We start from the raw sequence: 144,179 nt of genomic DNA, 5'->3' as shown, positions 1-144,179 counted from the left end.
CCGTCGCAATTAAAACTACTTGCAGCTTTACGGTTCTTCGCATCAGGAAGTTATCAAAGATGTATTGGGCAAGACATCCTCGCATGTTCTTCTCAAAGTTCTGTAAGTCGCTGTGTAGATGAGGTAACGAAAATTTTGAATCATGTCCAAAAATATTATGTGAACTTCCCTACTGGCTCTAAATAAAGCGTAGTTAATAGTCAGTTCTACGAAATCTGTGGTTTCCCCGGAATTGTGGGACTGATGGATGGTACTCATATCAAGATAGTTGCTCCAGAAGCCGCCATCGAAAGCGCTTATTATTGTCGCAAAGGTATTTTGTATCATGTATATTGGTCTATATTTAAAATTCCAACATTTTTAGGCGGACACTCTATAAACTTGTTATTAATCTGTGACGCAAAGTACATAATAAAATACGCTAATGCCAAGTTTCCGGGGACGTCTCATGATTCTTACGTGTGGCGCTGTTCTCAAATGCAAAGCTACTTGAAAGAAAAGTATTTAAGGGGAGAGAGGAATTTTTGGCTATTGGGCGACAGCGGGTACCCTCTGCAGCCTTGGTTAATGGCACCCTTCTCTGAGACCTCGAATGAGGCAGAAGAGCGTTATAACATAGCACACAAAAAAAACCCGATGTCTCATTGAACGTTGTATAGGAGTGTTTAAAGCGCGTTTTCGTTGCCTCTCCTACCAAAGGTGCTTATACTATACGCCAGAAAAGGCTGGGAAAATAATTAACGCTTGTATTGTTTTGCATAATATTTTAATGACAGCGAATGTTCCTGTAATTAAAGCCATAACTCACGAGAATGAAATATTTGAAGCGGAATCTTCAACAAGTCAGTCTGCAATACAAAGCCAAGCCAGATCAACTCGACTGCAGATTGTGAATACATATTTTAGGCGTTGATATAATTGAAATCTGTCATTGGATCTTGTTTTTATCACTTCTAATTACCCTGTACAAGTATTTTAGAGTATTTGTCTGCGGTTTTTCTCTGGATGAAAGACCTAGACCCATACAGTTAACATCAAAATCATCATGCATTCTATGGTCGTTTTAAATTTGGAACAATTTGTCTATTTAGCTAAAGACTGCCTTTTGAACAGCACGAATAAAATAAATGATATTTTAGAGATCGGCAAAAGGTTACAATATTACTTGTATCTTGTTGTCGCTTTAAATAATAAGAATTTGTTTATTTTTGTAGAACGATATAATACTGGATTATTTATTTATTCATATGTAACAACGTTAGTATTTAATGCAAACAAATTATTTTCGAGACCAAAGCTGTAAACAATAAGTTATGGAAAGACTGAATTAAACAATTACAGTAATATTTGAATAACACCGGCACACAAAAAAGAAGTGGTATGTTCATCGAACTAGAAAAATTTTTGAATTATTGTTTGTTTACATACCTTTTTATCGCAAAGTGCACGAAACTCGCAAATTTTTAAGGTAATTCAATCTCCCGCTTACTTCACAATTATTTTAAGCAAGCTTTTGTCTACTTTTGGATTCTTGATTCGAATTCGTGCTCAATTTATTTATAATAATAAGCAGAAGAATTATCTTCATAATTTGCAAGTTTCATCCACTTGGCGATAAAAGGGTATGTAAACAAACAATAATTCAAAAATTTTTCTAGTTCGATGAACATACCACTTCTTTTTTGTGTGCCAGTGTTATTAAACTATAACAAAAATAAATATATGACTTAATCATTTGGCTGTGGCTGAGAAGCCCTTAACATTAAAAATATCTAAAAGTCTAACTACCTAATTAATATTTAAGAATCTAAAGGCACGTCCACACCTCTGGATAACATGTAACCAGCTATAAAAGAATTGAAAAAAGATCAAAATAAAATATAATCCAAAATATAAGAATTTTTAATTATACCCTACAACGACAACATTTTTAATACTGGTCACGTAAAACAAATTTTCTTGGATAACTTAAATAGTTACCTTGTTTGATAGAGGATCAAAGATTTGGAGTTTCCCTATACTTTTGTTTTAAAAAAGTTGCATACTTTACAAAAAATTGCGAATTTAGAGCGAAACATTCATTTCTTGTGTTGGTCATAACTTTACAAGACAAGAAATGGAAATTCCACTTTAAATTAACATTTTTTGTAAAGTATGCAATTTAAAACCAAAGTATAGGGAAACTCCAAATCTTTGATCCTCTATCAAACAAGGTAACTATTTAAGCTATCCAAGAAAAATTGTTTTAGGTGACCCGCATTAAACATGTTGTCCCTATAATGATGTTTTTTTTTATTAAATTTTAGCGCTGGGCCTCCTTAATGGCCAATTTTCTCAATTCCACTTCGTGCTTCATTTTCCTCCACTCCTTATCTGCGCGAAGTTTTTCCCTTTTAAGTTCATTTTTTTCTCTTAAAATTTTATTATTTTTTTCCATGAGTTTAATTTTTTGTTCTTCAAATTCGAGCATCTTCTCTTCAAAAGTAGATATCCTTCGTTTTTTTTTTTGTTTTTGTCGAATTTGATGTCCGCGGAGGAGAGGGTGGGGTCGTTTGTGATATTTGCACCACACATTCAACATATTCCGCATCTTCCTGATGGTCTATTACACTTTCGTCGTTCTGCAAAGTTGCAAGCAAGCGTTAGCAAAATACCTAATATCTGTGACCACAAGCAAAAACAGACTAAATCTTAGATAGTTGGCAATTGGAAAGGTGTACTGCCGATTTTTAACAGTATACCTTATAATTTTAAGAAAGTTTTATAGATCTCACAGTATTTTATTTTTACACTTTGCAATGTACTTAGGTTATCAATTGCTTAGGCAGACATCGTCGGTTTTATTCAATATCCTCTATCAGCAATTTAACCAAAATAAGTTTTTAGTTGTAAAATTACCTTTGACTCACCTTTCATATATGTATGACATTAATGCCAGCTCATAAACTAGCGGCCACCGTGGTGTGATGGTAGCGTGCTCCGCCTACCACACCGTATGCTCTGGGTTCGCACCCCGGGCAAAAGCAACATCAAAATTTTAGAAATAAGATTTTTCAATTAGAAGAAAAGTTTTGGGCGGTGTCGCCCCTCGGCAGTGTTTGGCAAGCGCTCCGAATGTATTTCAGCCATGAAAAACTCTCAGTGAAAACTCATCTGCCTTGCAGATGCCGTTCGGATTCGGCATAAAACATGCAGGTCCGGTCCGCCCAATTTGTAGGGAAAATCAAGAGGAGCACGACGCAAATTGGAAGAGAAGCTAGGCCTTAGACCTCTTCGGAGGTTATCGCGCCTTAAATTTATTTTGTTTTTCTTAAAATTAGCTCAAATTGTATTAATATATACGTACACAGGGGTTTATAGCTTTAATCGGATAACGTTGGGTTGTAATGGTGTGAAGAATTCGACACAGATATAATATTCTCTTTGCTCCTCAAAAGCATACATTTTTCATATGAAGTGCGAAATGCTGTATCTGGTTTTAAAACTAGTAAATTCAACTGAGCTTAAAAAAACTAGATTAAACACGTGATGGTAATTTGTATCACTCAATGGTGTACTTCACCATGTTTATAATAAAGCACTTTTCAATATAGAATGTCAAAACTGTGTGTTGCGCTTCAGAAAAATTGAGTTTTTGCTGATAGAGGGTACTGAACTTAACCCAAGGACATATACTTATGCTTTTAGTACGTTAGTATTTAAATGCTAATATTACCGTAAAATTTAACATTTCTTGAATGTTGTCGTTTTCCGATACAACGACTGGTGCCATCAACTGAAGGACCCTTCTATCAAACTCGGTCGCCTCCTTGGGACGCCCGAGCCCGTTTTTTGCAGTGATGCCCTTCACAGCACTTCCCTTTCCTTTATATGGCTCCTGGCACGAGAGTTTAAGATTAAGTAATAAAATCTTTGAATGTATCAGAAATAATTGCATACTCACTTTTGGTCCTGCCAATATTTGCGCCACTTAGCTGGATTCTTCACTGCACAGCCCAAACTATTGAGGCACTCAGCAAGATCAGCCCATTTTTGAGACCTGACGTGGGCCCCATCAACTGACTCAAACCTAGAAAATTTTTAAATACAATTTACAGAACTCATCGATCTAAACATATCTTTAAATACTTTATTGGAAGAAATATTTAAAATTTTATCACTACTTAGTACTATCTCCACTGTAAATGTGCTAATTTATTAACGCAAGATCATTAACTTACTCAATTTGACTATTATCCAGCAAACTAGAAGGAGGTCAAAATTTATGTAATAGTCTAGTTGAGGGGTCGACTGCTAATACGCTACCAAAACTATCGAGAGAGGTGTCAAAAGACGCGTATTAATCTCGAGAACAATAATCCGATGGCGGAAAAGAAAAATTGTATCTATGTCCGGAAATATTTGCAGTTGAATTTGTTGTAATGTCGTACCCACCAAAAAAATCGTAACATATGTAAGTGTTTTGCGCGGATATAGTTTTGGTCTCCAAACCGGTGTTGGACCCACCCAGGGTAATTTTTTATAAGCGCGGCCGAAGGCCGCCAACGCAGGAAAGTGTTCTGCGTAAAAATACTATGGGTACCACCCCCGGTTTCGGAGGTATCCGCGGGTCTTTTTTCGGTTTTTCGTTAATATCTTTTGAACGAGTTAATATTTTTATTTGCCGCCTTCGGATTATTAATACTGATGTGAAGACGCGTCGTTTGACACCCCTCTCGATATTTTTGGTAGCGTATTAGCAGTCGACCCCTCAACTAGACTATTACCTAAATTTTGACCTCCTTCTAGTTTGCTGGATAATAGTCAAATTGAGTAAGTTAATGATCTTGCGTTAATAAATTAGCACATTTACAGTGGAGATAGTACTAAGTAGTGATAAAATTTTAAATATTTCTTCCAATAAAGTATTTAAAGATATGTTTAGATCGATGAGTTCTGTAAATTGTATTTAAAAATTTTCTAGGTTTGAGTCAGTTGATGGGGCCCACGTCAGGTCTCAAAAATGGGCTGATCTTGCTGAGTGCCTCAATAGTTTGGGCTGTGCAGTGAAGAATCCAGCTAAGTGGCGCAAATATTGGCAGGACCAAAAGTGAGTATGCAATTATTTCTGATACATTCAAAGATTTTATTACTTAATCTTAAACTCTCGTGCCAGGAGCCATATAAAGGAAAGGGAAGTGCTGTGAAGGGCATCACTGCAAAAAACGGGCTCGGGCGTCCCAAGGAGGCGACCGAGTTTGATAGAAGGGTCCTTCAGTTGATGGCACCAGCCGTTGTATCGGAAAACGACAACATTCAAGAAATGTTAAATTTTACGGTAATATTAGCATTTAAATACTAACGTACTAAAAGCATAAGTATATGTCCTTGGGTTAAGTTCAGTACCCTCTATCAGCAAAAACTAAATTTTTCTGAAGCGCAACACACAGTTTTGACATTCTATATTGAAAAGTGCTTTATTATAAACATGGTGAAGTACACCATTGAGTGATACAAATTACCATCACGTGTTTAATCTAGTTTTTTTAAGCTCAGTTGAATTTACTAGTTTTAAAACCAGATACAGCATTTCGCACTTCATATGAAAAATGTATGCTTTTGAGGAGCAAAGAGAATATTATATCTGTGTCGAATTCTTCACACCATTACAACCCAACGTTATCCGATTAAAGCTATAAACCCCTGTGTACGTATATATTAATACAATTTGAGCTAATTTTAAGAAAAACAAAATAAATTTAAGGCGCGATAACCTCCGAAGAGGTCTAAGGGCTAGCTTCTCTTCCAATTTGCGTCGTGCTCCTCTTGATTTTTCCCTACAAATTGGCCGGACGGGACCTACATGTTTTATGCCGACTCCGAACGGCATCTGCAAGGCAGATGAGTTTTCACTGGGAGCTTTTCATGGCAGAAATACAATCGGAGCGCTTGCCAGACACTGCCGAGGGGCGACCCCGCTTAGAAAAAATTTCTTCTAATTGAAAAATCTTATTTCTAAAATTTTGATGTTGCTTTACCCGGGAGTTGAACCCAGGGCATACGGTGTGATAGGCGGAGCATGCTACCATCACACCACGGTGGCCGCCAAGTTGTCATATGGTTGTTGTATTTTTCATGATTTCGTTGTACACGTACACATATTTCGAAATATTGTGGATCTATAAATATCCTTTTATGGATTCATAATTTCCATTACCGCCCTAGAATTATAGAATCCCAGGTAAAAACGTATCCTTCTATACATCACCAGACATTTATAAAGATGAAAAATCAATTTCGGCTAAATGTTCACGCACCCCGACATCCTAGAAATGGGCGTGATACAGCTCCGCCTCCCAAACGCGTAAGGGGCATCTTGCACTTAGAACACAAGCATATTTTATTTAATACACTTACCTATCATTTGCAAACTCCACGTTGTTCTCCATGAAGCAAATTAAATATTCTTTTTGTTCATTTGAAGCCTTTTTTGCTTTATTTTCCATTTTTATTTACTTTTATTGTCGTTTTTTTTAAAGAATTTTTAAATTTGGTATTCAAATTTTAACATAAATAATAAAACGCACCAACCATAAAGCTGTGAGTTTTTTTGACAATCAGTGTACAGCCATTTGACAGTCAAAACTCATACGCACTGCTACAGAATCGGAATATTAGAATTTGCACGATTTTGAGGCCCCTATTATGAGCATTATTCGATCTTCGATCTTCGCTGGCTATCGAACATCGAAAATCGAATTTGAAATTGGTATTATGACAACTCATCTCTGTCGAAATTTTCGTTGTGTATCTAATTTTCAAGCGAATAGAAATTTGTAGTCGATGCTGTATCGAATAGAAAAAGAATTGTTTAAAATGTAAGTTTTTTGTATTTATGTCCTACTTTTTTACTACCTGCTAGTAATTTTAAACTATTTGAATTAATTTTATATAGGTCCAAGGTCGTGAGTACAAAGCAACAGCTTGAAAGACTGGTTTCAATTATGGAACAAAATCCCCATATAGCAAAGGAACTTGCACATTATAGAAATGCAACTTTGCTTGATGCAGCTCAGCCTCCTCGTAATTCAATTTTATTCATCTTTCACAAATAAGTGAATGCCGTTTCCAACGCTCGGTTGGTAGGATCCCTGAGCGCAAAATCGGAGAACTGTTGCCAAAATTAAAAAAATATTAGGAATAGACTCGGCTCTTGTGCATTCCTGCAGCAGTTCATCTGTACTGGACAACAAGTCCATGAACGCTTCTTTGGACAGTCTGAAATTTTGAATAAATCTATAAACAAAACTTATAATTTCAACAATTTAACAACTTATTTAGAAAGCCACACTTACGTGGTGGAATTCACTTCCAAAGGATTTGAAGCATCTTACCCGTCTCCTACTTCTGGCTAGCTCCAGTAAGCTTTCCTCTTCATCTGACGAATCATCAAACCACAATTCCGTTGTAGTCATACTTTTATTTTTAATATTTGCATTTAATAACTAGTTCTGCTTTTGTTTATTTATTCTATTTTATTTGACAGAGTATTGGAAATGTGCTATTGTGAACTTTTGAATTTTGCCTTCATCGAACGCGCGTCGTAATACCGAATGAAAATTCGTTCGATCAGCTCTTTCGACCACGGTCGAAGATCGAATTTGTCTCATAATAGGGGCCTGAGTGTACACTTTAAAACTCACAGTTAGCGAATAGGGCCCCTGGAGCTCTAAAACTCACTGGATGACGGCAAATATAAGTTGTAATGGTACTCAAGCCAAATGCTTGGTGGGTATATTCGACGCCATTTTGAACGAACGCAAATAACTGATAGGTTAACTAGTGTTTAACTCTGCCAGATCGGCCGTTTCAGGGGCCCTATTCAGTAACTATGAGCTTTGAAATGTACATTTTTCTTTCATACAAATTATATGAAGGAAAAGTGTACATTTTAAAACTCACAGTTACTGAATAGGGCCCAGCTGAGCTTAAACTTCAGTTAAAGTAGACTGAAAACTGCAGAATAACCCTGCAAAAATTGTTGGATTACGTGTTCCATTTTCTTCATGTTGGAGTACTCTTACAATACTCCTTTGCAATGCGTTTGCGGACCACCATCAGCCGACCATTGCTCGTTTTTTAACTACCGTGATCACGACACGATGACGATCGAACAGAGTAAAATATTGCATTCAAATAACTAATAATAAAATTTTACTTTGGCAATTCTGATAAAATGCAACAGCACACTGGTTTTATGTATACATACTATAGTATGTATAGAGAAATATTAGTTTCTTTATTCACGCAAATGCTAAATAACATAAGAATATTCGTAGTATAAAATATAAAAGTTGTATTGCCCCTCTTCATTTACTTTCATTTTAAATTAAATTCACTTCGATAATTCTTTCCGACACAATTCCTCTTTAGAACTCTGGCATATGATCCTCTGTGGGTGCTCAATAGGGTACTACAGTGAATGTACTTTGGAAAGTAATCTCACGTATGTACTCTATGGCATACTCACAAACAAAGCGAGAGTGGGATCACCTACTCCTCTCCTAGGACCTCGCAATGTTAATTGGAGCACATTTTTTGTATGAATACAGATTAGTTTTGGAACACTCCTATACTCCCAAAGGAGTATTCCTTACATTATTTATGGAGTACTCGCGTTTTTTGAAGGGAAGTTTAAGCGTAGTTTAACTGACAAACTGAGTTGAACTTGTACTGAAAAACCGGGCCTTAATGGCATTGAGTGCGGTGGTGGTGCTGTGCATTTTACGGCATAGTGTATAAGTGCAAGTGTGTTGACTTCTTTCTGACAGGCACTCGCTTAAGTAACCACAACGGGAAAATCTGGGTTGCAATTGTTGTTTCGGTTGAAAACGGTCAATTAGGGTTCTGTGCAGGGACGTAAAAGATTGAAACAGGGTTTATGTAGTCCCAAAGGTGTTGCTCCTGTTCCACAGCATTTTAATTTTTTTCATGGCGAAAATTGTTCAGTTCAGAGTTATTGACTTTCATTAAAAATTTAATTTATTATATAAGGTTACTTCTCTAAGTGTAAACAGCATAGAAAACGTAGAGTTTTTCAAATTATTGTGAAAAACTGTTCAAACTCAACAACAAAGTATATCGGTAAAATATTTTCTAGGATTTCTGAATTTCTGTACCCAAGTTCATTCTATTTGTGTAATAAAAGAATCTGGTAAGAGCAATTTTAAACGAAAAAACAACAATGTTATTGCATAAAAACGTATCTAATAGTTAAACTTTCATTCCCTCATAATTTTGCCCGCTTCTTTGGTTTGCTTCCACTCACAGCACCGTTTTATTTGCGGGAGACTTTCACAGCGACAGAAATTAAGGCAGATTTACATAAACGCTTTGGTTGTGTTGCATCGATCTGAAGCCTTGGCAGGCGATGAGAGTTGTAAATCCTCCTTTGAGAATTTCCCAACTTTTTGAGTACTTTAACATTCAACAAACTTTGCTTGGCAAAATATAGGAGCTCCCATTAATTTAATTCATCTGTCGGGCGAAGCATCAAAGGATTTACATAAACGATTTGATGCATGCCTACGCTTTGACGGCGCCATACGAGAAACAATCAAACGCCTTGCGTTATCTTTGCTTTGAAGCGACCAAAGCGTTTGTATAATTTTGCTTTATGCATTTGTGTAAACAGCCATAGAAGTGAAAATTTTCCTCAGGGAAACATGTTACACGCTTTATATTTTGTTAAGTTTCTCTAGACCTTTTTGACTCTAATTTAAAAAAATTTCGCTTTCGGTATGTTTCCAAATTGTTGGTGGCTACAAATCTTCTATTATATATATTTCCGCGGAAATATATGCAACTATTTCATCTGTTAAAACTACAAAGTTTTATTAAACTATCAAATGCAACTCAGCTTAAAGTACTCTTATGTACAAAAATGCAACTCTAGACCTGTGATTTGCATCAGGCGAGCGAGGCTGTTTGTAATTTTGACATTTATCGCTTAGTTGCCAAACTGGTACTGTACACAATGTTTTACGGAAGCTAGTGGTGGGTAATGACAGTATTTTTTGAGTGTTAACACAGTAGCACAGGCACACTTTGCAGTGTTAACACATTGTGTTGACACAATTGTGTTATAACTGATTATCGAAAGTCGATATGAGTGTTGGCACAATATCAGAGCACAGTACTGTGTTACTTACCTCCAACGCCACGTTTGACGCCATTTAGAAAGGTAAATCATGGCAACATTTATCTTCTTTCATACTCCCATGTTTAGGGAATCTACGTTATATAACCACAACTTTTGTTTAAATAGAACATTTTCAACGTAGAGTATACATTTTGTGCCCACATCTTTTAAACGTAATACACAGGCAAGATTATGAGTACAATCAACACACAAGCAAAACACAAGCGCAATGTAATATGTATGTATGAATGTGCACTTACGATCTGAGTGTCATTCTCTGTGCTATAGAAACAGTCAGCTTTGTGCCATCGAGTGTGCCACTGTGTTATAAATTAATCGATAAGTGTGCGTGTGATTGCCGCACATTACTGAGTGTTAACACAATAACACAACACAGTGCTGTGTTACTCAGCTTTACTGCACAATGACAAGGCTTCAAAAAACGCGAGTACTCTATAAATAATGTAAGGAATACTCATTTGGGAGTATAGGAGTGTTCCAAAACTAATCTGTATTCCTACAAAAAATGTGCTCCAATTAACATTGCGATGTCCTACGAGAGGAGTAGGTGATCCCACTCTCGCTTTGTTTGTGAGTATTCCATAGAGTACATACGTGGGAGTACTTTCCAAAGTACTTTCACTGTAGTACTCCATGGAGCACCCACAGAGGATCATATGCCAAAGTACTAAAGAGGATTGTGTCGGAAAGAATTATCGAAGTGAATTTAATTTAAAATGAAAGTAAATGAAGAGGGGCAATACAACTTTTATATTTTATACTACGAATATTCTTATGTTATTTAGCATTTGCGTGAATAAAGAAACTAATATTTCTCTATACATACTATAGTATGTATACATAAAACCAGTGTGCTGTTGCATTTTATCAGAATTGCCAAAGTAAAATTTTATTATTAGTTATTTGAATGCAATATTTTACTTTTGCCAACTCTGTTCGATCGTCATCTTGTCATGATCACTGTCGTTAAAAAACGAGCAATGATCGGCTGATGGTGGTCCGCAAACGCATTGCAAAGGAGTATTGTTAGAGTACATTGTGAATGATGACTAAGTGTGATATCTTCTGCATAAACGTCAAAATTTCAAAGTGATTGGATCACCTGATTTGTATTTGACTATCGCTGTCTCATTCTGTCTCTCTTTCTATCACCCGCTGAAGATAGGCGCCGCCATATTGAACAGCCTGTCAAAACGCTGAAAAGTAGCCATATTGAACAGCCTGTCAGGCAGTTGACAGATAAGATAACACACTTAGTCATCATTCACAATGGTTAGAGTACTCCAACATGAAGAAAATGGAATACGTAATCCAACAATTTTTGCAGGGAAGTGATAAAGATTATCGCCAATTTACAATTTTTATTTGCTTTCAACAATACAGTATTGATTTACTCGAAAGAAGGAAACATTTTTCTAAATCAAAAATGAAGGTTTTCACCATTGTAAATTTTACCAAGTAGCGCAACTAACAGCTGATCGGTGAAAATTCGCACATTCACACGCACAGTTCTCGACTCAGTTTCAAAAAAAAATTTAGATTATTTAATTCAAATTTTAAAGTGAGATAATCCTTACAAATTTATGTATACAGAATATATATGGCGTTTTTGTTGTTATTAAATCAATAGTTTTATTTATTATTAAAGCTTTTATAATTTTTTTTTTAACTTTGCAAAAACTCCGAACACCTAGTCCACTGCCTTCCACTCTATTCGCAACATAACCTCTACTTAAGCTGCCAAACTATATAGTAAACAATGGTTTTCACGTTATAAGATATATCAATAATACCATAGTAAATTTTACCAAGTAGCGCAACTAACAGCTGATCGGTTAAATTCGCACATTCACACGCACAGTTCTCGACTCAGTTTCAAAAAAAAAACTTTAGAATATTTAGCTTAAATTTTAAAGTGAGATAATCCTTACCAATTGATATATGTATAGAATATATAAGGCGTTTTTGTTGTTATTAAAAGAATCTTTTTATTTATATTAAAGTTTTTATCATTTATTTTTGAACTTTACTTTAACAATTTCATGCGTTTTTAAAGCATTTTGGTGCATATAAATACAACCATGTGCATATACGTTTTGACATTACATTTTATACTCGTTCGTATTTGCCATTCTCATTGTTTCTAAATTCGTAAACAATGACTGCGGATATTCTGTGTGATTTTTCGAAAAAATTTATTATTTTTGTGAAATTTTATACTTAATCTCTGGTATTGTGGTGGTCAAAAAGCTTTTAAGGTAAGGCCACATTAGGCTGCACTACGCAGCACTGCACTGCACTTCAAAATATTCTTTGCATGTATTCTTATGAGGCAATTCACACCTAGCGTCAGCAGCACTGCGCGACCCGGCACAGCGCGGCAAATTTGATCAACTAGGCAAAAAAGCCGCGTTGGGAAGTGTCGCGCATTGCCTCATAAGAATACATGCAAAGAATTTTGCACCATCTTTTTTCAATCTGGGCAAAAGAGTGTGGAACTCTCCTTCCTCATATCTTGAGGATGAGATGTCTTGGACCCATAGCCACGACCTTTTTCTTTTCTTTTCCTCTTCTTCGCACAAAATTGAAATAATTACAGCTTCAAAAACTGTGTCGTACATTTTGCAAACAAAAACAAACACAAACTTTTGCCGCAATGTGTCGCTCGATTGCCGCTTAATGTGAATTGCCAAAATATGTCGCTCTGTGAGGCGCCGCTGCCGCTACGTGTCGCGCAGCGTAATGTGCGCGTACCTTTATGCAAAAATACTTAGCCTCACAACGCGCAGTGTTTCGTGTAGAACAAGCTAGCTGGACAAAATTATTTTATAAGATTTTCCGTTTCATATGCAGTCATTTATTACAACTACGTCATTTTTTTCAGCCATATGTTCTTTTTTTATTGTTTTCCAAAATTTTACTTCATATGCATACATTTGCTTATTTCATATACAGTAACTCATGTGAATAAGTGACATAGATCCAAAAAAATTTAAAGGACTTAAGAATATTACTTTATTGTACTTAAATTGAATGGACTACAAATTTCAATACTCTAAAAAATTTGGAGAAAAAATTTAAAAATGTTTATGAAAATTCGTCGAATTTTTCAAAAAAATTTTAAATAAATAAAATGAAAGTAAAAACAACATCAATTTTTTAAATATAATTAAGTTTTTGTTATAGATCGTGACAAATTTTCTTTTGGGAAATTAGTTAAAATATGAAAATTCGGCGAATTTTTCAAACATTTTCTTATGGGAAATTAGTTAAAATAAATTTGCGAAAACGAAAATTGTAAGAATTGTCCAAAAAGGGGTGTCTACTTATTTATGTGAGTGACTGTACATATGTGGAGGGTGGGGCCGTGTGTAGAAGTCCACGAAAGTGGGGAAAGCTTCTGACCGCCATTCACCTGGGAATGGCCAGAGCGATTCTTTTGCATGCGGTTCAAGCAGCTCACTACTGCCGGTCGCTTGCGGCCAAGTATCCTCTGGGTAGCCGCTAAACACCCGTTTAGCGGTGAGCTAATGTGAGAAGGCGACAACCTGGCTAGGCCACTCTGACATAACCGGTTTAAGGGCTAGCCGGGGGAGATTTCATCGGCAGCGTCTGTACACCTCTAGGTGCGGCTGCAAGCGGGCGTCTGTCTTGGAGCAAGCGGCTCGCTATATAAACGTGCCAATTAATATTTTCACCCCCGCTGAGCGGGTTGTGCGCTGGGCTTGGGACCCGTCACGTAAAACCATACTCCAATGAAATATAACAACAAGCCTCGGATAAATACACTCTCTATTGATGACGACCATGGCAAACGTTTGAAGGACAATGAATTGAGGGCATGCACCTGGAACGTCCGCTCCCTGAATGGGATTGGTGCAGATGCCCGGCTGGTTGATGTCCTCGTCAAAGCAAAATCTGACATCACCGCCATCCAAGAAATGCGTTGGACGAAGCAAGGAAGAAAGAAGATCAAAAATTGTGACATATATTGGAGTGGCCATGCGAATAAGCGCAGTTTCGGCGTCGGATTCGTGGTGGGAGAGAGACTTTGTCGCCAAGTGCTGGCGTTCACGCCTGTGGACGAGCGTCTCGCCGCTATTCGAATAAAAGCAAAATTTTTTAATATATCATTCATCTGCGCCCATGCGCCGACAGAGGAGAAAGACGATGAGGTGAAAGACACTTTTTATGAACGATTAGAACGCACATACGAGCGCTGCCCCCGTCATGATATAAAAGTCGTGCTTGGCGACTTTAACGCCAGGGTGGGCAAAGAAGGTGTTTTTGGCCCTACAGTCGGAAAGTTCAGCCTACACAATGAAACTTCTCCTAACGGACTGAGGCTGATTGACTTTGCCGGTGCTCGAAACATGGTCATATCAAGCACGAGGTTCATGCATAAAAAGATACATCAAGCTACATGGCTGTCTCCTGATCGAAATACTCGCAATCAGATCGATCACGTTGTGATAGACGGACGGCATGCCTCCAGTGTTTTAGATGTGCGAACGATCCGAGGACCTAACATCGATTCGGACCATTATCTCGTTGCAGCCAAAATACGCACCCGCCTCGACGCGGCTAAAAACAAGGAACAAAAAACACAAGGAAAGCTATACGTCGAAAAGCTTCAATCACAACAGACTGCCAATGATTTCGCAACTCGACTCTCACACCTGCTCTCTGAGGGCACAACTCATCCTGAAGGAATACAGGAGCAGTGGGAGCATATCTCCAAAGCGCTTCATACTGCCGCCGAGGAAAAAATTGGTTACCGGCGGCCACGAAAAAACAACTGGTATGATGAAGAATGCCGCGTTGCAACCGAAAGAAAAGACGCTGCCTACAGGGCTACGTTAAAAGCGAGCGCGACAAGAGGAGTGTGTGAACGCTATCGTGAGTTGAAAAGGGAAGCGAGACGCCTTTTCAGGAAGAAAAAAGCAGAAGCAGAAAGGCGTGAGTGCGAGGAGCTTGAGCTGCTAGCCACCAGGAATAACGCCCGAAAATTCTACCAAAAAATACGGCGACAGACGGAAGGTTTTAAGACCGGGGCAAACTCCTGTAGGAATGAAAACGGCGACCTTGTAACTGATGTCCAGAGAGTGCTTAGATTATGGAGGGAACACTTCTCTGCTCTCCTAAATGGAGGCAGCAATTCACCGCGCAGAGATGAAGAACCCGATCCCGCAATCGATGATGATGGAATATATGTCCCCCCGCCCGATTATGACGAAGTTAGAATAGCAATAACCAGATTGAAAAACAACAAGGCCGTGGGCGCTGATGGATTGCCTGCGGAGCTATTCAAGTTCGGCGGCGAGGAGTTGGTAAGGCGCATGCAGCAGCTTCTTAGCAAAATATGGGCGGACGAAAGCATGCCCGACGGTTGGAATCTAAGTGTTCTTTGCCCAGTCCACAAGAAGGGGGATACTGCAAAATGCACCAACTATCGTGGAATCAGCCTTCTTAATATCGCATATAAGGTCCTTTCAAGTGTATTGTGCGAAAGATTGAAGCCCACCGTGAACCGGCTGATTGGACCTTATCAGTGCGGCTTCAGACCTGGTAAATCTACCATCGACCAGATTTTCACAATGCGCCAAATCTTGGAAAAAACCCGTGAAAAGAGAATCGACACACATCACCTCTTCGTCGATTTTAAAGCCGCCTTCGACAGCACGAAAAGGAGCTGCCTATATGCCGCTATGTCTGAATTTGGTTTCCCCGCAAAACTTATACGGCTGTGCAAAATGACGTTGAGCAACACCATCAGCTCAGTCAGAATTGGGAAGGACCTCTCCGAGCCGTTCGAAACTAAACGAGGTTTCAGACAGGGTGACCCCCTATCGTGCGATTTCTTTAATTTGATGCTGGAGAAAATTATACTAGCTGCAGAACTTAACCGCACTGGAACAATATACTATAAAAGCGTGCAATTACTGGCATATGCTGATGACATTGATATCATCGGCCTAAACACCCGCGCTGTTAGTTCTGCTTACTCCAAGCTGGAAAAAGAAGCGGTAAAGATGGGTTTGATGGTGAATGAGGACAAAACGAAGTACCTGCTGTCATCGAGCAAAGAGTCAGCGCATATGCGCCTTGGCAACCACGCTACTGTTGGCAGCCATAATTTCGAAATAGTAAAAGACTTCGTTTATTTGGGAACCAGCATCAACATTAGCAACAACATCAGCACTGAAATCCAGCGAAGAATCAATCTTGCCAATAAATGCTACTTTGGACTAGGTAGGCAATTGAAAAGTAAAGTCCTCTCTCGGCGAACGAAAATCATACTCTACAAGTCACTTATCGTACCCGTCCTGCTATATGGGGCAGAAGCATGGACCATGACAACAGCAGATGAAGCGGCTTTGGGAGTGTTCGAGAGAAAAGTTCTTCGAAAGATTTATGGACCTCTACGCGTTGGCAATGGCGAGTACCGAAGAAGATTTAATGATGAGCTGTACGAGCTATACGCAGACATCAACATAGTCCAGCGAATTAAAACGCAGCGGCTGCGCTGGCTAGGCCATGTTATGCGAATGAAAGATGATGCTCCGGCCAGGAAAGTGTTTCTATCGGAACCCGCCTATGGAAGCAGAGGTAGAGGGCGGCCCCCACTCCGTTGGAAGGACCAGGTGGAAAACGATTTAAACTCCCTTGGTGTGACCAATTGGCGCCGGTTGGCGGAGCGAAGGAGCGACTGACGCGCCTTGTTGGACGGCCATAACCGTTTAGACGGTTAAGCGCCAATTAAGTAAGTAAGTAAGACTGTACATATGTACATACATATTTTGTATTTATTTGAGTATTTATCCTGGCACTACAATTTTTACAAAATTATCTTATAGTACCAGCCAGGAATGTAAAAGTGAATTACAATAATAATAATAACAATGTAAATAATTAAATTAATTATGTGAAAATTACTTATTACAAAAACATAAAAGTAAAGTATCATACAAAGTAGAAAAGACAATAGATTTAAATTAAATAAAACCTGATCCAACAAAAAGTTATAGGGTAGGTTATCTTTTATAATTATGTTATTATTCGCTATCATCACTTTCATTCGATGAGTCACTTGTGGAATAGTTTTGTAAACCATGGATAGAGATCTATGTATAGTTTTTTAGTTTCGACCGCAAATTTTTCAAATCTTTGGATATTTATATTTTACCCAGATGCTAATGCGCGAAGGAGAGTGTCGAATATTTTGATGAGCGTTACATCCAATCCCGTAATCTCAGCACTAGCCTCAGAATTTTCGAAAAACCTACGAGCTGTGTTGCCGTGATTGGTATTGCCGAAACCTGGTTTTGGTTTATCTACTATCAACCCAAGTACACTTTTAAATTTATTCTGGATTTCGTTGGAACGTAGCTTTACACTCTCTTTATCTGCCTCATTCCTAAGCTGCCATTTTTTTACTTCGAGGCGATAACTTATGTGAAGCAAGCATTCAAAGCATCTTATCCATGCATGGAGAGTAGACAAACCAAAACCAAGATTATCTCGGTTAGGCGTAAAGTCCCGTAACTCATTATTCATATCTTTTGGAGTGACACCACAAATATAAGCATTGCAAGTTTTTCCGTCAATCATTGTTAGAAACATATTGTGATTTACGGAAACTTCGTATTCTTCGAGCATGTACTTTGTTGGCAACAACGCATTTATCTCCTCTAAAACTTTGTTCGTTTCAAAAACAATAAAATCTCTTGTTTCTTTAGGAAAAATAAATTTAATTGGACGACAATACATGGTAGAAGAGGATTCTTCCAAACAATGTTACCTTTTTCATCCTGTAATTGAAGAGGAACGAAAGAAAATATAAACAGAAATTCATCAGTGTCAGAACTGCATGTAAACTTTTGCTTATATGTGCTATGGCCAGAGCTTCCATCGCAACCCCACTTGCTGATTAAAGTATACGTCAAATTTGTAGGTAATAAACTAACAAAAACTTCTTGATTTGCTAAAACTAAACGCTCAACAGTTTTGTCGGACTGGACTTTAATTTCCGCACGTGTTTCACCCACATCAATTTCATTTGGATAGCACTCTGCCATAGCTTTTCTTAGACTATAAAATGATAGATATACCTTATGGCCTGCCTTCATGCTCCACTTCCGAGTCGTTTTGTACCCATGAGTCGTTGATTTGCTATCTACGTAGTATGATAAAGCTTCTACATTGCTCAAGCATCTTGCATCTGGCTCACATGTCATCTTTTTGCCAGATATTTGAGTGGTTTCCTGTGATTTTTTATAATGTTAGCAACATTTCTGTTGCCGGACATACGCGTTGATACTTCTGCCGCATAAGGTAACTCACCAGGACTTCTAGATTAAAAGAGGTCATCCACTCGACGCCGTTTGGTTTTTTTACTGCAGCTAACAAAGTCCTTCTTTCGTCTTCCGGGGCCGGGGTTACCTGAAGAAGTGGTTGGTTGGTTTGATGGCAATTTTGAATCCACCGTTATTGTAAATGTGAAGTCTGGACCCGAAAGCCACTCCGAGTTTTTATTCAAAAATCGCGCCTTATGACTTCCAGAAGTGTTCCACTTTTGATCCAGCTTCGACGAATATGCCGATATTTGTAAGCTTAATCTTTTTATCGAATACTCTGCTGCTTCGCTTAAATTGTACTTGAGTACAACAAAACTCAATAATTCTTTATATCTGGTTTCCTTCGAATGTTGAACCCAAATTTCAAAAAACTCCGTTCTTGATACGGTTATAACTAATGCTTTGTGTTGTTGATTTTCCGACAGGGTGAATTGTTTATGATTGTTGTGCTGCCATCTTAAGTGTCGTTGGTCGTTCTGATTTGTTATCAGTTGTGCAGTATTTATATTACATTCAGGTATTGGCGTAGATGCTACCAAATGGGGTTGTTTTGTGTGGCGTTCCTGTGTGGTTATACCTGCATTAGGATTGCTTTGTATGTACCTGTTTTTATGCCTTTGTGACTCGTGCGGTAGGTTGTGGCAGGTTGAAGTCAGTGATCTTCGCCTTTTTGCTTTTGGTGTGCTCTTGTTGACCTTGCGCGTTTATTTTTGTGTGTTTTATGGCCACGTATTTGTTCCCTGTACCTGGGAATTGGTTTTGCCGTTTGTAGATCAGCTTTAAAGGTTCAAATATCTCGTCGGAGCTGGTACGTACATACGTCCTATTTTATATGTAGAGATAACTAAATCTACAAAAAAAAAAATTAAAAATAGATGTGCAAAGAATTCGCAATGTTTTTTTCTTTCGACTATTAGAGAATACTTGCGACTATAACATATGTAAATTTGGCCCGGATGTACACGGATGTATGTAACTTTTTTGTCCCTAAAGTTAAAAATATAGAGAAAAAATACCTTTTCTTCTTAATAACGGAATGTTAAATTTATTGGAAATACTATAATTGCGAAAGAATTACTATTAAAAAATTTTACTTACCTTCGAGCTTAGAATCCATCAAAAAATTATATAATGGTGTTCACTTAAAAGAAATATGAAGCTTATTATTCAACAAGAATTTTGCAAATTAATCAATGCATTTTACCGCCACTCCTGCCTTCTTACTTCAATTACTCAATATATATGAGGAAAAATATCAAAAAAAAATCAAAAATCCCATTATTTCGTTTATTTTCTTTCATTTCTCATTAAACTTTTCTTGGAATAAGAACTTTGTTTTTGTCCAGCTAGCTTGTTCTACACGAAACACTGTGCAACGCGACAATGTATTTCGTAATGTCGAAGTACTTATGTGTATATGTATTTGAGGTGGAAGCTTGCATTTGAGAACACGGTTGCCACTTCAGTCCATTCCCTTCCACCCCTATATTGTCCACTGAACCCTTTTTCTCAATTTTGGTTCTTTTTCGGCACGGTTTTGGCACTTTTATTTCTTTTTCACTGAAACAAAAATTCAAAACACTGCTAAAAAAAATTTCGCAAATCTATTAACCACATACAATTTTCAATTTACTCCAATGGAATTCTTACCACGAAAATTGCTCTATCAATAAAATGTGTGATAATTTAGGCGAGGCATTAAAAATGAAGTGTTGAATGTTCGGACAAACACATTGTCATTAATTTTTGATGAAACAACGCACTTATCAGAAAAAGACTTATTTTAGTGTTTAGATATTTCGATCGGTATTCAATTATTATACAGTTGAAACCTTTAAGACGCTTCATTTTTAGTCTGAGTTCAAAACTCACACTTACTGAATCTAGGCTCTAGTATGAAGTTTAAACTGTGAGTGAAAATTAAAGCATCTATAAAAATAGCATTAACACCATTGCTTAGTTTCATTTACGATTTATTGAGTTTGCCACAACGCAAATTTTTTAACAGTTCCTTACTAAAACCTAACTGCGCTATACATTTTATTTCATTGCAATCAAGCAAAACTAAGTTCACAACGTTAGATTGGTGAAAGTCTTATCTTAAAAATTTGAAAATGTGATACCTAAAAGTACACTTTATTTTTCTTTGTGCAGTTTGAACTAAAGCCAAGTGTCGCCTTTATTAAAATTTTATATGGGACACCCCTGAAACATCCTACAATTTTTGCTTTTTACAACAAATATGATACTCTAGTAACTTGCCAATTTGTTTGTATACCAATAAAATAAAACTAAAATTGGGCCTTTTTTTGAGGTCTGGTCCTTTTTTCGATAAATTTTGGTCCCAAATGACAATAAGGTTTGGCAACCGTGTTTGAGAATGCACGTGATAAGGTTGCAGTTTTCCGAACTAAATTTTTTTTTAAATAATGAAATAGTAGTATGCAAGCGCCTGCCATAGTAGTAGACATGTACACGAATATTATGAACAAAGTTTAAAATTAAAAAAAGGACGTGTGGCACTCGGGGACTGCCGCGGTAAAGCTATTGCATATTATCAACTTATGTAATTATAATATTTATGCAACATTTTGTTTTCTTTAATATTAATTCAAGTTTCGTTTTTGATATTAATTCAAGTTACACTTTTTAAGCGTGGTGACCGATAAGAAACTTTAACTTTGACTTTAACTTTAACTTTGACTTTAACTTTAACTTTAACTTTAACTTTACTTTTAACTTTAACTTTAACATTCACTTTAACTCTAACTTTAACTTTAACTTCAACTTCCACTTTAACTTTAACTTAAACTTTAACTTTAACTTAACGTTAACTTTAACTTTAATTTTAACTTTAACTTTAACTTTAACTTTCACTTTAACTTGAACATTCACTTTAACTTTATTTTTAACTTTAACTTTCACTTTAACTTTAACATTCACTTTAACTTTAACTTTAACTTCAACTTCAACTTCAACTTTCACTTTAACTTTAACTTTAAGTTTAACTTAACCTTTAACTTTATGATAGAGATCCAATTTTATGTATTTGACCCGTTGCTAACACCGAACATTTTCGAACCTTTTCGAAACTTTTTTGAAAAATATCCGTTACGGTTTTTTTTTTTGAGTTAGTCGCAATGTCCAAAAATGTCTTTGCAATATAATGTAAGTGAAGATGGACACGAGGCGTAGCTTCATAGACGCGTATTAGGCACAGCATAAGCAATCTTGAGGTGAAGAGAGATCTTAGCTGCATGCCATATTTTGCAGGCGTCTACGAAGCTACGCCTCTTTTGTATCTTGCCTAAGTTCAACTTTTTAGGAGATCTAACATTCTTTATTAATATTGATAAATAACACCTAAAGCAAATACGCTTAAGGTGACTTTTGCGTCGTTTTGGCACTTGCGGTGCGTCTACATCTGACTTTGAACACACGTGCTTTAATTGCTTCAATCCATAAGCAACGCAACGCCAACGTCAAAGAAACACACAAATAATTAAAAACTTACGTTCTTCTTGAATTTTCTTGCATTTTAGAAAAAGAAACCGATTTTCTATCGCCGTTCAACTAAATAAAAAACATAATTTTGTATTCATGTCGATTTAGTGATCGATCAGAAGAGACGGTGGAACATATCCTCCTGGAACGCGACGCAATCTGATGAGGGCACAATAGATCAACGGTCGCAGTGCAATTCCAAATAAATTTTCTATCTATCTTCATGTTATAAAAATAGTTGTATTTCATTTTTCCTCATGTGACAGGGGAAATTTTAATGTCCGTTATTTTAAAGTAACTCTTATTTGACGAATCACTGAACGATTTCTTTCAAATAAAGTGTTTGTTAGCGTTCACCGAAGATGGTGAAAACGGCCCCTGGAATTGTTAGCTTATATAGCCAAAGAAAATTATACATAAGCAAAATTTAGTCAGCACAAAACGAATAGTTAGAGAAAATTTAAAATATAATGCATATGTATAAAATGCATGCAATTTATGAAATCATTTTTATTATATAAAATTAGTTTGACATATCAGGTTTGTTAATATTATTTTAGTCCTGCTACTTTTAACACATTTATAATATTTAAGAAGTAAGAAATATGATTAATGCTTACATTAATATGCGTTTCATTTATTTTCATTGAGGAATAAGTTCGTAAAATTAAAAAGCACATTTTTATAAAGTGCATGTGAAGCTCCATAGATAAAATGAGTAATAGAAGGAACATTGGTTTATATATATACATTTTTAAAATGAAAATCTCCTGCTAAAAAAGTAATAGAATGAACATTGGTTTGTATTTTACATTTTTAAAATGAAGATCTCCTGCTAAAAAAGTAGCAAAACCTAACTACATTTTTTCATTTTCGTACTTAACTGCACTCCCTTTTGTGATTCAGGATTTCGGGCAAATTTTGAAAAAACTCCGAACATCAATTCCTTCATTATATGACATTCGACTGCCTAGTCCACTGCCTTCCACTCTATTCGCAACCATGGTTCAATTATGTACAGGTTGGCTCATCTCATCAGCTGGTTTTATTTATGTCATTGCATGGTCGAATGGATTGTCAAAAGGAGATGGCAAACTCCAAATGAAACCAACACATTGCCAACATTTTACTTAACATACAAAAACTGCTAAGTTTTAGGTTTCCATTCCATACCATTCGCACCAACACCAATATACAGATTTTGACAATTTGAACAGACATATTTTCTTGCTTTACAGATGAGCCAACCTGTATATAGTTGAACCATGATTCGCAACATAAGCTCTATTTAAGCTGCCAAACTATATAGTAAACAATGATAATAACAATAAAATCTTCGATGACCAAAAGGTGGTTGGTTTTTTGACAGGTAGCGATCCGGTGAATTCCATTTGGTGGATTTGCGCGGTGGAGGCTGCCACACGTCCATGAGGAGACCCAATGGGAACTTTAAAGGTAGATGCAATGCATTGATTCTAGGGGATAATTCGATACAATACAATTGAATAATCGAATACAATACAAGATACGGGATATATATATAAATTCATAGATATTCGATACAATACAATTCAATAATGGAATATAGTACAAGATACGGGTTATGTATATAAATTCATGGATATACGTATGTGCATGGGTGAGATGGGACGGGTGGCAGCCTACGCCGCGTAAACATGATCTTTTTCTTAATCATTTTTTTTTAATGATATTTTTATTAATATAACTCTATTGATTAACCTCTTTAATGAAGCAAAGATTGATTTTAAATAAATGATAGTATTATTCCTTTTTAACTTGTTGAGGAAATTATAAAATTTTATTTTTTCCTTTGTCGTATCCACCTGTTTTTTCATTTATCCGATTATTATTATTATTTTTTTTGTTATGTTTAAATAATTAAATACCATATATATCTACATATAATTTAAAAAATTAAATGGCCAACTTGCCCTGGATATAAAAACGAGGAAGAAGGTTTACAAGAAGAATTACAAGCTTGGAATTTTTGTCAAAAACTATTTCTATAATTAATATAACACAAGAACATTTTTAATTTTGCAAGATTATTAGAAACATATCAAGACTGAAATTTTTGTCAAGAACTAATTCTATAAATAAAAAATAAATGTAAGGCGCGATAACCTCCGAAGAGATTTAGGCCGAGCTTCTCTTCCAATTTGCGTGGTGCTCGTTTTAAATGTTTCCTACGAATTGGCGGGACGGGACCTACTTGTTTTATGCCGACTCCGAACGGCATCTGCGAGGCAGATGAGTAGAACTAATTCTACAATAATATTTTTGAATTATTTGTCAAGTTTGAAGAATTACCTGGCAGTGGAATCAAACGTTCCAGCCATTATATCAAATCTCAAAAAAAAAAAAAAAAAAAAAAACATCTTGCGTGATTGTGGTGATGTTATAGGCATGTATAAAGCTGCAGAAAATGATGCGTTATCGGTATGCGTATCGGTAAACTTATAACAGCTGATTCGACCAACCTTATGGGAATCAATGTAACCGATTATTGGTGCCATATCGTAACGCTAAGGTTATAACCGTATCGTAGCCAACCAATTGGTTTTTGGGTTCTCGCCATATACATTACCTAAGTTTATTTGAGTTGGTGAATTTAATAACTTTTTGCAGATTTTATTTATGGTTTTGGATACGTTATGAGTAAGAGACTTATTTTTTGTGGAATATTTATTTATTTATTTATTTGTTTGTTAAAGTCAACACAGATACAAAGTCAACACAGACTACTGGATATAAGATATAATACATATAAAAAGGAAAGAAAACATAAGCGTAAAAAACAAAATTTAAAGTAAAAACTTAATTATTAAACAATCAAATTAATTAAGTTAAATTTTAATTAATACATAAATCAAATCAAAAATAAAGATTAGTTAAAATTAATATTGAAATAAAATTTACATCTTATTTAAAAACCTTTAAAAATATCTGCCAGACGTGAGAGTATTTCCTTACGGATAGCAGCAATCAAATAATCAAAACTAATGCAGTTGTATAGTTCGTTATACCGCGAGCACCAATTGCGAAGAGGGCTATATTTGGCAAAATTACGCCGTAGAATGGGTAAATGAAAGAGTACATAGTGTCTTGTAGTTCTCGCAGGAACGGAAAAATTGAGTCTGCTTACAAGGTCAGTGGAGTCTATCTCACCGATAATCAGTTTATGAAGGAACATTACCCCGAGTAATGTTCTTCGATTCTTTAAAGTTGGCAAACTAATGAGAAGTCTATTTCTATAAGGTGGAAGATGTTGATTGGATTCCCAGTTAAGACCGCATAAAGCGAAGATTAGAAACTGCTTCTGTACCAATTCAATCCGATCTATATGATTTTTATACCCCGGGGACCAAATACAGGAACAATACTCAAGTATTGGGCGAACCAAAGATGTGTAAAGGGTCTTGGTGAAATAAGGATCATCAAATTCATTAGCCCATCTTTTAATAAATCTGAGTACACCCGATGCCTTGTTTACAATAGATGAAATATGCACGTTAAAGCCCAATTTCGCAACAAAAATAAAACCTAGGTCACATACTTCAGATATACGCTCCAAGGGAGCACCATCTAGCATATAGGATTTTAAAACTGGGTTGACTCTGTGAAATGTCATTAGTTTACATTTGCAGCAGTTCAAAACTAGTAGATTTACTGTACACCATAATTGAAATGAGTCCAAATCGGCCTGAAGTAAATCCAAACGGGAAGAGTTAGAAGGCAAGTATAAATAGCATAGTTTAACATCATCTGCATACATTAGAACACGGGAATACAAGATAACCATTGGTAAGCCATTTATAAAGAGGGTAAAAAGTAATGGGCCCAGATGGCTACCCTGAGGCACTCCAGAAGTTACTTCTATCGACTCTGAGAGACTGTTTTTGAACATAACTCGCTGAGTTCTATTTAAGAGATAGCTGCGAAGCCAAAGTAATAAATTTTTCGAAAAACCCAGTAAGTCAAGTTTATGAGTTAAAAGCTTATGATTAACAGAATCAAATGCTTTGCTGAAGTCGGTATAAATAACATCGGTTTGCTTATTGGATAAAAATCCATCCATGACTAGAGAGGTGAACTCAAACAAGTTGGTTGTGGTTGATCTTCTACACACAAAACCATGTTGGCTGGGTGATAATAAAGAAGTACATGCATATTGAATTTGGCAGGTGATGATCTTTTCAAACGTTTTAGGAATAGCCGAAAGTTTAGCTATGCCCCTGTAGTTCTCGATATTGGACCTACTACCTTTCTTATGTAAGGGAATAAATGATTGCTTCCAAATTGAAGGGAATACAGAAGATTCAAGAGATAGTGTAAATAATTTAAGGATCGGCTTAGATAAGTTGACAGCGCAAAACTTTAGAACACAACTAGGAACACCATCTGGACTCGGGGAGGTAATTGGTTTCAACTCCAGAAGACTCTTCAGAATAGTATCTATATCTATGACAGGAACCAGAATACAATTAGAACTTTCTATATGTTTGTAATTTTGTGCGTTTTCTTCATTTTTATTAAATTTTCCCGATTTTTAGGTTAAGGTACCATTAATCGATCACAATGTATCGTATAGGGTTACGTTAGGGATACGACTACAGCGATACGACAAACGGCACCAATGACTCCGCTTTTAGATTGTGTTGAACGCATCTACGTAAAAAACTTTCATATGTATCGGCCATAAATGGGGGAATATTTAGAATAAGGTGCCACGATTTTCCAACTTTTCTTTTTTTCGAGGGGTGGCGGGGGTCCTAAAAATCACAAAATTATCATCCGCAACTCTAGGAAACTCTTAGTTTATGAAATATAAGCCTTTTAATTTCCAAATTTAGCAAAATTTCAACTTAAGTCCTGCACTTAAAATTCGGGTCGCACATGTCGATAGCGATATCAAAAGACGCTTATTTGCGTCAAGATTCAGAATCCGAAATCAGAAAATACATTTTTTTTATCTCTTTTAAAAGTTATTCGCGGAAAACCCGTCGGTACTATTGTCGCTTTTTTCGTTGTTGCAATTAAACAAACGAAGGTGGTGAATAGTGTTGCCAGCTCCGCAACAATATCTTTTTAACTTGGTAGAAGCTTATAAGGTGGTGACACGTCGACATAAATGCAAACAAACATACACTATCAATGTATTTTGTTTTGTAATTCTCTGAATAATTTGAAATTAATGTATTTAATTGGAACAAGTGCAGAATACATACATTTATCAAAAAAAAAATAAAAAATTGGACTTTATAGAGATTTTTATGCTGATTCCAACGGTAATTCTGCGTAGAACACCTTTCTGCATAGGCGGCCTTCGGCCGCGCTTATAAAAAATATCCCTGGGCTACGCCATGCCAAGTCCGGGTGTCTGGTATAACCGTGGCTACCGCCACGGTGATGTCCTTCTGCGTAGTACACCCTTCTGCGCAGCACCCCAAATAATATTAGACTACAATTATTAAAAGTGTTTTACAAAAACAAAATACATTAATAGTGTATGTTTGTTTGCATTGATGTCGACGTGCCATCACCTTATAATGTTCCACCAAGATTAAAAGATATTGTTGCGGAGCTGGCAACACTATTCACCACCATCATTTGTTTAATTGCAAGCATGGCGCAACGATACAAGGTGGCAGCACGGAACAGCTGATTATTAACTTTTTTTATTTGTTTTGATACATTAACTTCCGCCGCAGTACGATTTTGACATTTGTCCATCGAATTTACAAAAACAAAGTACATGGAATTTTTATTTATGTTTGTAGGTATGTCACCATGCTGCCACCTTGTATCAATTCGCTATGATTGCAAGGTAATAGTCTAGTTGAGGGGCCAACTGCTAATACGCTACCAAAAATATCGAGAGAGGTGTCAAACGACGCGTATTAATCTCGAGAACAATAATCCGATGGCGGAAAAGAAAAATTTGGTAATAGTCTAGTTGAGGGGTCGACTGCTAATACGCTACCAAATATATCGAGAGAGGTGTCAAACGACGCGTCTTGACATCAGTATTAATAATCCGAAGGCGGAAAATGAAAATTTTAACGCATTTAAAAGATATTAACGAAAAACCGAAAAAAGACCCGCGGGTACCTCCGGAACCGGGGGTCGGATCCATAGTATTTTTGCGCAGAACACCTTTCTGCGTTGACGGCCTTCGGCCGAGCTTATAAAAAATAACCCTGGGCTACGCCATGCCAAGTCCGGGTGTGTGGTAAAACCGTGGCTACCGCCACGGTGATGGACAATTTTTTTGGTGGGTACAAACACAACAACAACCACATGGAAATCGCCAAATTCAACTGCAATTATCTCCCGACAGAGATAAAATTTTTCTTTTCCGCCTTCGGATTATTGTTCTCGAGATTAATACGCGTCTTTTGACACCTCACTCGATATTTTTGGTAGCGTATTAGCAGTCGACCCCTCAACTAGACTATTACCAAAAATTTTATCTCTGTCCGGAGATATTTGCATTTGAAGTTGGCGATTTCCATGTGGTTGTTGTTGTGTTTTTACCCCCAAAAAAAATTGTGCATCACCGTGGCGGTAGCCACGGTTATACCACCACCGGACTTGGCATGGCGTAGCCCAGGGTTATTGTTTATAATCGCGGCCGAAGGCCGCCCTTTTAAACGAGATAAAAAATACGCGTCTTTTGATACCGCTATCGCCATGTGCGACCCGAATTGTAAGTGCAGGACTTAAGTTGAAATTTTACTAAATTTGGAAATTAAAAAGCTTATATTTCATAAACTTGGAGTTTCCTAGAGTTGCGGATGATAATTTTGTGATTTTTAGGACCCCCTCTCCCCTACAAAACAGCAAAAGTTTGAAAATCGTGGCACCTTATATAAAATCCAACCCCATAAATGAACCAAGTGACAATATCCTAACCTTTCATCTCTAAGCTTATTGTGAATGATTGCTAAAAAATATGCAGTGTGTTTGAACAGCAAATGTCATCTTTGCAGCAAATTTTGATGTGTCATTGTTGAGCATTCGATTAAAAAGGAAAAGGGCAACAGAGTGAAATATTAACAAGAGGCTACAAGAAAATAGTTGATTAAACTGAAAATTTAAGTTTCTAACATGCCCAATAAAGAAAAGGTTCCAGAAACTGTGCAAAATAATAACGAGCGAAATGCTTTTGAAAGTACGCAAGTGGTAGCAGCTGCAACAGAGGCATTGATTGCTGCAGCCGTGGCCGGTAGTAAATCAACACTAAACACTGACAATACAGAGTCGGTATCGGAGGACAGAGAAAAGAAGCGTAACGAAGTAAAATCTACATCGGCAGGTAAAGCTATATTTGATTAACTATCAATTAAAAGTAAGCTCGCTTAATTAAAGGTCAACCATTTCGGATAATGTCAAATTTCAGGTTTATTAAGGAACCAAGGTTTATTACAGGTGTTATCCGAGGTAGCTGCTGCTGGCAGGCAGTCGAAACAATTCGCATTTTGGTCTACGCAACCTGTGCCTAAATTGAACGAAGACATTACCACAAATGAATGTATTGAACCAGACAAAGACATTACGGAGATTCGTCCCGATCCATACACCCTGCCAGAAGGATTCAAGTGGGATACTCTTGATTTGAATAGTACCGCCGATTTAACAGAACTATATACGTTGTTAAATGAAAACTATGTGGAGGATGACGATGCTATGTTTCGCTTTGATTACCAGCCTGAGTTTCTCAAGTGGTCCTTGCAACCTCCAGGTTGGAGACGCGATTGGCATGTTGGCGTGCGTGTAGTTAAGTCCGGTCGGTTGGTTGGCTTTATATCTGCCATTCCCAGCAAGTTGCGATGTTATGATAAAGTGCTCAAAACGGTTGAAATAAATTTTCTATGTGTCCATAAGAAGTTGCGAAGCAAGCGGGTTGCCCCAGTACTCATACGCGAGATTACTCGACGCGTTAATTTAACAGGCATATTTCAAGCAGCATACACAGCGGGTGTAGTTTTACCTAAACCAGTATCTACGTGCCGCTATTGGCATCGCTCACTGAATCCGAAGAAACTTGTTGAGGTAATTAATACATATGTCAGTTTATATACTAAAGTATATGTGTGTATTACTGGATTTTTTTTTACATTAGTTCATAGTTCCGTCATCATTTGAGATAAAAATCTTATATAGACTTCAGACATGATAAAAGAAAGGAAAAAAGCCCTGTTTAAACTCAATCTTCCATAAAAAATAAAATAATTCCATAAAAAAATTATTATCTCATTATTTGCTTAATTGAATGTCTTGTAGAGTAAAATATCTAGTCAGTTTCGCTTGGTGTTTCGGAACTAATTGCCAATGTAAAAAATGGCCATCGAAAATAAATTGTTTTTAATAATTTACGAGAATTAGAAAAACACCGAAAAATGCAAAATCCTCTTTTTACAGCACTTGCAGCAAAAGCCTTTTTTTTTTAAATATATGCACATTTATGAAAAGTTGTGCATGTTTTTTATTTTGATTGGCTTTAAAGTTAAGGAGAAAACGGTTGCTTTCCACGTTACAAAAGAGTAGTATTGTAGGAAGTGGGCCTGAGTGAACAGGAAAAGTTATTTGTTTGATTTAACAATCTGTATTACACTAAAAAGTAATTAATTTGAACATTGGCATTGTGGGATTATTTCCATATACATATATTATTACACATAATTATTGAAGCTTTTTCTAAGACTAGTATACTTAGGACATTAACTCTAGATTATCGTTGTTCTATGTATATTAGATTAGATTATTTATTTATTACGGCCAGAAGCCTAATTCGTAAATTTGAATATATTACAGTTTTTTATCTTATAGCTAAGGTTTTACAATATTCATATAATTTTTTTTTAAATACTGTTATTTGGTTGCAACTTTTTATATCCATAGGCAGATCATTGTAACTTTTCAGACCCTTGTAGAAAATGTTCTGTTGATCAATTTCAGTTCTAAAAAACGGCAATTTGAAATTATGTTTGCTCCTCGTATTTATGTTGTGAGTATGCTCAACTAATGCTATATTTTCATTTAAATACTCAGGTACATTTCCATGTTTGATATTAAATATGAATTTCATGGAGTGGAAAAAAATCTTTTGTTTCACACTTAACCAGTCTAATCAACATGTCAGCCGTTCGTGTGATTTCCATCACAATTCATTTATTGTTCTGTTTTCTATTTATTCAAATAATATTAAACTTAAAACTAAAAACTGGAGAAAAGAAAAATTTTTGCTTTACCAAGATCAAATGAATTTGTCAGTTGAATTGAAATTTATATAATTTATGTTGGCTGCTGTTCTAAGCTTTGTGATGTTTCCACATGTTGCGGCTAGTGTAGATCGATCCTATCATTATCTTGTATTTCTTCGGGTACCTGTTAACCAAGGCATATGGCCCGTTGTATGGTGCTTTTAACGTTTTCTTAACGTGGCTACAGAAACGTAGATATTTGGAGACGAATACCGCAGGTTTTCCGTGCAGTGACGTTTGTATCGGTCGAACTATTTCAAAATGGTCCCGCTATTCTCGAAAAACATTGTGTTGGTCCTCAGGGCTATACTCCTGATGTTGTTGTAGCATTGCTTCGCCCATCCAATAGGTGCGACCGATCACAAATTGTCATCAATATCCTCTAACGGGAATCCAAGGAAACTTGTTTCAACAGAGGTGGACCATAATGAGAGGGGTGTTATAGGCGTTGGTTCTACAATACTGTGACGAATATTAGCATCACTAAGCCGATACTAAGCAGCCACTGGTATGTACGTAAACAAGAGAGATACTCACAAGCGCATGTTGTCATCAGCCGAAGTAGTACTCACATATACACACTCATATGGCTACGAACTACAAAAATACATGTATATGGCTGGTAACCAAGCATGAAGTTCACGAAATTACTAGACCTTGGGAGAAATGGATGAACGAGGAAACCGAGAGTATAAAAGCAGTGCAAGCTGAGGCATGACTAATCAGTTTTGATTTAAGCACGCTATTGTCTGTGAAGTATAAGTGTTATTGTGAAGTACTTTCAAAGTAGCCTAATAAAGACCATTTTGGATTATCGAATATTGGAGTTATTTATTCAACAGTTTAGCGATTCGAACGTTAGCAGAAGGTTTGAAATAAACGGAATTTCCAAAGATTCGTTACAATCAGTGTCAGAAGAGAAATTGTTGAATAAATTCCGAAGATTTCGAATACGATTTGGACATGGCAAAGTTAAGTGAACTAAGGATCCAGCAACTGAAAAAGGAGTTGGAGAACCGGGGATTGAATACAACTGTCAATAAGATCGAACTTCAAGCACGGCTACGAGAGGTAATGGAGTCGCAAGGAATTGATGTGGACGAGTATGTCTTTTATCCTGATGTGGAAGAGCCAGCGACTAAAATGGAGGAGAAGATAGAGACTCCGAATCCATTGGCAAGTGTTGACACTATAGCGATACTAGCAGTGTTGAAGCAAATGTCGTCACAAATATCCACCGAAATGTCATCTCAACTGGAATCGCAGGAGAACCGTATAACATCCAAGATCGAAGAACAGAAGACATATACAACAACAACAGAAGACATATATGGCATCAAAGATGGAATCACAGGAGACACGTATTGCAGAAATTTCGTCAGAAATAACATCGAAGCACAAGAAACGCGTATTTCAGACGTCCCATTCCAGAGGGAGAACGAAACAATTACGAAACATTGATGAGCGCTCTAGAAAGGCGATACGGAAGCGAAAACAGGAAGCAAATATACATAGAGTTGCAAAACCGCTATCAAAAAGCTAATGAGACTTTGCAGGAGTTTGCGTCAGATTTCGAAAGGCTTACACATTTGGCGAATGCCGACGCATCCGTGGAATACACCGAAAGGGTAAAAGTTCAGAGCTTTATAAATGGCATACGGGACGTCGAAACGAAGCGAGCCACATACGCAAACCCACCGCCAACATTTGGAGAAACGGTATCACATGCATTGACTCAGGAAACTGCCTCAATATTGAGTAAACCAGCATACAAAGCTCATCGTGTCAAAGTTGGAAAGACCAGATTGGGTAGACACAATTTTGGAAGCACTGAAGGGATCCCAACAGAAAAATGCAGGAGTTATGAAATGTTTCAAGTGCGGCAACCCAACTGAGCACGACATTGCAGCACCGGTCCCAATAGTTCCAACAATATGGGTGGTCGTAAACACAGAGCTGAAGGAGATGATCAAATCTCCAAGTTGTTGTTGTTGTAGCAATGCTCGCCCCACCTAATAGCCGCGACCGATCACAAATTGTCATCAATATCCTCTAACGGGAGTCCAAGGAAACTTGCCGTTTCAACAGGGGTGGACGATAAGGAAAGGGGTGTTAGAGGCGTTGGTTCCACATTACAATTAAAGAGATGGTTGGTGTCATGTGGGGACACATTGCAAGCGGGGCATACATTTTGTATGTCGGGGTTGATTCTGGATAGGTAAGAGTTTAACCTGTTACAGTATCCAGAACGAATTTGAGCAAAAGTGACACGCGTTTCCCTGGGGAGTATGCGTTCCTCTTCCCCGAGTTTTGGATACTTTTCTTTAAGTACTGGATTCACCGGGCAATTCCCGGCATAAAGGTCCGACGCCTGTTTATGGAGTTCACCAAAGACCTGCTTGTGTTTTTTCACTTCATACGGCTGGGTTCTCAGGTGCCGTATTTCCTCAAATGCTTACGGAGATGACTCCTTAAGCCCCTAGGCGGTGCTGGTTCATTAATCAGATGTCTGTTGGGATGCCCAGTATAAAGACTCCATAAAAGGAATGTATAAAGACTCCATAAAAGGAATGTCTTCTTACCAACTTAGCGGGTCAGGGGTTAGAATATACCCGCGGTAGGTATGCCTGTCGTAAGAGGCGACTAAAATACCGGATTGGCCTGAAGGTTTAATGTGGCCATATAAATCGTTCCCGAGATGGTCAGCACCTTAATGATGCTGTGTTACCGGAGCGTACCGGATCTGTAAACGGCAAAGGACCATCACATCGATCACTCCCTAAACCTTCGGGGAGCAACCGTATCGCTACAACAACAACAACAACAATGTCTTCTTACGTGCATTTATGCACCAATACACACGCATACGCTTTAATTGAATCACACACACATACACGTATATTTAGTAACTTTTTATATTAATATTTTATTTAATAATTAAAATATGTTTTTAAATTTGGTTATTAATTTACATATCAGATGAACACGATTCTTTACATTCGATCACATCAAATTCAAATTCCAAAACTCCCAACAAATTATTTTTTCACCTCGCCTACTATGCATTTGAAAAATCCAAATATTTTCAATTGCATACTAAGCTCAATACACACAAGTGCGCAAGGTGGAAGTGTATTATATCACCCTCCTTTCGAAAAGAAGGATGTGACAAAATGATCAGTTTTGTCACGTCCTTCTTGCTTATTCAGCTGCAAGATTAATTGTTTTGAATGAACGAATATGCATTATTTAGGGGTACCTTCCCTTCCTAAAATTCGATCATTCAGAACAATTTGTATTAAAACAAAAAAAAAAAAAAAAAAACCAGACTAACTTATTTATTAATTATTATTATTACTACTATGTTAATACTATATTAGTTTAATACTACATTAAGTAATTTACAAATAATTACTAACTTATGTTCTAAACATTATGTTAATAATTCAAATATTAAATTCAATTTGTATTAGTAAACAATTTATTTATTTTTTTTTTTTTTGAGTTTTTTAATTTTTATTAATCCAACAACTAAATTTTAGTCTATGCTAAAACTAAAATATAAGAATATTTATTTTATCTTATGTATTCTATTTTTATGTACTAATTTTTTCTTTTTAATTTTGTTATCAAAAATTGTTACATTAACTCCATCAATTTTTGTTATAGTGTAGGGGCCCTGATATATGTTTGCATGTTTATCTCTAGGTTCTTTTTTTATTAGAACTCGATCATTTATATTAATAGTCAAAGGTTTTGTTGTTTTATCGTAAACATTTTTATTTCTAATTTTATGTTTATTAATTAATTCTTTTGCAAGTAGATGTGAGTTTTGCATACGATATTTTACCTCTTTTGCATAATTTTCAACATTATAAATTGGATCTATATTTTCCTTCTTTAACTCATTTGGCAAAGTAACTTTTCCACCAAATACTAATTCAAAAGGTGTAAATAGATTATCAAAAACAGTACTTGTTGTTGTATTATGCAAAAATGTAAAATATTTTAAATAAACGTCCCATTCGGGAAATGAATCGTCAAGGTAAGCTCTTAAATATTCGTTAAATACACGATGATTCCTTTCAATAGTACCAACAGTTTCATGATGATAAGGTGTTGAAAAATTATGCTCAATTTTCAAAAGTTTAGTCAATTCCGCAAAAATTTCATTTTTAAATTCTGTACCTAAATCTGATTTAATAGATTTCATTATTCCATAAATTAAAATAAAACTTTCAAAAATTGCAGATGCAACTGTTTTTGCACTCTTATCTGGAATAGCTATTGTAACTAAATATTTGCTCAAATCGCACATAATGGTAACTGCGAACTTATTCCCATTATTCGACTCAGGCAAAGGTCCTATCGTGTCTATAACTACTATATCAAAAGGCTTGCAAGGTGTTGGTGTAAGCACCATATTTTCTTTTGTTTTGGGCTTAACTTTGTTTAACAGGCATTTTTAACAATTTTTCACAAATTTAGCAATATCGCGCGTCATATTTTTCCAAAAATATTTTGTACGTATTTTCGCGTATAACTTCTTATATCCACAATGACCACCTGATATTGGATCATTATGATAAACTGTCATAAGTTTTAATTTCGGGTCTTCATCAGTTACCGTCTCTACTGGCTCTGTCAATATAATTATTAAATGTTTTAAAATTTTATTCCCGGTTTCTTTAAAATTTGCAATAGTAAAATGATGAAAAATATTATCATCTTTCTGCCATTCAATATTCTTAATATTGTGATTGCCGGCATTATGTTCCAGCCTCAAAAGTAGCTCATCTAAATTCACTATTTTGTTAACAATCTCAAAATTAAGTAGCTCGAGCTTTTTATGTTTTAAGTGCGCACATATTTCTATATTACTAATATCACCATACTTATCATAATTTATATTCGACTTTATTCTCGCGATTTTATTTGAAAAATTATAAGCAAATTTGTCGTAAACTTGTAATGTTTCTGTCTGTATTTGTCGGTTATCGTTTTGTATCTGTATTTCCTCTTTTTGCTTAGTCATTGACCTTGTTTGTACTGCCAATATATGTTTAGTCGAATTTTTTAACTCATCTATAGTTATACGAGAAAGAGCATCTGCACCTATATTTGCTTTACCTTTAATATACTCTATAGTAAAATTATACTCAGATAACTCTAAACGTATTCTAGACAGTTTTGACGTAGGATCTTTCATATTAAATAAATAAACTAACGGCCGATGATCTGATCTCACTATAAAGTGTGTACCATAAACGTATGGCCGAAACTGCTTAACTGCAAAATATATTGCCAAAAGTTCTAATTCGATAATTGCTTTATTTTGTTCAGACTTGCTAAATGCTTTTGAAGCGAAACAAATTGGTAAATCGTTACCATTATGATCTTGACTCAATATCGCACCACACCCAATTTTCGAAGCATCAACTGCTATTATAAATTCTTTAGTAAAATCTGGATATTGCAAAAGTTTTGGAGACATTAAACTTTTTCTTAGTTTCTCAAATGCCAGCTCGCACGAGGTATCCCAATTAAATTCAACATTTTTCCGACTCAAACGATTCAAAGGTGCCGCTAAACAAGCAAAATTAGGTATAAATCTCCTATAATAGTTTGCAAATGCAACAAATCTTCTAACTGCGTCTTTGTCACGCGGCTTAGGATACTTTTTAATTGCCTCTATTTTTGAATCATCAGGTAACAAACTCTTTGCTGAACATTTATGCCCCAAAAATGTTACCTCAGATCTAAGAAAATTACATTTATTAGGATTACGCCGCAAATTAAACTTTCTGCATGTCTCAAAAACTTTCTCCAAATTTTTTAAATGATGGGTCTCACTACATCCAATGACTATAATATCGTCTATATACATAAAGGCTTGATTAGGTGCAATACCGGAAAATGCTATTGACATCATTCTTGAAAATGAGTTAGGAGCAACATTTAGTCCAAATGGTAAAACTTTCCAACGAAAAGATCCACGATCTGTACTAAATGATGTTATATCTCTCGAATCTTTATGTAATGGAATTTGATGGAAACCCGAAAAATGATCCAAAGTCGAAAAATATTTAGCTCGACCAAGGTTATCCAAAATATCATCAACACGTGCCAAAGGAAATTTATCTGCAACAAGTTTTTTATTGACTGCTCTAAAGTCTACACACATTCGATATGCTTTTTGTCCAGTTGGGTCGTTTTTCGGTACTAAAATCAATGGGCTGTTATAATTTGAACAACTTCCTTCAATTAAATCATTTTTTAACAAATTATCAACCTGTTTATTTATTTCAGCACGCTGTGAATATGGCAATCTATAATTTTTTATGTACACTGGTGTCTTGTCCGTTAGTCTTAATTTTTGTTCGTAAAAATTATTAATCGTCATTAAGTCTGTGTTTAGAGCAAAAATATCTGAATATTTCAAACATAAGTCAAGTAATTTATCTTTTGCATACGAAGGTATTTGTTTTTCTAAAACTGACTTAAGCTCTTCTATGCGTTTTGAATCAACAGATGTTTCATTTATGCGATAGATATCAAAATTTTCTATGTCCTCAGTTTGAATATTGAAGTTTTTAACATACTTCACTTCATCAGTAGTATTAATAATTTTTAAAATAGGATGTTCCGTATCAATGACACATTTTGCGGTAAAAACACCGCTACAAAGTTCATGAGAATCGACAAAAACTGGATTTTCCGATTTATTCAAACTAAAAACACGAAAAACTTCACATCTTGGTGGAATTACAAGAGTATCTGTTGAAGTGCTATACAAAATTGAAATATTAACTCTTTCTCTCCCTAGTCCTATCGTTATTGTATCATTCGAATAATTGATTATACATTTGTTTGCTTTTAAAAAGTCTTTTCCTATTATACCATCCGAAGGAATATTAAAGTTGTCATCAACAACATGAATAGTCAGAGGAAATAATATATTTTAAACTACTATGTTCGTACTAACTGTGCCTAAAGTTGTTACTGTGTCTGTTGTTACACCTGTTATATTTATTACATTACTGTTATCTACTATTACGTCACTCGCTAAACTAGAAATTTTTATAAGTGAAATATCTGCCTGAGAATCTACAAGAAAAGAACATATTTTATAAGAATCACTACAGTTGACTTCGATGAAGTCAGAATAATTTAAATTTAGACAATATATTGATTTAAAAGAATTTAACCCAATAGCACCTGCTCCCTCAGTGTTCGCTCCTGAGGGGCTTCGGCATTTAAAGAACGAACATTGACTGAATTCCTGTTATCTAAACGTTGATTATTTGAATTACTGTTATTTACAGACCGATTGTTATTTCTATTGTAATTGTTGTTGTAATTATTATACCTATTGTTACCTCCATTGTAATTAGTATTTCGAAAATGTAAATTATTGTTAGGTCTAGTTGCATTACCATTGAATCTAAAATTGTTATTGTATCCGAAATTATTATTACCTCTAAAATTCCCGCGAAAACTATTAGATCTTATCGGACGTGAGCGATACGCTAACACCTGCCGCTCTTTTACCTCCTGTTCACGCTCAATAATCATTTTAGCAACAACATCCTTTGAATCCTTAAAAGTTGTTGATGCAAGGATAGACTTCACCATATCTGAACGACTGTTCAACCTACAAACAGTAACAGTTTGCTCAACCGCCATCTCATGAGCTTTTGCCTGTGTCATAATTGCATACTAAGCTCAATACACCCAAGTGCGCAAGGTGGAAGTGTATTATACCAGGTTTCTGGGTATTCAACAGGAACTGTTTGGTCAGCATCTCATTTCTCTCCCTGATGGGGAGTATTCTCGCCTCATTATGCAGATGGTGTTCTGGGGACATAAGAAGAGAGCCCGTGGCGATTCTGAGAGCAGTATTTTGGCAGGCCTGTAGTTTCTTCCAGTGGGTAATTTTTAGGCTTGGCGACCATATGGGTGACGCGTAGCACGTAATCGGCTGGCTAATTGCTTTGTATGTAGTCATGAGCGTTTCTTTATCTTTTCTCCAGGTACTGCCAGCGAGGGATTTGAGGATTTTGTTACGGCTCTGAATTCTCGGAACAATTGTGGCTGCGTGCTCACCAAAATGTAGATCCTGATCAAACGTCACACCCAAGATTTCGGGGTGTAGGACAGTCGGTAGCGTAGTGCCATCGACGTGGATGTTCAAAATAGTCGACATTTGGGACGTCCATGTTGTAAATAAGGTCGCGGAAGATTTATTCGGTGATAATGCCAGGTTTAGCGAGGCGAAAAAACTGGAGAGATCAGGGAGGTAGCCGTTTATTTTATTGCATAGCGCATCGATCTTTGGGCCTGGGCCTGTGGCAATTATTGTGCAGTCATCGGCGTAGGAAACGATTGTGACTCCTTGCGGTGGTGAAGGTAGCTTAGATATGTAGAAATTAAACAAAAGTGGGGATAGGACACCACCCTGTGGCACCCCTTGTTTAATTCTCCTTGGTTTTGATGTTTCGTTTCTAAATTGCATCGATGCCTGCCCACCACCCAGATAATTTGAGGTCCACCTTTTAAGACATGGGGGAAGGGTAGACCCTTCCAGGTCTTGCAGTAACGAGCCATGGTTGACCGTATCAAAAGCTTTTGATAGGTCTAGCGCTACGAGTACTGTTCTATGGTGAGGGTATTGATTTAAACCGCAATTTATCTGGGTGCTAATGTCATTTAGCGCGGTGGTAATGCTATGGAGTTTTCTGAAGCCACGCTGATGAGGGGCTAGCTGCAAATTTGCTTGGAAATAAGGGAGCAAAATGGCTTCACGCGTCTTTGCCACTGGCGATAGGAGAGATATCGGACGATACGACTCAACTATGTTAGCTGGTTTCCTAGGCTTTAGTAGCGGGACCACCTTGGCCATTTTCCATTTCTCGGGTATGACAATGGTGGAAAGAGACAGGTTGAAGACATGCGGTAAATATTTGAAACCCTCTTTCCCTAGGCTTTTAAGCATCGGCATGGCTATGCCGTCTGGGCCCACTGCTTTGGATGGTTTAGCACGACCAATGGCGTCCTCAACCTCTTTAGCGGTGATAGTGATTGGTGACGCGCTGAATTTGTGTTTATGTGCGTGTCTATTGGCTCTCCGTCTATCTTTGTCGACCGTAGGATGCATTATATATTGTCGGCAGAAGGCGCTCGCGCATTTTTTCGCATCCGACAGCACTTTGTCGCCAAAGGCGATGGAAACTTTGTCTTTGTGCTTAGTCGGATTCGATAGGGACTTTACGGTGGACCAAAGTTTACCCACACCGGTGGAGAGGTTACAACCTCTTAGATGCTCCTCCCATTTCGCCCGCTTGTGTTCATCCACAAGCAATCTGATGCGTTGGTTTATATCCCTTATTTGGGGGTCGCCTGGATCAAGCTATCTTATAAGGTCACGTTCTCTCGCTAAGTTTGCGGCCTCCGCCGGGAAATGGGCCGGATTTCGGGAATTCTCCCGGCGGGAATGAAACGTGCCGAAGCGGATTCAATGACCTTACGGAAGGCACGCTCCCCTTGGCGGGCATCAGTCGGGATAGGGAGGGCAGCAAAGCGGTTGTCTGTAAAGGATTTATATTCATCCCACTTTCCTTTTTTGAAGTTTATGAAAGTGCATTTTTCAGTGACGATGAAGTCGGCGGTACGCTCGAGCGAAATAAGTATGGGCAGGTGGTCCGATGCCAATGTTACCATCGGCTGCCAGTAGACGCAGTTTACGAGTTCTGCGCTCACGATTGAGATATCTGCCGAGCTGCGACAGCTTCCTACCATACGTGTGTGGGCGTCTCCGTTTATTGTGCAGAACGTCGTTTCTTCTATTTGATCCGCCAACATCTCACCCCTACTGTCCGCCCGCAAGTTTGAATGCCATAGATCATGATGGGCATTGAAATCGCCTAAGATAATGCGATTGTTGCCAGTGAGTAAGGCCCTGATATTAGGGCGGTATCCACTGGGGCAACAGGTGGCAAGAGGGATGTAGATGTTGATGATTTCTAGGTTTGCATCGCCTGACCGGACAGATAGGCCTTGACTTTCTAAGACATTGTCCCTGCGGTCGATGCCAGGATCAAATATATAATATTGCACAGAGTGGTGTATGATAAACGCGAGGCCGCCTCCATTTCCGCTCTTGCGGTCTTTCCTGTGGACATTATACCCAGATGCAGATCTTGCTGTGAGTTTAGTCTCTTGAATCGCAGCAATGCGGATGTTGTGCCGCTTCATGAAATCGACTATCTCCGTAATCTTCCCAGTTAGTCCATTACAGTTTAACTGCAGAATTCTGAAGTGCATAAGGGGAGACGCCGCCACTCTGGGGGTAAGTGGCGGGTGACTGAGTTGTGGAAGGCCAAGTCTCCGAGTCAACTCAATCGTTAAACTAAAGCGAGTCAGCCACAAGGGGCGACAGCTGGCTCCCTCAATTGAATGCCCCATAATCTCTATCTCGCAAATTGGAAGAAGGTCAAACAATCTTACTGTCGGAGGACACGTGGATGGAAAGTAACGTTTACTGACTGTAGATACGGGTGCATCTCATTCCATCATTCGATCAGATTTAGTCAACAAGAAGATAAGACCATTGCTTGGAGCAAGATTACGTACAGCCACGGGAGTGGACACCCAGGTAATTGGAGAAGTAGCATGTGAAGTAGCAATTGGGCACGTCATGATACTACACAATTTTATAGTGGCAGAGATTGTTGATGAAATCATAATTGGAGTGGACTTCTTAATCGACCAAGGCATCAAGATCGACATATTAAGCAAGACGATGCGATATAAGAACATGGATATGCCACTTAATTTCAGCTACGAGAAAGGCTACAGCAGTAAACAAGTGCTGGTGGAAGAAAGTCAGCAAATACCAGCAAAATCAGAAGCAGTCATCTGGGCAAAGGTTGATGGAGATTGTGGGACAAACAAATTGTGGGTTGTTGTTGTTGTTGTAGCGATAAGGTTGCTCCCCGAAGGCTTTGGGGAGTGTTGTCGATGTGATGGTCCTTTGCCGGATACAGATCCGGTACGCTCCGGTACCACGGCACCATTTAGGTGCTAGCCCGACCATCTCGGGAACGATTTATGTGGCCACATTAAATCTTCAGGCCATTCCCTCCCTCCCCACCCCCAAGTTCCATGAGGAGCTTGGGGTCGCAAAAGCCTCTTCTGTTGGTGAAACAGGATTCGCCGCGGATAGGTGAGGTTGACAATTGGGTTTGGAGAAGCTATATATTGCGCTGGCAACCTGAAGGGTTGCGCTACACAGCCATTTGAATCTGGTATTTTAGTCGCCTCTTACGACAGGCATACCTACCGCGGGTATATTCTGATCCCCTAACCCGCTGGGGGATTGTGGGTTGTCGAGGCAGCAAACAGATCAACGCCGAACGTACTTGTGGGAAAAACCCTGGCTATGACAAAACAGGATGGACGTATTCCGGTAAGAGTACTCAATGAGTTCAAGTCACCACTCAAACTGGCAAAAGGAGCTATATTGGGAAGATGCCAAAAGGCTGAAGTAGTTATTAACTGTGAACAGCTCCAGGAACACGTTTCAACTAGCAAGACTGATCCTTTAAATGACATCACGGCATGGACGGAGGGGTTAGATCAAGATTACCAGAGTAAGGCAAAGCAACTGCTCACTGCCATGGAGCTCACCGGTGGTACTTGTGAGGAAGAAGGATGGGAAAATGAGGTTTTGCGTGGACTACCGCAAGTTGAACGACGTCACGAAGGTCGGAAAGTCGGTCAAGTTAGGTCGGAAAATATAGTTGAATATAGAATTTCGGATCATGAAACAATTAATTTCAAAGTGCCAACAACAAAGTTTTGCAAAATGAGAAGCTACTCTACTTTTACCTCATGGGAATACTATAGTTCCGAAAACCTTTTAAATAAGCTAAGAACATGCGATTTTAGCTTTATGCGCATTGCGGGAGTAGAAAATAAAACTACAGCCCTGAACAATATTCTTACTGAAGTAATGCAAGCAATGACATATGTGAAGAGAAAAAAAATACAACTGAGAAATAAGTGGTATGACCGTGAGCTTACAGCTCTCCATAAAAGAAAACTTGAGCTATATAATATTGCCACAGAAACAAAATACTGGGATGAATACAATGTATTGTAACGAATTTGCTTGCAAATCCTCTTATGGAATGGAAAAATGGCCTTTATTAAAGTACTTCACAATAACACTTATACTTTGCTACTCGCTGGCTTAATAAACAAACTGATTGATAACTCAAATGAAACTCTACTATTGGCCGCCAGATCGCGTGCTTAATCAAACTTATTGATAGCTCAACTCAAACTGAATTACTTCTTACTCGCTTGCGCCACTTTTATAGTTTACGCTGCATACATCTAGGCTCTTCTATTTCCAGAACTTACCAACTATTTCGTGTGTTTATAGTTCTCATATAGTTGCTACTTGTTTACAATTGTCTACTTTTCAGCGTCTCCCAGATGTATGTGTTAGTGCATTGACTCTCCGCTGCTCGTATACGTATATGGTACATATATGTAGACGCAGTTATTGTTTCGTTTATGTAGATACATAATGATTGAATTATTGATGTGAATTCACGTCACTGCTTAGCATCGGCTTAGAGACGATAGCATCGCTCAGTGCTGCTAACACTCGTTACACTGCCCTCCACCTAAGTCTGATCGTCCCGATCAGACAAATCTCCAGATCTAAACGCCGCTAGCATCTCCACATATACCACTCTTCTAATCCGTGGTTTCCCAGTGGTTTGAATGCGGTAGATGGTATCACTGATCTTCTTCACAACTTTGTACGGGCCTTCCCAACTGCACCGAAATTTGGCTGGAACACCTTTCCGCTGGTGAGGGTTGTTTAACAGTACCAAATCTCCCGCCAAGAAACCTTCCGAATTAAAGTTCTTGTCATGCCAGTGTTTCATCTTATTACTCATTACCCTGGGCCGTTCCTTCACACTCTGTTGTTTGGTCAATGAACCACTTCGTAGAGCTTGCGCTGGACGGATTTGCTTTGCATAATCGGTATCGTTCCCACATTTCACAACAGTAGTGCGCTCCTGCTTGAAACTACCCTCGCATTCTTTCTTCGTTTTAGTACGTCCGTTAGGGATTTTCAATGCCAGTGTTTCTCTCACAGGTACCTTCGGTTTTGATTTGTTTGGCCCATTTGTTCCATCAACCTTTACCTTTGAATTTCGTGGCCTTCGTCGAGTCTTCTCCACCAGGACCCGATTACTGCTGAACCCTTTTTCCAAACTAAAGCTAAGTGGCACATCTTGGTTCTCATAACGCATCACCCTTCTCTGCATATCGATCTTGATGTCATGGTCAACCAAGAAATCCACTCCCAATATAACTTCATCAACAATCTCCGCCACAACAAATTTGTGTAGAACCATGACCTTCCCAATCAATACTTCACATATCACTTATCCCTGAACTTGGTTATACTCGCCAGTGACCGTACGCAACTTTGCTCCAGGTAACGGTTTTACTCTCCTGTTGACCAAGTCATATCGGATCAAGGAATGAGATGCGCCCGTATCTACAGTCAGTACTCGTTCTTTGCCATCCACATTCCCTCTGACGGTAAGACTGCTCGATTTTCTACCAATTTCCGACACAGATATCACAGGGCATTCAATAGCTGGATCTAGCTCTCTACCTCTTACTCGCTCTTGCTCATCTCCTCCAGCTTTGCGTTTACGGCCAACCACATTGTTGGAACTATTAAGACCAAGATCGCAATGACGTTCTATGTGACCGGACTTCCCGCATTTGAAGCATTTGATAACTTTTTCACTTCGCTTTTGCGATCCTTTCAGTGCCTCCAATATTGCGTCTACCCACTCTGGCCTTTCTACTTCCACACGGCGTGCTTTGAAAACTGGCTTACACAGAAGCGACGCTGTTTCCTGAATCAGAGCTTGTGACACCGTTTCTGCGAATGTTGGCTTTGGGTTTGCGTATGTAGCTCGCTTTGTTTCGACGTCCCGTATGCCATTTATAAAGCTCTGAATCTTTACCCTTTCAGTGTATTCCACGGGTGTGTCCGCATTCGCTAAATGTGCTAGCCTTTCAATATCCGACGAAAACTCTTGTAATGTTTCACCAGGCCTCTGGAAGCGGTTCAGCAACTCTCATTTGGTATATATGTCTCCTATGCTCAGTTCCGTATCGTCTCTCTAGAGCGCCCATCAATGCTTCATAACAGTTCCGTTCGCCCTCTGGAATGGTTTGTAAAATCTCAGCTGCAGGCCCTTTCAATGCCGTGAACAGTGCAGCAACTTTATCTTCCACATTCCAGTTGTTCACTGCTGCGGTCTTCTCAAACTGTAGCTTAAAGACCTGGAAAGGAACAGAACCGTCAAAGGATGGTGTTTTTACCTTTGGATTACTCGCTGAAACTGCTGGACGATTTAGTTGTAACTGCTCGATACGTCCTCTCAAAGCATCCACCTCGGCCTCGATTTTATCCTGTCGACCACTGAAGCCTTCATGAAACTGGGTTAGTTTTCCTTCCATATGCGCTTCCAGTTTAGATGATATACGGGCTTCCTGCTCTTCTAGTTGTGTGGAGATTTGAGATGATATATGTGCTGAAATTTGTGCTGACATTTCCGAAATACGCGTTTCTTGTGCTTCAATCTTTGATGTTATACGTGTCTCTTGGGATTCCATCTGTGATGACATATACGTTTTCTGTTCTTCTAGTTGTATTTCCATCTTAGATGTTATATCTGTCTTTTGCGATTCCAGTTGAGATGACATGTTGGTGGATATTTGTGATGACATTGCGGACATTTGTGCCGATATTGCAGCCAATATCATGTTCAAGTCTGTGTTCGCCATTGTCTGCGGTGTTTCATTTTTCTCCTCCAATTTTGTTGTCTCATCGCCATCAAGATGAAAGACATACTCTTCCACGTCAATTCCTTCTAATTCCATTGCCTCTCGTAGTCGTGCCTGAAGTTCGAGTTTAATGCCGGTTGTATTCAATCCACGGTTCTGCAACTCCTTCTTCAGTTGCGGGATCTTCAATTCACTTAACTTTGCCATGTCCTTGTTGTCCTCTAGAATTTATTCAACAATTCCTCTTCTGACACCAATTGTAACGAATTTTCTTGCAAATCCTCTTATTTGCAATCCTCTGCTAAGTTCGAATCACTAAACTGTTGAATAAACAACTCCAATATTGATTAATGGAAAAATGGCCTTTATTAAAGTACTTCACAATAACACTTATACTTTGCTACTCGCTGGCTTAATAAACAAACTGATTGATAACTCAAATGAAACTCTACTATTGGCCGCCAGATCGCGTGCTTAATCAAACTTATTGATAGCTCAACTCAAACTGAATTACTTCTTACTCGCTTGCGCCACTTTTATAGTTTACGCTGCATACATCTAGGCTCTTCTATTTCCAGAACTTACCAACTATTTCGTGTGTTTATAGTTCTCATATAGTTGCTACTTGTTTACAATTGTCTACTTTTCAGCGTCTCCCGGATGTATGTGTTAGTGCATTGACTCTCCGCTGCTCGTATACGTACATGGTACATATATGTAGACGCAGTTATTGTTTCGTTTATGTAGATACATAATGATTGAATTATTGATGTACATTCACGTCACTGCTTAGCATCGGCTTAGAGACGATAGCATCGCTCAGTGCTGCTAACACTCGTTGCAGTATTAAAGAAAATATACAAAAGTACTATTATGTATAAGAAGAAGATGTATATGGAAGGCAGAGTTCACAGCAATAACGGAAACATGAAGCGTATGTGGAAGTGTCTGAAAGACCTCACAGAGCTTACAGATAACAAAAAACATATCACTAAGATAGTAATACATGGCGAATGCCTCGATAATGAGTATCATATAGCTAATGCCCTAAACAATTTTTTTGTACAGAGCATAGTCGAAATTAATGATAATATCGAAGAAATGCCTACTGCATCCGAACTAAACGTTGATCGCTCGATCGCAATAGAACCATTTCTTTTCACTGACATTGAGTTAGATGATATAATGAATATCACAAAAGCTTTTAAAAATAAATATGGCGGAGAAAACCTTTTATCTGAGGGTGTCTTCAAGGATTCCGTGATGTAAATCTTCAGGCCATTCCCTCCCTCCCCACCCCCAAGTTCCATGAGGAGCTTGGGGTCGCAAAAGCCTCGTCTGTTAGTGAAACAGGATTCGCCGCGGATAGGTGAGGTTGACAATTGGGTTTGGAGAAGCTATATATTGCGCTGGCAACCTGAAGGGTTGCGCTACACAGCCATTTGAATCTGGTATTTTAGTCGCCTCTTACGACAGGCATACCTACCGCGGGTATATTCTGATCCCCTAACCCGCTGGGGGATTGTGGGTTGTCGAGGCAGCAAACATATCAACACCGAACGTACTTGTGGGAAAAACCCTGGCTATGACAAAACAGGATGGGCGTATTCCGGTAAGAGTACTCAATGAGTTCAAGTCACCACTCAAACTGGCAAAAGGAGCTATATTGGGAAGATGCCAAAAGGCTGAAGTAGTTATTAACTGTGAACAGCTCCAGGAACACGTTTCAACTAGCAAGACTGATCCTTTAAATGACATCACGACATGGACGGAGGGGTTAGATCAAGATTACCAGAGTAAGGCAAGGCAACTGCTCACTGCCATGGAGCTCACCGGTGGTACTTGTGAAGAAGAAGGATGGGAAAATGAGGTTTTGCGTGGACTACCGCAAGTTGAACGACGTCACGAAGGTCGGAAAGTCGGTCAAGTTAGGTCGGAAAATATAGTTGAATATAGAATTTCGGATCATGAAACAATTAATTTCAAAGTGCCAACAACAAAGTTTTGCAAAATGAGAAGCTACTCTACTTTTACCTCATGGGAATACTATAGTTCCGAAAACCTTTTAAATAAGCTAAGAACATGCGATTTTAGCTTTATGCGCAATGCGGGAGTAGAAAATAAAACTACAGCCCTGAACAATATTCTTACTGAAGTAATGCAAGCAATGACATATGTGAAGAGAACAAAAATACAACTGAGAAATAAGTGGTATGACCGTGAGCTTACAGCTCTCCATAAAAGAAAACTTGAGCTATATAATATTGCCACAGAAACAAGATACTGGGATGAATACAATGTATTAAAGAAAATATACAAAAGTACTATTATGTATAAGAAGAAGATGTATATGGAAGGCAGAGTTCACAGCAATAACGGAAACATGAAGCGTATGTGGAAGTGTCTGAAAGACCTCGCAGAGCTTACAGATAACAAAAAACATATCACTAAGATAGTAATACATGGCGAATGCCTCGATAATGAGTATCATATAGCTAATGCCCTAAACAATTTTTTTGTACAGAGCATAGTCTAAATTAATGATAATATCGAAGAAATGCCTACTGCATCCGAACTATACGTTGATCGCTCGATCGCAATAGAACCATTTCTTTTCACTGACATTGAGTTAGATGATATAATGAATATCACAAAAGCTTTTAAAAATAAATATGGCGGAGAAAAGCTTTTATCTGAGGGTGTCTTCAAGGATTCCGTGATGTACATTGGTAACTTTTACAAAGACATAATAAATGAGTCTCTAAATAATGGCATTGTTCCAAACTGCTGGAAAGATCAACAATAGTACCTGTGGAAAAAGTAAAAAATACAGTGAAACCGGAGGAGCTACGGCCAATCAATACGTTACCCTCAGATGAGAAAATTATGGAAATGGTGGTGAATAATCAATTGGTGGCATACATAGAAAAGCACGGAGTTATTATACCAGAACAGTCTGGATTCAGGAAGAGCCATTCTTGTGAAACAGCACTTACATGGTTATTGCAGAATGACTTGAAACGGGCCTTTGAAATTGTTGATAGACTGGAATTGTTGAATGTTTTGTTCAAAACTGGTGTCAGAGGTAAGACTTTGCAATGGTTCCGCAGTTATCTCAGTGACAGAAAGCAAAGGACGGTAATTGGAAACGCATTCCCATCGGTTGTGGATGTAGATATCGGATTGCCACAAGGTTCAGTACTTGCACCGATACTATTTACATTGTACATAAATGATATAAAGAAATGCTTAAAATATTGCAATATACGTCTATTTGCGGATGATGCACTGCTCACCATCAGTGAGAAATATACCGACTGTGCAATGCAGAAAGCACAAGAAGATCTTGACTCTCTATACAACTGGTTATGCCTTTAAAAATTGAAGTTAAATATAGATAAGACTAAGTTCATGGTATTCTGCAAAAACCAGAACATCATACGTAATAACGATTTAAACAATATAACCCTGAAGATAAAAAACAACTTAATTCAAAGAGTAAATGAATTGAAGTACTTAGGAGTTTTAATTGATGAAAACCTGAATTTTGGAGAATATATAAATTATCTTGAAGGAAAAATTGCGCAGAAAATAGGATTCATGTACAGAACATGTAAACATATTAGTCAACGTCATAAAATAATGGTGTATCGTTCAATTATTGAGCCGCACTTTATATACTGTCCTACAATTCTGCTGATTGCGAGTGATATGCAAATTAAAAGAATACAAATACAACAAAACAAGGCAATGCGATTTATATTAAAATGTCCCCCAAGAACATAAAAAACTATAATGCTGAATCGGTTAAACTGGCTTAGTATAAAACAGTCAATAAGTTACTTCACTTTGAAATTTATACATCATGTAAGATTAGGAATGCTACCGAGTTACCTGAGCAATAAAATATTATATAATCACGAGATCCATAGTTATGGAACTAGATACTGCAAATATATAAGCCTAGAGTAAGAACAGAGTTCGCAAAGAAGACTTTAGAATACACAGGGTACAAAATGTACAATGAACTACCTACTGAGATAAAAGATTGTGAAAATATTAATAAGTTTAAAGTAAAATTATTTTTATATTGTAAAACGCTTAATATTTAATGAAACAAATGTTTACTTAACATCAACTAGGGCTTAAAGACCGTAATAAATAAATATAATAATAATAAAGGATAGCTACCCATTGCCAAGAATTGATACTCTGGACTCGTTATCTGGTACGAAATGGTTTTCCACACTGGACTTGAAAAGCGGCTACTGGCAAGTTGAGGTGAAGGAGGAAGATAAAGAGAAAACAGCCTTCAGTATCTGTGATGGTCTTTGGCAATTTACAGTGATGCCTTTTGGACTTTGTAATGCACCAGCTACTTTTGAGAGACTCATGGACCAGGTACTGAAAGCACTACATTTGAAAACATGCTTGGTTTACCTGGACGACATCATCGTATTGGGCAAGCACTTTGATGAACATCTTAAGAACTTGGCGGAAGTCTTCCAGAGAATAGCTGGCGCTGGTCTGAAACTAAGTCCCAAAAAGTGTTCGCTGTTTAAAAAGGAAGTAAATTATTTGGGTCACAAGGTAACGACAGAAGGCATCTGTTCAGCGAATGAAAAGATAGAGGCAGTAAAGGATTGGCCAAGAACACAGAACTTGCATGAATTAAGAAGTTTGCATATCAGTTTCCTTGGGCTGTGCACATATTACTGCCGATTTGTACCAAACTTTTCCAGCGTATCCCATAGCCTCCATGAGCTCACAAGAAAAAATAAAGCTTTTGAATGGAAGAAGGAGCAAGAAGTGGCTTTCCAAACATTGAAGGAGCGTTTGTGCACTGCCCCAATGTTTGCATATCCGATTCCAGGAGCAACATTTATTCTAGATACAGATGCGAGTGGATATGCTATAGGAGGCGTTTTATCACAACTGGTCGATGGACAGGATAAGGTAGTTGCATATTACAGCCGTTCGATTGGAAAACCAGAGAGGAACTATTGCGTTACACGGGTAGAGCTGTTAGCAGTGGTAGAGTGCATTAAACATTTTCACAAATACCTCTACGGCCAGCGATTCCGCGTCAGGACAGGTCACGCAGCGTTGAAATGGCTTCTGCAGTTCCGTTATCCGGAAGGACAATTGGCACGGTGGATCGAGCGACTACAAAGCTATGACTTTCATTGAGCATCGAAAGGGTATTACCCGTGGAAATGCTGATGCAATGTCACGTAGACCATGTAATTTGGAATGCAAGCACTGTTCAAAGGCTAGGCTAAAGAAGACATTATAGAAGTGTCAGCTAGAAGATACTGATCTGTCACATGTTATGCAAAGGCTCGAGCGAAACGAAATACCAAATAGAGAGGAGATGTCAGCAGAGAGTCCCATTGCGAAGTCATATTGGGCACAGTGGAACAGTTTAGAATTGATATCAGGTTGCTTGCACCGAGTATGGGAGAGTGAGGATGGTCAATGCAAGAAGAAAATGATATTTGTTCCCAGAAAGAGGAGTAGTGGACAAAGTCCATAAAGAGTGGGATACCCACATACCATTATTCTTTATGGCTTACTGATCAGCAGGTCATGCGACAATGGGCCAAACCCCTGCAAAAGTAATTTTTGGCAATGACCTTCGACTGCCAGCTGATTTGAAGTTTGGGATAGATGCCGATGCGGAGAGAAATGTCAAGAAATCCACTGGTGTCTTGGAAGAAGTGCTGAGAGAAATACACGATCTGATAATGCAACGAACAAATATTATGAGTGACAAGCTGAAAGCCAGATACGATAAAGCAATTAATTCGGAAGGTTTTCAGGAAGGATATTTGGTGCTGTTATACAACTCACAACGGAAAAAAGGTTTGTCCCCGAAATTGCAGTGTAACTGGGAAGGCCCATACAAAGTTGTAAAACGGAGTAGTTTACCGCATGCAAACCATTGGTAATCCACGAACCAAAATGAAAGTGGTTCATCTGGAAAGGCTGACGGCGTTTAGATCGGGAAATTTGTCTGATCGGGACGATCTGATTTAGGTGGAGGGCAGTGTGACGAATATTAGCAACACTAAGGGATACTATCATCTGTAAGCCGATACTGAGCAGTGACTTGTATGCACATAAACAAATCAGTCATTGTGTGCATACAAGCAGCGGAGAGAAACGCACACATGCATATATCTGAGATACTCCCAAAAGTAGGCAATCATCGATGGAAGTATCACTCACATATACACGCGTATATGGCTATGCGAGAAGCTATAATATTGCATCTGTAGTTATAGCTGGTGAGTTTATAGCTGGTAAACAAATAGTAAATTCTACAAACGCCTATAAATATGCAAACGAGGAAACCGAAGAGTATAAAAGCAGCGCCAGCTGAGGCATGGCAATCAGTTTGATTTAAGCACGCTATCTGTCGAGAAGTAGAAGTGTTATTGTGAAAGTAGTCTAATAAAGGCCATTTTGCATTATTGAATATTGGAGTTATTTATTCAACAGTTTAGTGATTCGAACGTAGCAGAAGGTTGGAAATAAGCGGAATTGCACTAAATTCGTTACACTATTTTCAGCAGCAGTCCACAACGAGGGACATCCTCAAAAAAATGTACCAAGCTCTGTTGTTGTTGTTGTAGCAATGCTCGCCCCACCTAATAGCCGCGATCAATCACAAATTGTCATCAATATCCTCTAACGGGAGTCCAAGGAAACTTGCCGTTTCAACAGGGGTGGACCATAAGGAAAGGGGTGTTAGAGGCGTTGGTTCCACATTACAATTGAAGAGATGGTTGGTGTCATGTGGGGACACATTGCAAGCGGGGCATACATTTTGTATGTCGGGGTTGATTCTGGATAGGTAAGAGTTTAACCTGTTACAGTATCCAGAACGAAGTTGAGCAAGAGTGACACGCGTTTCCCTGGGGAGTATGCGTTCCTCTTCCGCGAGTTTTGGATAATTTTCGTTAAGTACTGGATTCACCTGGCAATTCCCGGCATAAAGGTCCGACGCCTGTTTATGGAGTTCACCAAGGACCTGCTTGTGTTTTTTCACTTCATACGGCTGGGTTCTCAGGTGCCGTATTTCCTCAAAATGCTTACGGTGATGACTCCTTAAGCCCCTAGGCGGTGCTGGTTCATCAATCAGATGTCTGTTGGGATGCCCAGGTTTCTGGGTATTCAACAGGAACTGTTTGGTCAGCATCTCATTTCTCTCCCTGATGGGGAGTATTCTCGCCTCATTATGCAGATGGTGTTCTGGGGACATAAGAAGACAGCCCGTGGCGATTCTGAGAGCAGTATTTTGGCAGGCCTGTAGTTTCTTCCAGTTGGTGATTTTTAGGCTTGGCGACCATATGGGTGACGCGTAGCACGTAATCGGCTGGCTAATTGCTTTTTATGTAGTCATGAGCGTTTCTTTATCTTTTCCCCAAGTACTGCCAGCGAGGGATTTGAGGATTTTGTTACGGCTCTGAATTCTCGGAACAATTGCGGCTGCGTGCTCACCAAAATGTAGATCCTGATCAAACGTCACACCCAAGATTTTGGGGTGTAGGACAGTCGGTAGCGTAGTGCCATCGACGTGGATGTTCAAAATGGTCGACATTTGGGACGTCCATGTTGTAAATAAGGTCGCGGAAGATTTAGTCGGTGATAATGCCAGGTTTCGCGAGGCGAAAAAACTGGAGAGATCAGGGAGGTAGCCGTTTATTTTATTGCATAGCGCATCGATCTTTGGGCCTGGGCCTGTGGCCATTATTGTGCAGTCATCGGCGTAGGAAACGATTGCGACTCTTTCTGGTGGTGAAGGTAGCTTAGATATGTAGAAATTAAACAAAAGTGGGGATAGGACACCACCCTGTGGCACCCCTTGTTTAATTCTCCTTGGTTTTGATGTTTCTTTTCTAAATTGCACCGATGCCTGCCGACCACCCAGATAATTTGCGGTCCACCTTTTAAGACATGGGGGAAGGGTAGACCCTTCCAGGTCTTGCAGTAACGAGCCATGGTTGACCGTATCAAAAGCTTTTGATAGGTCTAGCGCTACGAGTACTGTTCTATGGTGGGGGTATTGATTTAAACCGCAATTTATCTGGGTGCTAATGGTATTTAGCGCGGTGGTAGTGCTATGGAGTTTTCTGAAGCCATGCTGATGAGGGGCTAGCTGCAAATTTGCTTGGAAATAAGTGAGCAAAATGGCTTCAAGCGTCTTTGCCACTGGCGATAGGAGAGATATCGGACGATACGACTCACCTATGTTAGCTGGTTTCCCAGGCTTTAGTAGCGGGACCACCTTGGCCATTTTCCATTTCTCAGGTATGACAAAGGTGGAAAGAGACAGGTTGAAGACATGCGCTAAATATTTGAAACCCTCTTTCCCTAGGCTTATAAGCATCGGCATGGCTATGCCGTCTGGGCCCACTGCTTTGGATGGTTTAGCACGACCAACGGCGTCCTCAACCTCTTTAGCGGTGATGGTGATTGGTGACGCGCTGAATTTGTGTTTATGTGCGTGTCTATTGGCTCTCCGTCTATCTTTGTCGACCGTAGGATGCATTATATATTGTCGGCAGAAAGCGCTCGCGCATTTTTTCGAGTCCGACAGCACTTTGTCGCCAAAGGCGATGGAAACTTTGTCTTTGTGCTTAGTCGGATTCGATAGGGACTTAACGGTGGACCAAAGTTTACCCACACCGGTAAAGAGGTTACAACCTCTTAGGTGCTCCTCCCATTTCGCCCGCTTGTGTTCATCCACAAGCAATCTGATGCGTTGGTTTATATCCCTTATTTGGGGGTCGCCTGGATCAAGCTGTCTTATAAGGTCACGTTCTCTCGCTAAGTTTGCGGTATCCGCCGGAAGTGGGGCCGGATGTCGGGAATTCTCCCGGCGGGAATGAAATGTGCCGAGGCGGATTTAATGACCTTACGGAAGGCACGCTCCCCTTGGCGGGCATCAGTCGGGATAGGGAGGGCAGCAAAGGGGCTGTCTGTAAAGGATTTATATTCCTCCCACTTTCCTTTTTTGAAGTTTATGAAAGTGCGTTTTTCAGTGACGATAAAGTCGGCGGTACGCTCAAGCGAAATAAGTATGGGCAGGTGGTCGGATGCCAATGTTACCATCGGCTGCCAGTTGACGCAGTTTACGAGTTCTGCGCTCACGATTGAAATATCTGGCGAGCTGTGACAGCTTCCTACCATACGTGTGGGGGCGTCTCCGTTTATTGTGCAGAACGTCGTTTCTTCTATTTGATCCGCCAACATCTCACCCCTACTGTCCGCCCGCAAGTTTGAATGCCATAGATCATGATGGGCATTGAAATCGCCTAAGATAATGCGATTGTTGCCAGTGAGTAAGGCCCTGATATTAGGGTGGTATCCACTGGAGCAACAGGTGGCAGGAGGGATGTAGATGTTGATGATTTCTAGGTTTGCATCACCTGACCGGACAGATAGGCCTTGACGTTCTAAGACATTGTCCCTGCGGTCGATGCCAGGATCAAATATATAATATTGCACAGAGTGGTGTATGATAACCGCGAGACCGCCTCCATTTCCGCTCTCGCGGTCTTTCCTGTGGACATTATACCCAGAGCAGGTCTGCAATGCAGATCTTGCTGTGAGTTTAGTCGCTTGAATCGCAGCAATGCGGATGTTGTGCCGCTTCATGAAATCGACTATCTCCGTAATCTTCCCAGTTAGTCCATTACAGTTTAACTGCAGAATTCTGAAGTGCATAAGGGGAGACGTCGCCACTCTGGGGGTAAGTGACGGGTGACTACGCCTGGGTTGTGGAAGGCCAGGACGCAATTTCTGTTGTGGCCCTGCGACTGGGCGTCCTTGGGCAAGCATTGGGGTATCCGGATGATTTGGGTTTGCGACCTGGCAACATGCCGCGATGAAACCCGTCGGGGGGTTGCCGTCGCGGAGACCAGAACATCTAGGAAAGTGGCACCACCCAAGGCAGGAGCTGCATTGGGCGGATGTCGCAAACCTATATATTCTGTGCTGGCAGACGGTGCAAACGGAGGTAGGGACTAAGAGTCTGTTTCCCTGACCTGCACGATTGCTGCCGGAAAAGAGGGGGGGAGAAGACGGGGGCAGGGGCTGATGCTCAGCATTGCTACCAACTCTACTACGAAGGTAGTAGTTATGAGTGGTATCAGCTGTTTGAGTTGTTGGCGCCGTGGGGCGCGAGCAGCAGCGGGTACTTGTTGTGGCTTGCTGAGCAGCGGGGCTGCTGGGGTTAATTCTGGATAGGCAAGAGTTTAACCTGTTACAGTATCCAGAACGAAGTTGAGCAAGAGTGACACGCGTTTCCCTGGGGAGTATGCGTTCCTCTTCCGCGAGTTTTGGATAATTTTCGTTAAGTACTGGATTCACCTGGCAATTCCCGGCATAAAGGTCCGACGCCTGTTTATGGAGTTCACCAAGGACCTACTTGTGTTTTTTCACTTCATACGGCTGGGTTCTCAGGTGCCGTATTTCCTCAAAATGCTTACGGAGATGACTCCTTAAGCCCCTAGGCGGTGCTGGTTCATCAATCAGATGTCTGTTGGGATGCCCAAGTTTCTGGGTATTCAACAGGAACTGTTTGGTCAGCATCTCATTTCTCTCCCTTATGGGGAGTATTCAGCCCGTGGCGATTCTGAGAGCAGTATTTTGGCAGGCCTGTAGTTTCTTCCAGTGGGTGATTTTTAGGCTTGGCGACCATATGGGTGACGCGTAGCACGTAATCGGCTGTCTAATTGCTTTGTATGTAGTCATGAGCGTTTCTTTATCTTTTCCCCAAGTACTGCCAGCGAGGGATTTGAGGATTTTGTTACGGCTCTGAATTCTCGGAACAATTGCGGCTGCGTGCTCACCAAAATGTAGATCCTGATCAAACGTCACACCCAAGATTTTAGGGTGTAGGACAGTCGGTAGCGTAGTGCCATCGACGTGGATGTTCAAAATGGTCGACATTTGGGACGTCCATGTTGTAAATAAGGTCGCGGAAGATTTAGTCGGTGATAATGCCAGGTTTCGCGAGGCGAAAAAACTGGAGAGATCAGGGAGGTAGCCGTTTATTTTATTGTATAGCGCATCGATCTTTGGGCCTGGGCCTGTGGCCATTATTGTGCAGTCATCGGCGTAGGAAACGATTGCGACTCCTTCCGGTGGTGAAGGTAGCTTAGATATGTAGAAATTAAACAAAAGTGGGGATAGGACACCACCCTGTGGCACCCCTTGTTTAATTCTCCTTGGTTTTGATGTTTCGTTTCTAAATTGCACCGATGCCTGCCGACCACCCAGATAATTTGCGGTCCACCTTTTAAGACATGGGGGAAGGGTAGACCCTTCCAGGTCTTGCAGTAACGAGCCATGGTTGACCGTATCAAAAGCTTTTGATAGGTCTAGCGCTGCGAGTACTGTTCTATGGTGGGGGTATTGATTTAAACCGCAATTTATCTGGGTGCTAATGGCATTTAGCGCGGTGGTAGTGCTATGGAGTTTTCTGAAGCCATGCTGATGAGGGGCTAGCTGCAAATTTGCTTGGAAATAAGGGAGCAAAATGGCTTCAAGCGTCTTTGCCACTGGCGATAGGAGAGATATCGGACGATACGACTCACCTATGTTAGCTGGTTTCCCAGGCTTTAGTAGCGGGACCACCTTGGCCATTTTCCATTTCTCAGGTATGACAAAGGTGGAAAGAGACAGGTTGAAGACATGCGCTAAATATTTGAAACCCTCTTTCCCTAGGTTTTTAAGCATCGGCATGACTATGCCGTCTGGGCCCATTGCTTTGGATGGTTTAGCGCGACCAATGGCGTCCTCAACCTCTCTAGCGGTGATGGTGATTGGTGACGCGCTGAATTTGTGTTTATGTGCGTGTCTATTGGCTCTCCGCCTATCTTTGTCGACCGTAGGATGCATTATATATTGTCGGTAGAAAGCGCTCGCGCATTTTTTCGCATCCGACAGCACCTTATCGCCAAAGGCGATGGAAACTTTGTTGTTGTTGTTGTTGTTGTTGTAGCGATTAGTTACTCCCCGAAGGTTTTGGGGAGTGTTATCGATGTGATGGTCCTTTGTCGGATACAGATCCGATACGCTCCGGTAACACAGCACCATTAAGGTGCTGGCCCGACCATCTCGGGAACGATTTATATGGCCACATTAAACCTTCAGGCCATCCCTCCCTCCCCACCCCCAAGTTCCATGAGGAGCTTGGGGTCGCCAGAGCCTCGTCTGTTAGTGAAACGGGATTCGCCGCTCGAAGGTGAGGTCGACAATTGGGTTGGAGAAGCTATATATTGCGCTACACAACCCCTTGAATCCCTATGGCTCATTAGAGCGAAACCTCAGAGTGCCCAACGCTCGCCCCAAATTAAATAAATAGAGGTTTTTCTTGTAGAAAATGGGGTGCCAATACCTCAGAGCCGTCCCGTGCTCGCCTCCATATCACATTTTAAATGGAAACTTTGTCTTTGTGCTTAGTCGGATTCGATAGTGTAACGAATTTACTTGCAAATCCTCTTATTTGCAATCCTCTGCTAAGTTCGAATCACTAAACTGTTGAATAAATAACTCCAATATTGAATAATGGAAAAATGGCCTTTATTAAAGTACTTCACAATAACACTTATACTTTGCTACTCGCTGGCTTAATAACCAAACTGATTGATAACTCAAATTAAACTATACTATTGGCCGCCAGATCGCGTGCTTAATCAATAACTGATTGATTGCTCAACTCAAACTGAATTGCAGCGCCTCTACATCTGTTGCCTTTTATACCCTTTGGTTTCCTCGTTCGCATTTTTCCAGAATGTACTAGCATTGTCCATGAGCTCTCAAATTTCTCAGCTATAACTAAAATTGCACAATTTTATACATCTTTTAGGCGCTTCCAGAATCTACTAGTCCAGTAGCTCTCAAACTTCTCAGATATATGCATGTGTTTGCGCATTGACTCTCCGCTGCTCGTATTCGTACATATGTATTGTCACGGATATTAGCATCACTAAATTATCCCATCACTAAGGCGATGCTAAGGCCATGCCAAGCAGTATTTACGTTAATAATTAAATCAAGTATACACATATATAAGGCAGCCCAGAGAGATGTCACACACAGATGCATTTACTTATATGCCTATGTGCGCGCGAGAGACTGTAAACTACAAACATTCACATCAATAATTCAATCTTTATGTATCTACATAAACGAATAAATAATTGCGTCTACACATATGTACGTATACGAGCAGCGGAGCGGCAATGCACAAACACATGCATATATCTTATCTGAGTTGTCACAAGAGAGAGCAATAATTTGTGCACGTAGTTGTGGCTGGCGATTTTGTAGCCGAAACAACTAGTAAGTTCTGGAAATCGAAGAGCCTAGAAGTATGCAGCGTAAACTATAAAAGCGGGGCAAGCGAGTAAGAAGTAATTCAGTTTGATTTGAGTTGTCAAGCAGTTTGATTAAGACGATATCTAGCGAGCAATAGCAGTGTTATTTTGAATAGTAGAGTTTCATTGAGCTATCAATCAGTGTGGTTATTAAGCAAGCTATTCGTTGCACAGTTTGTTATTGTGAAGTACTTTAATAAAGGCCATTTTGCATTATTACAAATTGGAGTTATTTATTCAACAGTTTAGTGATTCGAACTTAGCAGAGGATTGCAAATAAGAGGATTTGCAAGCAAATTCGTTACAATTGGTGTCAGAAGAGGAATTGTTGAATAAATTCTAGAGGACAACAAGGACATGGCAAAGTTAAGTGAATTGAAGATCCCACAACTGAAGAAGGAGTTGGAGAGCAGTGGATTGAATACAAGCGGCGTTAAACTCGAACTTCAGGCACGGCTACGAGAAGCAATGGAAGCAGAAGGAATTGATGTGGAAGAGCATGTCTTTCATCTTGATGGCGAGGAGACAACAAAAATTGAAGAGAAAAATGAAACACCGCAGACAATGGCGAACACAGACCTGAACATGATATTGGCTGCAATATCGGCACAAATGTCCGAAATGTCATCACAAATATCTACCAACATGTCATCACAATTGGAAGAACAGAAAACACGTATAACAGAAATGTCATCACAAATATCCACAAATATGTCATCACAGCTGGAAGAACAAAAGACATATATGGCAACCCAACTGAAAGAACAAGAGACACGCATAACAGTACAACTAGAAGCACAAGAGGCGCGTATATCATCAAAACTCGAAGCGCGCATGGACGAAAAAATAATGCAGTTTGAAGAAAAATTCGAGGCAGAGGTGGATGCGTTGAGAGGTCGTATACAGGAATTGCAACTTAATCGGCCGGCTGCTTCAGCGAGTAATACAAAGGTAAAAACTCCATCTTTTGACGGTTCTGTTCCTTTCCAGGTCTTCAAGCTTCAGTTTGAGAAGACCGCAGCAGTGAACAACTGGAATGCGGAAGATAAAGTTGCTGCATTGTTCGTGGCATTGAAGGGGCCAGCAGTGGAAATCCTACAGACGATTCCCGAAGGAGAGCGGAACAATTATGAAGCATTGATGGCTGCTGTAGAACGACGTTATGGAAGCGAGCATAGAAAACAGATATTCCAAATTGAGTTGCAAAACCGCTACCAAAAAGCAAATGAGACATTGCAGGAGTTTGCTTCAGATGTTGAAAGGTTGGCTCATCTCGCAAATGCGGACGCACCCGTGGAATACACCGAGAGGGTAAAAATCCAGAGTTTTATAAATGGCATACGAGACGTGGAAACGAAGCGAGCTACATACGCGAACCCAAAACTGACATTTGCTGAAACGGTATCACATGCATTGACCCAGGAAACTGCCTCCCTATTAAGTAAACCAGCATATAAGGCTCATCGTGTAGAAGTAGAAAGGCCAGAATGGGTAGACACAATTTTGGAAGCACTGAAGGGATCACAACAGAAAAATGCCGGAGTTATTAAATGTTTCAAGTGCGGCAACCCAGGTCATATTGCACGACATTGCAGCACCGGTCCCAATAGCTCCAACAATGTGGGTGGCCGTAAACGCAGAGCTGAAGGAGATGAGCAAATCTCCAAGTCCACTCAATCGTTAAACTAAAGCGAGTCAGCCGCAAGGGGCGACAGCTGGCTCCCTCAATTGAATGCCCCATAATCTCTATCTCACAAATTGGAAGAAGGTCAAACAATCTTACTGTCGGAGGACATGTGGATGGAAAGGAACGTTTACTGACTGTAGATACGGGTGCATCTCATTCCATCATTCGAGCGGATTTAGTCAACAAGAAGATAACACCATTGCATGGAGCAAGATTGCGTACAGCCACTGGAGAAGACAGCACGGTTTTAGGAGAAGTATCATGTGAAGTCGCAATTGGGAACGTCACGGTAGTACACAATTTTATAGTGGCAGAGATTGTTGATGAAATCATAATTGGAGTGGACTTCTTAATCGACCAGGGCATCAAGATCGACATGCAAAGCAAGACGATGCGATATAAGAACATGGATGTACCACTTAATTTCGGCTACGAGAGAGGCTACAGCAGTAAACGAGTGCTGGTGGAAGAGAGTCAGCGAATACCACCAAAATCCGAAGCAGTCATCTGGGCAAAGGTTGATGGACAAACAAATTGTGGGTTGTCGAAGCAGCAAACAAATCAGCACTGAACATACTTGTAGGAAAAACCCTGGCTATGACAAAACAAGATGGACGTGTTCCGGTAAGAGTACTCAATGAGTTCAATTCACCACTCAAACTGACTAAAGGAGCTATTTTGGGAAGATGCCAAGAGGCTGAAATAGTTATTAACTGTGAACAGCTCCAGGAACACGTTTCAGCTAGTAATACTAATCTTTCAAATGACATCACGGCATGGACGCAGGGGCTAGAGGAAGCATATCAGAGTAAGGCAAAACAACTGCTCCTAAAGTACGCGAACATATTTGACCAGGATGGTTCTAAACCAGGCCGCACCAACGTGGTGAAACATCAAATTGACACTGGAGATGCGAGGCCGATCCGTCAAGCTCCACGTAGTGTTCCACTGGCGAAGCGGCAAGTTGTGAGTCAAATTATACAAGAAATGAGCGACAGCGGCGTCATCGAACCATCAGCTAGTCACTGGAGCTCACCGGTAGTACTTGTAAAGAAGAAGGATGGAAAAATGAGGTTTTGCGTGGACTACCGGAAGTTGAATGACGTTACGAAAAAGGATAGCTACCCATTGCCAAGAATTGACGACACTCTGGACTCGCTCTCTGGTACGAAATGGTTTTCCACACTGGACTTCAAAAGCGGCTACTGGCAAGTGGAGGTAAAGGAGGAAGACAAAGAGAAAACAGCCTTCAGCGTCGGAGATGGTCTTTGGCAATTTACAGTAATGCCCTTTGGACTATGTAATGCACCAGCTACTTTCGAGAGACTCATGGATCAGGTATTGAAAGGACTACATTGGAAAACATGTTTGGTGTACCTGGACGACATCATCGTATTGGGCAAGAATTTCGATGAACATCTTAAGAACTTGGAGGAAGTTTTCCAAAGAATAGCTGGCGCTGGTCTGAAGTTAAGTCCCAAAACGTGTGCGCTGTTTAAAAAGGAAGTAAATTATTTGGGTCACAAGGTAACGACAGAGGGCATCTGCACTGCGAACGAAAAGATAGAGGCTGTAAAGGATTGGCCAAGACCACAGAACCTACATGAATTAAGAAGTTTCCTTGGGCTGTGCAAATATTACCGCCGATTTGTACAAAATTTTTCCAGCGTAGCCCATAGCCTCCATGAGCTTACAAGGAAAAATAAAGCTTTTGAATGGAAGAAGGAGCAAGAAGTGGCTTTCCAAACATTGAAGGAGCGTTTGTGCACTGCCCCTATGTTAGCATATCCGATTCCAGGAGCAACATTTATTCTAGATACAGATGCGAGTGGATATGCTATAGGAGGCGTTTTATCACAACTGGTCGATGGACAGGAGAAGGTAGTTGCATATTACAGCCGTTCGATTGGAAAACCAGAGAGGAACTACTGCGTTACGCGGAGAGAGCTGTTGGCATTGGTAGAGTGCGTTAAACATTTTCACAAATACCTCTACGGCCAGCGATTCCGTGTCAGGACAGATCACGCAGCTTTAAAATGGCTACTGCAGTTCCGTAATCCGGAAGGACAATTGGCACGGTGGATCGAGCGACTACAAAGCTATGACTTTTCCATTGAGCATCGAAAAGGTAGTACCCATGGAAATGCCGATGCAATGTCACGAAGACCATGTAGTTTGGAAAGCAAGCACTGTTCAAAAGCCGAGGCTAAAGAAGACATTATAGATGTCCGGCTAATGACTATAACATGTACAGATGAATGGGACAAGGAACAGCTAAGAAAGTGCCAGCTAGAAGATGCAGATCTGTCACGTGTTATGCAAGGGCTCGAACGAAATGAAAGACCAAACAGAGAAGAGATGTCAGCAGAGAGTCCCATTGCGAAGTCGTATTGGGCACAGTGGAACAGTTTAGAATTGATATCCGGTTGCCTTCATCGAGTATGGGAGAGTGAGGATGGTAAATACAAGAATAAACTGATAGTTGTTCCCAGAAAGAGGATTCCTGATGTGCTCAGCGAGCTGCATAATGGTCCAAGCGGAAGTCATCTTGGAATCACGAAGACGCTCGAGAAGATTAAACAGAGATTCTATTGGGTTGTTTGCCGTCAGTCGGTCACTGAGTGGATTGCGAACTGCGAGGTTTGCAGCAGAGCGAAAGGGCCCAGAACACGAAGTCATGGCCAGATGAAGCAATATAACTCAGGTGCGCCATTTGAAAGGATCGCTATGGATGTCGCCGGTCCATTTCCTACTAGCAACGGCGGAAACAAATATGTACTGGTAGTTATGGATTATTTCAGCAAATGGCCAGAGGTATACCCAATCCCAAATCAAGAAGCGGAAACGGTACCAGAAGTGTTTATAAACAATTGGGTTGCAAGGTATGGTGTACCAATGGAGTTACATTCTGACCAAGGCAGGAATTTCGAATCAGCTGTGTTCCAGGAAATGTGTAAGTCATTGGGCATTCGAAAAACACGGACAACTGCATTGCATCCTCAATCCGATGGTATGGTAGAACGATTCAATAGAACATTGGAGGAGCACTTAAGGAAAGTAGTGGACAAGTACCATAAAGAATGGGATACCCGCATACCATTATTCTTGATGGCTTACCGATCAGCAGTGCATGAGACAACGGGCCAAACCCCTGCAAAAGTAATTTTTGGCAATGACCTTAGACTGCCAGCTGATTTGAAGTTTGGGATAGATGCCAATGCAGAGAGAAATGTCAGGAAATCCACTAGTGATTTGGAGGAAGAGCTAAGAGAAATACATGATCTGATAAGGCAACGAACAAAGATTATGAGTGACAAGATGAAAGCCAGATATGATAAAGCAATTAATTCATAAGGTTTTCAGGAAGGAGATTTGGTGCTGTTATACAACCCACAACGTAAAAAAGGTTTGTCCCCGAAATTGCAGTGTAATTGGGAAGGCCCATACAAAGTTGTAAAACGGATCAACGATGTAGTGTACCGCATACAGACCATCGGTAAACCACGAACCAAAATGAAGGTGGTCCATTTGGAAAGGCTAGCAACGTTTAGATCGAGAGATTTGTCTGATCGGGACGATCAGACTTAGGTGGAGGGCAGTGTCACGGATATTAGCATCACTAAATTATCCCATCACTAAGGCGATGCTAAGGCCATGCCAAGCAGTATTTACGTTAATAATTAAATCAAGTATACACATATATAAGGCAGCCCAGAGAGATGTCACACACAGATGCATTTACTTATATGCCTATGTGCGCGCGAGAGACTGTAAACTACAAACATTCACATCAATAATTCAATATTTATGTATCTACATAAACGAATAAATAATTGCGTCTACACATATGTACGTATACGAGCAGCGGAGCGGCAATGCACAAACACATGCATATATCTTATCTGAGTTGTCACAAGAGAGAGCAATAATTTGTGCACGTAATTGTGGCTGGCGATTTTGTAGCCGAAACAACTAGTAAGTTCTGGAAATCGAAGAGCCTAGAAGTATGCAGCGTAAACTATAAAAGCGGGGCAAGCGAGTAAGAAGTAATTCAGTTTGATTTGAGTTGTCAAGCAGTTTGATTAAGACGATATCTAGCGAGCAATAGCAGTGTTATTTTGAATAGTAGAGTTTCATTGAGCTATCAATCAGTGTGGTTATTAAGCAAGCTATTCGTTGCACAGTTTGTTATTGTGAAGTACTTTAATAAAGGCCATTTTGCATTATTACAAATTGGAGTTATTTATTCAACAGTTTAGTGATTCGAACTTAGCAGAGGATTGCAAATAAGAGGATTTGCAAGCAAATTCGTTACAATAGGATTTTTAATTAACACTATCTTAAATACACCTCAATGTAGGTATATGCCAACAGTGGAAAAGAAATGAATGTATATTAGATTGAATTATCGCTATCTAAAGTATACATAACTGTAGGCATATGCCAACATCCAAGACAGCAATGAATTTATATTAGATTTTTAATTCACACTATCTTAAATACACCTCAATGTAGGTATATGCCAACATTGGAAAAAAGAAATGAATGTATATTAGACTGAATTATCGCTATCTAAAGTATACATAACTGTAGGCAAATGCCAACATCCAAGACAGGAATGAATTTATATTAGGTTTTAAATTCACACTATCTTAAATACACCTCAATGTAAGTATATGCCAACATTGGAAAAGAAATGAATGTATACTAGATTTAATTATCGCTCTCTAAAATATACATAACTGTAGGCATATGCCAACATCCAAGACAGGAATGAATTTATATTAGATTTTTAATTAACACTATCTTAAATATACATAACTGTAGGCATATGCCAACATCAGGAAGAACTGAATGGTCAGTAGATTCTGAATTAACACCATCACAGATACACATAAATGTAGGTATATGCCAACATTCAAATGAAAAATGAATCTATATTAGATTTAGAATTAACTCTACCTAAAATATACATAAATGTAGGCATATGGCAACATCCAGAAAAAAAAATTTTTGAGAAGGGGGGAAAATACTTGCTATCTATATTAGAGTGGGTCGTTCCATTCTGACTTGTTCAATTTACCGGGTTTCTCAATTGATCAAGGGAACTAGATTCTCGATCGCGGTTCTAATTGTCCTTTTTGGTCCATTGTTCTTTTGGTTTGTATGATTTAATCGGGGATTGCCCGTATTACTTTTTTAAATGTATGAAAACATTTATTAGAAGCAATTTGTTTTTTTAATTTTATAATTTATTTAATAATTTGGGAAAAATTTAAACAACGTGACATCAGGACGGAAAGGCGACAGCTGTTTCGATTATACCTTGTAAATCTCTTCTTCTCTTCTCCCTTTTCTCCCGGGAGTGGGAGTTTGGTACGTTTTATCTATGGTTAGCCTTTCTCGCTTCTCGTTCCCGAGCATTGTGAATTCATATGTGCTTACGGAGAAATTCTGAGCACGTATGTCGATGAGGCCACTTACACCAGATGTGCGTGGCATTCTTTGGGTATGGCATTGCTGCAACGCTGGGCGTATGAACTAATGATGGATAACCTCTTTTGTAGATAACTAGTTACATTTCTTAAACTTGAAAGGATCATATTTACAACTTGTGTACGTGCTCTTCCGATTTCCTGGATCATCCGAAAGCTGTAACCTTTTTCAGTTAATTAACCATATATGTATATAGCACGTATTTACTCATGACCCATTTACGATATGCCTAAATGTATGTATATGCAAAAAGGGTAGAAAGGAAAACACCTAAGATTATATGAACTTCATTCACGTTTTTTTTTTAAAAGAATTTTTTTTTTATAGTAAATACGTATATGACGCCTAGGGCGTGTTCATTTAAATATACTTAGATTATAAGGGAGCACACTTTTGAAATGCGAAACTATTGAGTGACGGCCAATAAGCATTGACCTTTTTGCCACATCTGTTCATGATTATCGAAACGTTAATATTAAAGGCTAACCCCAAATTGGATAATTAAAATTTAAAATCACAAAGGAAGGAAAGAGACAGGTTGAAGACATGCGCTAAATATTTGAAACCCTCTTTCCCTAGGTTTTTAAGCATCGGCATGGCTATGCCGTCTGGGCCCACTGCTTTGGATGGTTTAGCGCGACCAATGGCGTCCTCAACCTCTCTAGCGGTGATGGTGATTGGTGACGCGCTGAATTTGTGTTTATGTGCGTGTCTATTGGCTCTCCGCCTATCTTTGTCGACCGTAGGATGCATTATATATTGTCGGTAGAAAGCGCTCGCGCATTTTTTCGCATCCGACAGCACCTTATCGCCAAAGGCGATGGAAACTTTGTTGTTGTTGTAGCGATTAGTTACTCCCCGAAGGTTTTGGGGAGTGTTATCGATGTGATGGTCCTTTGTCGGATACAGATCCGATACGCTCCGGTAACACAGCACCATTAAGGTGCTGGCCCGACCATCTCGGGAACGATTTATATGGCCACATTAAACCTTCAGGCCATCCCTCCCTCCCCACCCCCAAGTTCCATGTATTTCTCTTAGCTCTTCCTCCAAATCACTAGTGGATTTCCTGACATTTCTCTCTGCATCGGCACCTATCCCATACTTCAAATCAGCTGCCAGTCGAAGGTCATTGCCAAAAATTACTTTTGCAGGGGTTTGGCCCGTTGTCTCATGCACTGCTGATCGGTAAGCCATCAAGAATAATGGTATGCGGGTATCCCACTCCTTATGGTACTTGTCTACTACTTTCCTTAAATGCTCCTCCAAGGTTCTATTGAAACGTTCCACCATACCATCGGACTGAGGATGCAATGCAATTGTCCGTGTTTTTCGAATGCCCAATGATTTACACATTTCTTGGAACACAGCTGATTCAAAATTCCTGCCTTGGTCAGAATGTAACTCCATTGGTACACCATACCTTGCAACCCATTCGTTTTTAACCACTTCTGCTACTGTTCCTGCTTCTTGGTTTGGGATTGGGTATACCTCTGGCCATTTACTGAAATAATCCATAACCACCAGTACGTACTTGTTTCCGCGGTTGCTAGCAGGAAATGGACCTGCGACATACATAGCGATCCTTTCAAATGGTGCACCTGAAATATACTGCTTCATCTGGCCATGACTTCGTGTTTTGGGCCCTTTCGCTCTGTTGCATACCTCGCAGTTGGCAACCCACTCGGTGACCGACTGACGGCAACCAACCCAATAGAATCTCTGCTTAATTTTCTCGAGCGTCTTTGTGATTCCAAGATGACCTCCACTTGGACCATTATGCAGCTCGTTGAGCACGTCAGGAATCCTCTTTCTGGGAACAACTATCAGTTTCTTCTTGCATTTACCATCCTCACTTTCCCATACTCGATGAAGGCAACCGGATATCAATTCTAAACTGTTCCACTGTGCCCAATATGACTTCGCAATGGGACTCTCTGCTGACATCTCTTCTCTGTTTGGTCTTTCGTTTCGTTCGAGCCCTTGCATAACACGTGACAGATCTGTATCTTCTAGCTGGCACTTTCTTAGCTGTTCCTTGTCCCATTCATCTGCACATGTTATAGTCATTAGCCGGACATCTATAATGTCTTCTTTAGCCTCGGCCTTTGAACAGTGCTTGCATTCCAAACTACATGGTCTTCGTGACATTGCATCAGCATTTCCATGGGTGCTACCTTTTCGATGCTCAATGGAAAAGTCATAGCTTTGTAGTCGCTCGATCCACCGTGCCAATTGTCCTTCCGGATTACGGAACTGCAGAAGCCATTTCAACGCTGCGTGATCTGTCCTGACGCGGAATCGCTGGCCGTAGAGGTATTTGTGGAAATGTTTAATGCACTCTACCAATGCCAACAGCTCTCTCCGTGTAACGCAATAGTTCCTCTCTGGTTTTCCAATTGAACGGCTGTCATATGCAACTACCTTCTCCTGTCCATCGACCAGTTGTGATAAAACGCCTCCTATAGCATATCCGCTCGCATCTGTATCTAGAATAAACGTTGCTCCTGGAATCGGATATGCCAACATTGGAGTAGTGCACAAACGCTCTTTCAATGTTTGGAATGCTACTTCTTCCATTCAAAAGCTTTATTTATCCTTGTTAGCTCGTGGAGACTATGGGCTACGCTGGAAAAATTTTGTACAAATCGGCGGTAATATGTGCACAGCCCAAGGAAACTTCTTAATTCATGTAGGTTCTGTGGTCTTGGCCAATCCTTTACAGCCTCTATCTTTTCGTTCGCAGTGCAGATGCCCTCTGTCGTTACCTTGTGACCCAAATAATTTACTTCCTTTTTAAACAGCGCACACTTTTTGGGACTTAACTTCAGACCAGCGCCAGCTATTCTTTGGAAAACTTCCTCCAAGTTCTTAAGATGTTCATCGAAATTCTTGCCCAATACGATGATGTCGTCCAGGTACACCAAGCATGTTTTCCAATGTAGTCCTTTCAATACCTGATCCATGAGTCTCGCGAAAGTAGCTGGTGCATTACATAGTCCAAAGGGCATTACTGTAAATTGCCAAAGACCATCTCCGACGCTGAAGGCTGTTTTCTCTTTGTCTTCCTCCTTTACCTCCACTTGCCAGTAGCCGCTTTTCAAGTCCAGTGTGGAAAACCATTTCGTACCAGAGAGCGAGTCCAGAGTGTCGTCAATTCTTGGCAATGGGTAGCTATCCTTTTTCGTAACGTCATTCAACTTCCGGTAGTCCACGCAAAACCTCATTTTTCCATCCTTCTTTTTTACAAGTACTACCGGTGAGCTCCATGGACTAGCTGATGGTTCGATGACGCCGCTGTCGCTCATTTCTTGAATGATTTGACTCACAACTTCCCGCTTCGCCAGTGGAACACTACGCGGAGCTTGACGGATCGGCCTCGCATCTCCAGTGTCAATTTGATGTTTCACAACGTGGGGCGGCCTGGTTTAGAATCATCCTGGTCAAATATGTTCGCGTACTTTAGGAGCAGTTGTTTTGCCTTACTCTGATATGCTTCCTCTAGCCCCTGCATCCATGCCGTGATGTCATTTGAAAGATCAGTATTACTAGCTGAAACGTGTTCCTGGAGCTGTTCACACTTAATAACTACTTCAGCCTCTTGGCATCTTCCCAAAATAGCTCCTTTAGTCAGTTTGAGTGGTGACTTGAACTCATTGAGTACTCTTACCGGAATACGTCCATCTTGTTTTGTCATAGCCAGGGTTTTTCCTACAAGTATTTTTAGTGCTGATTTGTTTGCTGCTTCGACAACCCACAATTTGTTTGTCCCACAATCTCCATCAACCTTTGCCCAGATGACTGCTTGGGATTTTGGTGGTATTTGTTGACTCTCTTCCACCAGAACTCGTTTACTGCTGTAGCCTCTCTCGTAGCCGAAATTAAGTGGTACATCCATGTTTTTATATCGCATCGTCTTGCTTTGCATGTCGATCTTGATGCCCTGGTCGATTAAGAAGTCCACTCCAATTATGATTTCATCAACAATTTCTGCCACTATAAAATTGTGTACTACCGTGACGTTCCCAATTGCGACTTCACATTCTACTTCTCCAATTACCTGGGTGTCCTCTCCCGTGGCTGTACGTAATCTTGCTCCAAGCAATGGTCTTATCTTTTTGTTGACTAGATCCGCTCGAATGGTGGAATGAGATGCACCCGTATCTACAGTCAGTAACCGTTCCTTTCCGTCCACATGTCCTCCAACAGTAAGATTGCTCGATCTTCTTCCAATCTGCGAGATAGAGATTATGGGGCATTCAATTGCGGGAGCCAGCTGTCGCCCCTTGCGGCTGACTCGATTTAGTTTAACGATTGAGTGGTCTTGGATATTTGCTCATCACCTTCTGCTCTGCGTTTACGACCACCCACATTGTTGGAGCTATTGGGACCGCTGCTGCAATGTCGTGCAATATGACCTGGGTTGCCGCCCTTGAAACATTTAATAACTCCGGCATTTTTCTGTTGTGATCCCTTCAGTGCTTCCAAAATAGTGTCTACCCAATCTGGTCTTTCCACTTCTACACGATGAGCTTTGTATGCTGGTTTACTCAATAGTGAGGCCGTTTCCTGAGTCAATGCATGTGATACCGTTTCAGCAAATGTCAGCTTTGGGTTTGCGTATGTAGCTCGCTTCGTTTCCACGTCCCGTATGCAATTTATGAAACTCTGGATTTTTACCCTTTCAGTGTATTCCACGGGTGCGTCCGCATTTGCAAGATGAGCCAATCTTTCAATATCTGAAGCAAACTCCTGCAATGTCTCATTTGCTTTTTGGTAGCGGTTTTGCAACTCAATTTGGAATATCTGTTTTCTATGCTCGCTTCCGTAACGTCTCTCTAAAGCGCTCATCAATGTTTCGTAATGGTTCCGCTCGTACTCTGGGATGGTCTGTAAGATTTCCGCGGCAGGCCCTTTCAGTGCCACGAACAGAGCTGCAACTTTATCTTCAGAATTCCATTGGTTCACTGCTGCGGTCTTCTCAAACTGTAGCTTAAAGACCTGAAAAGGAACAGAACCGTCAAAGGATGGTGTCTTTACCTTTGGATTACTCGCTGAAACAGCTGGGCGATTTAGTTGTAACTGCTCCATACGACCTTTTAAATCATCTACTTCTGCCTGAAATTGAGCCATTTTTGCATCCTGCGCTTCCAGTTTTGATGATACCTGTTCCAAAATTTCTGCCGACATTTCAGATATACGTGCCTCTTGCGCTTCCAATTGAGATGCCATATATGTCTTTTGGTCTTCCAGTTGAGATGACACTTGCGACGTCATTTCTGAAATACGTGCCTCCTGTGATTCCAGTTGGGATGCCATATATGTCTTCTGTGACTCCAGTTGGGATGTTATATTTGTCTTTTGTTCTTCCAGTTGGGATGTTATATTTGTCTTTTGTTCTTCCAGTTGGGATGTTATATTTGTCTTTTGTTCTTCCAGTTGTGATGACATGTTGGTGGATATTTGTGATGACATTTCGGACATTTGTGCCGATATTGCAGCCAATATCATGTTCAAGTCTGTGTTTGTAACTGTCTGCGATGTTTCGTTTTTCTCTTCAATTTTTGTTGTTGTTTCGTCCCCATCAGGATAAAAGACAAACTCGTCCACATCAATTCCTTGCGACTCCATTACCTCTCGTAGCCGTGCTTGAAGTTCGATCTTATTGCCAGTTGTATTTAATCCACGGTTCTCCAACTCCTTTTTCAGTTGCTGGATCTTCAATTCACTGAACTTTGCCATGTCCAAGTTGTATTCCCAATCTTCGGAATTTATTCAACAATTCCTCTTCTGACACCAATTGTAACGATTTTACTTGCAAATCCTCTTATTTGCAATCCTCTGCTAAGTTCGAATCACTAAACTGTTGAATAAATAACTCCAATATTGAATAATGGAAAAATGGCCTTTATTAAAGTACTTCACAATAACACTTATACTTTGCTACTCGCTGGCTTAATAACCAAACTGATTGATAACTCAAATTAAACTATACTATTGGCCGCCAGATCGCGTGCTTAATCAATAACTGATTGATTGCTCAACTCAAACTGAATTGCAGCGCCTCTACATCTGTTGCCTTTTATACCCTTTGGTTTCCTCGTTCGCATTTTTCCAGAATGTACTAGCATTGTCCATGAGGTCTCAAACTTCTCAGCTATAACTAAAATTGCACAATTTTATACATCTTTTAGGCGCTTCCAGAATCTACTAGTCCAGTAGCTCTCAAACTTCTCAGATATATGCATGTGTTTGCGCATTGACTCTCCGCTGCTCGTATTCGTACATGGTACATATGTGTAGACGCAATTATTTATTCGTTTATGTAGATACATAAAGATTGAATTATTGATGTGAATGTTTGTAGTTTACAGTCTCTCGCGCGCACATAGGCGTATAAGTAAATGCATCTGTGTGTGACATCTCTTTGGGCTGCCTTATATATGTGTATACTTGATTTGATTATTAACGTAAATACTGCTTGGCATGGCCTTAGCATCGCCTTAGTGATGGGATAACTTAGTGATGCTAATATCCGTGGCAATAGGGACTTTACGGTGGACCAAAGTTTACCTACACCGGTAGAGAGGTTACAACCTCTTAGGTGCTCTTCCCATTTCGCCCGCTTGTGTTCGTCCACAAGCAATCTGATGCGTTGGTTTATATCCCTTATTTGGGGGTCGCCTGGATCAAGCTGTCTTATAAGGTCGCGTTCCCTCGCTAAGCTCGCGGCCTCCGCCGGGAAGTGGGGCCGGATTTCGAGAATTCTCCCGGCGGGAATGAAATGTGCCGAGGCGGATTCAATGACCTTACGGAAGGCACGCTCCCCTTGGCGGGCATCAGTCGGGATAGGGAGGGCAGCAAAGCTGCTGTCTGTTGCAGATTTATATTCTTCCCACTTTCCTTTTTTGAAGTTTATGAAAGTGCGATTTTCGGTGACGATGAAGTCGGCGGTACGCTCGAACGAAATAAGTATGGGTCGGATGGTCGGATGCAAATGTTACCATCGGCTGCCAGTTGACGCAGTTTACGAGTTCTGCGCTCACGATTGAGGTATCTGGCGAGCTATGACAGCTTCCTACCATACGTGTGCGGGCGTCTCCGTTATTGTGCAGAACGTCGTTTCTTCTATTTGATCCGCCAACATCTCACCCCTACTGTCCGCCCGCAAGTTTGAATGCCATAGGTCGTGATGGGCATTGAAATCGCCTAAGATAATGCCATTGTTTCCAGTGAATACGGCGCTGATATTTGGGCGGTATCCACTGGGGCAACAGGTGGCAGGAGGGATGTAGATGTTGATGATTTCTAGGTTTGCATCGCCTGACCGGACAGATAGGCCTTGACGTTCTAAGACATTGTCCCTGCGGTCGATGCCAGGATCAAATATATAATATTGCACAGAGTGGTGTATAATAAACGCGAGGCCGCCTCCATTTCCGCTCTCGCGGTCTTTCCTGCGGACATTATACCCAGAGCAGGTCTGCAATGCAGATCTTGCTGTGAGTTTAGTCTCTAGAATCGCAGCAATGCGGATGTTGTGCCGCTTCATGAAATCGACTATCTCCGTAATCTTCCCAGTTAGTCCATTACAGTTTAACTGCAGAATTCTGAAGTGCATGAGGGGTGACGCCGCCACTCTAGGGGTAAGTGACGGGTGACTACGCCTAGGTTGTGGAAGGCCAGGACGCAATTGCTGTTGGGGCCTTGGGACTGGGCGCCCTTGCGCAAGCATTGGGGTACCCGGATGATTTGGGTTTGCGACCTGGCAACATGGCGCGATGAAACCCGTCGAGGGGTTGCCGTCGCGGAGACCAGAACATCTAGGAAAGTGGCACCACCCAAGGCAGGAGCTGTATTGAGCGGATGTCGCAAACCTATATATTCTGTGCTGGCAGACGGTGCAATCGGAGGCAGGGACTAAGAGTCTGTTTCCCTGACCTGCACGATTGCTGCCTGAAAAGAGGGGGGGGGGGGGGGGGGGGGGAAGAAGACGGGGGCAGGGGCTGATGCTCAGCATTGCTACCAGCTCTACTACGAAGGTAGTAGTTATGAGTGGTATCAGCTGTTTGAGTTGTTGGCGCCGTGGGGCGCGAGCAGCAGCGGGTACTTGTTGTGGCTTGTTGAGCAGCGAGGCTGCTGGAAGGTAGTGGGGGCGCTTAGGCGTAGACTACGGGACGCCCTTGGGCGTGAGCAGCAAGGAGCCACAAAAGATTTATAAAAGTTACGTGGACGTCGGGTTTTGGGATCAAGCCCAGAACAACCAGTCCGATGCAACCATCCCTTGCACGAGACACACTGAACAGAGTATGACCGTCCTAAAAAGATTCTTTTCTGGCAAATGCAGTAAAACCATTTCTCAGGACCGGGGTCAGGAGACGGACCCGGATTGGGTTCGATACCTTACCGGAGTAAGAGAATATGTAGCAGTCCTGCTGCTAGGAGCTGCTGGGAGGATGACAATTTGTGGGAGGGACGAAACAAATTAAATGGGGTCACACTGAAATGACAGTCCTTGGTCGGGAAAAATCCCGAGTTGCTCCGGTACATAGAACCGACTGCCTTGGGAAGCGGGACTGGGCGTCCTTGGGCAAGCATTGGGGTACCCGGATGATTTGGGTTTGCGACCTGGCAACATGGCGCGATGAAATCCGTCGGGGGGTTGCCGTCGCGGAGACCAGAACATCTAGGAAAGTGGCACCACCCAAGGCAGGAGCTGCATTGGGCGGATGTCGCAAACCTATATATTCTGTGCTGGCAGACGGTGCAAACGGAGGTAGGGACTAAGAGTCTGTTTCCCTGACCTGCACGATTGCTGTCGGAAAAGAGGGGGGGGGGGGGGAAGACGGGGGCAGGGGCTGATGCTCAGCATTGCTACCAACTCTACTACGAAGGTAGTAGTTATGAGTGGTATCAGCTGTTTGAGTTGTTGGCGCCGTGGGGCGCGAGCAGCAGCGGGTACTTGTTGTGGCTTGCTGAGCAGCGGGGCTGCTGGAAGGTAGTGGGGGCGCTCTGTTCAGTGTACCAAGCTCTCTTCACAGTCTTTCAGACACTAGGTGGTCGGCTAGAACTGAGGCAATTAGACCATTCGCAAACCATGTTCCAGGATTAAAACAAGCACTAAACGCATTACTTAAGCTAAATGTGACTGCACAAGCAGACGGAGATGTTACCGGCATTCTCAAGTACATCAACAAGTTCGAATGTATTTTGCTGTCCTCAATTTGGTTCAAACTACTGACTACCATTAATGAAAGAAATGTCGTACTCCAAGCTAGAGACGCCACCATAGATGTTGAGGTCCGACATCTAGATGTGATTTGAAGTTGATCAGGAACCAATGGGAAACAATTTTAAACGAATGCAAAACAGTTGCTATTCAATTGAACATCTCGCCAAAGTTTCCGAACATTCGAAAGAGAAAACCCAAAAGACGTTTTGAAAATAATGGAAATTAGATGATTACGGATGATCCGGAGTCTGATTTTAAAAACAATACATTCTTCGTGATCGTTGATTCGGTAATCACTGGCATTACTCAACGATTTGCAGCTATGAGAAATTTGAACAAGACGTTTTCCTTTTTGTGGCAATTTGAAGACATGGAGTAAATTACGGTTTGGGAGAGCGCAGCAAAATTGGTCGAAAAATACAAGTCCGAGGTTTCTGAAAGCTTAGAATGCGAAATAATTCACTTGAAACACATTTACGAAGCAAATTTTGAAAAAGGTCTGTCACCATTGGAATTGCTAAATGCCATATATGTTCAAAATATGTATACAATTTTCCCCAACATTTGTGTTGTTTTACGTATCTTTTACACTATACATGTTACTGTAGCTAGTGCAGAACATTCTGTCAGCGTCCTTGCAAGAATCAAAAACTTTCATATATCGTGTTCATCTCAAGAGCGAGTTTCAGGACTTGCCACGCTTTGTGTTGAATCCGTTTTGGCAAGACAGTTAAATTCTTATATTATTATAAAAATTTTGCAGCGAAAAAAGCAAGAAAATCAGCTCTTTGATATCCGAACCTTTTATTTAATAATTAAAATTTATAATTATCATTAAATTTATCAGAAATGTATTAAAATGTTACCAAATAACTAGAAAAGATTATTTAAAACAATGTGTGGCTGTTAAAAGAGACTTTTATTTCTACCTTACAATAAAATAGTATAAATAGTAAATATTATGTGTTAATTTTATTTTCAGCTCTTAGTCCAAAAATCATTTAGTTGATGTGGCAAAAATTTATTTGATGTAATCCATCAATAATGATTAATGAATGAGACGTCATTAATTCAAATTAATCAAATGTATTAGTGAATTTTCTATAGGGGGCCCGTAAGTTGTTTAGTCCCGGGCCCGGATTTTCTCTCTACGGTCCTGACCTCACCTATCCGTGGCGAATCCTGTTTCATTAACAGTCGATGCTCTGGCGACTCCGAACTCCTCATGGATCTAGGGGGTTGGAGGGCGGTATGGCCTAGAAGGTTGTTGTTGTAGCGATAAGAACACTCCCCGAAGGCCTTCGGGAGTGTTGTTCTTGTAGCAGTGCTTCGCCCCACCTAATAGGTGGGACCGATCACAAATTGTCATCAATGTCCTCTAACGGGAGTCCAAGGATACTTGCTGTATCAACAGGGGTGGACCATAACAACAGGGGTCTTAGAGGCGTTGGTTCCACAATACAGTTCAAGAGATGTTTGGTGTCATGTGGGGACACGTTAGAAGCAAGACATATGTTTTGTATGTTGGGGTTGATTCTGGATAGGTAAGAGTTTAACCTGTTACAGTATCCAGATCGAAGCTGAGCTAGAGTGACACGCGTGCGTTCCTCTTTTGCTAGTTTTGGGTATTGTTCTTTGAGTACAGGATTCACCGGGCAATTCCTGGCATAGAGGTCCGACGCCTGTTTGTGGAGTTCACTCAGGAACTGCCTGTGTTTTTTAGCTTCATACGGCTGTGTTCTCGGGTGCCGTATTTCCTCATAATGCTTACGGAGATGACTCCTTAAGCCCCTGGGTGGTTGGCTCATCAATCAGAGGTCTGTTGGGATGCCCAGGTTTCTGGGTATTCAACAGGAAGTGTTTGGTTAGCATTTCATTTCTCTCCCTAATGGGGAGTATTCTCGCCTCATTATGTAGATGGTGTTCTGGGGACATAAGACAACCCGTGGGTGTTCTGAGGGCGGTATTTTGGCAGGCCTGTACCTTCTTCCAGTGAGTAGTCTTTAGGCTTGGCGACCATATCGGGGACGCGTAGCATGCAATCGGATGGCCAATTGCTTTGTAAGTGGTAATGAACGTTTCTTTATCTTTACCACAAGTACTGCCAGCAAGAGATTTGAGGATTTTATTGTCGCTCTGGATTTTCGGTACAATTGCGGCTGCCGCTCACCAAAATGTAGATCCTGAGCAAACGTCCACCCAAGATTTTGGGGTGTAAGGCAGACGGTAGCGTAGTGCCATTGACGTGGCTGTTCAATATGGTCGCCATTTGGGACGTCCATGTGGTAAATAAGGTCGCCGATGATTTAGTTGGTGATAATGTCAAGTTTCGCGAGGCGAAACAACTAGAGAGATCAGGGTGGTAGCCGTTTATTTTGTTGCAAAGCTCATCGATCTCTGGCGAAGGTAGCTTTGATATGTTGAAGTTAAACAAAAGTCGGGATAGGACAACACCCTGTGCCACTCTTTACCTGGGCTTTTAAGATGCCAACCTAATATAAACGCACGCAAGTCATTTTCTGTCAAAAATGTCTCATGCACATACAACTTGTATGAGAGCAACCGAAATTGAATTTGCTGCGTGAATACCTAACTCGATTTTCAATTTTGGTTCTGCGTGACGTTTAGATTTGACGTTTGCATACATGTTTTACATTATCGCAACGCATACCTTTTTCGGTTAGGGCAAACAACGCCGGTTGTTTGCGTGCGCTAAAAAAACGCAGTGCGGTTTTACTAGGTTGGCGAGTAAGCAGCGGCATGGCTATGCCGTCTGGGCCCACTGCTTTGGATGGTTTAGCATGACCGATGGCATCACAACCTCTTTGGCTGTGATGGTAATTCGAGACGCCTTGAATTTATGTTTATGTACTTGTCTGTTGGCCTCCGTCTAACTTTGTCGTCTCTAGCTTGGAGTACGACATTTCTTTCATTAATGGTAGTCAGTAATTTGAACGAAATTGAGGACAGTAAGATACATTCGAACTTGTTGATGTACTTGAGAATGCCGGTAACATCTCCGTATGCTTGTGCAGTCAAATTTAGCTTAAGTAATGCGTTTAGTGCTTGTGTTAATCCTGGAACATGGTTTGCGAATGGTCTAATTGCTTCAGTTCTAGCCGACCACCTAGTGTCTGAAAGACTGTGAAGAGAGCTCGGTACATTTTTTTGAGGATGTTCCATCGTTGGGGATTGCTGCTGAAAATAGTGTAACGAATTTAATGCAATTCCGCTTACTTGCAACCTTCTGCTACGTTCGAATCACTAAACTGTTGAATAAATAACTCCAATATTCAATAATGCAAAATGGTCTTTATTAGACTACTTTCACAATAACACTTCTACTTCTCGACAGATAGCATGCTTAAATCAAACTGATTGCCATGCCTCAGCTGGCGCTGCTTTTATACTCTTCGGTTTCCTCGTTTGCATATTTTGGCGTTTCTAGAATTTACTATTTGTTTACCAGCTATAACTACAGATGCACTATTATAGCTTCTCTCATAGCCATATCCGCGTGTATATGTGAGTGATACTTCCATCGATGATTGCATACTTTTGGGAGTATCTCAGATATATGCATGTGTTTGTGCGTGTCTCTCCGCTGCTTGTATGGACATAATGATTGATTTGTTTATGTGCATACAAGTCACTGCTCAGTATCGGCCAAGAGATGATAGTATCCCTTAGCGTTGCTAATATTCGTCTAACTGCCCTCCACCTAAGTCTGATCGTCCCGATCAGACAAATTTCCCGATCTAAACGCCGCCAGCCTTTCCAGATAAAGCACTTTAATTTTGGTTCGTGGTTTACCAATGGTTTGTATGCGGTAAACTACATCGATCCGTTTTACAACTTTGTATGGGCCTTCCCAGTTACACTGCAATTCCGTTGTGGCTTGTATAAAAGCACCAAATATCCTTCCTAAAAACCTTCCGAAATAATTGCTTTATCGTATCTGGCTTTCATCTTGTCATTCATAATCTTTGTTCGTTGCATTATCAGATCGTGTATTTCTCTCAGCTCTTCTTCAAAGACACCAGTGGATTTCTTAACATTTCTCTCCGCATCGGCATCTATCCCAAACTTCAAATCAACTGGCAGTCGAAGGTCATTGCCAAAAATTACTTTTGCAGGGGTTTGGCCCGTTGTGATCCCTTCAGTGCTTCCAAAATTGTGTCTACTTGTAAACGTTTGTGCTGCTGTTGTGAAATCCTAACTTTCTCCAAATCTCTAAGTATCGGATCATAATGGCTTATGAGTTCTAAGATGCCCAAAAAATGTTCATTGTTTCGTTCACCAAGATATATACTTTCACCCAAAAATAAAATAGTGTCCAAAATTCTATATCAATTTTTTTCCAGTTTTGAGTTTCAGTGATTAGCTGTTCAGTGATAACTGTATCAATTGTAGCCTCCTTTTGAATTAGATTTTGTAAAGATCCCATTGAATATAACATATAATGTCATCTTGAGCATTTTCGTGCGATGGCAGTTTATCGTATAGCTTCTTCCTTACCTGGAATTTCGAATATCCGCAGAACAAATTTTAGGTCGATTTAAAGTATTGGTGCTTAACAGACGACATGGTAAAAAGCAGTTTGCTACTGACACTCCACACCAACCAGGCACGCTCCACTTTCTCTCCATTTGGCAAGATTCTGTTTAACAACGATGTAGGAAATGCCTCGTCATAACAATCACGTGGGAAAATAACAGGACACTTTTGATGACCTCGACGAATTATTTCGTTGACTTCTTCAGATCGCAAAAACTCATTATTCACTGTACCGATGTCGAAGTCATTTTAATAATCGGGACTTTGATACAGAGTTGGTGGTATTTTTGGAAGACTTTTTGAAGATAAACCCTCATCAGTGGCACGACGAAATTTTACGATTTCGGATTCATGTAAACATACATTTTTGTTTGATGTTTTTATTGTCTCCTCCCTGTTCGAAGGCCCAGACAAAAAATTATTATCAATAGTCGAATCGGATGCGGAACCTGAATGGCGAACACAATTATGCGTGATATCAGAATAGTGTGCATTTACACAGTCACTTTAATGCAGGGATTACAAATAACGGTAATTTTCATTTTCCGCTCAGAAAATAACAGTTGTTTTTCGAGTTTTTTTATTTCGCTTGAAAAATAACCGTTATTTTTCGAGCGAAATTAAATGGGAAAATAATCGTTATTTATTGAGCGAAAGATTAAAATAACCTTTATTAGCAGTCCCTGCTTTAATCACTTTAATTTTATTTGAGCATTCGGCGAGAAGTATGATTCAGCCTTTATATTGCTTCATTTACTTACTTACTTACTTACTTACTTAATTGGCGCTTAACCGTCTAAACGGTTATGGCCGTCCAACAAGGCGCGCCAGTCGCTCCTTCGCTCCGCCAACCGGCGCCAATTGGTCCCACCAAGGGAGTTTAAATCGTTTTCCACCTGGTCCTTCCAACGGAGTGGGGGCCGCCCTCTACCTCTGCTTCCATAGGCGGGTTCCGATAGAAACACTTTCTTGGCCGGAGCATCATCTTTCATTCGCATAACATGGCCTAGCCAGCGCAGCCGCTGCGTTTTAATTCGCTGGACTATGTTGATGTCTGCGTATAGCTCGTACAGCTCATCATTAAATCTTCTTCGGTACTCGCCATCGCCAACGCGTAGAGGTCCATAAATCTTTCGAAGAACTTTTCTCTCGAACACTCCCAAAGCCCCCCTTCATTTACTTACTTTTTCGAATTTCTAAATTGCAGAGCTGAGTCGAGTTGTTCGGTCCAAAATTGTACCCAAGTAGGGTTTTTTGTTTTTTATTATTTTCTTCTTCTATCTTCATGTGCTCAGCACGTTCTTTACGCTTTTGATTTACAGGTAAAAAAGTAAAAAAAAAAAAAAAAAAAAAAAAGTATATTGCTTATTACTGGTGGCTGAACTCAATTATTTATTAATTCGTATTGTGGAGTACGATTGTATTTTTCTGGTAGATCTTGAAGAGCTAAGCAAGACTGTATACAAGAAATTTGCCGAACACCCCCAAAATTTCGAGTTATGGGTAAAAAACCGGTTTTTTGTACCTTTGGACACTTATGACCATATAACTTAGTTGCTTATAAACTGATTTTCATTTTCTTTCCGGATCTTATAACCGCAAAACCGGTTATTTACCCGTAACTTAAGATTTTGAGGGTGCCCGGCAAATTTCTTGTATGCAGTCTCGCTTACCTCTTCAATTTCTACCAGAAAAATGCCATCATTTCCCAGGTATTTTCACTTTTGTCTTCTTTGTAACACTGTGTAATATTTTCTATTCACAATTTACAACTTGTCAAATATCACTCTGGTGGTACGAACAGTACAAAAATATATGCCTATACTTACGTGTAATACTCTTTTATGTGGTGTCACTTCGATATTTTTTATTTATTTACTTGCAATTATATTTTGCGTCCTTTAACTCATTCACTTTTACTTAAAAAAAAAGCCTTCACTTCGATGTACCATTTCAATAGAACGATGACATACACACATCTAAATAACGGGATATTGAACGCTCGCGATTTGATTTAACGAATTTTGCAGCTGAAACGGGATAATCAGTGCATAGTCGTTACCCTGCAAAAATCGCGAATGCATGTATGGAGTACTCGCTATGGACTAAGCGAGTGCTCCAAAATTAACCACAATTCGTACAAAAACTATGGTCCAATTAACATTGCGATGTCCTAGGACTGGACCATATACTCCAGCTCCGCATTAAATCAGAGTAATCCATGGAGTACCCACAGTCCAATAAACATCGTGTAGTGATTACAATCATTAAAAAGGAGCAATGATCGGCTTACAATTGCCGTCTTTCAGTGAGTTTTACAGCTCCGGCTCACGCTCAATTCTCACGAGAATGCTCTGGATCAGTGAGAGACTTTCGCACACGTGAAATGTGATAGACAGATGTCGCCGCTGTTTTTCATTTAACTCATACGGAGAAAGGCTAAGCAGCGACATCTATTTTTAAAAAAGTGGGTATATTAAAGGCCGCGTTGCCAACCTAAAAAGAAGTAATTAACAAATTACCTGGCTCACAAATTGAACCAGACTTCTATCTGGATTTATCTGGCTCAAATCGTTGTTTTTGCATTTACATGCAAAATTATTTATCTGGTTCAGGATTTTGCCACCGGATGATAGCTAATATGTTCGTGTAGAAACATGAGTTGGTGCATTGCTGCATTACAGTGGAGTATAATTCTCCAGTGGACCACATGATCCAACGATTTTTGCAGGGTAGGTATCATTGGGCGCTTTCAGCAAACTCAAATGATTAGTGATACGTTGAAAGCATGTTTGCGTCAGTTGAGTAATATAAATTATGCTTTATAAACAGCGTTTAGAGCCAGCTGCCAAATGAAATATGTATTCTTAAATTCTAAGGAAAAGCACTTTTTAAATTATTTTTCACACTTCAATATAATATTAAAACGAAATGCAGATATTCGTTGCTTGCGTTGAAATTGGGCTTAGAAATTGAACATGGAACAACTAAAAACTTTCCTGAATTAAAAAAATGTCTTAGTACATCTAAATCGCGGCCCCCCTCAGAAACCCCGGGACCGGGGGGGGGGGGGGGGGGGGGGGGGGGTCCCCCATCCCCCGTCTCGTTGGGCCTGGGTGAGGTTGACAATTGGGTTGGAGAAGCTAAATAATGCGCTGGCAACCACTTGAAAGGGTTGCGCTACACAACCCCTTGAATCTATTTGGTATTTTAGTCGCCTCTTACGACAGGCATACCTGCCGCGGGTATATTCTAACCCCCTAACCCGCTGGGGGTGTTTTACTGTCGTCGGGATCACCAGTTATAGGTTATCGTTGTTCTATATATCAATCACAGGTCATTTATTGTTCTGTATTCTATTTATTTAATTAATATTAAATTTAAAACTAAAAACTGGAGAAATGAAAAGTTTGTTGCTTTATAAAGATCGCGTCCATTGTGTACAATACCAAGTGTGTCAACTAGCGATAAACGCCAAACTACAAACAGCCTCGCTCACCAGATGCAAATCTCAGGTCTAGAGTTGTATTTTTGTTACGTAAGACTACTTTAAGCTGCGTTGCATTTGATAGCATAATACAACTTTGTAGTATTTACAGATGAAATAGTTCCATATATTTCAGCGGAAATATAAATAATAGAAGATTTGTAGCCTCCAACAGTGCGGAAAAAGCAAAATTTATTTAAATTGGAGTCAAAATAGTCTAGACACACTTAACGAAATATAAAGCGCTACACGTGTGACATGTTTCTCTCAGGAAAAAAATCACTTCTATGGCTGTTTACACAAATGCATAAGGGCAAAATTATGTAAAAGCTTTGGTCGCTTCAAAGCAAAGATAACGTAAGGCGATTCATTGTTTTTCGTATGGCGTTGTCAAAGCGTAGGCACGCAACCAAAGCGTTTATGAAAATTTTTCGATGCTTCGCCCGACAGATGAAATTTATGGCCGCTGCTATATCTTGCTAAGCAAAGTTTGTTGAATGTTAAGGGACTCAAAAAGTTGAGAAATTCTCAAAGGAGGATTTACAACTCTTTCATCGCTTCAAAGCGAAGAAAATGGCAAGGAGTCTCATTTTTATATCATGGGCCTGCCAAAACGTCAGATCGATGCAACACAAGCGAAGCGTCTATGTAAATCCGAATTAATTTCTGTCGCTGTGAATATCTCCCGCAAATAAAACGGTGCTGTGAATGGAAGCAAACCAAAGGAGCAGGCAAAAATATGAATGAATGAAAGTTTTACTATTAGATACGATTTTGTTTTTATACCCAGCGTGATTTGCACACAGAGTATATTAACTTTGATTGGATAACGGTTGGTTGTACAGGTATAAAGGAATCGAGATAGATATAGACTTCCATATATATCAAAATCATCAGTGTCGAAAAAAAAAATTTGATTGAGCCATGTCCGTCCGTCCGTCTGTCCGTTAACACGATAACTTGAGTAAATATCTAGATATCTTCACCAACATTGCTACACGAGCTTATCTGGACCCAGAATAGATTGGTATTGAAAATGAGCGAAATCGGGTGATAACCACGCCCCCGTTTTATATATATAACATTTTGGAAAACACAAAAAACCTTATTATTTAGTAAATAATACACCTAGAATGTTGAAATTTGACGTGTGGACTGATATTGAGACTTGATAAAAATTTGAAAAAAAAATTTTTAAATGGGCGTGGCACCGCCCACTTGTGATAAAATCAATTTTACAAATATTATTAATCATAAATCAAAAATCGTTAAACCTATCGTAACAAAATTCGGAAGAGATGTTGCCTTTACTATAAGGAATGCTTTGAAGAAAAATTAACGAAATCGGTTAAGGACCACGCCCACATTTATATAAAAGATTTTTACAAGGGTCGTGGACGAATAAAATAAGCTATATCTTTGCAAAAAAGAGCTTTATATCAATGGTATTTCATTTCCCAAGTGGATTTATAACAATATGACTAAGCAAAATTCTATGTTTCGGGAGCCATAACTCGAAGAAAAATTAACATATCTTAACAAAATTGGGTACAAATATTTTCCTTATAGCAGGAAATATTTCTAGTATGGATAAGATTGGTTAATGACCACGCCCTTTTTATATAAATGACTTTAAAAAGGGTCGTAGGCAAAAATAATAACTTAAATCTTAGCGAAAAATAGTTTTGTACCAATCGTATTTTTATTGTTCTGTTATATATTTATTTTAAAATATACAGTAGGGAAATCCCCATATCTGAAAGAAAACTGCATTATTACCCGCTCAAGGTCATTGGTGTTAGCCTCTGTATCCTTTTTGCTTCTTTTAAACGAAAATTAGTTCACAATAGAACCATATGTATATGTATTATTGTGCAGTCTTGTAACACTATTAAGCACACAAAACAAACAACAACAGCATTTAAAGTGTACAGCTGGGTATCTAATGTTCGGTTTCACCCGAACCTAGACTTCCTTACTTGTTTTTCTCTAATATCAATGAAAACACTTTCTAAATTTTTGATGACACTTTACCCAGGAATTGAACCCAGGAACCTCGGTGTGATAGACGGAGCACGATACCACCATAACATGGCGTTCGCCAAAGATGAAGAGTATTGTGATAAATTATAAATGTATTAAAAAAATAATAACTAATACAAATTAGTGTTTTTTCGTAGAGGAAACAATTTACTTTAAGCCCGGTTTTTCATTAGTTGGTCAAGGTCCGGGTTTTCAGTGCGAGTTTAGCCTCTTGTTAAAGTTGACTAGAGTTTAACCCTGTCACTTCGGCCGCTTAAGCTGAGATGAGCAGCAAAATATTTTGCTTTCGAACCAAATGGCAATTTTAAACTCTTAGTCAACTTTATCTGGAGTTTGAGCTCTCAATGAAAAACCCTGCCTAAGTTTGCTAAAACCCAGTCTAATTTAAACGCCAGTTAAACTACAGAGCGGTTTCAGTCAAGGCCGCCTTTAGGGTAGGCTTCATCCAATAAGTGCTACCACTCACAATTCCCATCAATATCCTCTAACGGGAGTTCAAGGAAACTTGTATTTAAAAATATGGTTGTTGTAATATGGGGACACGTTGCAAGAAGGACAATTATTATTTATGTCGGGGTTGATTCTGGATAGGTAGAAAATAACCTGTTACAGTATCCAGATCTAAGTTGGGCTATAGTGACGTTCATCTCCCTAGGGAGATTGTTTTCATCTTCTGTGAGTTCAGGCTATTGTGATTTGGCAGGTTGTATTTTCTTCCAGTGAGTAACTTTTAGGCTCTGCGATCATATCGGGAACGCGTAGCATGCAAGCGGCCGGGCTATTGCTTTGTATGTGCATCTCTTTATTTTTACCCCAACTGCTGCTGTCAGGAGATTTGAGGATTTTATTACGGCTCTGGATTTTAGGTACAATTGCGGATGCATGCTCGCCAAAATGTAGACCCTGATCGAACGTCACACCCAGTATTTTTGGGTGTAAGACAGTCGATTGCGTAGTGCCATCGACGTGGATATTCAAAATGGTCGACATTTGGGACGTCCATGTTGTAAATAAGGTCGCCGATGATTTGGTCGGTGACAATGTCAAGTTACGCTAGGCGACAAAACTAGAGAGATCAGGGAGATATTTGGATTATCGTGCACTCATCGGGGTAGGATACAATGGTAACTCCTTCTGGTATCGAAGGGAGCTTCTATATATGTAAGTTAAAAAAAGCGGGGAAAGGACACTACCCTGTGGTACCCCGTGTTTAATTCTTCTGGGTCTAGATGTTACGTTCCTGAATTGTACCTATGCCTGCGGACCAGACAGATAATTTGCAGTCCACATTTGGAGACTTGGAGGAAGGGAGTATCAAAAGCTTTTGATAAGTCTAGCGCTATGAGTACTGTTCTGTGGTGAAATTTTTGATTCAATCCGCAATTTATCTATGTGCTAATGGCGTTAGGCGCGGTGGTAGTTTTCCAAAGCCATTCTGATGATTGGCAATACGCTAGTTAGCAGTGACATAGGGAAACAGAATGGCTTCAAGGGTCTTGACTACTGGCGATAGCAGAGATATCGGATGATATGTTAGCTGGTTTCCCAGGCTTTAGTAGTGGAACCACCCTGGCCATTTTAAATTTTTCTGGGATGGCTAAGGTGGATAGGGGCAGGTTGAAGACATGCGCTACATAATTAAATCCCTCTTTGTAAGTTTTTTAAGTATCGGCATGGCTATGCCCTCTGGGCCTTCTGCTTTAGATGGTTTTGCATGACCGATGGCATCTTCAACCTCTTTGGCGGTGATGGTAACAGGGGCGCGCTGAGTTTATGCTTGTGTGCTCGTCTGTTGGCCCACCGTCTAGCTTTGTCAACAGTGGAATGTATTACGTATTGTCGGCAAAAGATTAGCACATTATCGCAAAAGGCGATGGATATTTTGTCGCTGTGCCAAGTCGGGGCTGCTAGAACTTAACGGTAGACCATAGCTTACCTACACCTGCAGAGGTTAAAGCTCTTTAAATGGTCCTCCCATTTCATCCGCTTGTGTTTATCCACAAGTTGTCTGATGCGTTGGTTAATGCCCCTTATATGGGTGTCGCCAGGGTCGTGCTGCCGTATAAAGTCATGTTCTCTCGCGAGAGTTGCGGCCTTCGCTGGAAAATATGCCCGGATTTCTTCCAGCGGGACTTAAACGGGCCGACGCGGGTCAATGACATTGCGGAAAGCATGCTCCCTTGACGGGCATGAGTCCGGATTGGGAGGACAGTAAAACGATTGTCAGTATATTTTTTACAGTCCCAAGCTCAAGCGAAAGGAGTAGGGGTAGGTGGTTGGATGCCAATGTTACCATCGACTGCCAGCTGACGCAGCTAACGAGTCCTGCGCTCATGATGAAGATGTATGGCGAACTATGACAGCATCCTAACATACGCGTGTCAGCGTCCCCGTTTATCATGCAAAACGTCGTTTCTTCTCTTTGGTCCGCCAGCATCTCACCCCTGCTCTCCACCTGAAATCGCCTAGAATTATGCGCACTAGCTTATAGGCTCGGTCGCTCCAACCCATCACTATAATCTACGTAGCTTGGAGAGCAGGGGGAACTTCTAGTCTCCCACACCACGTGCTCCGTATGCCAGCTAAGAATATAAGAATATTTATGATTGCAATACAGTCAAATGCAGTTCATGCATTGGCGTTTGCCACCTTCATAGACTTTCCGAGCTTAGCAATGGCAACCGTTCGACCGGCGCATTCGTTGCACCGTGCTGCCAAACGCAAGTACCATCCCATCACCACCACGTATTCCAGCAGCAGTCACGGCAAAGCCTAAGATCTACAAGGCGTGTTCACCAATATCTAACCCCCAGAGTGACGACGACTGCCTCCCCGTTGCACTTCGGGATTCTGAAATTTTAACAAAGCTAATAGCCAGATCGGATCTCCGAACTTGCTATGGCTACAACATCCATAGAAAAGATCGCTGAAGGGGTAATGGTGGAGGCGTCGCCTTTATCACCCATCGCACCATACATTACAGTCTATTTTAACCCCACACTAACCACAGGGACAAAACCTTAGAAAGTCAATGCATAACCGCTATCACCCTGATATCAGCACACTACTTAGTGGCGAAAACCGTCTTATTCTTGGCCATTTCAACTCACCCCACGACTTCTGGCATTCCAGCCCGCCAATCGGCACCAGAGGCAAGGAGCTAGTACAGCAAATAGGCAATAGGCTTTCTGCACAATAAATGGCGATGCAGGAAACAGTCACAGCTCGCTAGACATTTCTATCGGCTGTCTGGGAGACCAGTTGCCAAAGATGAGTCATATCAACCGATATCACTCCATTCGCAAGTAGCGTAGACATTGGAAACCGTCCTGCTGCCTCATTTCACTGCGAATCCAAACCATCCATCAGCATGGCTTCTGGAAAATGCATAGAACTACCACCGCGCTAAACGCCATAAACACGGGCTGAAAAAACCCTATTATAGTAATGTGCTCGTAGCACTTGACCTGTCGAAAATTCAACTGACGTATTCTTTATTCCAATTAACCCTTTCTAAAATCCATCTGGAAATGGTGTCGTATTCCATACAGTACATATACCAACATATAGCATACCACCTACAAAGACTACGCTTACGCTTACACTTAAACCTAACGCTAACAGGATTCTCCCATACCGTGAGCAAATATTTTTGCACACATATATGTATATACAAATGTCTTAAAATGGGAAAATGCGATAATTCATTACCAAAAACCGAAAAAGTGATGAAACTCAATAAGTGGGTTGAGGTTATGGACAGAAAAGAAATTTGGTAAAATTTGGAAAAATGTGCGTGGCTGAGTTTATGGAAAAAACGAAAGAAGAAAATTTAAGAGGTAAAAGCCATTGAAAATATGTTGAAATTTGTTATGGAAGTTGTCCTTGCTGTTACATATATGTATATGTACTTACTTACTTGCTTGATTGGCGCTTAACCGTCTAAACGGTTATGGCCGTCCAACAAGACGCGCCAGTCGCTCCTTCGCTCTGCCAACCGGCGCCAATTGGTCACACCAAGGGAGTTTAAATCGTTTTCCACCTGGTCCTTCCAACGGAGTGGGGGCCGCCCTTTACCTCTGCTTCCATAGGCGGGTTCCGATAGAAACACTTTCTTGGCCGGAGCATCATCTTTCATTCGCATAACAAGGCCTAGCCAGCGCAGCCGCTGCGTTTTAATTCGCTGGACTATGTTGATGTCTGCGTATAGCTCGTACAGCTCATCATTAAATCTTCTTCGGTACTCGCCATCGCCAACGCGTAGAGGTCCAAAAATCTTTCGAAGAACTTTTCTCTCGAACACTCCAAGAGCCCCTTCATCTGATGTTGTCATGGTCCATGCTTCTGCCCCATATAGCAGGACGGGTACGATAAGTGACTTGTAGAGTATGATTTTCGTTCGCCGAGAGAGGACTTTACTTTTCAATTGCCTACCTAGTTCAAAGTAGCATTTATTGGCAAGATTGATTCTTCGCTGGATTTCAGTGCTGATATTGTTGCTAGTGTTGATGCTGGTTCCCAAATAAACGAAGTCTTTTACTATTTCGAAATTATGGCTGCCAACAGTAGCGTGGTTGCCAAGGCGCGTATGCGCTGACTCTTTGCTCGATGACAGCAGGTACTTCGTTTTGTCCTCACTCACCATCAAACCATATATATGTACTTTGTGAAAATTAACAAAATCGGCTTTCGACCACGCCCATATTTAAAAAAGATCTTTGTGAAAGTGTAATGGTAACAAAAAGAACAATATCTTTGCGGTATAAAACTAATTTATATTGATATTTCGCCCCAGAAGTTATATGGTGTACGAAAACTTTGGAAAAGGGGCGTGGCCCCGCCATAAATCAGAAGCCCTTATTATCACTTCGCCATTTGCAGAATTTAGGGTCGTGCTATTATAAATAGATCTGCGGAAAACTCCCAATAAAGCAATAATGAAATAATCAAGAATTTTTATTTTGGGAAGATTGTGATCAATCAAGGGGTATAAAGCTTGTCTAATTATGTACTTCGTTAACCTTTTGGAACAATTTAAAAGTGTTTTCAATTAAAAAAATATAAAATAACAATAATAATGACAAGAAATTTTTCTTAAGGCCTTGAGGACGAGTCGAATCCATCATCCTACAAATTAATAGACCAACAACAAAATTAAAAAAAAAAATATTTTTAAGTTCGTACTCCCAAAATTTACTGATTTAATTTAAGCGTGCATATAACTTTTATTTACAGGTAAAATTTTCACATTTAGCGCGTAATATGACTATGCAGCGAACCATAAAATTGTACAAATTGCCGGATCAGCCGAAAACCAAAGGATATCGTCGTATTCAACCCAAGGATATGGACAAAGCACAAAAGCTACTGGATGAGTTCCTCAAAAAATTTTCTCTAAGCCCAGTTTTTTCTAAAGAAGAGTTTCGCCATTGGTTTACGCCAAAAGATGGCATTGTTGATTGTTTTGTTGTGGAGGATGAGCATGGGAATATTACAGATATGACGAGTTATTATTGCTTGCCATCTTCAGTGATGCATCACCCTGTACATAAGACTGTACGCGCTGCCTACTCATTCTATAATGTATCTACTAAGACACCATGGTTAGAGTTGATGAACGATGCTCTGATTTCGGCAAAGAATTTTAGTTTGGATGTTTTCAATGCACTTGACTTAATGGAGAATAAGAATTTCTTGTTTCCTTTAAAGTTTGGAACGGGTGATGGCAATCTACAATATTATTTGTATAATTGGCGATGCCCAGCTATGAAGCCAGAAGATGTAGCACTTATCTTAATGTAGTTTAAATGAGTTAAAAGAAGTTATAATGATATTTAAAATACCAAATTCAGCACATAACACAAATAGCAACAATAAAGGTCTCACAGTTATTTCACTACTTTCGCCACAATCGCTCTAGAGCAGAGCTGCTCAATCCCTGAACACTTATAGTACTTTTGTTTTTGTTTTTCCCTGAAAAATAGGCACAGATACAAATTCACACTTCAAATATAAAAAAAAATTATCATAGCACTCCCATATGCCCTCACATATAATTTCGAATCATATAAAAATGCTCGTATTTCTTATGAGAGTGCCAGGAAAAAGCACTCCCGTACATGCCAACCTAATAAAACCGCACTGCGGTTTTTTAACGCACGCAAACAACCGTCGCACAGTGGCGCCTCTGCCATTAAAGCATGGCAAAAATCAAAAAAATCATGAAAGCGTTCGCTAAATCTAATACATGCTCCTAATAGAGAATTTTCCAGGGATCAAGAATATACAACTGTTTTTTCACAGAAAATTATAGTTTACCAGGCCGCTCAAAGTTGACCAATTTTCAACATTGGGAAAAATTTGAAATTTTTCTTCTTTTTCGTTGTATTTAAAATGGTTTTGTGAGTAAATAAGGCTGCCGGTTGTCGTTTTCTTGTATAGCAATTAAAGATAATTTAATTTAGGATTGAAACAAAAAAAATTGTTTTTTTTTTTTTTTTTGTTAAAAGTTGGCGGATATACCTGTTTTTCGAAATGCCTATTTTTAGGCCCTTTTTAAAACTTTGATGGAAAAAAAAATGTTAAAATATGTGCTCCGTCAAATTAACAGTAGTTATTTGTGAAATATTCAGTTACCTAAATTCATAAAGTCTACCTGCGTCCAGCTGCAACTTCACTTTTTACATCAAATAAAGTTAAACAACCTTGGGCATAAATACGCGCCTGAGCAGGTATATATAATTCAGTACGGCCGTAAGGTCGTTTTTGTTATTGGAACTTGTTAACAACATACATTTTTTTAGTTACGAATTATATACCTGAAATTCATTTTATAATTTGAGTAGGTATATAAAGCTATCCATCATACAATGCACATTATCATTCGTCTTTTGGAGATTAAGGAACTAAGTATTAAATAAAGTGAATAGTATTTTTAAATATAGTTCACAGTTTAATATTTAGTCAGATACACTCGAAGCCAATTCTAATATGTATCTAGAAAACTCGCAACTATTTGCGGTGTTTAAATCTACAAAGTCAAGACGGGACTTCGTTGAGGCTATTATGAGAGAATTAGCGAGTGAACAAGCATTAAAGAAAAGGAAGGCCTGGAAGAAAAAATTGTTTTGCAATACATTATGATAGAAAGAAAATGGAAGGACGTCTAACGTAACAATTCAAAATTTCTAAGTAAGCATGAAAAGTGGCTAGCTGACAAAACTTTTTTGGACGAAGAAACGCCTAGCACGTCAACCAATCCAACTAGAGGGAGACCAACAAAACCCATAGAAGTGTTCTACCTACACAAGGAAAAGGAAGCTGTCTGATACCACAAAAGCTATGGCCATGACTCATCTTTCGGAAGCACTGGCTATTAAATATAAAAAAGACGAAGAAAACGTGAAGTCTCATATAACAGAAGCAGTTGCGGTATCAAGTCCAGTGCGACTGATGAGGATCAAATACAGCATTCCCGCACTACCAAATGCGTTACCTAGGAAATACACTCCCGAAGAAGATTTGGCGCTGTTTATAGATCTCGGCTTAACGAAGAAAAAATATGTTATATTGCGTAAGTCATTATTGCAACGTAATGCCGATATTTTACCTGGATACAAAAAAATTAGTCAAGCGAAGAAACAAGCAGTTCCTCTAAGTCCCAAAATAACCGAAGTATCAGCTGAAATTGAGCTACAAAACCTAATGGATCATACGTCTAGACGACTCCTTCAAAGTTTTACTGAAGAAAAGTTGAAATCACTGCCAAAGGAGCTAGCATTGATAACTAAGTGGGGCTGTGATGGATCATAAGGACAAAGCGCATATAAACAAAGAATAAATGTAGACGATGAAACAATTACAGATAGTAATATGTTTATGGCTTCTAATGTTCCATTACGACTAAAAGATGAAGCTTCAGAATATTGGAAAAATCCATGTCCGTCATCAACTATATTGTGCCGCCCGATATTATTTAAATACGAGAAGGAGTCTTCGGAACTCATAAAAGCTACCGTGAGTGATATAAAAAATCAAATTGCCAAATTAGAACCAACAATAATTGAAATTGAAGAGGAGAATGTCATTACAATAAAGCATGATTTTCTTCTAACAATGGTCGATGGAAAAGTTTTGAACTTAATAACAAATACGACATCTACAATGAAATGTCCAATTTGTAAGAAAAGCCGAAAGCACTTTGAAAATATTGATGATTCGATAACTGACGAACTAAATTATGAGTATGGAATATCTCCTTTGCATGCTAGGATAAGATGTATGGAATTTGTTTTGAAGCTGGCTTATACACTACCACAACAAGGAGAAGTTTTCGACGACAATACAACATGTAAGGAGAAACAAAATAGGAGAAAAAAATAATTCGGTATGCATTTTGTAAAGAGATTGGCCTTAGAGTTGACTGTCCAAAGTATGGATACGGAAATACAAATGATGGTAACTCCTCAAGAAGATTTTTTGAAAACAATGAAGTGACTGCTCGCATAACAGGAGTTGATAGAGATATTGTGAAAAGATTGGGAGTAATTTTAAATATTTTAAACTGCCATGAACCAGTTAATGGACCCAAATTTGGAGAATATGCATCTAAACTACAGAGTTGCTGCATCAAAAGTATCCCGAGAAGAAACTTACACCAACGGTACATAAAATTTTAGCACATGGAAAAGATTAATAGAGTACCAGTGCTTACCATTAGGAGAATTGTCTGAAGAAGCTCAAGAATCTAAGAACAAGGACTACAAAAGATATAGATGTATGAACACCTGCAAAGTATCACGAGTTAGACAAAACGAAGACCTTTTCAACATGTTAGCTATCTCTTTTGGTCCAGTCATATCATCTATGAGGTATGTAAGAACACAAAAAGATCTTACAGATGCGTATAGCTCAAAAATGGTTGCTTTGTTAGATATATGTTCCAGTGACGATGACTATGTTAAGATAAAATAAGTTTCTCACTTCTTATCACAACAATGAAAAAGAGATTTACTAGTCAATTTTGTTACTTTATTGAAAAATAAGCTATCTATGTACAAGTTAATTTTTTTCAAATAAAGGAATTAATTAATTTAGTAATTTATAGATATATACTTTTCGTTATTGCATTTCTCTAAAGTTTATCAAATTTATTTTAAAGCTTAGGCATTTCGCCTTCAAACGGGTATTAAATTTTTATAGAAATCAATACGTCAATCGAGTTTGGTACAAATTGGTAAAGCGGTTACTAAGATCAAACTTTTTAGCATACATGGGCAGTGCCACTCCCCTTTTCCAAAATTCGTTGGCTGTTTAATCTTTAGCTCAAATAAAATTTCATTGAACCACTTTCAATAACTTTTAGTTATTAATAAAATACATATTTGGCTTGTAAATTAAAAAAAAAACATGTAAAGTTTTACGATGAATTTTGAAGCACCTTGTTATTGTGGCACCAAAAACGGACATTTGAGTTTTATAAGAGTATTGCCATTTAAAAGAAACAATACGTCTATCGGTTTTGGTAGTTATTGATTACGTGACTACTTAGATACAACTTTTTATCATAAGTGGGCAGTGCCATGCTATCTTATCAAAATCATTAGTTTATCTTATTTAATGCTTAAATACGTCATTATAAGACAAATCTCATTTTGTTTTTTTTTTATTTTTTACTAATAACACTTTGTTTTTGCATTTTTCTAAAAATTTTCTTTTGTTATGGACAAAGGGGCTTAAGGTCAGGGGACGGTCGATCACAGAGGGGGAGGGAAGGGGAGGGACTGCGTCATGTGACACTTGTTACTTCATCATCTCCTCGTACGGGCATCCTTTGGTACTACGACGGGCGAAGCTTTCAACACAAACCAGTTCCATTTCTTGAAGTCAAGGAAAATTACAAATTTTTATCTCCATGTATTTAACTCCATATTCTAATAAGCTGACAACGCTTCTCAATTTTATTCGGTCATGATTTTTAGCTTTATTTTGTCTTCAAACGCAGAATTAAGATCATAAAACAACACGTCGAACAAGTGTTTGAGTTATAGTTTAGTTATAAGTTTTATCGCATAAACGTAGTTTCATAATAATTTTCGTTGGCAGTAAAAGCTGAAATTGGTAAAAGTCTAGTTGAGGGGTCGACTGCTAATACGCTACCAAAAATATCGAGAGAGGTGTCAAAAGACGCGTATTAATCTCGAGAACAATAATCTGAAAAGAAAAATTGTATCTCTGTCCGGAGATATTTGCAGTTGAAGTTGGCGATTTTCATGTGGTTGTTGTTGTGTTTGTACCCACAAAAAAAATTGTGCATCACCGTGGCGGTAGCCACGGTTATACCACACACCCGGACTTGGCATAGCGTAGCCCAGGGTTATTTTTTATAAGCGCGGCCAAAGCCCGCCAACGCAGAAAGGTGTTCTGCGCAAAAATACTATGGATCCCACCCCGGTTTCGGAGGTACCAGCGGGTCTTTTTTCGGTTTTTCGTTAATATCTTTTGAATGAGTTAAAATTTTTATTTTCCGCCTTCGGATTATTAATAGTGATGTCAAGACGCGTTACTGGATATTGGGTTAAAATAAAAATAAATGTAAGGCGCGATCATGATGTAATAAAGACAAGGTGGTATATGTAGTGATAGCTCATTTTGAAAACTCCCATACAATACGAATAATGAGAGAAAGGGGAAGAACAGAAGAGGCCTTTTTGTGAAATAGTATTAAATATGGTACTTTTTTGTATCAAAGCACTCAGTGCATTTTTTTTACATTTTTCATTAAAATATTAATACAAGTTTATGACAGGCTGTCCGAATATACTTCAAGTTTGCCATACTACACATGAATTCAAGAACGTTAGGTACAAGAAGCATTTGAAGAAATGATAGAGATATATCTCTAAGTGGCCGGCCTTGCGTGTTTTATGCAAACTCCAAACTGCATCTGCTAGGGCTGCTAAGTTCTCGCTCAGAAACTTTTTATAGCAAAACCAGAGATGCGTCGCTTAGTTTGTGTTTCGAAGGGCAAAATCTATATGTATAAAAAGAAAGGCTAAAATGTGTGTTAGTTGGTCGCCGGTGTTTGAAGAGCTGCGTCGGTCGATTTTGTTCACATAAGTTGCGTATACCTCACGCGGTGGTTATTACATATGTTTGGTTGGAATCGACGCACAAATGATAGGGTCGTGAGATCAAAACGTGAACCTGGGTAATCCTGAGATGAGTTTGTACAATATGGGTATCAAATGGAAGCTGTTTATGAGTACTTTCATACTGTTTAAGCCGCCTACATTACCAAATTAAACGGCGGCACGCGCCACCCTCACGCGCAGCCGTGCGCGGCGAACTGGAAGGCGCCAACACCGACGAGGGGCCATCACCATCAAACAATGTGCGAATCGGTAGTCAAGCATTATCTACCGGCAACCGCGGACGCGCTCCCATTATATACATTTATTTAATACTTTGAATTTGTGAATATTTCAAGTCAGAAGCTGAAGTTTTTAACAAGTTATATACCTTATTATTAAACAATAAAAAAAACTGAATTTGTAACGTTTTTAAATAAAAAACTATAAACCTTTTTATTTTGAAGTGTTATGTGTAGCGAAGAAAGACCAGAGTTTATTCATGGTCCTTCGCAGCCATCTTTGGCCCGCCCCTAAAATATTTAATTAAAATTTATTGAAAATCGAATCATCGTTCGTAAATAAATAAAAAGTTAAAACAAAATACAAGAATTGAAAACTGTGTGAAGGAAGTGCTGAACAAAAAAACATATACGAGTACCTACACATACTTCAATATACACATAAACATATCCACATACATATATACAAAAAAAAAAGAATTTCAAAGTGCTTGGCTAAAAAGCAATAAATATATACAAGATATGCACTCATATTTACAAAAAAAAAATCGTTTTTTGGAGAACACCCTTTTTAAGGAAAAAAAATTTTTTTCTGAAAATTTTGAGAAAAAAAAACAAAAATACAAATTTAAAAAATTCCGCAAAAATTAAAATTTTTAAAAAACAAAAGAAGGGAAGGTTTGCAATCATCAAAAATCATCTTTACCCACCCAGCAGCCTAGCAGCAGCAACAACAACCCCATAAGGAACAGAATACAGGAATCGGTGAGTAGGCAGTTTTTTTATTTCTCATAAAAAATATAGAAAATAATACAATTTTTTCCACAAAAGTTATATTATTTTTGTAAACTGCAAAAAATATATATATATACATCCACATATATGTATATACATGAATATTGCGGAAATTTTCTTACCGTTGGTTTTACTGCAACCTTTTTGCAACCAAAAATTGGTAGAAAATATTCCGCTATACCAATAGGCAAAATGTGCCTATTATATATATATATATATATATATATATATATATATATTAGGTCGGGTCGATTTGTGGGGAGGCAAAAAAATCGTCCATTGCTCTGTGAAAATCATATTCTAGGGATCAAAATAAGAAACTTTGCCGAAGGAACCATACCTCTAAAACAAATTCTGATGTCCCCCCCCCCCCCCCTTTGGGTAGTAGGGGCAAATTTTGAAAAATCCCACTTTGAAATGCCTGTTTTTTCTTTTTGGAGTGTATTTTTCTCTTTAGAAATTTATTTAGGCAGAACATATGTAAATGAAAAAATGAATTTAACTTAGTAATAGAAAAGAAATTAAAAAAAAATTATTAGAAATTAGCGTTTTTACAACCCCCTTTTAAAACCAAGGCATCACTGTGATGCATTTGCGTGTCGTAAACATAGTTGTGTGGGTTTTTTATTCAACCGTTTTAAAAAATGAAGGTATCACTGTGACACTATTGCAGATCGTAAAATTGCTTGTGTTGTTTTTTTTAAGCCACCACAAGACACAGCAGGTAGAATTGAAATTGCCCCTACCCAAAAGTTCGACCCAAAGGGGGGACATCAGAATTCGTTTTAGAGGTATGGTTCCTTCGGCAAAGTTTCTTATTTTGATCCCTAGAATACGATTTTCACAGAACAATGAGGGATTTTTAAATGGACACGCCCTAATATATATATATGTATACATATTTCTAGTGGTATTTAACCAAAAAAAAATTGAAGTTTACTTTCCTATTCAAACCCACTGTGCAAGAACAACATCAGCAAAATTTCTTGTACAGCTGAGTTTACCCCGTTGTTCGCACAGAGCGTTGAACTTGGCGATACAGTTCAACTTCTTCCAAGTCATTTTTTCTTGCTTGTCAGCATATATAAAAATCATAATATTCATACCTATATACTTACATACATGTACAAATAATTTCAAGTTGCTTTTCCAACATTCCTATTTCTCCACTCTGAGAACATCATGCGTGTTTACTCACACGTTCAAGTCGCTCTTCCAGCGACATTCTCCCAGCACATTAGCAACATCAAATTTCTCAACCTCTCTCATATTTGCAATTTTTATACTCAGTTGAGCAGAGCTCACAGAGTATATTAACTTTGATTGGATAACGGTTGGTTGTACAGGTATAAAGGAATCGAGATAGATATAGACTTCCATATATCAAAATCATCAGTATCGAAAAAAATTCGATTGAGCCATGTCCGTCCGTCCGTCCGTTAACACGATAACTTGAGTAAATTTTGAGGTATCTTGACGAAATTTGGTATGTTGGTTCCTGGGCATTCATCTCAGATCGCTATTTAAAATGAACGATATCGGACTATAACCACGCCCAATTTTTCGATATCGAAAATTTCGAAAAATCGAAAAAGTGCGATAATTCATTACCAAAGACGGATAAGGCTATGAAACTTGTTAGGTGGGTTGAACTTATGACGCAGAATAGAAAATAAGTAAAATTTTGGACAATGAGCGTGGCACAGCCCACTTTTAAAAGAAGGTAATTTAGAAGTTTTGCAAGCTGTAATTTGGCAGTCGTTGAAGATATCATGATGAAATTTGGCAGGAACGTTACTTGTATTACTATATGTATGCTTAATAAAAATTAGCAAAATCGGAGAACGACCACGCCCAGTTTAAAAAAAAAAATTTTTTAAAGTGAAATTTTTACAAAAAATTTAATATCTTTACAGTATATAAGTAAATTATGTCAACATTCAACTCCAGTAATGATATGGTGCAACAAAATACAAAAACAAAAGAAAATTTCAAAATGGGCGTGGCTCCGCCCTTTTTCACTTGATTTGTCTAGGATACCTTTAATGCCATAAGTCGAACAAATATTTACCAATCCTTGTGAAATTTGGTAGGCGCTTAGATTCTGTTTTCTGTGAAAAAGGGCGAAATCGGTTGAAGCCACACCCAGTTTTTATACACAGTAAATCGTCTGTCCTTCCGCTCGGCCGTTAACACGATAACTTGAGCAAAAATCGATATATCTTTACTAAACTCAGTTCACATAATTATCTGAACACACTTTGTATTGGTATAAAAAATGGCCGAAATCCGACTATGACCACGCCCACTTTCTCGATTTCGAAAATTACGAAAAATGAAAAAAATGCCATAATTCTATACCAAATACGAAAAAAGGGATGAAACATGGTAATTGCATTGGTTTATTGACGCAAAATATAACTTAAGAAAAAAACTTTTTAAAATGGGTGTGACACTTATTAAGTAGAAGAAAATGAAAAAGTTCTGCAGGGCGAAATCGAAAGCCCTTGGAATCATGGCAGGAATACTGTTCGTGGTATTACATATATAAATAAATTAGCAGTACCCGATAGATGATGTTCTGGGTCACCCTGTCCCACATTTTGGTCGAAATATCGAATACGCCTTCACATCTACAACTACCACAACTCCCTTTTAAAATTCTTATTAATACCTTTAATTTGACACCCATATTGTACAAACACATTATAGAGTTCCCCCTGGTCGACCTTTATGGCGATATATCGAAAAGGCGTCCACCTATAGAACTAAGGCCCACTCCCTTTTAAAATACTCATTATCACCTTTCGTTTGATACCCATATCGTAAACAAATTCTAAAGTCACCCCTGGTCCACCTTTGTGGCGATATCTCGAAAAGGCGACCACCTATACAACTACCACCACTCCCTTTTAAAACCCTCAGTAATACCTTTAATTTGATACCCATATCGTACAAACAAATTCCAGGGTCACTCCTGGTCCACCTTTAAGGCGATATCTCGAAACGGCGTCCACCGATAGAACTAAGGCCCACTCCCTTTTAAAACACTTATTAACACCTTTCGTTTGACACCCATATTGTACAAACGCATTCTAGAGTCACCCCTGGTCCACCTTTATTACGATATCCCGAAAAGGCGTCCATCTATAGAGCTAAGGCCCACTCCCTTTTAAAATACTCATTAACACCTTTCATTTGATACCAATGTCGTACAAACAAATTCTAGAGTCACCCCTGGTCCACCTTTATGGCGATATCTCGAAAATGCGTCCACCTATAGAACTAAGGCCCACTCCCTTTTAAAATACTCATTAACACCTTTCATTTGATACCCATATCGTACAAACAACACATTCCAGGGTTACTCTAGGTTCATTTTCCTACATGGTGATTTTCCCTTACTTTGTCTCCATAGCTCTCAACTTAGTATGTAATGATCAGTTACACCCGAACTTAGCCTTCCTTACTTGTTTCATCTTTCTTTGCTGCACTCTCCCAACAGTGCAATCAAGCGCACTCAGCTTCACAAAAGAAACGCGACATTAAAGCGACGAAGAAGCGAATCAAAGCAAACTCTGTAAACATAAACAGAGAAGCTCATCTGATTCACGTGCATACGTTCGCACAAACAAACATATATACATACGTTTGTATATTGCGCATGTACATTTGTACTTATTCTGTCGTACAAAACTAAGTTTGAGATATTTTCGTCCCTATAGGAACTTTTCAAGAATTATTATTTTCTAATATATACATACCTACATATATAAGTAATTTACAAATACACGTTTATTTCGACACGTATATTTACACGTATATATAAGTGAAAAGTGTTTGTGATTTTTTTTAAATTGTATATTTTTTGTTTTTACAAAATATTATACATGCTATTAAATTCCGAATTTCGCGGATTTAAATCATTTAAGGAACGTCCCGTTGTCCGTGCTTGACTCTGTTTTTCAAAAAAAAAAAAAACAACAAACACCGCCACCAATTTAAATTCCCTTTTTTAAATTTCTGTGGCACGAAGAGTTTTCCGTCTTCGAATTTTGCGAAGGTTCTCTGAGCGTACAAATATTTTATTCTGTTTTTTTGGTGAAAACCCAAAAGTTTGCATAAAATGCCTCTCAGTCCCCCAAAAACGTCCGAAACCGGGACAAAACCAAAAGGTGGCCCAAAGGAAGAAACGGCCAAGGAAAGGTCAACATCCCCCCTCCGGAAATTTCAGGATCACACTGAATCGTATCTCATGATAAAGGATAAATCACTAGATGATTATTGGGCACGGCTTCAATCGGTTTACGATCTAGTATTTTCGAAACCAGACGAAAATTTCCCTGAAGACTTCAAGAGTTCAGTACAAGGCAAACAATGCGCCTGCCTTGATACGTATGAAGTGACAAAAGCAAAGATTGCCGATCAACTTTCATTGATCAAAATGATGGCAACACCGAGTCCACCATCCCGCGTGGAACAACCCTCGGCTGAGGCAAATATTTACCTCTAAAGTCCCAGCATGCGACACGGAGACCTTTTATGGTGGCTATGAAGAATGGGCCGCTTTTCGTGATATGTTCACAGCGGTGTATATTAACAGCCCAAGGCTCTCCCGTGCTCAGAAATTGTACCATCTCCGGTACAAAACGCAAGGCAAAGCCGGCTCCATCGTCAAGCAATATGCGTTGAGCGATGATAACTTTGACCTTGCCTGGGAAGCTTTACGGTCACGATACGAAAACAAGCGGATCCTGGTTGACAACCAGATCAAATCCTTACTGACTCTTGCTACTATTCAATCCGAAAACAGTGAGCAACTTCAGAGATTGCAAAACACAATCAACAACTGTCTGTCCGTCCTTCACTCCCAAGGAGTTAAAACAGACAGTTGGGATCCGATTCTGGTGTACATTTGTTCATCAAAGCTCCCCGAAACAACCCTGTCACTTTGGGAACAATCTCTCTTCTCGGAGAGATTTACCCTCATGGTCACAAATGAACGACTTCCTCACCTCGAGATATGAATTCGTTGAAAGAGTTAATAGGCTTCAACCAAGCAAACAAAAACCAGTCGCTTATCAAAATTCTGCGCAAATCAGGTCCTTCAACAGGACGCAAACCCTTGTGGCAGAATCTAAAAAGGAAACTTGCCAATGTTGCAACTCCCCGCACCTTATTAGATTCTGTCCACGATTCAAACGAATGTCTGTGCAAAACCGGACACAATTCGTAAAACAAGCTAAGCTGTGTACAAACTGCCTTAGCAGCACTCATATCATCAATGAGTGCACGAGCAAGTGGTCATGTTCGACATGTCATCAACGGCATCACACGCTGTTGCATGCGAGCCTACAAGCTCCACGTTCCACCCCGCGAACGAATGCACCAAACGTGCAGCATACAACTGCTGAGTCAACACCTCCCGTTCGACAAACGCAGAAGGGCTCGGAAAGAACTTTCATTTCCTCGAAAGTTCAAAAACGGTTGAAACTTCCATTGGAAATTCAAAGTTCGAAATCTCTGGCATGGGTGGACAAGTCGTACAAAAGTCCTCCAAACTTTGTCCTTTGACACTGGTTGCATCCAAGGCCATGAAAAGGATAAAGGCTCATGCCATTATGTTGCCGCAACTCACAAAGAATCTGCCAACATCCACCATTAGTCGCAAAATCTGGGAGCAGTTCAAACTCCTTGAGCTCGCTGACCCCAGTTGCCACATACCAGGTCAGACTGACATGGTCATTGGCAGCGACATACTTCCACAAATTCTGCTGGAAGGTATAAAAAAGGTGTGTGGTAGCATACTTGCGCAACAAACCATTTTTGGTTGGATTCTCAGTGGTCCAATAGCTGAAAATGTTGTGTCATTCTCGACACAAGTCCAAGCGTCAAACGAGACACTCAGTTCTCAACTGAGCAAATTTTGGGAAGAGGAGGAAATTCCACAACCTCCACAGATATCCCCCGAGGATCAAGCGTATGAGCAGATATATGCAACAACCACGACACGTGCACCAAACGGTCGATACATTGTGCGACTTCCATTCAAGGAAGAGTTTCCTGAAAAACTCTCCCTCGGCAAATCCCGCCCGGCTGCTCTGCAGCAGTTTTTCAGCATGGAGCGATCGCTTCAGAAAAAGGGGGCGTTAGGTACAATGTACAACAATGCATTGCAAGAATATCTCGACCTTGATCACATGGAATCTGCCGACCCATGCGAAATAACTTCGAATGGCAAGGTCTTCTCATTTTACTTGCCACATCATGCGGTAGTCAAACCAGATAAGGTCACCACCAAAGTGCGTGTGGCTTTCAACGCCTCTAAAAAATCTGGGTCAGGAAAATCCCTGAATGACTTGCTATACACTGGTCCAACTCTCCAACCAGATCTCATGCTACTAATTCTAAAGTGGCGTATGCATAAGTACTAGTTTAATGGAGACATTGAAAAAATGTACCGTCAGATCCTCATACACAAGGACGATAAAGTTTTTCAGCGAATCCTATTTCGCAAATCGGCAAACCCCATTGTTAGCGATTTCAATCCAAAAACGGTTACATTCGGCGTCAATTGTGCACCATATCTCGCTATTCGTACGTTGCATCAACTATCCGATGACACGAAAGCGACATTCCCGTTGGCTGCAACAATTCTCAAGACGCAAACGTATGTCGCAGACATCCTATCAGGAAGTCACACCATCGATAACGCCGCTGAATCACTCGTTCAAGTGATTAAAGCCCTAAAATCAGCTGGTTTCATACTAAAGAAACTAACGACTAATCACCCGGCCATATTAGAACAGTTTCCGAAGGAGGATCTTCTAGACTCCAACTTCTTAAAATTTGAGAGCACTTCCAATGCCAAAACTCTTGGCATTCGATGGAACGCGCTCACGGGCTCTTGGGCAAGACACCAAAATCCACGGGTTCTGTGATGCTTCGGAAAAAGCATATTACGCAGCGACTTACATCCGCACACATGTGGGAAACCAAATACAATCTTCTCTTTTGGTTGCGAAAGGCAAAGTTGCCCCCATAAAAATGTAAGCTTACTCCGCTTAGAGCTATGTGGTGCAGTCCTACTCGCAAAACTGGCTTCAACTCTTCGAAAACAGCTCGACTTACAAGCATGCAACACATTCCTGTGGTCAGATTCTGAGATTGTACTAGCCTGCCTAGAAAAATCTCCATCGACCTGGAAGACTTATGTGGCCAACCGTACCTCTCAAATTCGAGAATATCTTCCCAGCGGCACCTGGCGCTATGTATCTAGCCAAGACAACCCTGCTGATCTTGGCACACGTGGTTGCAAGCCGCATGATTTGATAGGCTCTTCACTTTGGTGGCACGGACCACAATGACTTTCTTGCCACATTTCGGCATAGCCAAAGCCGAAAGCAGGTAGCGCATCTCCACTCGAGAAACGCAAGGTCGAAGCATATCACGCACTTGAGGAAGAGGACGATATTCTTCAACGTTTCTCCTCCTACTCTCGAGCTCTCCGTGTGATTGCATACGATTTGCGAACAATGCCTGGAACAAATCCAAATCGGGGGCAAAAACACATAATCCCCATCTGACGTACAAAGAGTTGCAACATGTGAAAACGCGGCTTGTGGCAATGGCACAATCTCGCCATTTCGGGGCGGAAAAGAGCGCCTTACAAAACAAAATGCCAATAAGCAAAAAGAGTTCTCTTCTGGCTCTTGATCCATTTCTGGATGGATACGGACTCCTACGTATCGGTGGCCGATTGGAAGATTCTACAATGCAATACAACGAGAAGCATCCAGTAATCCTTCCTCCGGATTCAAGGTTATGCAAGTTGTATCTGGAGTTTTTACACCGCCTGCTTCTTCATGCAGAAATACGGTTGATGCTCCAAATGGTGAGGCAAGAGTACTACGTACCAAAACTAAAGCCTGTCATTAAAAAATGCATTTTCCAATGCAAATCGTGCACGCTTTTCAAACAGAAACCGCGCACGCAAATAATGGCAGCTCTACCACCTGAGCGCTGCAATTTCTCACTCCCCTTTTCCACAACAGGAGTAGACTTTGCTGGTCCATTCCAAATAAAAGCATCGGTTCTGACGTCGACCACTATCATAAAAGGGTACGTGGCTGTATTCGTCTGTTTTTCCACAAAGGCAGTACACCTCGAGCTATGCTCGGACCTTACCACCGAAGCATTTCGAGCAGCATTCGCCCGATTCGTTGGCAGACGAGGTTATCCCTCAAAAATGATGAGCGACAATGGTAAAACGTTCATTGACGCTCAGCGCGCACTCGAACGCGACTTCGTTAAATTTCTTAACGAATGCTCCGCGGACATTGTGCAGAAATATGCCCCCCAGGGAATAAACTGGCAGTATATTCTACCCAGTGCCCCTCATATGGGCGGCTTGTGGGAATCCGCAGTAAAAAGTTTTAAAACCCACTTCAAAAAAACCGCTGCATCCCACAAGTTTACATTCGAAGAATTCACGACGCTGTTGGTGCGTATTGAAGCAGTTCTCAATTCGAGGCCTCTAACCTCACTATCCCAGGACCCAGCTGACTTCACAGCGCTCACTCCGGGTCACTTCCTTCGAGGTGTACCGCTATTAGCCATTCCTGAGCCAAACGCGGAAGACCTGGATAAATCGATGGGAAAAACTTAAATCGCTTCATCACCAATTCAGTCGACGCTGGAAAGAGGATTATCTGAAGGACCTTCAGAAGCGCTATAAATGGCAAACGCCAACGCGAAATCCTCAACCAGGCGATCTCGTCGCAATTAAAGAAGATTCGCTCCCACCCACTGAGTGGCGTCTGGGACCAATCGAGAACGTTCGCCTCGGACCTGACAACCATGTTCGGGTTGTAGAGGTTCGCACCCAAAATAGGCTTGTTATGCGCCTCTCAGTTAAGCTGTGCTTTCTCCCAATGGAGCACTCTTCGCGCACAGCGCTCTAACTTATATACGTTTCCCCTGTATTATTAACTTTCCGCTTATCATCCGCTGTATCCAACTACTTCTCGTTTCTCTGTCTGCTGTTTTACTTTCAGGACGACACCATCATGGCATCTCGACCAGCATGCCCACTGGCTCCCACGGCAGAGACCGATAACTGCCTCCAGTGTCGGCTCTGCCATCGCTACCACGCGCTGCGGACCTGCCTGGCCTTTAAGGCGATGCGGCGACCGCAGCGTGCTACAGTGGCCAGGGCACAGGGCTACTGCTTCAATTGTCTGGCACTCACGCACACCACGGGAGAATGCGACTCCCGAGGGTCGTGCAAAATTTGCGGCCTGGCACATCACACCCTCCTGCACGAAAGGCCAAATGTCGACGTGGGCAGCGCAAAGCCCCTCCACGAAAAACCCCCCAAGCATCCCGCAAGCCGAAACCCAAGCCGAAGAAGGAAAAAGAGAGGACACCGACCTGCGCCTGCAGCGCCCAAAAGGCGCATCCTGCAATTAAAACAGCGGCAACCCCCAAACTTGCGAAGACGGCCAAGCGCACGATCGCGCGCACCCCTCAAGGTCTGCAAACGGCGCAATACGGGTCGCGCCTTAGATACGACCATCCGCACCCTGCAGGGCGGGCCGCCTACATTACCAAATTAAACGGCGGCACGCGCCACCCTCACGCGCAGCCGTACGCGGCGAACTGGAAGGCGCCAACACCGACGAGGGGCCATCACCATCAAACAATGTGCGAATCGGCAGTCAAGAACTATTAGCCGGCAATCGCGAACGCGCTCCATATCTTTACATATTTATAATTTTATTAATATATATTTATTTTGGATACGAATGCGTTGTAAAAAGTGAATTGTTAAAGTTTGCATTAATTTCGTTGTAATTAAGATCAGTGAAGATCCTTTTGGATAAACATTAATTATTGTATAATAACAAAGAAAGTGAATTTGGAAAATTATAACGTTTTCGGAAAAAACTAAAACAGGCCTTTTTATTTAGTGAAGTAGTGCAGCGAAGAAAGACCAAGTGAGTATTCACCTTTATTCACATACGGTGTATTTTTCGTACCCCTTGGTGACTAGGGTCTCGATATATAGGCCAAAAAAAGGACCCGGGTACCCCTAGAATGAGTTTATAGAAGATGGATAACAAATGAAAGCGTTATTGAGTGCTTTAGTAGAGGGTAAATTTTATACCCCTGGGTGACTAGGGACTCGAGATATATCCCAAAACGTGGATCAGGGTAACACTAGGATGTGTTTTTACCTTACGGGTATCGAATTGAAGTTTTATACCGCTGGTCTCGAGATATAGGCCAAAACGTGGACCCGGATACCCCTAGAATGTGTGTGTAATATGGATATCAAACGAAAGCTGTTGCTGAGAGCTTCAAAGTAATTTTCATTGCGATATTCGATTTAGTCGCATCAATCTGGCAAAACTGATAAATATGCATGCGAAGCCGAAATAAAGACATGAATTAACAATACCAACATACCTATTTACATACTTCCTATTCGATTTCCTCGAAATTTGGTATATAATTTGACTGGCACTGAAACTCGGAGTTGGACTGGGACTCGGAATGGAACTGGAATAAAATGCATACCACCCTCTGAGACTGGCAATAAGGGATGAAGAAGAATGAGAAGAGAGAGGAGGAAATACAGAAGGAGACTGAGAAAGTGATAAAATGAAACGAATATAGAGATAGATGAAGCGAAAGAAAGGAGTGAATAAAAGGATTAGGAAAAAGTGAAGAGGGGGAGGGCAGAGTTAGACGGAAAAAGCTTATTAAAATGTATGCAGATAGACCAAATTTAGGGCAGAACAACGTCTGTCGGGTCTGCTAGTCAATTATAAAAAGAATAAACGACGCACTGTATGGCGCAACTTAATGCTGCCGGTTAATTTAAATATTAGAGTTAGCTGGTCATAGAATAAGCAGCTAATTAGCCGAATAACTTTCGCTATATCGGACGTTTAAAAGAGCAGCGAGAGCTCCTTTTCAAGATGACGTATGACTGTAGATGCAGTGGGGGAAGAAGGTTCCATACCGAGGCGCTGACAATGAAAATACCATACTGGTATAGTTTGCCTATAGTTTGCCATGCGTCTGATGGGAGGTAGGGCTGATAATTTTACCTGGGTAATGAGGTACCCGGGTACTCAGGTGTCGGGATCCAACTGCCCGGGTATTACTCGAGTACAAAAAACCTCAGACACCCGAGCATTACGCAAAATCTGTGATCAATGTAGTTTCGACAAATTGTTTGGGCCTTTCTGAATAAAGATAACGGTATATATTTGTAAATTGATCCGAGCATGAGTTATTACGGAGTACCAGAAATTTGGAATAATATCCGGCTATCCGATTACCCGGTAACCAGGGCATTACCAAAATTACTCAGACAGCCGGCTCCAATACGATCACTGCAGTTTGCCATGTCGGGCGGAGCATCGAATCGTGTGACTGCAACATCATATGGCGAACGTCTCACTGCCCCATCTGAGATTCGTCCCGAAGCACAAAACCAACAACCCCTTATCTGCGGGGCTAAAAATTAAAGAAATTTGAACCTTAATAAAAAATGTACACAAGTTTGAATTTATATTAATAAGCATAATTTTATTTTTTCTGCCACTATATTCGGTTTACGAAACCATAGTGTACCTATACAAGTGTGTTCACTAAGCGATAAACGTCAAAACTACTAACAGCCTCGCTCACCTGATGGAAATCTCAGGTCTAGAGCATAGTGTACAAGTACAAGTGTGTTGACTTCTTTCTGACAGGCACTCGCTTAAGTGAGCATAACGGGAAAATCTGGGTTGTCATTGTTGTTTCGGTTGAAAACGGTCAATTGGGGTTCTGTACAGAGACGTAAAAGATTGAAACTGGGTTTATGTACTCACAAGAGTGTTGCTCCTGTTCCACAGCATTTTAATTTTATATCATGGCGAAAAGTGTTCAGTTCAGAGTTACTGATTTTCATTTAAAGTTAAATTTATTACGGAGTGTTACTCCTTTAAGTGTAAAAAGCAGAGAAAACGTTGAGTTTTCAAATTATTGTGAAAAACTTTTTAATTTGAATTTCTGTACCCAAGTTCACTATATTTGTGTTACACAAGAATCTGGAGGTCCTTAACTATGAAAAACTGAAAAATGTACACTTATTGAAAACTCATTTGCACACACAATTTACACTTTGAATTTAGTTGTGTTTTTATGCACAAAATTTTGAAACTAAAAACTAAATTTTCATTTGTCAGAAAAAAATAAAGAAAAAAGCGCCTTATGTTAAAAAACGCTATCGAAATACAAACAGGCTTGTTTGTTTTTAATTAACTACGTTGTATTTTTCTTGTATTTCGTTAGTTTTTTTAAATATAGTTTACACACTTACGCCAGTATTGAAACCTTATTGGCTCCCCCGACAAAAAATATAAGAGAAAATACAAGAAAAATACATAGAAAATAAAGTGGTGCCATATAGGAGTTTGATTTGTTTGCACATACAGCACCATTTTATTTGCAGGAGACTTTCACAGCTATAAAAATTAAGGCGGAATTACACAGACACGTTGGTTGTGTTGCATTCATTAATTCATCTGTCGGGCGAAGTATCGAAAAATTTACATAAAGACTTTGGTTGCGTGTCTACACTTTGACAACGCTGTTCGAAAAACAATGAAACGCCGTACGTTATCTTTGCTTTGAAGCGACCAAAGCGTTAATATAATTTTGCCCTTATGCATTTGTGTTAACAGCCTTAGATGTGAAATTTTTCTATTTTACAAGTGTGGCGCTTTATATTTTGACTCTAAATAATTTACTTTCCGTATGTTTCCGCATTGTTGCAGGCTACAAATCTTCTAGTATTCTTATTTCAGGGCTGTACGCAGTTCAAAAGAAAAGTAAAAAAATCCATATAAAATGACAGATAAGAAAAGCTCAAAAAAATTTCGTTTGGCTAAATTTCTTACGCAGTACGCAGTTCTAAAGTAATTTCATACATTTTGTACTACTATTTTCTAAAGTTTTTTTAAGAAACAGACGCCATGGCAACTCTGTTTTGGCAAGAAAGAAATGACTTTGCATTTATTTCTTCAAGAAAAGTGACAGTTACTGCAGGACGTTTAAATATATTATTGTTTCAATTGAATATTTTAATACTAAAACATTTAAATATGGAAAATATACGCCCCAGCCAGAAAAAGCGCCAAAAGCGTGCATTTAACTTTTCTTCAGAAGAAAAGTTAAGTCTGATTGAGGAGGTAAAGGCTAGACCACGTATCTGGAATATCGGCGACCCCTTACATTCGAACAAAAACGCAGTGGAGCAGTCTTGGGAGCAAATTGGTATCGTTCTATCAAAGCCTGGTAAGTGAATAAAGCTTTTCTAGGTAATATCCATTAACAGACGACTAAAATTTGTAGGTGAAGAATGCAAAGCAGCTTGGATCAGTTTGAGGGAGAGCTACAGATATAGGGAAAAGGTGGCTCGGAAAGCTAAAAGCGGGAGTGATGGGGGAGAACCGCTAAGTGAACCATCAATAAGCGAAAGCGTAGATTGGGAGTTCGCTGCTGAAATGTCGTTTTTGCCAAATGTTTCGCAAAAAAGAAAGTAAGCAATATGAATTTTAAATTTATATACATATTTAATTATGTTAATTTCCAGAACGTTTACGTCAACCACTGATGCCGAAGCCGGAATACCTGATGCCCCTAGTCCCCAATATGATTATGTAAGTTTATGTTTAGTACAATATGTTTTTGTTGAGGCAATCCAAAATTTGGGCTCCTCGAAAAAAGAACAAAACTATACGTTCAATTATGAGTGTTGGCGGCCTGTAGTTTATCCCCCACAAGCCATTCTATAACATATGAATGTGCCCGCGGTAGGTATGCCTGTAGTAAGAGGCGACTAAAAATCCAGATTCAAGGGGTTGTGTAGCGCAAACTTTTCAGGTTGCCAGCGCAAAATAAAGCTTATCCAAACCCAATTGTCAACCTCACCTTCGAGCGGCGAATCCCGTTTCACTAACAGACGAGGCTCTGGCGACCCCAAGCACTCGTGGGCCTGAAGGTTTAATTGGCCCATATAAATCCTTCCCAAGATGGTTGGGCTATCACCTTAATGGAGCTGCGTTACCTGAGCGTACCGGATCTGTATCCGGCAAAGGACCATCACATCGATAACACTCCCCAAAGCCTTCAGGGAGCAACCTTATCGCTACAACAACAACAACCGTGTGCTTACACTCAGTAAGAGTTTCACCTTTGGATTTGCTCTCATTAACCAGCACATTTCTATTGACTTGTAGCAAAATGCATTGCAATCTCCTTTCACATTTATCTTTCACACAGGCTCCAACACCGTCTTCACGCCCAGCACGCCAATCACAAAGCGAAGAGGTATGTTGCAACAACAACAAGATCTCATAAAGGGTAGGGAACAATCCGAGTCTGAGTCGCATTTCAAGCAGGCCTTTACAGGTTTTGAATATCTTCTGAAACAGCTTCCTAGGCCGGTAGCTGACGAAGCGTGCTGTGACTTCATGAACACATTATTGGAGAAGATAGCCGAGCAAAGACATAGATCGTCCCAAAACTGAATGAACCTACTTTTTTTCTACTATATAAAAATAATGATTTAATTTATTGAAAGACCCATATTATTACTGATTTTATTTTTATGTTTTTATTTATCATTGTCCAGCATTTGGATGATTATTTTTTAATTTTTCTTCTTTTCAATACAATTTGATTTCTTCTTTCGAATAAATACTGAGCTTTCATACAGTTGAACAAAATAAATGACAAAATAAGATTACTTTTAATAATCAAAAACTGAAAATCATTTTTCGATCACTTTTTTAAATCATTTTTTAATATCTTTGATGAATAAATTTAAGATTTTATAAAAATGAACAAAGAGAATAATAAAACTTGTTTACTTTTGATGATCGATAACTGAAAACAATTTTTCAATCACAATTTGGAATAATTTTTGAATTTAATTTGTCTACCTTCTGTGATAAAAAATTTAAAATCATTTTTCAATCAATATTCTTAATCTTTTCATACTACCTTTGTTGGCTAAATAATGAATTTTATATTTGTTAAAACTATACTTCTCATTGAAAATCAAATTTTTCTTCATTACTTCACATTTTTTCAATCATAAAATTCAAAAAAAATTACAAATATACAAAACATTTTCAAACTAAAATTAGTGTAAATGGTGTTCTTAACCTAAGATGTCCCCTAGCATTTTTCCTGATACATAGACAGGTTGTGATATGAGACATAGTAAAATCGTGATTTTTAAAGTGACTTCGTTACCATAACTTAAGATAACCATATGACAGATGATGTTGGCTATTTTGGTCGTATGTGTATACATCAGTCAAGTTAATTATTGCCTGCGGTTCAAAAAGCTTACTTCCGAACTTCGGGATGCTATCACCCCGTGATGAAATTGTGACGGACTTATTCCTGCTGAGGTATGCCCAGTCCGTCCAGGGTTCCTATATTTGGTGGTAGAACCTATTCCGATGAAAATAAATAGACAAAGGAGTTCTGAAAACGTTATAAAGTTTATTTAAAAAATTCAATGCCCTTAAGAGCTACTCCTATTCTTTGTCCCTGTCTAAATAAGAGTAGCTGAGGTAGAACCCCTCTGCTAGCTCTCCGTCAGTTGGAGTAGAAACCTCCTACTGAATATAAAATAATTCACGAAATGAAGTAGAAACCTTCAGGTCGTGTTGGTCAGTGGTAGAAGCCCACTGACTCGTATGCCTATCTCCTAGCTTCTGATCTTACAAGCTAATTTGCCGCCCTTATATACGATTTTGTACGCCGGTGGACAGTTATTTCCTAAAAACAATTCATTGTAATAATTCCTCAGTTATAAAATTATGTAGGACTGCACGCAGGCAGTCAGTAATTTTACAATAACAATTATAAAAGTTGGAAATGCAAAAATCGAATTCTAGTTTAACGCTACTTTCGCTGTATTCTATTGGTACATACATACGCTTACATGCTAACATGCGTTTTCCCTCTTTCCATTATCATACATATGGTGGTACATCGGTATATATACATATATGCATATTTTCGATCATGTATGACGATCCGCTATCTCGGCGTTTCATATCCCAATTTTAGGGAGCCCTAATATACATATCGAACAATGTACCAAATCTCGTACGTACGCTTGTTGTATGCCTGCCGTGTTTTCCAGTCTTTGCTTTACCTATTGAATTCGATCATATGTGTTTATGCGTATGTTCGCTGTCACTTGGTTTTGATGGTGCGTTGGCCTCGTTTGATGCTTTCGGCTTCTGCTTAGGGCGTGCGTTGGTGTGCCGTATGCTTGTACGTAAGTATGTAGAGAAAAGTCCCAATTAGTAGCAGCGCTTAGTTTGGCGACTTTTACTGCTGATCTTTGTTTATCCAAATTATTATGTATGTTGCATTTGTGGCTGAGTGCATTGGATGCGCAAAGGGTTGGTTGACCGGCATAATTTTATGTTTTGTGCGTTTCCATGTTCCTTCCAAATGTTTTAGTGTATGTTAGGGTGACCTATATTTGAACCTTATGTGGGCGAAAAATGTAAATATTTTGCTTGCGTGCAAAAGTACGCAAGTCTGCTTTATCCTTCAATTTAGTAAATAATAATTCAATATGCAACCGCACGTATGTGTTTTGACATGTAATTCATAAAGATATAATTCATGTTATAAAAATGTACAAATGTTAAATTCGGAGTTAAGTTCAATCATTGTATAACATGTAAAAAATGAGAAAATAGATATATGTTGTGAGAGTACGAAACCCTCGGTTTTGGGGTCCTCACAAAATATGATATTTATATAGTACTAGTCTTTACCCGCGGCCCGTCCGCAAGGAGAAATAAAATATATGTGCTTTTCACGTTGGCCTGCTTATCAAGTTATCTGTTTAAAAATTATTTTTGTCTAATATACATATATTTCTTGTAACAAAGTAAAAAAAATACTAAATGAGGTGATAACCTATAGGACACGCTTACGTGAATACTACAATACAGTTTTTTTTAACTAGGAAAATATTAAATATTATGGAAAAATTAATTACAATCGAATTCACAAATGATTGAAAACCCTCATTTAATATGCCTCAAAAATGTTATTAAAAGTGATCAAAAAATGACTGTGAAAATATTCTGCCTGTGTGATATCCGTTATCCAAAAGAAATGATCTCTAATTAAATAAAAAACAATTTAAACCAATGTTAAATTCTTCTTGAATGTAATCTTACCTATATGCATATGTATATCTGTTATTGTTGTAATTTGCTTAGCAATAAAAAACATCAAGTAAAAAGTATAAAGAATGCAATTAGTTTCAAGTATTTTGTACATCTCAGGGATTATGCTGGGTGAACTCGCCTGTGTAAATATTAAAAGTAAATGATTAATTTCAATCGTACCTATAAAATATTATGTAAAGCAGTGTTGATAAAATTAAATGAAAAAATGAATTTACTAAATAAATCTGAATGGCGAGTTCCATAACAAAATATGATATAGTTTTTCAGAATATTGATGAAACCCCAATTTTACTTACATATTTCAATGACTATCAAGACATATAGAAACGTAAAACTTATACTGCAATTAAAAAATTGAGATAAAAAGTACACGCTACCTTCATGGGACTATTTATAGTCAAAATTAGTAGGAAATAAATTTTAGTTCCACCTATTTTGACATATCGAACATTGAAAGTTAAGACAAAAAGCTGTAACTATATTTTGACTATTGGTACTCTGCAATGTGTTATGTTTTGGAACTTAACGTGGTAAGTTGAAAACATAATTACTTTTGTCAATAACCAAAATGTGTACATCTCCTAAGTCTGTTGCAAATACATACCATGGTTAAACAAACGCCACATCATTTTGCCATGGGACGGATCCCTCGTTTGAGTTAACGTACTCCTTGAGCAAATCCCGTATATATTTTCCATATTCAGATGGCCTTCCATGAAAAAACCTTGATTCGTTTTGGGCCTCCCAGATTTCATGATCTCCACGTATCCATTCTCCGCTGCTGATTTCATGACCAGAAAATGTGTTCGGACAGTATTCAGAACCAGCTTTGTTTAACAAGAAGTTGTGAAGAAAGCAGCACGCTCATACTATTTCCTGAGCACGTTGAGGGGTACAAAAAAGTATTTTCCGCAAGCATAACCATTTTGTGCTTAAGATTCCAAATGCATTTTCAATACATCTACGTGCTCGGCTCAGCCGATAATTGAATATTTTTTCAGATCTTGTCAGCGATCTATGAGAATAGGGCTTCATTATTCGTTTACTCAATGGGAAGGCGTCGTCCGCAACGATGAAATGTGGTACGTTTTTCCAGTTGATATTTGTGTCAGGGGGAAATGGCAACTGGTCTCTTATCATCTTTGAGCCGAATTCAGAGTTCTTGAAAATGTTGGAATCACCCTCACTACCGTATGCTCCTACGTCTACATAAGTAAATTTATAGCACGCGTCACAAGCAGCCAAAAGAACTATAGAGTGAAACCCCTTCATGGAAAGAAAAAGATATAAATATATCAAATATAAATCTCATGATCACACAATTTATAATCAGGCTAAAACTTTCGTGAATAGCCCAATGTAACGCGCCAGTATACGATCTAAATTACTTAATTAGCTTAGAAATTCGCATGTTCCTGCATCTCCCCTCATACAGCATCTCTGCCCTCTCAGCAACTCCCTTAACCGTCAGGCCCTCTATGTTTTCTACCTCCCTCCCTACATCTTAAGATCTTGATGTATATTGGAACGATTTTCTGTCATCCCTTGTCAAAGTTGGTTTCGAGACAGAACGAACGAAAATCGACACTGATGATGACACAAAGCCGAAACCGGTTTGTCTCGAACAAACTTTGACAACGAATGACGAAAAATCGTTCCAATATACATCATTTATCCACCCTGTCAGAAAATCAACAAAACAAAATAAGTCTTTAGATCTTCTTTCTCTCGGTCTTACCTTACCCAAAATACAGCATGTCTATCGAGCTTCGCTTTTCTACCCCTTGACTTATTTTCTACCATCCCCTCTCTCTTCCGTTTTCTTCCCTATACCACCACCAGACTTTCTGCTCGTTTAGACAAAAAAACACTCACAAAAGTTACAGCCTGTTTATTTATAGCACAACCACAACAATTGTAAGCTATGTCCGTTTTTGGTTATGAAGAGAGTATGGGCATCTCACCTTGTAATTAAAAAATATGCTTCCGCTTTTTGGAGGCGCTTTAATGGCCACATGCTTACCGTCGATGGCACCAACGCAATTTGGAAAATTCCATTTTTCTTTGTAGCCCTTAGCTACTGCGGACATGGTTTGTTGGTTGAATGGTGATATTTGGCTCTTCAAAGCTGTGCATATAGCTTGACAGACGTGCGATATTATAGTGCCAAAATGTTGCTTACTCACTCTGTAGCAGGAGGCTATATGTCGACCCAAATCACCTGTTGCTAAGTACCTTTTTATATCATTAACTTCATGAAAGAAACTTAAAAGTTAATAGCTACTTACTCTAACACCATTGCTAATTTTGCTTTTTCCGGTATGAAGTCGTTTGGTCTATTGTTTCGCTTCCTCCGTAAATGTGGAAGTAGTTCTTCGTACAAGATATCAAACGTTTGTGGACTCATCCGGAAATTCTCATTAAAAAGGGTAGGTGAGTGTCGCAAGTTCTCAAATTCCGTCTCAAACCTCCCTTTTTGATTTCTCTCAAGGAGGTAAGGGCTTATACGGTACCTTGGTGCTTTTTGACGAACACAATGACTCTTCATTACTTCAGCGCCAGCCATTAAAAGTCCTATGTTCAATGTTGTCATTAAATCTTCCCTTAAGCCAAATAAAAATGTATATAAGTAAATACATCTAAAGGGACCTTACTAGGTGACGATGCAAAACTTAATTATGTTGATGGCGGTATCAAATTACGCATTTTGGAATATTTTTAAAAAACAATAAAAACACCCTGAGCCAATCCAACACAGCTTGCTCGATCCATAAAGAAATAGCAGTGCACCGCCATCTAGTAAATGGCCTAACATAAACACAGTATAGAAGTTTAAATTTTACCAACGAGCCATACTGAAATTATGGAAATGTATATTTAATATTATAAATGTTTGTATTCCACTCCCTGAAGGATCTTCCACTGGTTGAGCTTATATTTATTTGCAGCTTTTGAAGGTGTTTTTTACTTCGTGAACGTTTCACTCGTTAACTTGCTCACTAAATTGCACAATTATTTACCTCCCGACACTTTTACTCAATTAATATTCTTTATTTTACGAAAACTAAAAAATATACACGAATTTCACCAATTATTATGCAAAAACGTTTTGTTTTTATTTCTTCTTCTTTCCTTGACATAGTTCAGCGTTACAATGAAACGTCAACATTTCTTGGCTACTACTTTTTTATGCTGAAGAAACAATAGAAAATATTTTCTTGTGGTTTTCTTTTGAACTGCGTACAGCCCTTTCCGCGGAAATATATGCAACGATTTCATCTGTAAATAATACAAAGTTTTATTAAACTATCAAATGCAACTCAGCTTGAAGTACTCGTACGTACCAAAAATGCAACTCTAGACCTGAGATTTGCATCAGGTGAGCGAAGCTGTTTGTAGTTTCGACGTTTATCGCTTAGTCGACACACTTGAATAGGTACACTATGGTCTAGAGTCGCATTTTTGGTCTCAAGTACAACAATTTGCGCTGGGTTGCATTCGATAGTGAAAAATAATTAAGGCCCCTATTATGAGACAAATTCGATCTTCGACTGTGGTCGAAAGAGCTGATCGAACGAATTTTCATTCGGTATTACGACGCGCGTTCGATGAAGGCAAGCATTATTGTGAATTTCGATAAATTCAAAAGTTCACAATAGCACATTTCCAATACTCTGTCAAATAAAATAGAATAAATAAACAAAAGCAGAACAAGTTATTAAATGCAAATATTAAAAATAAAAGTATGACTACAACGGAATTGTGGTTTGATGTTTCGTCAGATGAAGAGGAAAGCTTACTGGAGCTAGCCAGAAGTAGGAGACAGGTAAGATGGTTCAAATCCTTTGAAAGTGAATTCCACCACGTAAGTGTAGCTTTCTAAATAAGTTGTTAAATTGTTGAAATTATAAGTTTTTGTTTTTAGATTTACTCAAAATTTCAGACTGTCCAAAGAAGCGTTCATGGACTTGTTGTCCAGTACAGATGAACTGCTGCAGGAATGCACAAGAGCCGAGTCTATTCCTAATATTTTTTAATTTTGGCAACAGTTCTCCAACTGAGCGTTGGAAACGAAAATGCACTCGGACTTGCCCAGCCGACTGTGTCTGTGGTGCTATCAAAGGTGTTGAATGTCTTTGAAAATTTTATTTGTGAAAGATGAATAAAATTGAATTACGAGGAGGCTGAGCTGCATCAAGCAAAGTTGCATTTCTATAATGTGCAAGTTCCTTTGCTATATGGGGATTTTGTTCCATAATTGAAACCAGTCTTTCAAGCTGTTGCTTTGTACTCACGACCTTGGACCTATATAAAATTAATTCAAATAGTTTAAAATTACTAGTAGGTAGTAAAAAAGTAGAACATATGTAAATACAAAAAACTTACATTTTAAACAATTCTTTTTCTATTCGATACAGCATCGACTACAAATTTGTATTCGCTTGAAAATTAGATACACAACGAAAATTTCGACAGAGATGAGTTGTCATAATACCAATTTCAAATTCGATTTTCGATGTTCGATAGCCAGCGAAGATCGAAGATCGAATAATGCTCATAATAGGGGCCTAAGTTATGTTAAACGGTGAAATGATTCTGAATATTTTCAAAAACTTTAAAATAGCAAATAAATAAGTGTCTATAATATAAATTGTATAATTATAAATACATTTTTTAAAGTTTAACTTAAGTTTTACCCGGCTTACAATTTATTTTTGCAAAAGTTTTACTAACGTTTTAAAGATTTTAAGATACTGCAAAATGCAACAATGTGCATAAAAGCAACTTGAAAATGCAACACGGCGTATTTTTGTAAACATTTATTTATACTTTTTTATTTGGTAAGTTAATTAATTTTTCATTATTCAATAGCCGTGTTTTTTAACACGCGTATATCCGTTTACGCTTAAACTTTATATTGACTGCTAAGCGACAAACTATAAATACACCTCTGAAATTGCTGCGCATAAATTTTGTCCTACTAAATTTCAATACGCATTATACTCAGATGTAACTGAAATATGTGTCTTTGTTTCACCCTCTACACTAATTCTATGTATTCTATGTGTGTCCACAATTCATCGCAACTGAGTCAGCTATATGTTATACCCTATGGCCATCAGAGCGTTGCATCTCCGCTATTCGGTGCACCCTGTTTCTGTAGCTAGTTGTTTAACCACAGCCGCTAGATGGGTCTCCTAAGCATTATCTAAGCGAGGATAGACGTTTTTTTACACGCGCAAATGAAACGTATACGCACGTGTTAAAAAACACGGCTAATATTTCTTTACATGTTATTTATATGTTCAAATTAATTTTTTTAGGCTTTCCACAAAGGAAAATTGATCGTCAAATGAACGAATATTGAATGACGTGGACATTACAGACAATCCAATATTATTGCACTGCGAGCTGGGTACACTTGTGGGACTTCCTGCATCAGTTTTTATGCACAGTAAATTGGAGGAGCAGCCTTGTGAAGTAATGGAAGCAGATCAGTTATATCGAGATTTCTGCTTCAAAAGACTGAAATGTAGTGTGAAGTTTTATATGCAGCAAAGAGTGGAGGTAAGAATAGAGATACCTATGCCATTTATATGTATTCATTAACTTTTACTTATAGGATGTACGACGAGAAATGCATGTTTTGCGGAAAATTCTTTCAGGTGGCAGCTTAGCCTTTTGCTTGGAATCTACAAAATTTTTTTTGACAAGCTCAGGAGCCCAGGGCCAGGGTATTACCAATGATACCTTCATAGCAATGATAGCAGTTAGTAAAGCAATCAGCAGTGCTGATGGTACAAGTGAAAATGTGGAGAAGAAAAATAAAAAGAAAAGCGGAATTGCGAGTTTACCATTAGCCTGTTGAAACGGCAAGTTTCCTTGGACTCCCGTTAGAGGATATTGATGACAATTTGTGATCGGTCGCGGCTGTTAGGTGGGGCGAAGCGTTGCTACATCAACAACAACAACAGGGGTACCCCGGTCCACTTTTTGGCCTATAGTTCGAGACCCTAGTCACCCAGGGGTATGAAAATTACTTCTACTAAAGCACTCATCAACAGCTTTCATTTGATATCAATATTCTATAAACACACTCTAGGGGTGCCCGGGTCCACGTCTTGGCCTATATCTCGAGACCCTAGTCACCCAGTTACCTATCCTATAGTTCAAGTTAGATCAAACTACACACGGGGTGCAAAACAAATTCAAAATCGGTTCAGTAGTTTAGGAGTCCATTGGCCTCAATTGTGTGACACGTGTTTTTTATATACTAAGATTATGTATTTTCTGGAAAGCCGAAGGTGGAGAAATGGTTGGGGAAATCTTCGGCCACGAGCAGCATTTGCATTATATTGTCTTGAAGAAATATCTTAATAATAAAATTTTTAAATACACATTTTCTTAACTTCATGATTGAAAAAATGTGTGTATGTGAAAGAAACAAGGTTTTCAATGAAAATTAAAATTTTAACAAGTATAAAATTCAGTCAAAAAATATAGTCAGAAAAGATTCAGAAAGCTGAATTAAAAATTATTATAAATTTTTGATCACCCAAAGTAAACACATTTGATTCAAATATGTTTCCAAAATCTGACTGAAAAGCTATATTCAGTTTTTGATCATCAAATGTAAGTATATTTGGTTATTCTTTTTGTTGGTTTTTATGAAATATTAAAATTTAATCATCAAAGGACTTCAAAAATTATGCCAAAAAGTGATCGAAAAATGCTTTTCAGTTTTTGATCATCAAAAGTATTCATATTTGATTATATCTTTTGCTCAATTGTATGATAACTCATTTAGTCAGAAAGAGTAATCAAATTGTATTTATATGTTAGGAAATTCAAAATTCAATCATTTAAATGCCGAGTGGGCGAGTCAAAATAAAGTAGTGTCATACAGGTATTATGGTATGGTATGGTATGGAATTTAATTGACAATTTATAAAATATATTTGGTAAAAAGGTAAGTCTAGTTGAGGTGTCGACTGCTAATACGCGTCGAATCAAAAAGCAGAGAGGTGTCAGAACACATGCCTTGACCTCGACAACAATAATCCAAAGGCGGAAAATGAAAATTTTAACTAGTTCAAAAGATATTAAAGAAAAACACGAAAATGACCCGAGAGTCCCTCCGAAACTGGGGGTGGGATTCATAGTATTTTTGCGAAGAACACCTTTTTGCATTGGAGGCCTGCGGCCGCGATTATAAAAAATTACCCTGACCGGTCCACCAATGGGGTGGCATCAAAATTAAATGCGTGCAAAATCTATTTGTACACAAAATTTTTGCACGCGTACTAGCAGTCGACCCCTCAACTAGACTTTTACCGGTAAAAATTTGTATAACATATAGAAAAAATTTAAACATTAATAGTATACTCACATTTCTGCCTCCAATGGAAAGGCATGTAGTGGAACTCCTAATCCACATCCACCGATGCATACTCTATTAACAATTTGTCGGGAATAAGAAAAATAAATAAATAGATTAACTTAAAAATCCAGACTATTTCATCATATATTTGTACATTTGTGAAATAACTTATGGTAATTCTTTACTTTAGCTCACAACTGCTAAAACTCGACCAAAAATATCGGGAGGTGTCAAAAGAAGCGTTTTGATCCCAGGACCACGAATCCGGGAGCGATCCTTCGGCCGCGTTTATAAAAAATTACCCTGGGTGGGTCCAACACCGGTTTGGAGACCAAAACTATAACGCGCAAAACACTTTTACCCACAGTTTTTCTTGTGGGTACTACAAAATCACCAAAATTACAACAGCCATATTAAAATTTTCAATTTTGTTTGCAAATATCTCCGAAACGAAATAAAGCTTTGAATTTCCGCCTTCGGATTCGTGATCCTGGGTCCAAAGCGCGTCTTTTGACACCTCTCCCGATATTTTTGGACGAGTTTTAGCAGTTGTGAGCTAAAGTAAAGAATTACCATAAGTTATTTCACAAATTTACAATATCTACATATCGCCGGCCTCTCGCCAGAAAAAAGGTTCTTCGTCTTCTGACAACACTCGACATTTTTGGAAGGAGTTTTATCTGTAAAGCATTAACCATGTTTCTGGCCATGCTGGCCACGATATTTATGTTTAAAACTTACCAAATTGTTGTTGTTGTTGTTGGGAAAATGTTGATATCTGAAATAAAACGAAATATTATTAGTATTACACATAAACTTACAAAAATGTACATTTTAGAAATTGACAATAACTACATAATATAACGCTTCATACAAATACCTACCGAATAAGTTTCCTTTGTTGCCTCTAGAAACCTGGAAAAGAAAAGAAATAAAGGAATATATTATTAAAATTCAATAATAATATATAAATTAAATTTCACTTATACACTATGGTAGAAACGTTGAAATAAATTTTTGAAATTTCGTGTACGTATGTGTGCATATTCACATAACAGGGTTGCTTCAAAAAGGTTCAACGCTAAAAATTTAGAAACGTGTCAACTCAAATATTTATATTTTGTATAAAAAGTTTTGGCAAAATAACTTTTTTAATTCTTATATCGGCATATATAATTCTAAATATCGGCATATTTGTAGAAATGTAGAACGGTTTGATGTATTTTATGTTAATTTTTATTTGCTTTTCATGAAATTATGTTTTATGTGTCGGTGTTATGCCAATTTCACACATAGGCTTAATGAAATAATTAATGAAGTTTTCTACATTAAATACCTAATTGAACTCAATCTTCCATACAAAATACAAATTTTTAATTATCTCATTATTGCTTTATTGAATGCCTAATCGAGTGAAAAATTCAATCGGTTTTGCTTAGAGCTTCGTATTTTATTGTCAATGTAAGAAATGACAATCAAAAATAAATTATTTTCAATAATTTACAAAAAATAGAAAAGCACGAAAAAATTCTAAATTTAATTTTCGCTGCATTTGCTGCAAAAGATAATATGGCTTTTTCGAAATTAGTCACATATTTGGTTAGGAGCAACATCTATGGGTAGTTCCGCATGCATTTTATTTTGATTGTATTTATAGTAGGGGGACTCATGTAATCGTATAAATGCCTTATAAAGTGTGAACGTATAAATTTATCTAGTGCGTAAACGAACTGTCAAATTTTGTATGAAAAATCATTTACACAATTTGTATAAATTTACGCGCACATTTCATTGTGTAATCGCGGTAAACTCAAAAGGAATGCAACCTTCCAGACATTACAGCAGGCACTTTCATCAGAAATTTCCAACATCAGCAAGTCATTTACAAGATTATCTTAGTAAAGACGTTTTAGTTTTGATTTTTCACTTAATCTTGGCATTTTTTAATTTGTATAACAATCAATAAATTTTTGTTTGGCAATAATACAGCTGATGAACAATCAAGTTTATCAAGAGTATTTCTAGGTGCGTTCATATAACAGCGTGTGTAAATGGATATAATTTTACACCTTATAAGTTTATATGCTTTCATGAGTCCCACTAGTTAGAAAGAAAACAGCTGCTTTCAATTTTAACTATTTTTTCTAAAAACGAATTATTTTTGGGGCTGTTGACAGATGTTCGCTTAATGAAACAAAAGTGCCTGTATGAAAAGGGAAACTTAATTATTTCATTAAATAGAATTGTGATTTGATTAAGTTTCTGTGTGAAAACGGTATTAGGCAAATGAAATGGAGCGAAATTATAAAACTTTGCAATTCTTGAGTGTTGTGGCGAAATAATGCGTTAAACTAGATTCATTTACTGAACTGATGTGAAATTATTGTTTAACAAATCATTTTTTTTACCACCACGGCAGCCAACCATATAATTTAGCCATAGCAGGAAAAGTAAAAAAACCCTCAGGAACAAAAGTGAATAATTCCATGTGAAATTTTTCCGCCACGAAATAAAGTGAAAAAATTGTGCAACACAGCAACACTTTTGGGCCTACATAAACCCTGTTTCAGTGTTTTTTTACCGTTTTCAACCAAACCAACGACGACAACCCAGAATTTCCCGTGATGTTTTTCCGAAGTCCACCAATCGTCTCGACTTTTTCAATCATTCGGCGCATTCGGTAATGGTATCCATTTTGAATTCGCTGCCATTTTCGGTCTGCCGAATCCAGCGAGTGCCTGTCAGAATGCTTGACAGATAAGTCAACACACTTGTACATGTACATTATGTACGAAACAAAGTTAATGTGTTGATCATTGTTTACTAGAGCTGGATTTCGACTCTTTTTTTTAGAAATGTAGAATCGATTTTTTTTTTAAATCACTCGATTCTTTAGCCATCGAAGTTTTCATCACTATCTGCTTTACGGACGCTTGAGAATATACAATCATATTCTGTAATTTTTACTGAATTAGAAACATCGTCATCTTCGGTTAAGTTTTTATCAAGTTTAGCTTTTTTCCTAGGTTTAAATTCTTCACAATCCGTACTAGAATTAATACCATCATCAACATTTTTCGTAGTCTGTTTGAGTTTTTAAATTTGCCAATGGTTCGCCTTTATCAGTATTAGAATCAGAATGGCCTTGGCCATCTTCACCGGGTATATATTGATATTCGGGCGAATAAACAAATGGACCACTTATAACTGCACACCTGATGTGCATTCGCATACATATGTTCCATATGTGAAACATATAACGGTGTACCAGTGGCTTGTTATGCAGCTGACGCGGGATGAAGCATTGGATTTTGTGTTGCAAAGTAGGCGACATATGTTGGTGTTGATGGATGCGCATATTGCGGATATGTTGGTGGTTCACTAGTCATTAATTGTTTAGAAGTTTCAACTTGTTGCGATTGTTGTTGTTGTTGCTGGCTGCTGATGTGGTGTTAACGTTTGTTGTACAATTTGTTCGGGTGCTTGCACATATTGTAGGTGTTGTTATGGTGCTGGAAAACCTTCCGATATTGAAAGTCCTTGATTAGTGTAATCCCGACATAGTGAACTTCTCCTGTGACCGCGTCCGCGGTAACTATTACATCTGAAGGCGCGTAAGTTACAGGCATAGCTGACATTGCTTATATAACCGGTGGACTCTAAAGTAAAAACCAAAACAAAATATTAGAATCAGTGTTTATGAATAACATATTTAAAATAAGCTCTTACAACAACGTGATCGGCGGCTACATCCCCGCGAAAGTAGTGTGGTGTTCGTCCTTGTATAAACCTAGGTACTGGATGCGCTCGACCTTGCAGTTTTCTTTTAATTTGAGCAAATGTAGGTTCTTACAGCCACATCTGGAATATTTGGGATATTTTTATCCGCACATCGTCAAAATCAAATTAGCTAGAATGAAAAGGAAACTCATATCAGTAAGAATAGATTAAAAGTTTTTAATATAAGCCGAAAAGTGTTCCATAAATAGGGCTCCACAATTAGCTCTTTTCTGAGAGGCCAAAGGCACAAGAGAAATATCAGATAACTAGAATCAGGACCTGGTAAAGTAACTTCAAATGAACCTCCACCATGCCTATGCATCTTCCGATGGCAGGGGTACCCAAAGATACTTTGCTGTTGCATTCATAGAGAACATAAAATTATAACAAGGGACAATTGATTGATGTTACGAAGTAAATTAGACGTGCTACAATAACAAATAAATACAGATGACTGTTTAATCTATTATGCGAAATTCTTTAATGGGCAAATTAATGCTAAAATTGCTTTCCCCGACTAACCCGGAAACGAATTGATGTGACTACGCCTATCCTTCTTTAGTAGCAGTGCCGTGCACCAGTTCTGTTTTGGACAGGAAAATAAACGTTTGGTTGTCTTCACGTTGATCATGATACAGAATATTGTAACGAATGTTAGCAGCACTGAGCGATGCTATCGTCTCTAAGCCGATGCTAAGCAGTGACGTGAATTCACATCAATAATTCAATCATTATGTATCTACATAAACGAAACAATAATTGCGTCTACATATCTGTACCATGTACGTATACGAGCAGCGGAGAGTCAATGCACAAACACATGCATATATCTGAGATACTCCTGAAAGTATGCAATGAGAAAAACTATAAAATTGTGCAATTGTAGTTACAGCTGAGCAGTTTGAGAGCTGCTGGACTAGTAGATTCTGGAAGCGCCTAGAAGATGCGAACGTTGAAATCCAAGAGTATAAAAGGCGGCAATTGTAGAGGCGCTGGAATTCAGTTTGATTTGAGTTGTCAAGCAGTTTCGACTAAGACGCTATCTAGCGAGCAAGAGCAGTATTACTTTGAATAGTAGATTTTCATTTGAGCTATCAATCAGTTTGGTTATTAAGCAAGCTATTCGTTGCACAGTTTGAGTGTTATTGTTAAGTACTTTAATAGAGGCCATTTTGCATTATTACAAATTGGAGTTATTTATTCAACAGTTTAGTGATTCGAACTTAGCAGAGGATTGCAAATAAGAGGATTTGCAAGTAAATTCGTTACAATTGGTGTCAGAAGAGGAATTGTTGAATAAATTCCAGAGGACAACAAGAACATAGCAAAGTTCAGTGAATTGAAGATCCAGCAACTGAAGAAGGAGTTGGAGAGCCGTGGATTGAATACAAGCGGCGTTAAACTTGAACTTCAGGCACGGCTACGAGAGGCAATGGAAGTAGAAGGAATTGACGTGGAAGAGTATGACTTTCATCTTGATGGACAGACAGTTACGAGCACAGACTTGAACATGATTTTGGCTGCAATATCTGCTCAAACATCGACAATGGCATCTCAACTAGAATCACAGGAGACACGTATAACATCCAAGATGGAAACTCAACTGGAAGAACAGAAAACATATATGGCATCCAAGATGGAATCACAGGATACACGTATAACATCCAAGATGGAAACTCAACTGGAAGAACAGAAAACATATATGGCGTCCAAGATGGAATCACAGGAGACACGTATTGCAGAAATGTCAGAAATAATATCGAAGATTGAAGCACAAGAAACTCGTATATCAGAAATGTCGACACAGATTACATCCAAGATGGAAGCACAAGAGGAGCGCTTATCATTGCAGGTGGCACAAATGTCTTCGCAGTTAGAAGCACAGAATACAAAGATTGTACAGCTCGAGGACAAAATTGATGCCGAGATAGAAGCTTTGAGAGGTCGTATACAGGAGTTGGAAATAAATCGCCCAACAGTTTCAGCGAGTAATCCAAAGGTTAAGACACCATCCTTTGACGGTTCTGTTCCTTTTCAGGTCTTTAAGCTACAGTTTGAGAAGACCGCAGCAGTGAACCAATGGAATGCTGAAGATAAAGTTGCAGCTCTGTTCGTGGCACTGAAAGGGCCTGCCGCGGAAATCTTACAGACTATTCCAGAGTACGGTGGTGGCTGCTGTAGAACGAAAGTACGGAAGAGAGCACAGGAAACAGATGTATCAAATAGAATTGCAAAGCCGTCACCAAAAAGCGAATGAGACCTTGCAAGAGTTTGCTTCGGATGTTGAAAGGTTGGCTCATTTGGCAAATGCGGACGCACCCGTGGAGTACACCGAGAGGGTAAAAATCCAGAGTTTTATAAACGGCATACGGGACGTAGAAACGAAGCGAGCGACATATGCAAACCCAAAACCCACATTCGCAGAAACGGTGTCACAAGCTCTGATTCAGGAAACAGCGTCGCTTCTGTGTAAGGCAGTTTTCAGAGCACGCCGTGTGGAAGTAGAAAGGCCAGAGTGGGTAGACGCAATATTGGAGGCGCTGAAAGGATCGCAAAAGCGGAGTGAAAAAGTTATAAAATGCTTCAAATGCGGAAAGTCCGCTCACACTGCATGTCATTGCGATCTTGGTCCCAACAATGCGGGTGGCCGTAAACGCAAAGCTGGAGGAAATGAGCAAGAGCGTGTCGGATGTAAAGAACGAAAACTTGCCTCGGCTATTGAATGTCCTGTGTTATCTGTGTCGCAAATTGGAAGGAAATCAAGCAGTTTTACCGTCAGAGGGAATGTGGATGGCAAGGAGTGTGAAGTCTTAATTGGGAAGGTCAAGGTTTTACACAAATTCGTTGTGGCGGAGATTGTTGATGAAGTTATATTGGGAGTAGATTTCTTGGATGACCATGACATCAAGATCGATATGCAGAGAAGGGTGATGCATTATGAGAACCAAGATGTGCCACTTAACTTCAGTTTGGAAAAAGGGTTCAGCAGTAAGCGAGTGCTGGTGGAGAAGACTCGACAAAGGCCACGAGAGTCAAAAGGAAAGGTTGATGGATCGAAAGTGCCAGATAAAGCGAAATCAAAAGTACTTGCGAGAAAAAGACCGGCATCGGCCAACCCTAATGGATGCACTAAAATGACTGAAAGAATTTTTCAGATAGAATGCAAGGATGGTTTCAAGCCAGCGCGCACTTCTGTTGGGAAACGTCGGAATGATACTGAGTATGTGAAGCCAATCCGTCAAGAACAAGCTCAACAAAGTAGTTCTTCATTGGCCAAGCAACAGAGTGCGAGAGAACGATCCAGAATAATGAGTAGTAAGATGAGACACATGTACGACAAGGAAAATAATTCGGAAGGTTTCCGGGAGGGAGATTTCGTACTGCTATACAACCCTCACCGGCGGAAAGGTGTTCCATCCAAATATCGGTGCAGTTGGGAAGGCCCGTACAGAGTTGTGAAGACGATCAGTGATGTCATCTACCGCATACAAGCAATTGGGAAATCACGAAATAGAAGAGTGGTACATTTGGCGATGCTAGCAGCGTTTAGATCGAGAGATTTGTCTGATCGGGACGATCAGACTTAGGTGGAGGGCAGTATAACGAATGTTAGCAGCACTGAGCGATGCTATCGTCTCTAAGCCGATGCTAAGCAGTGACGTGAATTCACATCAATAATTCAATCATTATGTATCTACATAAACGAAACAATAATTGCGTCTACATATATGTACCATGTACGTATACGAGCAGCGGAGAGTCAATGCACAAACACATGCATATATCTGAGATACTCCTGAAAGTATGCAATGAGAAAAACTATAAAATTGTGCAATTGTAGTTACAGCTGAGAAGTTTGAGAGCTGCTGGACTAGTAGATTCTGGAAGCGCCTAGAAGATGCGAACGTTGAAATCTAATAGTATAAAAGGCGGAAATTGTAGAGGCGCTGGAATTCAGTTTGATTTGAGGGCAATTTAGTCGCCACTTCTTCGTATGCGCATTTCTCTGCGCTCCCTTTTGGAATGCATCAATTTCGTCATTACTATAAAGGCCATCTTGCTCACAGCAATCCAACAATCTATTTGTCCCCAAATTCGTGGAACTAAATTCCTAATGGAAGGTTCCTCTCCAAAAACTCTGTTTACAGACAGTCTTTCGCCGTGAAAACGAGGGCAGTGAAACAGTACATGTTCTGCGCTTTCCAATTCGGATGGACAGCTTGGACAGAAAGTATGCTCCTCTACCCCACGCTTATGTAGATATTCCTTGAAGCCACCGTGCCCGCTCAATATCTGTGTGAGATGGTAATTTAGTTCGCCGTGTTTTCGCTCGTACCATTTCGCTATATTCGGGACTAGCATGAAGGTCCAACGCTCTTTTCTCGAATCTTCCCACCGTTCTTGCCACCTAACTATTGTTCGTGACCTTGCACTTTTCTTAGCATCTTCAGATGATCGGCTGAATCCAATGCCATACAGATCGGCCATTTCACCTGAGAGTAGATCTACTGGGATTTTCCTGGATAAAACATGGATCGCGTCATCGGAACACCACATGCTATTCGTATAGCAGTAATGCGGTAGGCTGCTAGTATATCTTTTTGGTGGACCATTTTAGATCTGTGCCATACTGGTAAAGCATATAATATTATAGAGCTGGTTACGTTGGATAATAGCTAACGGTTAGCTTCGCTTGGGCCACCGATGTTGGGCATTATTCGCGTTAGGGTTCCACTAACTCTAGAAACTTTCTCCCCCACCGCCCTGAAGTGCTCCCTAAAAGTTAGTTTTGAGTCAATGATTACTCCTAGATATTTCAAGGAGGACTTTGAATTTATTTGATAATCTCCTATGGTTAGGACCAACTCATCCACAGTCCGCTTTGAGCTCATCAGAACCACTCATCAGAACCCCATGTTCGTCAACCATTCCTTTATTCTTCCCACGGCGTCATTACATAATGCTTGGAGCAGATCAAGTTTCTTGGCCACTGCTACTACGACAATATGTGCATTGCCGACAATTTCCGTGCCTCCGGGAAGGTAGATTTTTAGCACCCCGTCATACATCGCATTCCAAAGAGTTGAACCTAGAACAGATCCCTGAGGGACACCGCCCGTGGTGTTGTGCTTTCCTAGTCCCTCATCTGTATCAAAAGGGAGTGCTTTGTCGCTTAGATAGCCACGAATTATTCGGAGCAGGTACGGAACTTGTCTTGGGACACCCAAAGTGCACTCACGCTTCTCATGGCTCCAGCGGGTTAGCGGATTCCTAGAACTTAAGCCACTTGCTGCTTCTAGATCTGACAGCTGTCAGCTGGAGTCTTAGCCTGGCAAGCGCAGGGCACGAGCACAGAACGTAATCCATCGTTTCCTCCTCCAACCCGCACTTCCTACATCTGCTATCACTGACCAAGCCTAATTTAAAGGCATGTGACGCCAGAAGGCAGTGTCCAGTAAGAATACCCGTCTTGAGTCTAGTCTACAGTTTAATGATAATGAAAATATAAGAATCAGTGTTTATGAATAACATATTTTAATTAATCTCTTACAACAACCTGATCGGTGGCTACATCGCCATTTAGGTAGTGTGGTGTTCCACCTTGTATAAACGTAGGTACTGTATGTGCTCGACCGTGCAAATTGACATTAGCAGTAACATTATTTACATAAACATAGCTTGGTATTTGGTCAATATAGCATACATTGGTCCAGTTCGGTGTGCACCAGCCACTGGTACAAATACTTTTGAATGCATAGCTTTCATATAGGATGGATGTCCAGCAGTGCTCCGGTTGTGCCAATATGTATCGGGCTGCTCCGTCTCTTGGTACGGCTGTATAGGTATAGGCGGGTGCAATGTATTACTAGTCTGCTCAAGATCGTATGGTACATAGATGGCTAGAAGACGCCAGAGGGGATTGGAGCCAGAGTTTTCGGACCCAGAGCCAAATTATCAGTACCTCTAAAAGCACATCCGAGCATTTTCCAAGCGTAAGTATTCGCCATAAGTTAGTGCGCTAAGCTGAAGCTTCAGCGCTGATACCCCAATGAAATAATTGCCATAATCAGTCAGACAGTCAGTCTCCACTAAAGGCATTTGCGGCGTTCGAAATAAAGTCAGCACTGGTCCTTCAGTGCGTAGAAAAGCTGAATCAATTAGGGACACACAACGTAGTACTGTTGCCCTGGGTCCTAGGCCACAGGGGAGTGAAGGGTAATGAGCAGGCGGACTCAGTGTTTAATTTGTTCCGTCTCTCCCACAAATTGTCAACCTCCCAGCGGGTCTGCGCCATACTCTCCTCTTCCTGGAAGGTATCGACCCCAATCCGGGTCCTTCCCCCGACCCCGGTACTGAGAAATGGGTTTGCTGCGTTTGCCGGAAAAGAATCTTTTTAGGACGGTCATATATATAAGGGCCTGAAATATTTCAATGAACTTCCTAATCACATAAAAAGTAGTAATAACTTCAATACTTTTAAAAATAGTTTATTGGAGCATTGTAAAACCCTTCCAATAAGATTAAGTTTTTCTCTTATTTTTTACATGATATATCCGATACTGGAGCGCGAAAAGGGAATGGTAATATTGGAAGCAGCAAAATACAATGCATCCGGCCCTATGGAAAAGAAAATCTGTCGCCACCTGTAACTCCAAACAGTTAAACAAAGTAATTTCGCTGGAATTCGGTATTTTCAGCCGATACTTACTGTTGCTGATCGGAATCACTCGCATTACATTATGAGGAAATACGGCACCTGAGAACACAGCCGTATGAAGCTAAAAAACACAAGCATGTCTTCAGTGAACTCCACAAACAGGCGTCGGACCTCTATGCCGGTGATTCCTGTACTCAAAGAACAAAACTAGCAGAGGAGGAACGCACTCTCCCTAAGGAAACGCGAGTAGTCACTCTCAACTTCGATCTGGATACCGTAACAGGTTAAACTCTTACCTATCCTGAATCAACCACGACATACAAAACATTGTCCTGCTTGTAATGTGTCCCTACATGACACCAACCATCTCTTTAACTGTATTGTGGAACAAACGCCTCTAACACTCCTCTCATTATGGTCCACCCCTGTTGAAACAGAAAGTTTCTTTGGACTCCCGTTAGAGGACATTGATGACAATTTGTGATCGGTCGCACCTATTGGATGGGGCGAGGCACTGCTACAACAACAACAGCAGGCGGACAATACGGAAAGAGAGGCAGCAACAGCATGACCCATCGATCCCGAGCCGTTCTTACCAGTTGGCCCACAGGGGCATTTATTAGCAGAAGGGAGGGAAAAGGGAGAACAATGGCGCAATATGCCAGGCCTGAGTCAATCTAAGTTACTGTTAGGGGGTTACAGCACAACTCGATATAGGGCATTAATAGGCCTCTCAAAAAGATAACCTAAGAACCCTAACGGCTATTCTTACAAGACACTGTAGACTGAACAGTCACATGCAAAAGCTGGGTATAATATCGAACAATACATACCGATTTTGTGATGGATCAGCAGACGGTGGACCATATCCTTCTAGATTGCGGCGCAATTTCAAGACGTAGGGCTAAGTTTATGGGCTCACCATGGCCAAAGCATTCCCACATTTAATCCCTCAAGCCAAGAACACTGCTGGGGTTCATCAAGGAAGTCGGCTAGGATGAGGTGCTGTGAAGGAGATGTGCAAGTCACTGTGCAATCCTCAATAAATTATTATCTATCTACGTTCCGGTAACAAGCACCATTGTGGTACTAGCCCGACCATCTCAGGAACTATTGATATGACTACATTAAACCTTCTAGGGATTGAATATTAATAATGACCGCAATGCGAAAATCTGCTAAAATGAACCATTATCCATGGAATGCTCGATATATAACTTTCCACGTTTTGAAACAGTGATGAAAGGAGCAAAATTTACTAAAATTTTAACTGGCTGTGGGTAGTAAGGTGTTGATGTCCTCTCTTAACGCAATGTAATGACAACTGCTATGCAGGGAAAATGACAAAAATCTTGCAAATCTACTGATAATAATTAATGAATTCCTCCCCTTCTATGCAGTTCTATGCATACATACATATGTATTTTTCTCTCCAAACGCTAATTAAAAAAATTAATTGGTTTTCACATGAACTTCGAACTCTGTCGTATTTGCATTCTTCAGTTGATTATCAACAAAAGCATGACAAATTATCACTAAAAAATTCATACATGTTGCTTATATATTTATGGCCAATGTAACTCAGGTAGATAAGCTACAAGTTATGCAAAATAAAGCTATGAGATTTATATTAAACATGAGGTATGATACTCCCATTAATAACATGATAGAAGCACTAAACTGGTTGAGTATAAAACAGCTCATATTCTAACACAGTATGAAATTTGTATTTAATATTAAGGACGGTAAATTACCAACATACCTGGGCGAAAAGCTTAGATATGTAAATGATGCACATTCATACGTAATCAGAGAAAACAATAATTTTAGATTACCTCTTTTCAAAACAGAAGTGGATAAGCAAAATATATTTTATAAGGGCCTGAAATATTTCAATGAACTTCCTAATCACATAAAAAGTAGTAATAACTTCAATACCTTTAAAAAAAGTTTATTGGAGCATTGTAAAACCCTTCCAATAAGATAAAGTTTTTTTTCTTTTATTTTTTACATGACATACCGATACTGGAGCGCGAAAAGGGAATGGTAATACTGGTAGCAGCAAAATACAATGCACCCGGCCCTAAGGAAAAGAAAATCCGTCGCCACCTGTAACTCCAGACAGTTCCAACAACAAATTTCGCTGGAATTCGGTATTTTCAGCCTATATTTACTGTTGCTGATCGTGATCACTCGCATTCCGACAGCATTAATATAACAATAAAATTATATGATGTGTAACCAAAATAAGGTCAAACAAAAGTTGGAGCAGGTGGGATTGGAAACACGTCCTTTTCAACCTCCCAATATATTTTGAGATGTGCTGATTGGAATCTTCATGCGTTCCGACAACGTCTTTACTAAACAAAGTTGAGGGATGATTGGGTACACTTCAATTTCCAACATCCAAAGACATGTTTAGCTGTGTTGATCGGAGACCAATACATTCCGACAGCTTAAAATACAAATATAATTGAAAAATATAAGTTCCAAATTTTGTTGCCTTAAGCTGGGAGCCCTGGAGGATTGGAAGCGCGTCCTTTCCAACCTTCCTTAAATGACTGGCTCCCAGACTCGTCCGTTTGTTACGCCAGTAAATATGCTGATCGGAATCACATGGAATGCCATGCAGCATATTCAATAGCAATAAATGATATAATAATGAATTGTACTTAGTAGTTTAAGTTTTAGGCCTAAACAGCCGTAATAATAAATAAATTAAATTAAATTAAATTTACTTACCCTTTCTGGTGCGATGATTCCTGGACAATCGGGCCTGACTAGACGCGATTTTTTTGCCTTAAGAGAGCGTGCTTAACGCGAACCATGTCATGTTATGGCACACCTTTGGTGCTGCAAAAAATTAAAGACATTTCTGCTTCTAATGCTTCTAGGATAGCAGCAGCAGCTCCCGGTGGCGCCACATAAATAACAGTTGCATGCCGATCAGTTGCCTTTTTTGCTCCGGCTACCTATTCAATTTTAATTCACATTACATAATCTATTATTGCAATTTTTAATCAATACAAATTACCGAAGCAAATACTGGCAAACCAAGATGCGTATTTCCACCCTTTTTTAAGGAAATACATCCAACCAGTTTGGTACCGTATTCCAAAGCATGTTGGTTGTAAAGTACCTTGTATCCTTGGCAAATGACACGTGAGTCTGCATTTAATTGTTGATTTCCTCTGATTTTGGCATATTCTGAGCTGAATCGCAACCCGGCGTAGATGCTATCTATTAGAATAATATAACATTTTTTTTATTATTTAAAAATGCACATACGTATGAATGAAAATCAGGAAGTAAATAATGTTGTTGTTGTTGTAGCGATAAGGACACTCCCCGTTATCGACTTTGTTGGTCCTTTGCCGGATGCAGATCGGGTATATTCCGGGAACCATTAAGGTACTAGCCCGACCATATCGGGAGCGTTTTAGTATGACTGAAACCTTGTAGGCCATCCCGTCGATTTTCTACAATTTAATGTGGTAACGATTTAAAAGACGGTGCACCACCTAATTTTTTTCAAAAATTATCAAACGTGGAATCAAAAGACGCGCCTCGAGCTCCGTTTTTATTATTATTTGATATTTTTAAATTAGGTGGTGCACCGTCTTGTAAAACGTTACCCTTAATATTATTTTGGGCGAAGGCCGCCAACGCAAAAAGATGGTCTCTGCAACAAAATTTTTAATTTCCGTCACATGTCACAACTAAAATTAACTTAATGTTATTTTGGGCGAAGGCCGCCAACGCAAAAAGGTGTTCTCTGCAACAAAATTTTTAATTTCCGTCACATGTCACAACTAAAAGCACAAGATATTTTTCGTTGTAAACAATGACATTTTTTCTCCGTTTCAAAGTTTCCCGGAATAATTAATGAACTGTCAATTCGATGACAGCATGAAACGTCGATGTGTTAGTGGAGAGCGAAAAAAGCTTTGAATGTGTGGGTGAACTAGTTACCTCCGTCTTGTAGAGACATATGCACGTACACGCAGCGGAGAGAAAACGCACAAACACATGCATATATTTTATCTGAGATGCTCACAAAAGTATGCAATAATTTGTGCAAGTATCACTCACATATACACGCGCATATGTAGTTATAGCTAGTGAACGAGTAAATTCTAGAAATAGAAGGCCTAGAAGTATGCGAACGAGACATTACAGAGTATATAAAGCTGAGAATCAGCAATGATTTTGACTTAAGCACGCTATCTGTCGAGAAGTAGTAGTATTGTGAAGTACTTGAATAAAGTCCATTTTGCATTATTGAATAGTGGAGTGATTTATTCAACAGTTTAGTGATTCGAACGTTAGTAGAAGGTTGCAAATAAGAGGAATTTCAGTAAATTCGTTACAATTGGTGTCGGAAGAGGAATTGTTGAATAAATTCCGAAGATTTTGAATACAAAAAGGACATGGCAAAGTGGAGTGAATTGAAGATCCAGCAACTGAAAAAGGAGTTGGAGAGCCGTGGATTGAATACAACCGGCAATAAACTCGAACTTCAGGCACGACTACGAGAGGCTATGGAATTGGAAGGAGTTACAACAACAAAAATTGAAGACAAAAACGAAACATCGCAGACAGTTAACAGCACAGATTTGAACATGATATTAGCTGCAATATCTGCACAAACACCGACAGTAACATAAATGTCGTCGCAAATGTCATCTCAACTGGAAGAACAGAAGATGTTGCAGAACGCCCTGTGTTCAATAATTTTAGTAGTAAATTTCATGATCTGGTAACCTTGAAATGTAAACTCGCCACTGTCTGCCAAGTCCCATTTTGTAATGTTTGCGCCTAATTGGCATCTCTATATGTAATCATATCAAACGTCAATTAGTGGCATTGGCAGCACTGACTGTCAGCTGTCAATGGCTACTTCCGTCTATCTAAAAAGTAATTAAACAAAGAAAAACAAGTGCAAGTGTTCTTTATAATCGGATATAATCCTCGCGTAAGTAAACCTTACAACCCGCAACCCGCATTTTAACGCTAACATTTTGGTCCATCAACCCGGATCGCGCAATATTTCCGCAAAATACAGTCCACATCGCTTTAATTAAAACATTTCATAAAAACCCGCAAATAAAAAATGTCTTCGTTGAAAGTTCGCCATTCTGCTTTAAATGCATTAAAGCGGCATTTGCAATCGAGCAAAGCCGATTCGCTTGCAGTCAATGTAGAGGCTACAACCACATATTTGCAATTGCTAGAGGAGCAGTGGGCACGTTTCTGCAAAGCACAAGAAGATGTGGAGGTTTCGTGTTTCGACGAAAACACAGAAGTAGAAGAGCAGGCACGAATTCAAGGCGAGGAGTGGTATTTGATCGCTAAATCAAATTTTAAGCGCATTCTTGCGCCGCAAAAGCAACCAACTCCTACAGTAACTCCGACTGCACCTGCACGCATGCCGCTACCGAAGTTACAGTTACCATCCTTTAGTGGCGATCCAACAAAATGGATCACTTTTCATGACGCATTCTGTTCACTAGCGAATTCCAATGCAAGTTTGTCGGACGGACAGCAGTTGCAATACTTGCGCAATTGTTTAAATGATGAAGCATTGGAGTTAGTAGTTTTGCTGTAAGCGACAGCAACTACAGTGAAGCTTGGGATATGCTGACAGCACGCTATAAAGTTATGCGTATCATAGTGGACAGCCATATAAAAGCATTATCATCGATCGAAAAGGCATCGAAAGACTCCGCAAAAGCAATTAAACACGTTTTAAATTTAACATTGCAGCACGTTGGTGCGCTACGTACCCTCAAACGCCCAGTTGAATTTTGGGATGATTGGCTTGTCTATTTGACTGTTTCGAAATTAGCCTATGAAACGCGAAAACAGTGGGAATTATCGCTTGTAGCCGACGATGTGCCATCGTTTACATCGCTTCGAGATTTTTTGGAAACGCGAGCCCGCTCTTTGGAGATGGTGCCCGCTGCCGCAAACGCACGTACAACTGCAAAGAACGTTTTGCATACAACATGCAACCAATTAGTACCAAAAAATCATCCATCATCAAAAACCGCTAAAACCACATCGTGTACATACTGCAAAGGTGAGCATCGAATCTACACTTGCGAAAAATTCAACCAACTCGCCGCGAGAGCAAAGCTATCCACAATCAAATCAGATGGTGCATGTCTAAACTGCCTTAGTAAAGGACATGTTTTCGCTAACTGCCGCAGCTCGTCATCGTGCCGCATATGCCAACGCCGCCACCACACCGGCCGCTGGCAGCCAGCCAGGGCACTGTTCGACAACGGCTCACATGCTTTGTTCATCACGGAGCCCTGCGTTCAACGACTTCATTTACCACGAAATACGTCATCAGCTTGTGTCACGGGAATTGGATCCGTACAAGGAGGTCGCACAAAGGGTGAGGTTAAGTTATCCATAGCGCCAAAGTCACTAAACTCTTAATTTCACGTGAGTACGCTTATTTTATCTAAAATTACTAACGACCTACCAACAAACGCCTTGTCCGAATCACGGTGGCCGCATGTCAGTGGCTTGCCGCTTGCTGACCCTAACTATTTCAAACCTGGTCCGATAGATGTCTTGATTGGCATGGACGAAATGGACAAGTTTTTACTCTACGGCCTAAAAAAGGGTGAAAATGGCACACCGATGGCACAGAACACCGTGTTTGGGTGGGTGCTGTTTGGCAACGCGACTCCCTCACAAATAAAACCCCGGGTAATCTCAACGCATTATTGTAATACGCAACTAACTGACCTCCTCGCTAAGTTTTGGGAGCTGGAAGAGCTACCACCTAGAAAGTTTTACACGCCCGAAGAGTTATATTGTGAGAAGTTATTCGACGATACAGCACAGCGCGCAACTGACGGCCGATTTATTGTACGTTTACCGCTGAAACCCGAGGTGTTGATTGGTGAGTCGCGTAACGCAGCCGTTCGGGCATTGTTGCGAATGGAAAGCAGGTTCGCCACCAACAAAGACCTTCACGAAGAGTACTGCAAATTTATGAAGGAGCTTCTTGACTTGGGTCATATCGAGCTAGCTACTCCAACAACGCAAACCGCATACTATATGCCACATCACGCCGTGGTAAAAGAAACAAGTTCCACTACTAAGCTTAGGGTCGTATTCAACGCGTCAATGAAGACGTCGTCAGGTCACTCGTTAAACGACGTGCTAATGGTTGGTCCTCTCTTCCTGATTTTAGTCCGCTTCCGCACTCATCGCTATGGTATAACTGCGGACATCGAGAATATGTATCGACAGGTCTACGTCGATAAACGGGACGTCGACTATCAACGCATTGTATGGCGTGAGCAGTCATCGCAGCCAATACGCGACTATCGTCTATTAAGGGTTATTTATGAGGTAGCATCCGCTTCTCATCTCGCTGTCAAATCGTTGCATCGCTCGGCACAACAAGCTGGCGCGTTATATCAAAATATCGCAAATATCGTTACGTCAGATTTTTACATGGATGACTTGCTCTCCGGCTCCGACTCTTTCCAAGAACTGACAGCGCTTCAACGTAACATCTCACACGTCTTATCTCAGTGTGGATTCGAGCTCCGGAAGTGGGCAACAAATTGCAAGCCATTGAGACAACAGATGCCGCATGCGTCTACACAGGTGTCCCATCTCTTGACTGATGGAAGCGATATCCGAACTCTAGGATGTATATGGCACACGGATACCGACTCTCTTGCGATAGCCTTCAATATAGAGCCACTCCAGTGCGAATTAACAAAACGCATTTTTCTCTCCGATACCAGCAAGATTTTCGACCCTCTCGGCCTCATATCTCCATGCACCATTCGCTCAAAAATTAGGTTGCAAAGAATTTGGCGTTGTAATGTCGATTGGGATGAGTTAGTTCCGCCTGAGATAGCTACAGATTGGTTAACGCATAGAAAAGAGCTGGCCATGCTTTCATCGCTGGCTTGGTACTAGTCCAAACGCCGACACAGAGTTCCATGTTTTCACTGACGCATCAGAGGCTGCCTATGCAGCCGCTATTTACTGCCGCACTCAGTCATCGGACGACGAGATAAACGTCGTGCTCATTGCTGCGAAAACCAAAGTATCTCCGCTAAAAACAACTTCGTTACCTCGTCTGGAACTCTGCGCAGCTCATCTAGGCGCTAAACTCGTCGGCCTAATTCAACAAAGTTTTGGTCACAAACTTGAAAAGCTGTACGCGTGGTCAGACTCAACGATAACGTTAGCATGGCTGCAATCAAATCCAAATCGTTGGGCAACGTTCATTGCAAATCGTGTTGCCGATGTACAAGAAGTCTTGCCGTCATCGCATTGGAGACACGTCATCTCAGAGCATAACCCTGCCGATTGCGCTTCTCGTGGTCTCACACCTGCATAGCTCCTAGATCACCGCTCATGGTGGCAGGAGCCACACTGGCTATCCGAAACCGATCGTTTTTGGACGCAGCACATAACGAAACATACTACGAATTTGGAACTGAAATCAATCATCAATCATCAATCATGTAACGCAAACGCACGAAGATTGGGATTTACTAACGAAATTTGACTCTTACAACAAACTCAAACGAGTGACCGCACATATACTTCGCTTCATAAACAACGCTCGCATATCTGCTCAGAAGTTGAGTGCACACGAACGGCTGTCCGGATCGTTAACCTGCTCTGAAATCCGCAAAGCCGAATTATCTTTGGTAAGATATTCCCAAGCTAACGTTTTCCAACAAGAAATTTCTAATTGCAGGTCAGGGAAGCCAATACCGATACGTAGTAGCCTCGTTCGTCATCAGCCGTTTTTAGACGACGCAGGCATTTTACGAGTAGGAGGTCCAATTAAGAACGCATCGTGCACGAACGATATAAAACATCCGATTATTTTGCCTAAAAATTCACCGCTCTCTGAAGCAATAGCCGCTGAAACTCACATCGGTATGTTGCACGCTAGCCCGCAAATGATGCAAGCTGCTATACAACGTAAATTTTGGATCCCTGGCATTCGCAATTTAGTTCGGGGTACATACCACCATTGCGTACGATGCAAACGCTGAACCGCAAACCGCTACAGCAGCAGATGTCCGATCTACCACCTAGTCGCGTTACAAGTACGCGATGCTTCCTTCAAAGTGCGGTCGATTTTGCCGGCCCATATAACGTAAAATTTACTCATGGTAGAGGCGCGAAATCAACAAAGGCGTACATTTGCTTATTTATATGTATGAGCACAGGCGCCATGTACCTAGAATTGGCCGGAGACCTCACGTCTGTAAGCTTTATCGCCCCATTCATACGTTTCACCAACCGAAGAGGACATTGTTCTCCGACAATGGCACGAACTTTGTCGGTGCCGAAAGGGAGCTACGTGCCGCGTTTGAAAGGTGCGTTAACGACGACAAGTTGGCATCTTACTTCGCCAACACCCAAGTCACCTGGCATTTTAACCCTCCAAGTGCTCCACACATGGGCGGCTATTTGGAGGCTGGAATTAAGCGCATAAAGCATCATTTGAAACGCGTACTAGACTCCGCGTTACTATCTTACGAAGAGTTTTCAACAGTCCTAACCGAGGTGGAAGCATGCGTCAATTCTCGACCACTCTGCTGGATACGTTCTGACATACAAGACTTAGAAGTGCTAACACCTTGGCAATTTATGATCGGCGAACCAATAAAGGGGTTACCGGAGCTTGACACAGAACCTTTCAAGGGCAACCTTCATCAGCGGTGGCAAGCAATCACAGCAATAAGGCAGCACTTCTGGAAGCGATGGCGAGACGAATATCTCGCGAATCTTCAGCGACGATCGAAGTGGGTTCGTCCAACGCAAAACCTACAACGAGATGATGTCGTAGTTATACACGACAACAACGCTCCGCCCACTAAATGGAAACTTGGTCGAGTTCTCGACAGCTATACCGGCTCAGATGATCGCGTACGAATTGTCAACCTACGAACATCCGAAGGAGAGCTGCTAAGACCTATTGCGAAGCTATCATTATTACCAACAAAAACAGACATTTTTCACTTTGAATTTTATTGATGTAAACTTTAAATACTTTGTACCTTTTTCTAATTTTGAACGGTCGTTCAAGGCGGCCAGCATGTTTGCGCCTAACTGGCATCTCTATATGTAATCATATCAAACAACAATTAGTGGCATTGGCAGCACTGACTGTCAGCTGTCAATGGCTACTTCCGTCTATCTAAAAAGTAATTAAACAAAGAAAAATAAGTGCAAGTGTTCTTTATAATCGGATATAATCCTCGCGTAAGTAAACCTTACCACCCGCAACCCGCATTTTAACGCTAACATGTAATATGAAAAACCGCCATTCGTTGGCAAGCAGTCGGATAAGGCACACAGCGGTAAGTAGAAAATTTGTCATTTTGTCATTTGTAATGTGATTTTACTAATTTGTAACCTGATTTAGAAATAAACCACCCAACCTACCATCTAATAAAACAACATCAATTGTTCACAACTGGGTGCGTTAAATTCGCAAGCCTGAGCCAACGACATCAAACTTTATTTCGCTACAAACTTTATTTCGCTTTTGACCAAATTGGCTGCGCTTACTGCGCCCGTCACATCAGCAACGCCATGCCCGTAATACTTTGCCAATAACAGCAGCGATCATTTTTATTGCCAAAAAAATATTCTCCGTTAAATGTTCAACAGGTGGATATGAATGTTGTAATTGTTCACCATTTAACGCCAGTAACACACCACCGTGAAAGCCACTACAACGCCACGTCAAC

General features: G+C 39.6%; 3 protein-coding genes across 3 annotated transcripts; 2 read left to right on the top strand and 1 right to left on the bottom strand.

Moving 5' to 3' along the window:
* The first annotated feature begins 29,016 nt into the window (after positions 1–29,016).
* Nmt (N-myristoyl transferase) lies at positions 29,017–92,036 on the top strand. The gene is made up of 3 exons (XM_067787131.1): positions 29,017–29,401; positions 29,486–30,138; positions 91,373–92,036. The coding sequence occupies exons 1-3, from the start codon at positions 29,194–29,196 to the stop codon at positions 91,937–91,939; spliced, it is 1,428 nt and encodes a 475-aa protein (XP_067643232.1). The 5' UTR covers positions 29,017–29,193; the 3' UTR covers positions 91,940–92,036.
* A 19,430-nt stretch (positions 92,037–111,466) lies between these two features.
* Positions 111,467–112,724, top strand: LOC137254299 (uncharacterized). The gene is made up of 4 exons (XM_067791967.1): positions 111,467–111,659; positions 111,717–111,903; positions 111,958–112,024; positions 112,647–112,724. The coding sequence occupies exons 1-4, from the start codon at positions 111,467–111,469 to the stop codon at positions 112,722–112,724; spliced, it is 525 nt and encodes a 174-aa protein (XP_067648068.1).
* A 1,144-nt stretch (positions 112,725–113,868) lies between these two features.
* Positions 113,869–143,598, bottom strand: LOC137251998 (putative nuclease HARBI1). Its single transcript, XM_067787120.1, has 14 exons — positions 143,484–143,598; positions 136,454–136,659; positions 136,162–136,391; positions 126,711–126,891; positions 126,044–126,640; positions 123,866–123,896; positions 123,723–123,759; positions 122,991–123,053; positions 118,444–118,879; positions 117,889–118,203; positions 117,565–117,835; positions 116,205–116,866; positions 115,589–115,718; positions 113,869–115,530 (listed from the first exon to the last, which is right to left on the bottom strand). Exons 9-12 carry the CDS (start codon positions 118,452–118,454, stop codon positions 116,465–116,467), a joined length of 999 nt encoding a protein of 332 aa, XP_067643221.1. The 5' UTR covers positions 118,455–118,879; positions 122,991–123,053; positions 123,723–123,759; positions 123,866–123,896; positions 126,044–126,640; positions 126,711–126,891; positions 136,162–136,391; positions 136,454–136,659; positions 143,484–143,598; the 3' UTR covers positions 113,869–115,530; positions 115,589–115,718; positions 116,205–116,464.
* Positions 143,599–144,179: the final 581 nt, after the last annotated feature.

The sequence above is a fragment of the Eurosta solidaginis genome, chromosome 5 (assembly GCF_040869045.1).
Source record: "Eurosta solidaginis isolate ZX-2024a chromosome 5, ASM4086904v1, whole genome shotgun sequence".
Lineage (NCBI taxonomy): Eukaryota > Metazoa > Arthropoda > Insecta > Diptera > Tephritidae > Eurosta > Eurosta solidaginis.
This window is presented reverse-complemented; position numbering and strand designations above follow the sequence as displayed.

Coding starts and splice junctions, on each gene's coding strand:
- Nmt (XM_067787131.1), top strand. CDS start 29,194: ATGCCCAATAAAGAAAAGGTTCCAGAAACTGTGCAAAATAATAACGAG. Junction 29,402..29,485: donor AGTAAAATCTACATCGGCAG/GTAAAGCTATAT, acceptor GTCAAATTTCAG/GTTTATTAAGGAACCAAGGT. Junction 30,139..91,372: donor ATCCGAAGAAACTTGTTGAG/GTAATTAATACA, acceptor TTTTATTTACAG/GTAAAATTTTCACATTTAGC.
- LOC137254299 (XM_067791967.1), top strand. CDS start 111,467: ATGGAAAATATACGCCCCAGCCAGAAAAAGCGCCAAAAGCGTGCATTT. Junction 111,904..111,957: donor AATGTTTCGCAAAAAAGAAA/GTAAGCAATATG, acceptor GTTAATTTCCAG/AACGTTTACGTCAACCACTG. Junction 112,025..112,646: donor CTAGTCCCCAATATGATTAT/GTAAGTTTATGT, acceptor TCTTTCACACAG/GCTCCAACACCGTCTTCACG.
- LOC137251998 (XM_067787120.1), bottom strand. Junction 117,836..117,888: donor AAATTAGCAATGGTGTTAGA/GTAAGTAGCTAT, acceptor TGATATAAAAAG/GTACTTAGCAACAGGTGATT. Junction 116,867..117,564: donor GCATATTTTTTAATTACAAG/GTGAGATGCCCA, acceptor CTTTCCATGAAG/GGGTTTCACTCTATAGTTCT.